The sequence below is a fragment of the Euprymna scolopes genome, chromosome 20 (genome assembly GCF_053919585.1).
Source record: "Euprymna scolopes isolate OS-2025 chromosome 20, ASM5391958v1, whole genome shotgun sequence".
Taxonomy (NCBI): domain Eukaryota; kingdom Metazoa; phylum Mollusca; class Cephalopoda; order Sepiida; family Sepiolidae; genus Euprymna; species Euprymna scolopes.
The window spans coordinates 65,930,290-66,074,468 of record NC_136501.1 but is presented as its reverse complement, the minus strand read 5'-3'; the positions used below and the strand labels follow the sequence as shown (position 1 = coordinate 66,074,468).

General features: G+C 32.2%; 1 protein-coding gene across 3 annotated transcripts; it reads right to left on the bottom strand.

Moving 5' to 3' along the window:
* Positions 1–38,523: 38,523 nt before the first annotated feature.
* LOC145241458 (SIN3-HDAC complex-associated factor-like) lies at positions 38,524–92,229 on the bottom strand. 3 transcript variants are annotated; one of them, XM_080104438.1, is made up of 5 exons: positions 83,091–83,266; positions 59,486–59,735; positions 44,449–44,551; positions 43,282–43,408; positions 38,524–39,718 (listed from the first exon to the last, which is right to left on the bottom strand). In XM_080104438.1, the coding sequence occupies exons 2-5, from the start codon at positions 59,702–59,704 to the stop codon at positions 39,502–39,504; spliced, it is 666 nt and encodes a 221-aa protein (XP_079960564.1). In that variant the 5' UTR covers positions 59,705–59,735; positions 83,091–83,266; the 3' UTR covers positions 38,524–39,501. The 3 variants fall into 3 exon arrangements, with proteins under 3 accessions (XP_079960564.1, XP_079960563.1, XP_079960565.1); XM_080104437.1 differs by lacking the exon at positions 83,091–83,266 and adding an exon at positions 92,009–92,229 and having other exon boundaries at positions 38,551–39,718; XM_080104439.1 differs by lacking the exon at positions 83,091–83,266 and adding an exon at positions 89,242–89,362 and having other exon boundaries at positions 39,375–39,718.
* Positions 92,230–144,179: the final 51,950 nt, after the last annotated feature.

Below are 144,179 nucleotides of genomic sequence, written 5' to 3'. Positions count from 1 at the left end.
GAGGAACCATGTGAAGGTTACCAACATCCCAAAATAAAAACGTCTCTGTGGAACGAATTGGATCCAAACTTTGCACAACCAGGTTATCATTCATGTCGTTAATCACTTAATCACCATCACATCTCTGATGCACAAGCCCAGATGCAAGTAAGATCCAAACGCGCCAGTCTAAGCAAGTAGGATCCAAATGTATTCAATGTGAAGAGGTTGATATCGTTTGCTTTTGATCAAAGTCTTTCACGTACATTTGGTGAAATTCATGTTCCTAAAAGATTTCAGGTTGCCCCAACATTGAGGTCAACAAGGAGTAGCAGTAGTTTTAATGGTCAAGGAAAGCTACTATGTTAATGTATTGAGTGGCGGTTTCACATGTGCCAATGCAACTTTGTTTGAGATTTTTTTCACTCAGCACCAAAGTGAACAAAGAAATGGCCTCAGCTTTGTGAACTGTGGTAGGTTGCCAGTTCTGTGCAGTTCTAGGATGTCCACCTTTGCCTTCTCTCTTTGAGAAGTGGTTAGTTTATTGCTAATTGCCTAAGGCGCCTCAACCAAAGAATGCCAATAGGGCTGCCCAGGCATTTCTTGCTGGGCAGAGTACTCCTCCTTTGCCATTTTGAAAACGTTATTAATAGCAACATACAATGTTTTAAAGCAAATACAATTGGGAAATTAATCTAAAACAATGTATTTTCTTTTATTTGAACTACCGTTCCCATCTTAAGTGTCATTCTCAACATTTTGATAATGCTCTTCTGGTTAGTAATGACAGACGTTCTCTGAACTTCTTTCCACATATTTGGTTAATCGTTTATTTTACATGTTGGTATGTGCTGGATTGCTTTTAGAGATTGACTTCCAACGTAACTTATTTCTGGACAGGTTTTTATGTATCTTTATTTATTTTTCCTCTCCACAAATCAATTGCTTATCACTCCTTTCCCCTCTATGCTTTCTTTGGTCTTCCCCTATGAACTGAATCTGCTACTTCAACTGGTCTACATCCACTAACCCAAGAAATCTTAGTTCTTTCAACGTGATATACCATCAAGATCTGTTTTGCACGCATTTCTCAATATTGTCTAGATTTAATCGTCCTCTGAGGTCATCAGATCTAAACCTGTCTTTAAAACTCATATTACATATCCATCGCATCAATCTCATATCACTTCTCTCCATGCAGCACATGTCCTCAACCCTTACTGGCCAGGTTTTTTCACTTTCATACATTATCACGCTGTGTATACATACCTGATAAACGATAAACTCTTTCTTTGGTTGACAGTGGTAATGCTCTGCTAGTTAGTTATGGCATAAACTCTCTGAACTTCTTTCCACATATTTGGTTTAACGTTTATTTTACATTTTGGTATGTGCTGGATTGCTTTTAGAGATTGATTTCCAAACTAACCTATCTCTGGCCAGGGTTTTATGTATCCCTCTTTCCCTCAAATCCATCCTTATCATTTCCTTTCGTTTCCTTGGCCTTCTACTATCTCAGCTGTTCTACATTTATACAGTACTTACCTATTTTTTTCAATGTGACCAAACCAACGAAGCTTCCTGTTCTGCACGAATCTTGCTATACTCGTCAGATGTATTCTTCCTCTGAGGTCATCAGATCGAAGACTCGTTTAAAGACTAACATTACATCATATCAATTCTTTCCATGCAACACATGCTTAATCATTACTGACAGGTTTTTACTTCCATACATCATCACCCTGTATACACATAGCTGATAGACTTTTCTCTCAGTCGAGAGTGGTAACACTCTGCTGGTTAATAATGACAGAACTTCATCCACTTCTAACTTTTGTAATCAAACCAGCACTAGCGTTTCTCTGTACCCCAAGGATATTAGCAAACTAAACAAACTCTTGGACGACCTCAAATAACCTTGACATCTCAATAAACAGTTTTTAGAATCGTAATGTTTGGCACAAATACAGACTATCCTCCACTATAAAGAGCAATGTGTATTTATTTGTATATTAGTGAGGGGGGGGGGCAACCTTTTCTGGTTGTAAAATATGCTTAAATATATTTTAATTCATGCAGATTTCGTATTTATTATTACAGAGCCAATTCTCTATTGAATATTATATTATACCTAATATATAGTATGGATTTCAAAAGTTAAAAAAAAAAAAATGACTTGGGTGCCATCAGTTAGAATCGAAACCAAAACATTTAGCGCTCCAGCCAGGTTCCCTATCATCTGAGCTAGCGACAGATAATGACTTGAAGAAATGAATTGAATTTGGGAATGTGCAGAAAGAAATCAAAATATGTTCGCAAGTTGAACATTATGCATTTAAACTTGCCAACATATTTCTGTACGTGTTATTCATCATCCAAAGATCCTTGGTGCATAATTACTACTTCCTGTTAATTGCAATGTAATGTGACCAGTAGTTTAAGAGTTTATCGGTTCAATATTTTCCCATAGACACACACATCTATTTCATTTATATAGATAAATAAATATAAATTACTCCCATCACACAATATGTTAGTGAGTAAACAGATACATCGAGGGCATTGCCATGGCTGCTGCGAGGAAGGTGGGCTCTCTCTACCATGCTAGAAAGTTACTTACACCTGAAAGTATCCTGTACCTCTACAAGGCCACTATTCGCCCATATATGGAGCATTGCTGTCACATTTGGGCTGCAGCATCTGCTACTCATCTCACTCTTGGACAAACATTTTATACAAACATTATTTTACATTCTATAACCACCATCATGGAGTGCAGTTTCATAAAATGCTAAAATCAGCAAATTTTTAGCTCAGCTATATATATATATATATATATATATATATATATATATATATTATATGATTTGCTAACTATTTTTTTTTTCTTCTGAAGAGAAGAATCTTACATTCTTTGAAACTCCATGGAATAAGGATATTTGACTGCCTTTCTTTACTGGAGGTCAAAAAATGTGTGCATGTAAATTTCCGGTTTGCAGTTTTTATTTATGCTTATGGTACTAAGCTCTACTTCTTAATGTCATATCAAGCCTTTTTTTAATTTATTTTTTTGTGATAAATATATATATATTAATACTTATATTGGACTAAAGCTTACATTTGCTTAAACTTTTATTAATTACTTATATATTTTCAAAAAGAAAACAAAAGTATATTCAAGATCTTGAATATACTTTTTTCTTTTTGAAAAGGAGGGGGGTATTTTCTCCCAAAATTAATCAAAGTTGCATACCACCAATGGACTTTATATACACCGGACATACCAACAACTTGGTTGCAAATTAATTATACATCGAGGTGAGGAATGATAGATGAATAAACAGACATTTCTCTACTCGGACATACCCGTCTATTTGTTTTTCTTTTCTTTACTCTTGTGGTTCTGGCCCTTTCTGCATTGCTTTTGGCTTTTAGAACTTCCATATATTCCTTTACTAGCAATGTTTCAAGCAAACTATCATTTACTTATATATTTCTGTAGAAATATATTTTCTTATAATATATACCAATCCTTATTTAAGAAGCTCAATGTAATTACGGAGCCATATAGTGAATAAATAACAAAATCTATATTTCAAAGTTCATGATGTTGAGCATCTTATAATTTATTCCTTGAATTCAATTGACATTTACAATTCTTGACAGTATCTGTTTCGTAGCACAAAATCAATCACTTAATTATTATATCAATCAGTGAATCTATTATGCCCTTAACTCTTCTGATGAGTTACATGAGTCTATCCATTACACCTCTGCATTATTGGATGTTCATCTGTCAGAACAACGAAGACCATCAGATCATCTAACACAGATAATGGATTATACACACCGAATTGTGAAGCAAAGATTAAACAATGCAGAGACGAGCAGTGAGCACATACAGCACCTGGTATTCTGAAATTGTTACACATTACAATAGTACCAACCAAGTTCAATGTTGCTTAACTTCAGGGATCTGATGGGATTCAGTATGTCAGTATGATTATGCTGTATTCCGCACAAACATTGTTTAATGTGTAATTTATATTCACACTAAACAATGCTTCTTGCAAACTACATTAAACTCTACTTTATTAAATCTTATATTTTTAAGGAGCTCCACTTCCATGACAAACAACTTTATATATTTTTTTTTATTTTTATTACTTTCACGATTATTCTAGGTATTTTTTTTCTCCATATAGTATTTGGTTGATATAAAATCGGAATGTTCTGAGTTTGCAATGCACAGACATGCGCTTTCATTCAGTGGCAGACAGAGAGAGTGGCAGGGAGGTGATGTCTGTACATCTAATCATATTCAAATTATTTCCATTTCTCAATAATAGAACCTATATTAGAATTTCTGGGGCATAAAATCAAGAAATTGGCCCGGGCATCACTGCATGCTTCTGCTTCCATTAAATTGTATGGAGTAATTAAAGGAAAGAAAAACAAACGAGAAAAAATAAATAAATAAATAAATAAAAAAATAACAACGTTGTTAATAGTCACTTTTTATTTACTATTACATATAAAGGATACAAAGTAATAAAAAGGTTAACAAAAACCAAAACAACAAACTTTTACAGTTAAGGAATTTGGGTTGAGCAGCAGAAATTTAAACTCCAAAATACCGTTAAAGGAAAATAAAAAAGAAAAGAAAAAAAATGCAAAGTTATTTTTGGCAAAAAGGACAAAATAATTCAAGAACCATTGATGCCAATTTTGAAGATCATTTTCTATTTTCACTTCATTTTATGAAAAGAAAATATTTTTATAAAACATCAGAATGGCTAGTACGATCAGATTTGTATGATAAGGTTAGAATGATTAAGAAACGAAATATGGATTTATGTTTTGTTTTTTTTTAAAGTTTTTGTTATGCTTTACCCACCTTCAATTTGAAAGGAAAAGAAATCTGTTTTTGTTATAGGTGTCTCCAATTTGAACAAAGATTAGATAATTTGAAATATTATAAGTGAAAATTTGGATACGTTTTATTGATAAGATTTGTTGATGTCTCTACCAGGACATTTGGTTACACACTGACCAATCAGCTTGTAGGACACATTGATTTCACTTGTCCCCTGAAGAATTACTGCAGTCCCTTATTACGAGAATTATGATTGGTTAACAGAAAGAACCTTGAAGGCAGCAAGGAAAAATGTTTCTTTCTTCTCTGCTGTTCGTGTCCACTGGACACTCAAGCATTAACCATCTTCATCTGAATATAACTACAGCTAAAACCTTGACAGCCTAAAGAACCTTCTAATCTTTATTTTCTTCACTTGAACACTGTTCAACTTTCTTCCACTTGCACCAAACGTTACAGGTAATTAAATCCTTTTGTTATGAAAAAAGGTATTATTTTTTTTTATTTCATATGACAGTTTTTGTTATATACTGCTAATACATAAAATTTGTCTCATTTTCTAGAGAACGATTTCTCCTTCATTTACTGAAGAGAAGAGATAAAGTAGAAAACTAAAACAAATACTATACTTTGCTCCCAGCTAAATGGCCTCCCAAAAGTTAATTATTTGAACAAATTTACAAAGTAATTAATATAATCAATTTATCTACCCTTCCCCTTTAATAAAGGTAGGGGGCGCAGAATATAATTTTTTAGTTATTTTCCAATGAGTTTTTTGTGAGTCATTATGAATCACTTGTAAAAGTTTCTTTTTTTTGCTATTATAAGAAATATAGACCCCCCTCTCAAAAAACAATCCTTTTAATATTTTATTTAATACTTAATATTTTATTTATTTATTTTATTTAATATTTATTAATATCAATATGGAGAAATGGAGTTTATTTAAAGCCATAACTGTGGCTTCACACAATCGTATGGAAAGCAATGGCAGTCACTTCTAAAAGCAGGATATCAGTACAGGGTTCAAAGTTGATTCTTTTGAATTGAGAACAAAATATTACTTAATAAATAAATAAAAATAAATTATTTCATTTTTCAGTGAAATCTGAAATTTTAAAATATTTACAAATACTGATGTTTTCCGAAACTAAATTATGAAAAATTTAATTTCAAGGAAAGAGAAAAACATGACAATCAATTCAAATGAAAATTTTGAAAGTGACATCAATCTTAATGTTTGAAAAAAAAAAAAAAAAAAAGAAAACATTGTTCTTTTTTTTTTTTTTTTTTTTTTTTTTTAAATCAGATTTATTCATTTTCATTTTATTCTATAAATAACAAAAAATTAAATTAAATTATTAATTAATGAAAGAGAAATCTGCTGTTCATCCCAGATTGCCTTAACTCTTGTGGTAGGGGAGAATGGTTATGGGAAAGCACTGCTTGCTCTTATGGGGGGAAAAAAATCCTTTAGGTAACAGTGCACAGAGCTGACAAAAGGAAAAGAAATGCTTAAATGAGGACAAAAAAATATTCCTATAAACATCCATAACTAGTTATTATTTAAGCTGAATTACATAAAAAAATATTAATAAATACGGTTTGGGAAGAAACAAATACCCGCACCTCAAAAATGATGCTAGATTATTTTCCACAATTATTATTTTTTTTTATTTTTTTACACAGTGGAAGTAAAAAAAAAAAAAAAAAAAAAAAAAAAGGGGGGGGTAATAAATTTTTTTACACAAAATAGATACAGAAAAAAAAAAAAGTGTGAATAATTTATGATTAAAAAAAAAGTGCAGAGCAGCCCTCACAACCGATATCTCTTTTTTTTTATTTTATTTTATTTTTAATTTTCAATGAAGAAAATTCATGGTGGGCAAACACAGTTTTTCACAATATAAAATGCATAACAGAAAAACGAGGTAGATTTCATAAACTGAAAACAAACATTAAATTAAGTTAAATAAATAACACTTATAGGTTTAAAAAGAAAAAAATGATATTTTACATAGAATTGGCTTGAAAATGAAAAAAAAAAAAAAAAGGTGGGGAGATAAGGTTCATCATATAAGATGTTAAAAAACAAATTAAAAAACATTACTAAACTCCTCTTCATCAATAAATCTTATACAAAGATTTAAAATTATTTTTACAAATGACTGGACGGTAAGTAATTTCCACAGGTTTTGTGAGTGCGCAAGCTTGAAAATGATTTAATGACTTTTTTTTTTAAGTGGGGGTTCAATAACGTGGTTCTCCCAATTATAATTTAAAACGTTTTCGATCAAGGGTTATCTCCCCTTTCCTTTTATACAATAAACAAGTGTTTCAAACAATATACAGTCAATATGTATAAATAAAATGAGAATCTGAAAATTCTTACGAGTTCATACAGTTATAGAAGGAATACAAGAGATGATTTCTTATATACATATATTAAATATGTATGTCTCAAGCATAATATACAGAATTCAATTTTTTTTTTCCATTTTGGATTGAAGAATTTTACGTTTTAAGACGTTTAAAATCCTTTTCCATTTGAGTTGGGGAAGAGGTATCAGAAATGTCCCTATAATAATAACATACTACTTGATTACATAATACTGTTTGGACATTTTTATCTTCTCTTTCCCCTCTATAAAAAAATGAATTTAAAAACACATTGAATTTCAAGAATAGTACTTGGGTAAAAAAAAAAAGCAATTAAAAGAAAAAGTGGGTTCGGAAGAGTTAAGGAACATATGTATAAAAAAAAAAAAAAAAAAAAAAAAAAAAAAAAAAGAAGCAATTTATAAAAATTATACTGATGGAATCCGTTTAATAAGAGGAGAAGCTATAGAATTAAAAACAAAAATTGATAATGTGGAAAATCTTGTTTCTTCTTTTTTATTAAAAAAGAAAAATAGCAGTTTAATTTTTTTAATCGACAAATTGAACATCTACAAATTTAATTTTTGTTTACAACAACAAAAACAACATACTTAATAATAATAATAATAATAATAATAATTATAATAATGATAGCAGTAGTAATAGTAGTAGTAATGATATTTGGAAAAATAAATTGTTGTTTGTGTCATATTTTGGCAAAGTAGGGTTAGATGGTTTGGGAGGAGGTGATTCCTTTAAGAATATAGGAGTCAAAGAAAAAAAATGTAAATTATTGGTCCCTTGTTTGGAATGCAAGAGTTTAAAAAAAAAAAAAAAAAATGAGAATGAAGATTTTACATGAAATTTCTTTGTCTTTTGGTTGGTTTGAATGTTTTATGAAGCTTTGATATCAGCAATAACACCATTTAGATTAAAAAAAAAATAAAAAAATAAAAAATTTAAAAAAGGGGTAAAAAAATTAAAAGAATTGCAGTTTTGTTTTGTGGGAGTGAATGTAATTAAACCAGTTTGGAATGAGGGTTTTTGTCTCTTCTTTGAAACATGTTGCAACGTTTATCTTCTTTGGAACTAGGATGACAAAAAATCTGAGATAATCTGCCCCCACCCCCTCAGAAAATGAAAAATTTTAATTTGATATTATAATTACACACACACACACACACACACACGATATCATGAATGAACCATGGGTTTTCATAGCTGTACCTCCAATAAATTCTCATGAATCTAATTCGAAAAAGACGTCAATCATCAACATATGACTAGAATTGAATTAACGGCCCTCTCTGATTAGATTAATAAGAATCTATTGGACTGACAACTATGAAACTGATGGTTCATTCATAAGGTTTCCCTATAGACTGCAACATGGTAATTTTTAAGTCCATTGTTGATAAATACCTGTCATGTCTCATGATAGTTCTCAATCGTTCCAGAGTACAGTTCCACCATCCAATTGGAAATCTCACCCATCCTTATCTTAGATGGATTTTTGACCTTAATAAATGTTGAACCATCCAGTCTGTATCTATTTAAAGAAATATGGACTTTTACTCTGGAAATCTAGTAACTAATATGTATCTAATGGGAGGCAACTCTCCAAAGTTCCAGGAGAGCTATATAATACTAATAAAGTTATCGCTAAAAATAATAAGCATTGTACATTACATAGATATATAATATATGAAATAACTATTCCTATACCAGTAACTGGTTTTAAATGTTTTTTTTTTTTTTTTTTTTTTTGTAATATTTAAACATTTATATTCTAACAGTATTTTCCCCTTTTACTGGCAAAAATGCAAATGATTTTAAAGAATAAATCTCATTAAAAGAAGTCCTGTCTTTAACAAATCTGGAATGGAATTTGAAAATGTCCACCTGGCATTGATGGAGACAATATGAATAATGATGGAGTCTTGCAATATTTTTTTAAAAATTACAGCTAGAAAAAGAAAAAAAAAACAAAAACAAAAAAAATGGAAATGCTTTTAAAGAAATGTAGGGCAATAAATACTTGTTTTCTTTTTAAATACCCGCAAATCAAATCAACATGTAAAAAAAAAAAAAAAAAGTTAAAAAAACAAAAAACATACACAAACACATACAAAAGATAACAAAAAATATGCAAATATTTTGGACAAATTCGCAAATAACACAAAACTTTTTTTCTTTCCTTATAAAAATCTTGATTTTTAGAAGATTTTGGACCATTTTTTTTTAAATAATAAAACAGTCAACAACAACAAACACAAAATACATAAAAAAAATGGTGTGAAAGTGTAGAAAAAATACACACACAAAAAAAAAAAAAAACAAACAAAAAACTCAGGTCTAATTTAAACTGGACAATTTGACCTCTCTGCCAATATACATATATTAAAAAAAAAAAAAACAATAACAAATTATTAGGCTCAAACATAAACAACTTTTAAACTTAAGCAACCACATGAAACGATTTTTAGAAGTATTTTTCTAAATTTAAAAAAAAAAAAGATTTGGCTAAAAAAAAAATCAAGTGATACAACCAACAAATAAAATGATTTTACAATATTTTTTTAAACTCTAGAAAATTTATTTTTTGTCAGCTAACTTTTATAACTAAATATTCAATTCAAGCTTTTTTTTTTTTTTTTTTTTTTAAATTTGATGGTTGAAAAAGATTATCATGAGGTTTTAAATTTAACTTGTATTCTGCCAAATGTTAAATCATGTATTTTTTTAATAAAATCATCTCTCTCTGCCTATCTCTATATATAAGCTTCAATTTGAAAAATGTAATAAAATCCGAAAAACTGGCAGCCAAGTGGTGTTTTGTGAACATTCATTTCAAAATAAAATAAATCATCCTGAGTATCTGAATATATTGTCTTAAACAATCTTCATCACAACGAGGGTTAGACAAAAATGTTTTCTCAAATTCATGAGAATAAACTAAATTTTAGCAAACAAACATTTTCAATCATTTCCTTCCATTTTTTTTATAAAAATGAAATTATAATAAAAGAAAGAACTTAATTATAATATTCAAATGTTTCAGCTGTGCATTTTAATATCTGAGGAAACTTGTGGATTAGATTTAAATTATATAGACAGAAGTAAATTTTCTCCCATTTTTTATAAAACCTGAATCTTAAACAAATCCAATTGAGTACGTTTTTTTTGTACACAATTCAATTTTTAAAAAATATCATTATTAGGTTAATATTAACGTTAAGAGAATACTAAACTATGCCATTTGATATTATTTAAAGACAACTTATTTCAAAAAACCATTATTGCAGTGTTATGACCTAAATAAAATCTTTAACTGTTTGATAGAAGTATTGAATGTAACGAGAACAACACAATTTGTTTGTTTTGTTCCTGTCGCAAGAGTTGCTTCCCTTAGTAAAGAGCTAGACAGTTTTTTTCTCATAAAAAGAATGCTTTCATGGCTTAACAAGTGAGAGAGGGGGGTGCCTTGCTTGAATATATTTTAATTCATACAGATTTCATATTTATTATGAGAACCAATTCTCTATTGAATATTATATTGTACCTAATATATAGTAGTGATTTCAAAAGTTAAAAACTGAGTGCCATTAGCTAGAATTACAACCAAAAGATTTAGCGCTCCAGCCGTGTCCTCTACTGTTTGAGCTAACTCACATATAAGATTTAAAATTAAATCATTTCAAGCTATAATTGAACTTGTACATGTGCAAACTAATAGAAATATGTCGGCAAGCTAAAATGAACATTTAACATTTAAATTTGAATTGAATTTGGGCATGCGCAGAAATAGAAATATGTCGGCAAGCTGAAATGAATGTTTTGCCTTTCAACTTTCTGTACACGTTATTCATCCAAACAAAAATTTTACTCATTATAAACAATCCTTGGTGTATGATTACTATTTCCTGTTAATTTCAGTGTCATGTGATCAGTAATTTTTGAGGTTATCGGTTAAATATTTACACACACACACGTTTTATTTATATATATATATATATATATATATATATATATTAAATTCATTTATAAAATGAACAAATAAGCCTCAGACCTGCGACAAATTTACACTGACTCTTTCTCCATGAGTCCCTCTTACGCTTCACTGCCGAGCAACTAAAGAAACCCCGTTAAATAACGTTTTTGTTTACATCATTTGATGTCAGCTTTGTCATAAATTTTTGCAACCGATTCCCAATCACAGTCTTTCTTGGACAATATTATGCTTTTGTTGATCGTTCTTTTTCACTAACTAACATCATGGACAAAGAATTTTTTTTTTGTCACGTTTATCTCCAAACAATTTATGATATTTTTGTTGTTTTTTTCAAATCTGTTTGCAGACAACCTGAGTTCCGTTTCATAACATTGTTATATTTAATATTGTTTGGACAACGAATACACATAATATAGCATAAAAAAAAAAAAAAAAAAAAAATGGTTCAATGGTTGTTACACAAATGGAAGCAATGTTTAAAATGGAGAGCTCTTATTTACCTTCTTACTACTGTACTATAGGTTTGTTTTTTGAACATTTGTTTCATTGCAGAGGCCAGAACAGATACCATACTTTGATCCTAGCCAAATTTGTTTTTGATGTAAAATTTATTTTTATGTGTTCAGTATGAAATAATGTTATTTTATCAAAATAAAAAAGAAAAATGCATTAGGCAAAAGTTAAATAAGATACTTGTTATATATTAGTGACTCTTCGTCAATGGTGAGTGGTATGGATTTTGGCAAGGGTCACATTTAGTGCATGTTATAATAACCCAAATCTACAAAATAGAATCATTCCCAGGGTTGAATCAAGGATGGCTGATGTGGAGGTTAAAACAAGAGGTCAGGTCAGTTAGATAAAATAGAGGTAGAAGTCAGGACGACGAATAATGTCACATTTTTTAAGCAGAGAGAAAACAAAACTTTTCAAATCAGTTTCTCTATGAAGCCGAATGGGAGACATTGAATTATGCAAGTCTGCCATGGGTTGTGCGAAGCAGTTGGCTAATAATGTAAAAAAAAAAAAAAAATTTGATAATCACCAAGTGAAAAACGCTACTCCTGATATCTCTGTCTACATGTCACCATTTCAGTTAAGTTAAAAAATTAATTAAAAATCAGTTAAGAGAATCTTAGTCTCTTTTGCTTCGGTGTAAGTCAATTCTCTTCAAAAATAAAACCGTAAAGAAACTCAGCGAACCTTTCTCGGTATTTCTATGTAAACAGCTTTATTTGTATAGCAATCACTAGGCGAAACTGTGGTGAGATCAGACAAAGATGATTAAAGACCCTCGTCTGTATAAAAGTACATTGATTCTATTAAGGAAAACATTACATGCCTCCATTTGGAAAACAATTTTCATTTGTATGCCTAATATACATTGTAATTTAAAAAAATATATTAGATGTATTTTTTGTTCAAAAACATTTAAAAAAAATATGATTTAATGAAATAAGTTGTTTTGAAACAATGTCAAGCAGTAGTTTTTTAGGATTTCCTAAAATTAATATTAATCTATTATTATCATCATCATCATTATAGATACCCATATTGACAATTTATTAAGCAAGAAGCAACACTAATATTTGCAAAGTTTTAGGAAGAAGTGATTACAATCTTTGGCACAGTGAGTGGAAGGGGGATGAGGATGGCAAAAATGGGCACACATGGGGAGTGAGGTGGGGAGCTATGAAAGTGGAGGGAGTGCATGCTCATGCAAATGAGGATAACATTTAAAAACAAAAAAGTGCAAAAGGAAAAAAAAATTTTTTTTTTCACTTCACAATACAGATAACAAGAACAAAACTCAACAACGGATTTTGTGTGGAGGACGAGTGGACATTTAACAAGGTGTTCTTTAAAATCCCCCTCCCAAACCTATCCCAATAAATAAAGACGTCAAATATACAAATAAGAAACAAATATTAAATTTGTTAAAGACAGACAAGAAATAATGAGAATTGTTAATACAGTTATTATAATATGCCAGGTAGGACTGATATTTTGATAATGGAAAACTCAAAGAAAATATAATGTTCAAAAGAAAAGTTCTAAGTCTATTAATTAATAAGTGTGATAGGAAATCCATTGCTTTCCATATGATTTTGTGAAGCCACCATTATGGCTTTAAATAAGCCATAATCGTGGCTTCATGCAATCATATGGAAAGCAATGGTAGTGCCTTTTAAAAGTAGGATACCAATGCAGAGTTGATTATTTTGAATTGAGAACAAAATATTATTTTTTTTTTTTTCTTTCAACATTTTGTAAAAAAATCATTTTTTTTTTCAGTAAAATCTGAAAATTATGCTTACAAATACTGATATTTTCCAAAACTGAATTATGAAAAATTTAATTTCAAGAAAAGAATAAAAAAAAAAAAAAATGACAAGAATTCAAATAAAAATTTAAGAGTGATAAAAGATGAAATTGGACATCAATATGTATGGGAAAATCATTTTTGTCAGATTTATTCATTTCCATTTTATTCTATATATGACAAGAAATTAACATTTTTATTTCATTTTTTTTTTTTTTTAAGAGAGTGAGATGAGAAAATAAAAATACGTAAAAAAGAAAGCAGACACATCAAGTAGAGAGAGAGGAAAAAGGGGGAGAAAAAGAAGAAGGGAAAGGGAGATGAAGAAAAGGTGAAATGAAAGCGTGAAGGGAAAATGAAGAGGGGGGGAAAGGGAGAGAAAAGAAGGAACGGAGAGAAAAGAATGAGGAAAAGAGAGTAAAAGAGATGTGAAAAAGGAGAGAAAAGGAGAAGGGAGAGAAAAGGAGAAGGAAAAAGGGAGAGAAAAGGAGATAGATAGTGAGGAGAAACAGAGGAAGAAGGAAAACATAATATTTTGGATTACACAGCTGATTTGAAACAAGCATACTTTTAAATTACTTTTTTTCGTCTTTTCATTCATAATTTTTGGTCTGTATGTGTATGGTATGGAGAGGAAGTTTTTGTTTTCAAAAACACCTATTTTTCAATCAAGTTTGTTTCAGGGGGGTGGGGGTGGATATGACCCCTCTCCCGCTTCCCATTTTCTTTTATCATTTTTTAAATTGTAGTTTCACAAAATAAATGGAAATCATTTTTTCTTTTCTCATCAAAATATTTTCCATCCCAACACAAAATTGCTAAAAAAAAAAACAAAAAAAAAAAAAAAAGTTTTATTATTATTATCAACCCCTACCCCCACCCATCAAACCCTCCATAGGAAGACATTTTGAGACTTGAAATATTACAATAAGTATGGACACAAACAGGGCAAGGTTGGACAATCAGAAATTTGACTCAACATTTTAGAGATTCTAATATATTTTTTTTCACTTTAAATTTATTAAAAAAAAAAAAAAGTGTCCCCTCAGCCAAGTAAATAACGAATCCATGGTTCATAAAAAAAAATGATGATATATATATATACATGTACATTGGTAAAAATTAGATTACCATTGTTGGAAAATTTTCAACTGGTTGTATTCAAAGGTTTTTAAAACTAAAAGTACACAGAAATACAAAGATCAAATAAGATCTACAAGAACCTTGACTAAGTGCTACACATAACTGACAAATAAACCGATTCCTTTATTTTTATTAGCCCACTCCCTAAAATATAAATAAATAAAGCAAGTAAAACACATTGTTTATTGTAAGATTGAGTTAACCAATTGCTACTTTATCTATTGAGATGATAAACTAAGAAATCACCTCTTTTTATAAATAGTGGAAAGTCTGATCACAGACTGTGACCTTACTGGTTTGATCATGCTTTGCTATGACCCAGGTTCCCTGACAATAGATCCAATAACTCTGAAGCCTCTGTTTCATGGAAGAGGTACAGTCAGCTAGACATGGCTCTTCACAATCAAAGTGATGGTTGAATTCATGCCAATGGAATCATGAGCAGATCACAACTGGGGCTGAAGAAACTAAAAGATTCTCAACTTTCATATGCAGTGATACAGTGATATGAGATCTTACTAATTTGATTGAATGAAGCCGGCTCAACCCACATCAGGGTGATTGCCTCAACAAGAAACAAGAAAAGGACTAAGATTACATTTGTGAATTGCTGATATGTGATTTATTCTTTTGAGATTTAGAAGTTTCAGGAACATTTTCAGGAACATTTTAAAATTGGGGTTTGGACAACAATCATTGCAAGGCTTCAACTTAGGTCAATCTTTATCCTCTTGTGGCTTTTGGTCTTAAGTAATAACTCATTAGTAAATATATAGTTGTAAGAAAATACATTCATGGCAAGTAAGCTACACAAAAAGATTCATATTCCATTTGAAAAGGAAACCACCCACCAAAGCAGTAAAGTGGTTGACCATAGTTGATAGCAACCCAAACGCTCCCTTATCTCAGCAAACAGAAGAGCAATATTAAAGAGTTCTCCAGATGTTTTAGCTACAGATATTAAACATGGACGTCTATGTATAGCTTAATTGCCATAAATATATTTTCATAACATATATATATATATATATATATATATGCACACATACACACAAAATATTATACATACATGAAATAAATTATATATATGTAATATATTTATTGATATGGTTTTTATTCACACTTTGGTTAAAATAATTAAATCACTTGGTTAACATAGAACTGCTTAGCATATTCTAACCCCAATTGATTGTATGCACATTTTCTTTTTAATTTGGAAAATATTTTTTGACTTCTGAGGTTGCCTCCATCTTTTAATTGAAAGGAAAATAAGTTCTTTGCCTTCCATCCTTTTTGGGAAGAATCACATTATTTTTGCTTGTTTGGAATATGGATTTGGCATCTCACAAAAGAAAATATCTTGATTGCACATAGGATAATTTTTAAACCAGATATACAAATCATTAAGAATTTAGTTTAAGGAAAAAATATCTACAGACTAGAATGGATAACTTGAAAAAGATAAATAAAAATTAATGACAAGATAAAAAGCAAACCATGCAAAAACATGGATCTGTCAGTTTACACATGTAGCAATATATATATATATATATATATATATACTTTGTATTTGTTTTACATAAGCATTAATATGTCACTATATATTCACAAGCATGTTTCAGTCAGCCAGTCACAAGTAACTAGAGACCTCTTCAGGTGATATTGCTTATACAAAAGTTTTATATCTATAGTTGAAAATATGTCAGCCAATAGAAGTATCTTGAAATAAATGAAAAATATAGAATAAACTAACTGTTCTAAAACATGCTTAACTGAAAAAAAAAAAAAATTTCTTGTTTTAGTTTTAAAACAGTTTGTTTATTCTATTTTTCATATATACATGTGTGTTCGTGTGTGTGTGTGTGTGTGTGTTTTGTGTGTGTGTTTTGTGTGTTCCTTTCTCAATTTTATTAATTTGTCCGCTTAAAAGTAGACTATAATTACTATTGAATTTGTTGTATAACTGCAAATGAACTATACTCTAGTCTTGGTGTTCTAGCTTTAAAGTAGGTGTCTATATTCAGTGCTGATGAAGAGATTTGATATCAATAAAAAAAAAAAAAAAAAAAAACATATCTCAGAAACGATTATACACAAAATTGTTGTTTATGCTGAATTCTTTGAACGTGTCTAAATGAATATGCCATAAAGCTATCTCTCTCTCTCTCTATATATATATATATATATATATATATATATATATACACACACACACACACACTTATTAGAGATGTGATTAACCAATGACAAAAAAACACTGAAATCTAGATAAATTTCTCAATCTGCGAGGCCACTGCCGTGTGCGTGCATGTGTGTGGAGAGAGAGAGAGAAAGAGAGAGATTGTTTATTTGATGCTTTTATCTTCATTTGTGGTTAAATCAAGTTTTAACAATTTCCTAAACAACTACAATCAGTTGCAACTAAGAAAGAAAGTAAAACTTACAAGACAGAGTGTGTATGTGAAGGGAAGGAGTCAGAAAAGTCACCTAACTACCCTATTCCTTCTATGAATCGTTTGACATCTTAGCCTTTATGATAAAATTAACATTTTCAGTTTTCAGAAAGAACTGTCATAAGAGGGGAAAGAAAGACTAAACAAAATGGAGGAAAGGAAGAAAGAAAAATAGAAGGTGAGAAAGAAAGGTAAAAAAAAAAATAGAAAAATAAAATTTGATCAAATAGCAATTGAATGAAATTAATCTTAAAAAAAAAAAAAAAAAAAAAAGAAAAAGGTGGACTTCAATCATAAAGCTCAGAATTCATATTTGTAGAAGGCTCTAGCAATTCAAATAGGAATCAGCTTTTATACATTAAAAAAATGTGAAATTCACTGAAAGAACAACTCTCATCGCTGATATATATGCATACTCTTAAGAAAAAAAACAGCAAACAAAAAAAAAACAATACATGTGTAATGTTTGAAATTAGAAAAAAATAATGTCTCTTGTAATACACTAAACATTTACATCTGTTAGTCTATAGAACAAATCTATTAGGGAATTATAGACAAAGATGCGTTGTATTTAGGTTTTTCCTACAAAGTTTATACAAAAGGTTTTTTTTTTTTTGGAAAAGGAATCACAAACTAGAAAACATTTTCCCATTTTGTCAATATTCATGCCTTTTTTTATCTATGCAAACAAAAGTTGGATATGAATAATTCAAAATAGTTTTAAAAAAACATGTTTACTTCAAAGAATGACCATATGGGATAATAAAATAATTATATAAAAAAAAGAACTTGAGCCTTATTTTTTTATAAACAAGTCACTTTGTTTAAACAGAACTGGGCACAAAAAACTGAAAGATACACAGAATAGACAGCAGATTTTGGTTGGGTTTGTTTTCAGACATATCAAGCTTTTTTGTGCAATTTAATGCAAAAGCTTGATACCAACTGGAAACTATTTATTGGAAATGATTGTTGACCAGATTGTTATTTTACTTTTACCCATAGCTGGGTTCAAAATTATATTTTACTACATTTGTTCTTTGTGACTGTGGGGGCCCACAATGAATGGATGTTAGAAAAAATGAAAAAGAAACAGGATTCTGTCGTCTACAATAATAAATTGGATGAGGTGGAAAAACAAAAACATCAGAAATAACCAATTTTTGATTCTATTTTTTTGTTCAAATTTTTGTTTTTGTAAAAAAAAAAAAAAAAAAAAAAAAAAGAAAAAAGACACGGCACATAATTCAAGACAGAATATTTTGAAGAGGATTACAACGTTAGAAAAAGATTCTGAAGTAAATTCCAAGTATTTTGGTACTTGTATCAAGTGAAGTGAAAACAAAAAATTGATTGTATCAAAAAAGAAACTTCGATGTATTAGAGATGAGCAGGTTAAACAATTTCTACAAGATGCAAGTAAATTTTTTTTTCCATAAAATAAGGGAGGTGAGATTATTTTACTCACCTCCTGCCTTGTCCATAGTAAACTTAGGGTGCTTTTATAAATTTTGAAGATAAAAAAATTAATCCTTTTTTTTTTTTTCTTTTTCTAATTTCCAAAGAATTATTTTGTATAAAAATTATTTATAATTTTGTTTGGTCAGAGTTATGCATCGTTTACCATAAAGATGCCTTTATATAGAAAATCAAAAAATTTGAAATTATTAAAAAAAAAAAAAAAATCGTTTTTAGCAATTTTTTTTATGGCTACAATTTTTGCCTATTTTTATTTGACATTTTTTTTTAAATCAAAATAATACATAAAAAAAAAATTTGTTTAGAACTCAAGATAAAAAAATAGGAAAATAAAAAGTAAAAAAAATATTTAAAAAAAAAAAAAAAAATTACAAATGCAAAATAAAAGGTCAGCAAAATTTTGTATTTTTTTTTTTTTTTTCTCAAATTTTGCTTAAAATATATTTTGAGTTAAAGTATTTGGTCAAAATCACTAAATTCTTATTTGTAGAATATTACTCAGCAAAAAGTTGTTTAAAAGGTAAACTTATATTCTAGTTCCTACAAAGGACCATCATACATTTATTGTAAGCAGTATTATTGTGTTCTTAATTTCATTATTATATCTGCAATCCCAAGAGTTCTTTATGACAAACCTGGTGCAGTAGTAAATATTGATCCCTTATGACACACTCGGCATCCCAAGGGATCTTCATAATAAATTTAGTGCAATTTTGCTCAATACTTTTGTTGATTATAAGTACTTATCAAGCATATATTAATACGCTTGTATCTTAAAAATTCTAAACAATTTAACAGGAGAATCTAAAACCACATCCAAATGAATCAAGTCAAAATATGAAAAATCTATGACTTTGTATAAATATGCCTCCAAGTGGTTGTACAGTTTTTTTCCCTTCTTTCTGAAGATGAGGTATACCTAAAAAATTCAGAGAACATAATACCATCCTAAAAAATATATATATCTAAATGAATAAATGTGAATGCTTCTTTTTTTATTACCATAAAAATGACTCATGGTTACTTAAACCAATTAAAAAAAAAAAAAAAAAAAATTTGAAGAGTTGACAGATGTAAATTCTCAATATATTTTTTCAAAACATAGATTGTACTTTTTTTTTTTTTTTTAATAAATGACGCTTTTTAAAAATAGGTTTGATTTTAAGTTTTGTTTATGTAATATTTTTCAAAGAATGACAAATTTGATTGATTATAAAAAATGACTGAAATGATATGTTCGGTGGCAATTATTAGATGACCACCACAGTTGACACCATCTACTTACACCTCAAATTTGTGTTTTTTTGGATAGTGTGGCACTCCTAAAGGTTGTAAATAAAATTTACTTAAAATATTTCCTGCCATATAAGATGTACTTTTTTTTTCTCTCTAAACATTCCCACTAAAATTTGCCACAAGGACCCATGGTGTAATGGATAAAGTACTGTGTAAAATTCAGTTGTAAGTTACACTCTTCTGGAGATTGAAGGTTCAATCCTTAGTGTAAGTAACACTAACTACAACTGAATTATTTAGGCCTTTTACCCAGTCATGTTTAATGGATGGTAGAACAGGCTACTCCACGGATTAAATAAAGGATTCTGCTTGAAATTCTGCGCAGATTCCAGAGTTTGGCAAAAATATTTTGGAGTTCAACATCAACTGAAGCATGAAAATGACACTCAACATGAGAACAGTAATCCGAAGAATCCAAATGATAACATCTGCATTTGCATCTGTTTGTGCAAATGTAGGTTTGCAGACCTGAGAGATTTGTGTGTATCATTTGATAAACATTTTCTTGTCAATCTCAACATCGTATATGGCAGGGGAAATGCAATACCTTTATTTTTTGCGTGTGAAAAATATGTAAATGAGGGAAATGCAGCAAGTGTTTAGGAACTGCTGTATGAGATTGTAGAATTTGATGGATGTCCATTTATTGCAAAAGAAATCACAATTTATTTACACCGTAACTTAAATTTTCAGTCTTTTTCGCACATGAAAGCCATTTTTTCTTTTCTCGTCAATCAGAGCACTTACACAAAAAAAAAAAAAAAAATTCTTTCAGATAATAAAAATGACTGAATAGCATTTTTAATTTTGTTTCCTCACAAATTAAATTTTTCCTATTTATTTGCCTCACCATAAGGGCAGAGTTAGGCACAAGGTCTTTTTTTTTTTTTTTTTTTTTTTTTTTTTTTAATAATGTGGAGGGGAAAAAATAAATCGATCTCTAAACAACTGGCACTCTGGATTGAAACAGAAATAAAAACTGCCTCAGTGCAGAAGAACTTCACTAACTGAGGACAGAATAGACTAAGTGAAGCATCAGAACAGATACTACACTTTGGTTCTAGCAAAAATAGGATTATTTAAGATTGAGTAAAAAGGCAGAAAGCATTTTGGTTTAGTCAAGGGTCTGCTCACTTTTTTTTTTTTTTTTTGCTTTGGTATAAAAAAAAAATACTGAACTGGAAATATTGTGTTCAAATCAATGATTAAATAATGAATTTAAAAATAAAAATAAAAGCAAATATTTGAGATGATGCTTTGAAAAAAAAAAAAAAAAAATTGAATATTCAAATTAGATATTGTAGTTATTTAACTTCAAATTGTTTCTCCACTGACTTTCAGAGCAGAAACCCTGTATGTATGTGAAGGAGTACCAAATTTAGTTATATGTGGTGAATTTAGCAAATTGTATGTGTTGAATCCCAAAATGCTCAATACTAAAAAAAAAAAAATTAGAACAGTTATAATATTGCATGTGGTTTACATTGACAAGGATTCTTCTGGCAAATTTTTACTTCAACAAAGACCATTTAGGTTCAAATCTTTGCTATGGCAACATAAGTCATGTAATTGTATATAAGTTGAGATAAATAAAATTAACACATATCAATTTCATGAATTCATGCACAACAAAATTTGGTGTACAATCGTTTCTAAAATGACATATGCAAAATTATGAACTATTGGAACTGATACAAATAATGTGCTAATTTTATTTATCTCAACTGACTTTCTAACAGCTCTGTCTGATCTCAATCAACCATTGAGCTGACATTAACTGCAGTATTCAGAGTATTTAAATGTCTGCATTTCAACTTTATTCTATTGTACATTTATACTCTACCTCAGTGAAATTATTTTGATGATAAATTTAATTTTATGTCATATGTATGTATAAAGTATTTTGGATACACATTTTCAGGCTCCATTTGGCAATCATTTATTTTTCACTTGGGGTATTTGCATTTGTCCAATGTTTGTTGGCTAATTGCAAATGTATCAAAAAAAAAAACAAAAAAAAACAAAGAAAAAAAAACGTACAATTCAAATAAAAGAAAATGTTCAAGTCAGTGTGTGTATGTGTGTAGAAAGGGATTACATGATTTTCATTAAATCAAACCAGTCCAACCAGTTTTTTCTGTTTCAGACAAAAAAAAAAATACAAAAAAAAATGTTTATCGAAAATTGAAGAACACTAAAATGATGACCCCCCCCCCCAAAAAAAAACCTTAAAATACTTTTTATTTTCTTCCATTTATTTTTGTTTTCAAATAGAAATCATTAAATAAAATCCCCTTAAAACCAATATAAAAGTAAATTCAATATTAAATTTTAAAAAAGTATATATTTCAGATCAATCTCATTTTCTCACAGAATCCATTTCAATTTAAGATTGGGGTTAAAACTAGTTTTCAAACTATAAAAAAGAAATTTGATCAAATAATGAAAACAAATACACACACACACACACACACGTAACAGTCATTACATGTCAACACTTGGGACCTACACATATGCAGACAGTTGCAAGGAAACAAAAACAGAGAAAGAATATGACTCACTTTTTTTTTTTCAAATGAAACAGACATTTATTTACAGGTATTTTCCAAAAATAACGCCTTGTCTCTTGTTCAAAAGTCTTATCACAGTTCAATGTGTTTAATAAGACTCTGGTATTCTTTGTTGGGCTATGTTTAGGAAACGTCTTTCCCTGTTGCTCTTGGGCCACGTGTAATTTTGTCTTTACAGGCCAAGTCTTTTTATAATCTCTTTCTTTCCTACTTCCTAGTTATGATATCACCTCACACATGCTTAGTTATTTGCATACATTGGCTCTCATACAGCCGTTGCAGCCATACACGCATTCATCTGTGTGTGCGTGTGTGTGTGTGTGTGTGTGTGTGTGTATACCTCAATATCTGCATGCTATATACTATACTGTACTGAAGCAGCACTCACTATGCAGGTTGAACTGGCTTGCTTCAAAGAAGCAAGTTTCCAGGGAGTATGAAATTCACAAGCGATCCTCGGTTGTATGTATGCATGAGATATATAAAAAGATTAGAAAATCTAGATAAAATCTAAGTGTATAGGTAAAATTATTTTATTAATTTTATCATTTAACTTAAATAATTGTTAATTTTATCATTTAACTTAAATAATTGTTAATTTTATCATTTAACTTAAATAATTGTTAATTTTATCATTTAACTTAAATAATTGTTAATTTTATCATTTAACTTAAATAATTGTTAATTTTATCATTTAACTTAAATAATTGTTAATTTTATCATTTAACTTAAATAATTGTTAATTTTATCATTTAACTTAAATAATTGTTAATTTTATCATTTAACTTAAATAATTGTTAATTTTATCATTTAACTTAAATAATTGTTAATTTTTATTATTTAACTTAAATAATAAAATTAACAATTATTTAACTTAAATAATTATTAATTTTATTAACTTAAATAATTATTAATTTTATTATTTAACTTAAATAATTGTTAATTTTTATTTTTCTAACAATTTTAGAACATTTGTGCTGTAGAAATTGTAGCAGTTATGTTGAGGGACCTATTTTGCTGAAATGTATCTCTCAGGCGTTACACTGAGCAATGTTTTGGCTTTGTACACTTGAGCCTGCACTGCCAACAATGTAGGTGTTATGATACATGTGCAACCTTGGCACCAAAAATATGATTCAACATCAGTTCCCGTTTTGATTGTCTCTTGATATGATGTTATCCTGTGTTCACCTTTTCACGACAAACAAGTTTGCTAGAATGTAAGCTTCAAGGTTCTCTATTTGTTTATTGACAAAAGCCAGCCTACTGAACAATTCTTGTTGCGTTCCAGTTTTCCCTTGAATAAAAGTGGTGACATTATTGAAAGGTGATCTTATTTATGGAAGCTGATGTCCCTTTTTCTTTGTTCATTTGGTCTGGTTGTCTTGTTTTATGGCATATCAACCCTTTTGGAGTTATTAAATCCAGTAATTAAAAAAAAAAAAGAAAAAAAAAAAGCGTTTATATCTTCAAATATTTATGCATGGTATTTAATTTGGTTGTTTTGTAGAGAAAAATTATTTTTTTGGCTTTACAGAACATGACTGAGTTTTTCAAAGTGAAAGGAAAAATGTCACATGACAATTCAGTAATTACCATTTGTTTCACTTGAAATTAAATATTTCAATTTCGCTAAAATATCAAAGAAGAACCCTACATTCTTACTTTCTTCTTAACTTAACAGCCATATAATCTCTCCATATAAAAAAAAAATATAAAAAAACCTAAAAAATGATTGTAAACACAAATAGGCCAATTCGGACGTAAAATGAGATTGATCTGAATTAAATGTTTCAATATATACATATATATATATATATATATATTTATATATATGCAGAGTCATAGAAAATTCCATATTGGTATCTGGAGGTGCATTAATTTACTGAGAGAGATGCATCCCTAGTCTTCATTAAGACCTGCATCTAAGAGAAGGTAACTGATATAAAAACCTGCGGTCTACTGTATATTCTGTCCTGTGGCAGTTATCTGCACTGACAGAGGTTAGCAGTAATACCAAAAAAATGTGGCTGGTTCTACACAAAATCTTCACCACTATAAATAAATCATCTGTGTGGATTTCCGAGCAGCTTAGTTGTAGTGGCGGAACCTTATACATTGAAATCGACGGGAGAGTTCATATATATATATATATGTGTGTGTGATTAATATAATACTGAATTCATTATTTTTATACAATAAAATAAAAACCTGTAATTATGTACTGGTGTGAAACGTTTTTTTTTTTCCCCCCCCAAAGACATTTTAAGAAAAATGACAGATCCAATAATAATTTGAAGAATTCAAAGTTTTTTTAAATTTTTTTTTTATTATATCGCTCACCGTTCTGAAAGATTTTAAAAATTGGGGGACGGCATTACATACTTTTTTTTTTTTTGGTTTTGTTTTTTCTTTTTTTTTTTTTTAGTATATGGTTTTTAATGACAAAATTCAAATTCTTAGTTTCAGGTATGATTAACAAACCAAAATAAAATTCAAATAGAATTTTATTTTGGTTTCGATAGTTAAATATGTAAACATTTCATTAACATTTACACTGGGAAGAGTAATACCCAGAAAAAAAAAAAAAAAAAAAGACCCATCCCTAACCATGCTGTTCTTATCTCACATTAAAACATTTTTTCATAACTTTATCCCAGAAAATTGAAGCATTTAACAAAACGTACCCACAAAAAAAAACAAATTAAAAAAACATTAAAGCAATTTTTGTTGCCTTGCGTTACAACGGAGGAGCGTACCAATAGCATTTGAAGACAAAATGTAACGTGGAAAAGTGAATGGCAGTTCATCACACAAAATAAAATGGCTAACGATAAAGAAGTAAAAAAAATCAATTTCAATGAATAGTGCATTATTCTTGAGAGATAAGATGGACAACTGAGTCTCTCGGTGGACAAATTATTAATAAAACTAAGTTCAACAACAAGACATAACCATCACAAATCATCGTGTGCCCAACAATATCAATAATAATAATAAAAATATTAACAACCACTGAAGGGAGAGAGAAAAAAAAAAGAAATAGAAAAATTTATGCATGACAGACATATAAAATGAATAAAATGTGTAGATATTAGATTTTTCACTGAATGCAAGCATTGGAAAAGAAACAAAACAAACCATTTTCTTTTGGTGAAATAGGGAATGGGGTGACCCGACAAATTGTGAAGAGAAAAACGACAAATGTAACCATTTTTAGATTTTTTTTTTTTTTGGAAGTGCAGTTCAAATTTGGTAAAGATAATGGTCAGTTGTAGGGGAAAAAAATCTTTAAAAAATAAAAAAAATAACCTACAATATTTATCAATTATATATATTCAGTAAGTTTTAACCTTTCTCATTGGAGAATTGTATAAGCTTGAAACAGTTGTTGTCCCCAATTGACTATCTCAGTATGTTATACTTTTCTTGGGATCTCTTGGTCTTACTGGATTCCAGGACAAGAATTCATCTATTCTGGTGGATTATTCAGTTTTGTGTTGTTACTCGAGTTAAAATCACTTTGAGAAGCTGCAACATTCCTCGTGGGTTATTCATACTCAGATCTTATTTGGGTTGCAAATACCATGTGATTTTGAATATTTAGTTAGGGTTTACTTATAGTAAAATACTGCAACTATAGTTAAATTGTCACATAGTAGGGACCCTACGTCAGTAGCGATCAATTAGTGTGAATTTTGACAAGGATCACACTGAGTTCATGATAACCCAGATCTGTAAAACAGAATCGTTTCCAGAGAATGAAAGATGGGTGACAATGTTGAGGCAGGGGCCATCAGGTCAAATATTGTAGACAAAACGAGAGATGATGACAAAGGCCATCACATTTTTTGAGTTGAGAAAAAAGTAACCAGTCGCTCGGTGGAAGCCATTCAAACAAGGTACAGCCAATAATGCAGAAATAATTTTATTGGAATGTCACTTCAAGTCTCTGCTTGTCTACATCACTCATTTCAGTAAGTTAGAAAATTTAAGAAAATAATCGTTAGTCTCTCTCTCTCAAGTCTATTCCAAATAAAACCTTGAAGAAACCCTTGGCAAGCTTTTTCCTTGTGTCTTTGTTCATAAAAAGAATTTTATTAAATTTATTTAAACAGATAAGACAGTCAACAGCTATTTATTAAACACGGTGAAGAGTAACAACAGTGTCAGACAAGGTGATAAAAGACCCTTATATATTCTCTCTTAGCGACCCCTCAGAACTGAGGATGATGGTCGTGTTCTGGGTTTTGGTGTGTACAGAAGTGGCCAATGATCCTGACTTTGAACTGTCTTTTAGAGTTAGGGCAGATAGTTTCATTTCCATTTGGAGGGTTGGTTCAAGGACATTCTTCTCTCTCCCTAATTCTTTCTCCTTGAGGTCTGCATATCAGTTGGCCTCGAAGGTGACTAGGTCTTCAGCAATGGTCTGCTTTCAGGTTTGCCTGTCCTTGGCCTAGGTTTCCCATGTGTATGTATTGATGCCACACAAGGTGATAAAAGACCCACATATAACTAACCCACACGTATGTATAAAGAATCTCTTATTTTGTTATCGAAAATGTTACGCCATAAGGCCCTTCTTCAAGTCTACAAAAATGAAAGGTGAGGCAATTCAAATCCGTAAGATACTGGTGAATACTGTAAGATTAAGATTTTAGGTCCTACAAAGTTCATATATTATGTCTGAAAAAAAAAAAAAAAAAAAAAAAAATTCTTCACCATCACATAGTAACAGAAGGGAACTCAATATTATTTTGCTACAAGTTTAGGTAGACAGCAGAATTGTTAAATACCTGAAAAACATTCATCTAAAATTCCCATTAAAACAATATTATCTTAATTTATATTTACTTTCATTTCTTTTTATATGACAATTGGATTTAGCTAAAAATAGTGATCTTTCTTTAAAAAAATATACAAAATCTGAATCAGCAATCAAAGCAATTACATAGATCAGTCGATCACAGATCATACATTAATTTTTAAACAAATAATGTAAATTTATTCCCCCCCCCAAAAAAAAAAGAAAAAATAGCAATCTAACAGAAGAAAATTAGAATACAACAGGGTATAGTAATCACCAAGAAAACACCATTAAATGGGTTTCATATTAATTTAATTTTTTTAAATAAATTTTTGATAAAGAGTGGAGGACTGCTTAAATGAAACCTATAATTTACATACATTTATGTTACCCATAAGATTAATTTTTTGGAAGAAATCCATCATTTTCGAGAAACACTTTATCTACTTCGATTGATACTAGTTGGAGACACTTCAGATGAGTGGTAATATGAAATAACAGTAAAGTGCTTAAGCTAAATATGTTTTTATTATTGATACAGTTTTATTCAATAATATGTTGTGTCCTTTGTCTAAGATTTACCGGTTGTTAAAATTGAGAGGTTTGTTTATGTTTTATATATATATACATATATATATATTTTTTTTATTAATCATTATCATCATTTATTATTTTATTATTATAAAATATATTTTATAGAAAGACAAAAAAAAAAAAAAAAAAAATCAGCTGACCATTCAGGACAAATTTGAAACTGACTTTTCTTAAAATCTTTTTTCTAATTTTTTTTTTTAAACGGACGCAAATTCTAAGGGTTGCATATTAATGCAGACTTAAAATTAATTTTTGTCTTCATAGCATTTAAAAAGGATGAAAACAAAAAACAAGATGCATTTTGAACTAAAAAAAAAAAAAAAAAAAAAAAAAGGGACAAAGATAAGGAAAAAAAACAAAAAAACTTAGGCCACATAATTACTTGAAAATCTGTCTTTGTTCAGAGATGGCAGTGTGTGGGTGGAGAAACCGACTTCAGAGAAGGATAATGAAGTTGAAATAGAAAGGAAACAGTCCTTAAATATATATTACAAGTAATGTTGCTTGACATCGCCTGGAGACAGATGTTCCATTAAAATTGAAGAGCTAGAGCTGCTTTTATGACACACACACAGTGTGTGTGTACATATATTATATATATGGAATGTTATATCTGTAAAGGATAGAACAATTTCTGTAGGAAATCTTAACTTGGAGAGCTCAATGCATAATAGAGCATAATTAGACAACTAAAAACTCAGCCTAATCTCATAAATTTATTTCAACCTAATAGGGCATTTGTCAATGAGAGAACGAATTGAGATTTACTATCCCCCACCCGCTAGTAAATACAAAACTATGTATTTTTATCATTCCTCAGTTGAACAGTAAATCTTAATTATCTCTCTCATTTGAAAAGGCCCTATTGGGTTAAAATAAATTTATGAGATTGGGCAGAGTTTTTGGTTGTTGTTTTTTCTTCTAATTTTATATTATAAAATTAGAAGAAAAAAACAACAATAACCAAAAACTCTGCCATATATCTTTAATGATTTGCATGTATTATTTAGGATTTTCCTCTTAGATAAAGTGCAAAAAGAAATTGTGCATTATACATTTATCTTATCTGCGATTCATGAAAATACATGTGTGGCACACATTTAAAAAATGTGTAGTTAAAAGAAACCTATTCATGCAGAAATAGTTGTTCATATTGTTCAGAACTTTGTATATTACAATGAAATTTTATTAAAGAGGGAAATATTTAAATAGACAGCCAGGTCATTATTATCAATGGCGAAATACTAGTTGTGGTTGAAATCAATGAAACCAAGTTGTAGTTTTTGACAAGATTAAAACCTGCATCTACGAAGAGATCCACTTTACAACTAGATAAACGTTGTTTTGAATTTTTGAGATGAGGATTGATAATTCATATTGTACGAGTTATTCAAATTAATGTTCTCATCTTGGGTTTTATTCCCACAACATTTTGGTCAATGTAACCTTAGACCTTTAGGTGTATCTTGCTGAACCTGAAAATATTTCTGTTGAACTCTGGGAATCTGCATGGAATTTTAAACGGAATTCCTTATTTAATCCATGGAGGTAGCATGCTTTTGTTTCATCAGCCATGACTGGGTAGAAATCCTAAGTAATTTGCAACTCATGGCGTAGTGGATAAAGTACTTAGTGAAATTCAGATGTAAATTACATTCTTCTGAAGGTTGAAGGTTCAATTCTCAGTACAGGCAACACTCAAAATACAATTGTGAATTACTCAGTCATGGCTGATGGAATGAGAGTATACTTCCGCAGTGGATTAAATAAAGACTTCTATTCAAAATTCTATGCAAAAATTTCAGAGTTCAACAAGATTCACCTTAAGAAAGTCAAAAGTTAGGCTGTCCCAAAGCATTGTGAAAATAACACTCAAGATGAGAACAGTAGTCCGAATGATCCAAATAACTCACAGTCACAAAGGGATCAGCCTTCATAGTCTCAGCGACGCAAAGTCTAAATAATGTTCTGGAATAACCATTTGAATTTGTTGAAAAAAATACTCGATTTATAGCGGCACATCATATGAGCATAAAATATAAACTAATTAACAGAATTTTTCTTCTGATGGGCATGTGTGCGTGCGGAAGAACGTCTAGCATCATGGACACTGTTTAATGATATGTAACACATTTATCTTGCCTCTACTCGACCCCACCCCTGACTAGAAATCATCCGAGTTCACTAACATCTGGTAGATTAACAGTCAACCATTGTATCAGATATTCTATATTAATCCATTAGCACCCAGAATCCTGTTTTTAGAACCAGAAGGATAATTAATCATATTTCAGCAACATCTGTATTTTTTCAGAGATATTTATAGTTAGGCATAACGATTGGAGAGTTTTTCAAATATTTATTTATTTATTTTTTTTTTTTTATAGAAATCTCTCCAAATAAGGCATGAAGCCATTTGATGTAAGAAGCTAAAAAGATACTTCAAGGTCAAAAACTAGCCAATGATAACTGTTAGATGGATAGATTCTGACTCCTATCATCTGATGTTTTATTGGCAGCATTGATGTCTCAGTTTTCAGTATATTATGAAAATATTTAATGGAAGGATGCAATCAATTTCATGTATTATTCAATCAAGAATCTGTTGGTAAGTAGTGCTTATAACCAACTCACAAATTTTACATCTAGTAAAAATGAATGTTCTCTTATAAATTCAAGTAAATCTTTGAAAATTATTTTACTCAAATATTGTATTTACAAAAGATTTTTGGTAGTAAATTAAAGAAACCCCCCAAAAAACTTGGGTACAAATAAGTTAAAAAAAAAACACCCACAAGTGTTTAAGTGAATACATCATTGATCTTTTTATTCCCAAATTGGATGCTCCAATCAGAACGATTCCTAGACTTTAACTTTTTTTTTTTAGTATAACAGTCATAACCATGTTCTGACCTTCATCACAGAACAGATGGATACAACATTGACCCAAGATGGAGATGAAAACTTACAGATGAAGGAAAATAACAAAAATCAAAATAGGTCACACTATTGGTCATCATTTGTGATGTTTTGTTTTAGTAATGATAATGATTTCTATCATACATCGGTACTTCTACAGAATTTGAACCAGACTTTTTTTTAGACTAACCCAAGTTTTAAATTTAATTTGGCAAAAGCTTTTGGTTTGGTTGCTTTGTTTTATGGCATATTAAACCTTTTCAGGTTATTTAATGGTGAATCCAGTCATTTTGGTAAAAAAAATTATGCTACAAGTTCTTTATAGCTTATTATTTATTCATGGTGTTTGGTTCAGTTGTTTTGTGAGAAAAAGGAAAATTGTTGTTTTTGCAGAACAGGATTGAGTTTTACAAAAAGAGAGGGGGGAAAAAACCCAATAACATTAATGTTTCATAAATTTTATGTTAGGAAGCTGGTATTTTCAGACAGTCTGATCTAGCAGCAGCAGTTTGATTTGGTTCAAATTATGTAAAATCACCAATATATTTTAACTGATATCAATAGAAAATCAGAAAAAAATGGAAAATTTAAAAGCATCAATGGGGAAAAAGTTGTCTTGTTTAATCATACACATTTGAATGTTCTATTAATGCCTCTGACCCCCTTATATCAATTGTAATATTTAATGGATGAAATTTGACTGGAAATAGTTGTTAGATTGGCACAATAGAATAATACGATACATATTAGTTGTTCTATAAAGGTTCGAGAATCTAATTTTACTATGTCACCTATATTCTGAAAATCATGTAAATTGATCAAGTAGTTTTATTTTTTAAATAAGAAAACGAAATTTTATAGCTAAACAAGGAGCAGCTGTCTCGTGATGCCATTTTGAAAACAATCTGAAGGAACAAGGGAGATAACTCCAAATAAAGCAAACTTGTTAGAGTTTAGAAAGCCATTCTTAACATGGGGAGGGGTAAGTATTGTAAAAGTTTTAATTCATTTAAAAATGATTTTCTTTTTAAAAATAAAACTACTTGGACAATTTATGTAATTATTGGTGTATATTTTCTTTCTGTCACGGTTATGTACATTATACAGATTTTTCTTTAATTTTGTTTTTTCATGTGGAATGGAGTTCTGGGCAAGCATCATCCAGAAGTCCAGAAAGCTTTATCAAATGTTTCTGCTGGCATGACAAGTCAATGATAAACTTAAAGTGTTCCCTTGAATAATGCCAATATAGGTGAGTGTAGAGCCAAGGAAACACACAATGGTCCCCAGTGTTTGCATGACATTAATAAAATTAGGTGACTGAGGAAGTCCAGTGTGGCAGAACCAATCACTATGGTGATTGGTTGGAAGATAAATCTGTTGAGAAAATTAAGTGTATTTTGAGATAATTATTACTTTTCTATTGCGAAATGCATCTATTTTATTTCACTTGACAAATTTTGTAAATTGAAAGTCATTCATGAATACATATCTTTTTTAATTAAAGGTATTTTCATTTAATATTTTGGTTCTTATTGGGAATCCAACCTAATTTAAAAATAAAAAATCTTTATGATGTATGTACCTGTCATATTCCAAAAATCAAATAAAAATAAAACTACTTGATCAATTTAACTAAGACAATCCAAAAGGGACGCAATCTTGCAAAACAAAGGCAAATACGTCCACAATAATTCAAACTTGCAATATCAGCCTTATAAGGCTAACGATTTTACATTAAAATCATTTAAAATGATTTTCTTTATATAAAATTAAAACTACTTGATCAATTTACATCATTTTTGGAATATGACTATTCTGTCCCGTGACAGGTATGTACATCATACAGATTTTTCTGTATTTTTGTTATTTTAATTAGGTTGAATTTTAAATAAGAACCAATATTTTTATCATGTGTCTACATATAAAGTCAATTTTAAAATATTGTAAATTAAAATTTTTACTTACATTTTAAAAGTATGCATTAAGACATTTCCCCTCTAAAATATTATTCCAGTCAAATTTTAAACATAACATGAAGTTGTTAGGATATATAAAAATAATGTTTTATAAGTCTTGCCCAAAATAGAAATATACAAATGTAATTGTAAACCGGAGTCGTTAATTTTTAATAGATTCGTTGCAACAATTAAAATTTACATTTTTATGAATTGTCTCCCTTGATGGATTTTCTTTTTTTCTTTTTCATTTGCAAAGGTATGAAATTTTTTTCAACAAAATGTGACCTATTCGATACAATGGTTATCGTAGAAAAGTGTTAGTAACTCTTGTTTGCTGAGGAGCAATTTAACTATTTGGCAGTTTTTATGTTGGATTTTTCTTTTTGACAATGAATAACAATGACGTATATAAAAAGGCAGTGACATTTAGAGGATCAGCAACGGAAAAAAGGCTGATCATAAAGTTTACAATTCTACAAGTGTTCATAAAAAATAATCCAAGGTGATCAAGACTTGTTTGTTATGATTTATACATATTTTAGCATCAGGGTAGAAATAAAGGCTACCCCTTTTCTAACGAGAAGGACAGTTTTTTTTATCAAAAACATTTTTCTTTTTTAATTTTATTTTTAATCCAGAAATTTTAAGTTAGCAAAAAAAAAAAAAAATAAATAAATAAAAAAAAAAATAAATAAATAAACTATTATTGCCAATTTTCGGCTTTGTTTCCTTATCTCAGTTACTACTATCATGTTTTAGTTGTTTTTCCTCACTGGCCTTCTTCAGATATATTACATCCAAGATACACATGAATAAGACTATGATGACATTCATTAAAATATAAAGGTTATCTTGAGGTTCTGAGTTCAATCCTGAACAATAGCAGCATGGTGATTAAAGAAGTTAATGAAAGAATGTCACAAAATCAGGACAATATAATGTCACCTGGGTACACTCGAGGCACCTATAAATCGTTGGGTTTCAAATTTCATAAATGGTCCCAGAACTCCTGAAGAAGGCCGAAGAGCAAAATAGTCGAAACGTAATAACAGCTAAGATGAGAAGACTAGTTTAAAAATTGTAAATGATAATGAAAATGCCTCATCCGTAAAATACAAATACATTATAGAATGTTTTTAGTTTGGCTTAATTTGATTTAACACTGGGGAAATGTGTGCAAAATATTTTGCATTTATTAATCAAGATTTTTGGCAAGATGATGTATTTTGGGAGTTTGTGTAATGTTTGAAAATGTTATTTTCAATTTATTTAGTCTTAATATCACTTTTGATTGGCAAAGAGAAAATGGAGATATAGAAAAGAGAGAGAAATATAGGAGAGAGTGAATTTATATATATATATGAACATTTCTCCTTTATCTGGTTAGAATTGTGTTATAAATATTCATACTAATATTTATATGGACTTTAATTTTACAGTATTATACAATCTGTAATCTGAAAGTATTTCAAATATTCCGAATTATACTGGGTTAATATAATTCAGTAATTGTTCATATACCAATAAATTTAAGCCAAAAAGGAGAGATGACTAAAAAAGTAAGCTACAAAATTATCATATTTCATAATTGAGCATTCATATACTGGTTTAACAAAAATCAAAACTTCAAGAAATGTCAAAGGATGCAACAGATGTAAAGTGTTCCCACATGTTTTCTTTTCCTCATAAAGGAAATGTTTCTTTTCCTTAATGTTTTATTGTTAAAATATTTTTTTATTTAATAAGTCTGAAGAAAGACTGTTCCTGTGAAAATTTTTAAAAGACATATTGTTTGATTTTTTCGGAATGGTCTTGAAACAATTGTAACTAACAATGAAATAAACATTTTGTTGCTATCAACCCATTTCTTGAAGTCTTGGTTTTTGTTAAAACAGTATATAAGAGAGAGAAGATGGAGAGGAATAGAAGAGAGAGAGATGGATGAAAAGAAAGGGATTGATAGTGATATTTATAATGATCATTTCAGTTGTAAATGTTATAAAATATTTCTATTTCAACAACGCATCTGGTATAATATTAATGAATGATTATCAAATTTCTTGTTGAGGTTCTTTGCAAAGATGGAAGATTAAAAGGAACAAAATGGTGTAAAAAATATCTTATCGATGGGAAGTTGATCACCAAGGACTCGCGAAATACAGCTAAGAAAGCAGTAAGAAATCGTTGTTTTTTTTTTGTCATGGTTATTAAAAAAAGCTTTATCAAATAATAAAAATGTCTTCCAGCTGTACAAAAAGTGGCGCAAAAAGCGAATGCTAGCAGCAGCAGGAAGAAAGATTTGTATCATTTTGAGAAACACGAGGAATTGTAAAAAAAAAAAAAAATGAATGATGGGGGAAGGGGTAGATTTTCATTGGTGTCGTCCACTAAATGGAGCCAACGAATAGGATCAGTTCGGATGAATTAAGAAATGGAAAAAAAAATGTTGATTTAAGAGTTTGGATAACTGGAATATTTTGAATAAATAAAAATATCTTTGGAAATTTTTTTTTAAGTCAACAAATTTTCATTGTATGCAATTGGAATTTAATTACAACAATAAAAATGATCAATTCAAGATTTTATATAAATTTCATCCGTTTTTCTTATGAAATTAATTGTCAAACGATTAAAAAAAATGTAGTTGAGATAATGGGTTGGAGTAGGTTCAAATGTGTGTAGATCCATGAAGCTTGTAGAAATTGAATCCATTTTCAGTGAAAAGGTTTTTAAAACAGAATTATATGAAATTATCAGAATGATTTTAAAAATAAAATTGGAAACAGGTTCAAATGTGTGTAGGTCCATGAAGCTTAGTTAAAAAAAAAAAAAAGATAAAAAAGTAATATATATATTTAGAGAGAGAGAGAGAGAGATGTTAGTGGAATGTAGTAATTGCACATAGCCATAAAAAGTCTGCGATTGTATAAAGATGAGAAAAAGAGTAGAAACATTCAAGATTTAAAATTTGTGGCCATTTATTAAAATTCTTTCAGAATAGATTTTTTTATCTTTTTTTAAGTTTATACTTTTCAGTTTTGTAACATTGCAAATAAGTAAAAAAAAAAGCACCAAATTTTGTTTCTTTTTCAGAATTGTTTCCATTGGTCCGTCTTCAAGATATTAAGGTTGGAAAAAAAAAAAAAGAAAATCATTTCCTTTTTAGGGGAAAATAAATAAATTAAAAATATATATAGTAAAGTAAAAAATATTATTTTGGAGAATTAAAAAAAAAAGTTTTACTTTTAATAAAAATGATACACTTATATATAAATAAATATATACATAAATATATCAGAATTGGTAGAGCAATATACAGAAAGTGTTTGAAAATATGGTTGGCCAAGATTATACTGCACACAGGAATCAGTTGCATTTGATGCAAACTGAGCTTGCAAAGCTTGTCTTAAAAAAAAAAAAAAAAAAAAAAAAAAAAAAAGCACACAACTGAATACGTTTTGTTTTAACTGCATGATTATTGAAGATGAAAGAAGGGATGAACTCAATATTCAGTTTTTTGTATTCAGTAAATAAATAGGTTTTCATCATCTCAAAATATTGTTCTTGAATAAACTTTTGGAATAAAAAGTCGTTGAGTCAGTTTGTACATTCATCTGTCAAGATTAGGCTCATGTATATATAATTTTTTTTTACAATGTTTTCATAAAAAAGATAGACACACAAATGTCTGTAGAAATGGAAAAATGTACAGCCTGAATAAAAGTGTCTTAACTGGAAAATCTGAGTTTTTCATTCAACAAGTAATGAATGATTAATCATTTTCCAGACCTAGCATTGTTTTGATAATGCCCTTGATATATAAAAAGAAATTAATTGAATAAAGTGTTCAAACATTTTACTGAAATCAATCAATGGTGGATTTTGCTTGTTTTGTATTTTCTTACATTTATTTTAAACATTTTTTTTTTAATTGATACCTGCCAGGAGACACATTTCTTTGTATTTCGCTTTTTTTTATAAACCAGCTTTTGGTGTGTGTGAAAATAGAGATACCAACTTTCGTGTGAGAAAAAAAAAAAAAAAAAAAAAAAAAAAAAAAAAGGCTTCATTTTACATTTGTTTTGTAGAGAAGGTTGCATTTCCAAAGTTTTATAGTTATAAAAACTTTCTTTACTGGCTTTTTTTTTTTTTTTTTAATTTGAAAAAAAAAAAAAAAAAAAAAAAAAAAAAAAAAAAAAATGTTGAATACATTTTGTTGTTTTTTAGAATTTGGGGAGAATAAAAATCCATTCTCTCAGAGAAATGTCAGCAGAAGTTCTTCAGTTCCTCATCAGCAGAGATTGACCAATAATGATATGAAAAAATGAAGTGGAAAAAAAAAAAAAAAAAAAAAAAAGCAACTCGAAGGCAGTAAGAAACTTAAGTCAGGCATTAAACAACTTCCATACATTTGCTGAAATAGTTAAATGAAAAAAGAAAAAAAAAAATGCTAAAATGGGCAATGAATTTTTTTAAATGACCATGAATCAGCTGTTTTTATCACGGCAAATACAAACATCTTAAAGCAGCTATTGAACAAAAGATCACAAGGAAAAAAGAAAAACAGACAAAATCTCACCACATACAAAATAAATTAAATACTTGTGTTATTTTTTTTTTATATTAGTTTTATTGTATTATTTTTCACCTGTTGATATTGTTTTTGATAAGAAAATGTAATACAATAAAACTGATACTTTTATCAAAAATCCTAATTCATACTGTACCTATGAGATAATCTTTAGACCAAAAAAACGTATTTATTTATGAGGTATAAAAAATGTTTATCTTTATACTAATAAAAATTTAGTGCTTTTGGAGTTTGTACATAAATAGAAACACGATTGGTTGAAAAAAAAAAAAAAAAGTAAAAGAAAAGAGAAATGCATATTACTAAGGAAGAAGAAAGAGAAATTTTATTAAATGTGAAACCATTTTTCATGGCTGTTGGCTAAGATGGATAATTTTAAGTTTCATTTTACATTTACACTTGCCATGACCAATGCAAATCTAAAGAACCTTTTTTAAATGGATGTGTGTGCCTTATGAATTTAGAAAAATTAACATAACATAGTAAAAAAAAAATGCAGAAACAATTTAACTAAATGAATTTCTTTTTTTCATCTTGATATTAATGTCTGGAAAAGAGACAAAAGGTACAAAAATATTCCGTTTGAGAAATTAATTGTCACGTTAAGAAAATTAAGATATATAAAAAAAATGCCAGTTAAAAAAAATGTTTTTTACTGTTAGGTTAGTTAAATTTATAAAACTTGTATCCATTATTTTTTTTTTTTTTTTTTTTTTTAATTCTTCAAACTTATGTGTGATTCAAACTTGGGTATGGTATTATTTTCACACTATAATTAAGTATTAATCATGAGAAAAATGTTTTCCATAATGAGTAAAATTAATTTCTCAAACCGAATATTTTTGTACCTTTTTTGTCTCTTTTACAGAGATTAAAATCAAGACGAAAAAAAAAGTTATTTAGTTAAATTGTTTCTGCATTTTTTTTTACTAAATATTCTGTCTGACGAACTCATTTTACCCTTCCTGGAAAAGGTATTCCACTAGTAATTAATAATTGTGTTGTGAAAGAAATGTTTTCTTTTTTTTTTAATTTTTTATTTATTTATTTTTTTTTTTTTTTACTTAATTGCACAGTTTCAGTGACAAATCACTAAATTAACAAATTTAAATTTTGTTATCAAGAATAAAAAATGAAAATATTTTTATATATTTTTTTATTGAATCTATTTTGCTTGTGGTGAGTTTTTCTTTTTAACATTTAGAGTGAGCTTTTGTATGCTTAGCTTTTAAAGTACCCCCATCCTAAAAATGGACGTAAACAATGTTTGCCGAGAAAAAAAAAATTACTTTTTTTTCACAGAAGAAGCTAAATTGAATAACAGATGGCTTTACTTGATTGAAAAAAAATTAAATATTCTTTCTTCATGGCATTTTTTTTTTTACTTTTTATCTGTTCAGTAAAAAACATAGCAACTATAAAAATTGTTAATTTAGAAAAAAATTTGTTTTTAAATTTTTACATTTTTTTTTTACTAAAAAGATATTTTTTCATAAAATAGATATTTATGTAGACATTAGAAATACAAGGAGAGAAATAATTGTTACTTCAAAGTTGAATTTTAAGAAAGGCCTTTGTCTTCATTAACGAAAAAAAATAAACAAAAAAACGCCAAAGAAATGCATATAATATTGATATGTATGCGATTTCAATAAATTCTAATTAAATAAAGCTTAAATCAAGGGAGATCACGGGGCATCTTCTCTGATAATAACAGAACTGCTCAAGAATTAATATGGCTTACTATTGCCCTCGTCTCAACAAAAGAGACAACAAAAATAAAAGTCAACCTTAGCAAATGTCGACAGCCTCTAAATAGCAGCTTCAAAGAAGTTGAGATCAAATATTACACGCTTTCAAAAACTTCGGAAAATAAAGATTCCTTTTAAAGAACCTTTCCTTTTAAATATTGCATCACATAACATCACTTTCAAAAAACCAAAGATGGCCACTGTCGAAAATGATGAAAAATGTTACAAATTAGGAAAAAAAAAGGATTGAAGAACAGTTCCCACCCTCCAAAAAACAGCGTAGATTGTAAGGGGAGGTTTTAATGAAAGCATACTTGATGTTATTTGTTTTCTTTTTCAAAGATCTTCAGAGAATTAGTAAAGGCTTACTATTCAAAATCCAAAGAATTACTGCCAGGACTTGTTGCACAGTCACTTCCTGTATCACCATAAGACTCTCGTGTACCCGTGCTACCATCATGGTCATTCGGGTGATCACCTATATGGCAACGAGGTTTGCGGCACCATTTCATTTGGGAAGCATCAAGCATTATTTCATTGTCACGTCCAATCAAAACAGGGCCGCATCCACACGGAATTATACACCTGCAAAATAGAAACCAGAAGATATACTTACAAGTGTACCTACTTACTATGCCTCCCCACGGGACAGAGTTAGACACCAGGGTCGTTTTTTAACGTGGAGAAAAGGTACAAAAATAAAAATTGTCTCAGTCGTGAAGGATCTCTCCTCCACCGAAAGAGAACAAGAAATAGAAGTGCAGCATCTGAAGAACAGATACTACACTTTGATCTTGTCCCTTACAAGTGTATCCCTTCATTACAAATCAAAGTAACAAAAAAATGCTTCACCAGTGTTCACACATTACTTATCTAGATTTATTACTAAAATATAAATAGAAAATCATAAAATTACATCAGCAATTTTATGATTTTCATATATAAATAAAAATAAAACAGTAGATATATGTATGCGTGAAAATATTTAACTGATAAACTCTTGAACTACTAGTCACTTAACACTGAAATTAACAGGACATAGTAATCATACACCAAGGATGCTTTATAACAAATAAAATCTTTGTTTGGATGGATGAATAACGCGTACAGAAATATATCGGCAAGTTGAAATGCAAAAATGTTCATTTCAACTTGCCAACGTATTTCTATTTCTTTCTGCACATGCCCAAAATTCAATTCATTTCTTCAAATCGTTTAATATCAAATCTTTCTTATCTGTCAGCTCAAATAATAAAGAACACGGCTGGAGCACTAAATATTTGGGTTTTGATTCTAACCAATGTCACCCAAGTCATTTTTTATTTTTAAATCTTTTGAAATCAGTATTTCACAGTAGGTACAATATAATATTCAATAGACAATTCGCTCTAATAATAAAAATTAAATCTGCATGAATTAAAATATATTTAAGTGTATTTTATGAACGGATGCCCTGGTAGTATTTTATAAATCACACCTGATGATCTAAAGAAAAAAAAAAAACAGCCAACGTTGACTTTTTATAACAGAATGGAGGATTTCTTTCTGAATTCATTTCAGGTGACAGAAAATCTGAAGTGGTTGTCTGACTTTCTATTTGTTTCCTTGCATCCCCTCACCACTTGAAAAGCTCCAAATATAGGAAAATTTCTGTATATAAATGACCAATCAATACCACTTAATGAACTCTTCAAATACATGTCATGCAAATGATCGCGTTTTATGTTATGGCCGTTTTCTTTTAGATGTTTTTGGTAATTGTATTAGAATCAGGAACTTAGAATCGGTACTTGAATTGGAATCGGGGAAAATATTGGAACTGTTTCTTGACTACTTTCGATAAAAAACAAAAATATTTCCTCATTATTAAAAGAAAACAGAGAAAGTTTTGTCTTCTTTTTCTTATGAGTTTTGTTACAATAATTTCAAGTAATTAAATTTACAAAATGATAGCGAGCCATCAAATTAATACGCATTGGTGTTTATTATAGAGTGGAGGGTATCAGCTTTTAACAGGGACTACAATTGTTGAAAAGTGCACATTAAAATTTTATCCATTACAACATTTTTCTACTGAAATACAATACTGCTTAAATAACACAGGTTGATATAGCATGGGCAACAGGCATAATTACAATCTATTTACTTTTACGCTAGCATGATCTTACTCTCAGAGTGATTGATATATTGTCTGGTTAGAACATTTTTGCATGAGAAGCACTTTCGACAAACCATTTCCCCACACTTTTTGAACAGTCAGTGTTTAAACGTAAAGTTGACAAGATGTGATATACCTGCCTCTCTATTAGGTGGTATTTTATAGTACTTGCATATCAGCTCAATATATTTTTGTATCATCAACCATTTCTGTTGATGAAATTGTATAAATAAAACAGATTGGAACTGTCCAATAATGTGTAGACACAGCGACCTAAAAAAAGAAAAAAAAAAAAAAAATTGACCACTGAGTTTGAGTTTTATTTAAAAACTGAAAGAAATAATTACTCCATGTATAAACTATAAACATAATTGTTTGTAAGGAAAGTTTGCTTTGAAAACAGAGTTTTTTCATATTGAATGACAAAGTCCATCTTTTGAACATTTCCATCTCCACCCATCAACTGACTGTGAATAACGGTTCAATACACATGGCCAATTACAAATTTTATGCCTCCAAGAATTGGTCATCAACCAATGCTTGGCAATCCATTGAATCATTTCAAAATTGACAGAAAACTTCTTGACAAGTTGAAATATTGTAATTTCTTCAATCTGCATGAAATCATTGTCATAAACATCATTTACAAAACTTGTTGGATATATTCTAAGAACTCAGCGGCCATTTTCTTTCTAGGTCGCTTACAACCAAACTATGGTAAGCTGTATTTCTTCATATCCAGCAAGGCCAGAGGATGGTTATCTATGCAGCACCTCTTTCCTCATGCAATTAATGACTTTTCATTTCCCTACAAACAGGACCTGGTTATTCTTTTTAATTAATTAATGAGTCGCCATTTATCAAATCCAAAAGCCACTCGAGGGAAAGGTTTAACAAGATAGATGGGTTGTAAGTAGAATGATGATGAATACTATAAGAGGATTTAAAATTTTCATATAACATTTTGTCAAAAGAACAGCTGATTCAGAAATACAATTCTTTTGCATTGCTGAGACAGCACACAAGTTTTCAATGTTTTGATCAGTATGTGCAACCATTATTATTGGAAGCAGTGTTCAAATCATCTTCACTAATGTCCGTCATGCATGCAATGATTGACTATTCTTTTTTTGTCTGCATGCACAAAGATTATTCTTTTTATTTTTTAATTTTATTATTTAAAAAAAAATCATTTCAGTTTATCTTAGACAAAGCATATTACTGAGATGTGAAGGTACTGTGAATTTGGGGCTCGATTTAAATTCTAAGTGGGAAGTTGTGCAGCAAGATGTTTGTTCATAATACATTTAAATTTCTTCATGTTGATATAGTCAGAGAAACCAAACAGAGAGGGAACTTCAAAACTAAGTGATTTGAGGAGAGAAGCTATTAAAGTAGAAAGTTTTCCTGCATCTCAGGCCTATACAGTGAAGAGGTGGGACTTTGCTAATTGTTGGGGGCATTTACTAGTGATAAGAGGAGTCCAATATTTTTTCCCAATTCCAATACAATTACTGATTCCGATTCTTTTAAAATCTCTAAATATTTAGTTACAGAGCTGTTTCTTTTCTTTTGTTGTTGTTTTTTTTTTGTTTTGCTTTTTTCTTTTAAATTTTCAGATTACTGTAAAAACCCATAAAATATATTTTTGCAAACAAAAATGCAGTTGTGGAGGCTTGATCTAGAGATTTTAATGTTACTAGTACTTTAAAAGAAAAATAAAGTTTTAAACAACAAAAAAAAAATAATAAATAAAAACAAATAAAAAAAAAAAATTCTTTTTGGAATTGGAAAATAGACACAAACTGTTTTGATTCTGATATTAATTCCAATACCCCCAAAAGTTCCGATTAATCATCTCAACAGTAGCATTTATGCTGAGGGGGCACAAGTATAGTAGGTTCATCAGAGAATGTTCTTGTAAAACAAGTGCAGGGATACAACATTGTTGAGTCGGAAAAAGAGAAATGTGCATGAACTCAAAACTCACTTTCTCCAATAGAAGCCATCACTATCCATAAGCGCTTCTTCTCGTTCTCGTCGTTTTCTCTCTCGTCTTTTTGCTACAATATTGCCAACCGAACGGATTCCTTCACACATTTCACAAGAGCATAAACCTGAAACAAAAGATGAAGTTGAAAAGACAAAACTGAAACAAAACATATTTTCATATCCTTTATAACCATACACAATGTTCGAATTACAACCATCCCAAAGGGATCCAATTGATGTCCACCCCAAACCTCAAAGGTGCACCATTGACAGCCAGTGATTTACTAATATCCAACTGTTTGTAGGTTAAAAATAGCTAGCTGACAAATGCACTGAAGGAGGTCCCAAATACCTCTTTTTGAAGTTATGTTATTTGTTTTTGCGATATGTTATTTACGAAAGTGCATTTTTTACCTAAATACGAGTTGGGAATAATTTTCCCTTTAACCAATTTGGTACTCCTATATGGGGAGTGGTATATATATTGTTTTTTAAAATATAATTATCCTCTGACACGTGTTTTGTCCTCTATGACTCATCATTATATTTTAAAAACTATATATATATATATATATATATATATATATATATATATATATATATATATATATATATATATATATATATATATAATTATCTCTTAAACCAATTAAATGATCATTATGAATTTTAGAACATGGTAGGTGTATGCAACCCAAATGTGGGCTATATTTTGTCTTAAAAGATTTTAGGGAGCATGGTGTAAGTACGACAACCCATTTGGAAATTTTTGGAAATTAAAATATATCAGAGTTGTAGTTATTAGGCACGAATTGAACGAGATTCCAGAGTTTCAATTTCTTCTTAAGACATTGAATTTTTTAGATTTTCTTAAATCAAAATCATGTAGTGGATTTTGATTAAAATTAGAATAAGGATTCTAGACAGGAGGTTCAGTATCATTAAATCTTGATTGATTCTAGTGTATTTGAACAGTGCCAACTTATGGTCTCAAATTATTTAGGTCACTTGATATTTTTTTTGATGATGTAAGCTAAAAAATGTACCCTCTTGTGAAATAACCAAAAATTCAGAAGCAATATTTTATAAGAGCAACGATTAATTTCAATAATAAAAAATAAATAACTAATAGACTTCATTAGTTACCAATTGGTGTAAGACTTACCGCCATGTTTTCGTGATTCTGAAGTTTGATTTTCTATTTTTGTTTGGCGCTTCTTTCGTTTTAATATTGATCTAGATCCAGGATTTAATCGTAAATCTACAACCTGAAAAACAATAGTGACAATATTATAGAGATGGTACAAATTATGAACTAAAAGATAGGATCTCCAAACATAAGACTTTGTTAGTAAATAATATGAGATCTTATGAAATACATCTCAAATTATTGAAATACAAATGAAAACTTTATCGATTTAATGATGAAACTGTTGGTGCTTATGCAGCATAAGGACCGTGCTATCGTCAGAATTTTCCGAACAGTTTACATAAAATGCAGAAAGGTGCAGGAACGAAAGTTTTGATCCCCCCCCCCCCGCAAACACTGGTAATGGAGATAATTCAATGAAGAATTAAAACAATATTCTTTTTATTGTTATAAAAAAAAAAAAAAAAAAAAAATAATTGTAAGTTTTATGAATGAATATTTTTTGAATAACAACTGAAAGCAAACAAAAAATTGTTTCTATAATTTTCTTTTTATATTTTTTGTTCAAATCAAAATATTTAATTTTTTAATGATAAACAATGATAGTAAATAATTGTTTTCATCTTAAATGATGTTGACTGCTGCAATTTCATTGACTCAGCATTTCGGTACCTTTCAGAATTTTACATAAACTGTCCAGAAAATTTCTACGATGGCACGCTCTTTATCTTCTTCTATAATATAAATCTCACCTATCTGTTTATATCTATGTATGTATGCCTAAAACTTTTGACAAAGGCGACGGATTTTCATGAGATCAGTATCATTTTGAAGCTCGACCCTTTGAACGACAAATATCGAAAAATTGGCTAAAAACATTAATTCCTTCACCCTCAACTGGGCACTTTTCTACAGAGAGGGGCCGATATTTTCGAAAGTCATCCCCTCTTTTCGATTGACTAGCCTAAATTTAAATATTCGTCACTTCCAGTTTGGAGATAGCTGCAACAGCAAAGATGTCACATTTTTTTTCATGCTCTTTTCCTCCTTCGTGGTACAGGTTCGAACCTGCTTGCCTACTAGCACTTTTTTATTTATTTTTTTTTTTTTTGCTCAACAAACACCTCCAAACATCCGGGCAACGCTACGCACCCAGGCTAGTTCTGCATAAATACCAAGTTGCTTTACGTAATGTGTAGAAGATGGAATGATTCTGTATTTTTCAGAAAACAAATTGGAATACCATGACCTAATGCTAATGACATCATTGTGTATAGTGTTTGGGTGCATTATGAACATGCATGTCTGCATCTACTGCATAGACTGTGACCGTTTCCCTTGTTGTTCAGTTCAAAATTGTTGTTGGATTCAATCAGTGCTGTGTTATAGTATGGATCTTTCCCACCCACTCATGGAATCAGGAGCCTGAAGAGCAACAGGAAGTGATTCATAAAAAAAAAAAAAAAAAAGCTACAGTAATGGTTGGAAATGATTCATAAAGACATATAAAGGCAAGAAGCTGCATACCCGGAAGTTGATTGAATAGTCAGCTGGGATTGGTTGATAGATCGAATGTAAAAATAGTCACAATCAGGTGTGGCGGTATGACAAAAAATCGGACATAATATTTCTGATCCTCAAGTCAATATATTTACAAGTTTGGAGTTCATGACAGTTTTTAGTTTGCGACGGTTGATGACAGTTTGTAAATCAAAGCAAATCAGGGAGAGCTTCAGCAGATGAGGAGACAAACTGATCCACAAAGATGCCCCAACAGACTACGTTTGAGGGTTCTTTTATCAGAATCACTCAGGGGATAACTGATTTATAAATAACTAGCAGGGGTACCCGGCGTTGCCCAGGTGTTTGTATGTGCGTGTGTGTTGGAGAGGGGGGTAGATCAAAACAAAACCCTGTTTAAATATACAAAAAAAAACAGCGAAAAAAGTCTGATCACATAGCATGATGCTACAAAGGCAGGGACTTTAGAAGAGTCAAAAATAAGCGTTTAAAAACCAAGGTGGTTTTCTAGGTCAAATATCACGCCATAGCAGGAAAAACGAACTCACAGCGTGAATTTTGTAAGATAAAAGTCGCTGAAATAAAAAATATTTAAGCCGTCGTATCGTAAATCTTAGATACTATCATCTTGGTAGCATATAAAAAGTTATAAGCATGAGTGAGCAAGTCGAGAACCAGCCCGAAAAAAGCCTTTGCCGGACATACAGAAAAAATGCACACACACACACATTTTGCCTTTTATATATATAGACTAGTGGTGGTACCCAGTGTTGCCCGGGTGTTTGTGGGGGTAGATAAAAAAAGAAGGCTCAAAAACAAATATTAAAAAAAAAAAAACAAACAAAAAAACAGCGAAAAAGTTTTGGGAGGGAGGTAGGCTCAAACCCAATGGGGTGGGGGGGACATTGCCCAAGTGTTTGTAGGTGTGTTTGTTGGGGTGGTAGATCAAAAAAAAAAAAAGAAAAAAGAAAGAGTTTTAAAAAACGAACAAAAACAACAACAACAAACTGACCCGATGGGGGGGGGGGTGTACCTGAAGGTGTGTGTGTAGATCGAAAAAGAAAGCTTGAATTAAAAAAACAAAAAAAATTTTGGGAGGGAGGTAGGCTTGAACCCGAAGCCTCAAGGTTAATAGTCTGACGACATACTGCAAGGCCAGAAAGCCAGGGACTTTTGATCAGTTAAAAATGAGCGTTTAAAAATGAACGTCGTTTTTCTAGGTCATAGCAGTAATAACAGCAGCAGCAAACGAATTCAGAGCGCGAATTTTGTTGTCGTTGAATAAAAGCTGATGAAATAAAATATTTTTATGACCACGTTTCGTAAGTGCAAGATATTATAATCTGTGTAGCATACAAAAAGTTATAAGAATGAGCGAGCAAGCCGAGAAGCAGCAGGAAAAAAGCCTTTGGGTGGACATACAGAAAAAATACACACTCAAACACACATTTTCGCTTTTATATACATAAATGTCGTTATTTCTTTATACTTTTATACGTTTTTTTATACTTGTAAACTAGTGCTTACGTCCTCAGCGATCACCAATGTGAGAGTCAACAGCAGAAGAATAATAACAGATAAAGGAGAAGAAAACTACTGTAAACAGCATTTGGTTCACAGTTGTTGGGAGGAACAGCAAAGAAATTCCCCTCCAAATAAAACTACCTGTTCAGTTTAAAAAACAATTAACAGAAGTTTATTTCTGAGCAGGTTACAAATGGTACTTGTTTTCTGAACAACTTGCAAAGATTTTTACCTGATCAAATCAAAACAAAGCTGATGAACACAATTCTTTCAAAGCATCAAGGGTTATTTTGTTCGGAGAAGCAGACAGATTCAACTGATCAAACACCCGAAAGAACCAAAATACCTGTGTTATGCTAAGAGGGTTAACTCTAACCAGCCTTTCATTCTCGTCTTCTGACCAGGCAATTTTTCTTTTATCTTTACATCATGTTCTTTACGAGAAAAAAATAATTTTCTTATTAATATTGTTGAAATATGAACAAAAGCTGCTGCTTAAGTCTTTATTATTTTTAACAAAAAATAACACATTGCTCTTTTCTTCAGCTTTCAGAAACAACCACAGTTTAGAAAAGAAAAAATTAAACTATTATTTGCATATCATAATAATGGGTAAAATAATTTCATTTCAAACACATTAATTACAATGCCTTCATGGAATAATACAAACAGCTTTTGGTATTAATCATTGACTTGCTAATTCTGAATATTCCATTCTTCTCATAGTAAGTCTTTTATTGACACTCACATAAATGCAACTATCTGTATGTGTGAGTTCGTTCCTTACAGACTTCGAAATGGCTGAACAGATTTTCTTTAAAATTTACAGAACTTTAGTGTACAAGTTCTGGAATGATCTTAGTTAAGTTTTGTCTCAGAATACCCCCCGATAATTACTGATAATCCATAACCGAAAACGTTATTTTAATTTTTCTATCATCAGTAAAGCCATTTTTTCCATGTTGTTGCTTAGCAACAATGATAGAACAACGGACTGTGAAAATTCTACTGTAGGTAAGTTGATAGCATGTGTTGCAATATTTTTGGCTTATAATGGGAATATGGTCCTTCAGAGTTAGGAAATTCTATTTATAAACGATGCTGTTAGAAACTGACAAATCAAATTAATTCACGTTCTGCTACCAACCAATCAGAAACCAGAATTGCTCCATAAAAATTAAACCTTTTTTTTTAGCAACCTGGCATATGTTTTCTTCATGTGAACATGGGAAGAATCTTTTGCTCTTTGGCTACAAAATTATAAAGTCTGGAACCTGTACACAACTGCCATCTACTGAGAACTCATCTTCTCCAGGACTTGTATAGAACAACTAACCATCGGAAAGTGTTCTGAAACTAAGCATGTCCTCCAACTCAAGAGCATGCTTTTTTTTTTTTTGCATGATGTGATCTGTAGGTTCAAACTCCGTATGTAAATTTCTTAATTTGTTTTTCATTAACTGCAAAGAATTTTATAAGACTTGAAATTTTTTTTTTTTTTTTGCATGATGTGGTCTGTAAGTTCAAACCCTGCACCAATTTCTTAATATTTTTTGTTAACTGGAAAGAATTTCATTTATAAGATTGTGTGTGTGTATTTTTAAAATATCTATAATATAAAATATAAAACCGGAATATTACGATACTTTAATTAAATTTTATAATTGACAAGCAAATGATCCTGAAGAAATTACAAAACAGTCTACACACATATTTAACGGAAATGTGATTCAGATGTTACTTATATGTCAGTTAAAAAAAAAAAAAAAAAACATAGGCCCCCAACAACCAAGCACAAATATTATGCCCGGTAACATAAGATAAGGAATTTTTCAACACAGTTGACTAATTGTAGAACTATACAGCGACAACCACATAAATTCTTACAACGAATAGAAAGTCGATGTTGATCCTGTGGTTTCTTTCGCATACGGTTCAAGAAATCATGGCCCTCAAAACCTTGCCAAAGTAATTTGTTTTGAGTTTGAAGAATAGCTGCTAAGAGGACAAATCAGAGAAATTGAATTGTTGCTCGCACATTGCATCAACTATGTGGGGGCTACGTTGATAAGTAAGGTGTCAATATAACCAAAATTTACTAAAATAATTTTAGGATTACAAAAATAAAAATAAAATATTGGAATTATCAATAATACAGATCAAAATAAGCATAAAAAAGGCATCAAAACACCCGAGAGCAACGCCGGGTTATACTGCTAGTTTGAAATATAATAAAGTTTTCTGCAAAATTCTTAGTGTCTAAATGATGTTTTTTAATGCCATATGCACTAATAAAAATGTAATTGCCATTCTGTTGCACTTTCTAAGATTTTAAATATTTATAAAGTTTCTCATTATAAAAAATGATTATTGATTATAAATTTTTGACAGAAGAAATAAAATGAATTGCATATAAAACATTAGAAGAAAAATTTTAAATCATAAGAAAAATCTAAAATCAGTAAATTATCATTAAATTTTCTCATAATAAAAATCCAAAATCAGCGAATTTATTCAATTTTGTCATAAAAAAAAAGACAATTGTTTTATTTTATAATAATATTGCTAAGAAAACATGTTTTACTTCATAATCAATTATACATAAATTATGTCTGTAGCATGTAAATTAAATTTGTTATGACAAAATTTATTAATTATTTACTGATTTTGAATTTTTCATTGTTTTTTGTTTTGTAAATTAAAAAGAATCCAATAATCCTTTTTTATATAAAAATATATTGACAATTTACTGATTTTAAATATTTTAATCGTTTTTTTTTCTTTTAAAATTAAAAAAAATTAAAATCAATTTACTAAATAATCTTTTTTTTTTTTTTTACAAAATTTATTTAGAAATTTTGACAATATTTATTGATATAATTGGATAATTTTAAATTTTTCTTCTGATGTTTTTTTGATGCAGTTCATTTTATTTCTTCTGTCAAAAAAAATTATAAATCAATATAATCGTTTTTTATTATGAGAAAATTTATAAATATTTAAAATCTTAAGTGCCACAACATGCCAATTACATTTTTATAAGGCACATCTGATTAAGTGTAAATAAATTTTTTTTGTTTAAATTCTAGTATCTTCCTTTTTATAGTTTAATATTAATAAATAGTTTTTGGTAAAATAATTTTCCGGTTAAACATTTGGTTGAAAATTTTTCTGTTGAGGCCCAAATCTTTTTCTTTCAAGAAAATAAAAGTTTCTTCAATATTCTTAGTGTCTAAATGATGTTTTTTAATAGATTAATTTTGATGATTCAAAAGCTGCATTTAAAAATATAATGAAAAAAAAAAAAAAAAAAAAAAAAAAACGTAGTTCAAATTTATAAAAGAAAATTCTGTTTACATTATTTTGTAAAATATTAAACAGTTCTTCTGCTCAAAACAGTTAATTAAACTGCATAAGCACCTGTTAAAAAACTATACAAGTTCTGTAATTGAATATCCCCCTCCAAAAAAAGAACGAAAAAACCCAGCAGTCCCCGCCTCCTCAAAAAAAGTGACCATAAAGTGAGTGCATTTATTCTTATCTTAGAAACTACTTGTTTCTTGGAAATTTTAAAAGTTAGTGGTAATTTTAAATGATTTTCTGAGAGTGGAAAGAAAGCCCCCCCTCCCCCATCGAAAAAAAAAAAAAACAGTGGCCACAAAGTAGGTGCTCATTTTACGTTAAATTATTATAGAAAAGTGAACTCCCACTTTTTTAAAACATACATTTCTTCATATCTTGGAAACTACTAATTTGCCGTAATTTTAAACATTTTGGTTTTCAGTGACCCCCGAAAACCTATAAGCGTGGTAATTTTAAAGGAATTTTCGAGGGTGGAGTAATTCTTCATATTTACCAAAAGTAATAATAAAATTACTGGAGTTCAAAAGTCTTTAGAATAAGGAAGGAGCGTGAGAGACGGTTTCTTCTGATTGTCTGTTGGTTACGATAGCAACTTTTTAGTCGCTGCCACCTTCATAAATCACAGCAGGGAAAGTCGCTCGCATGCCATCTTATTTAGGTTATATAGAGAGTTAACAAAAGTGATGCTCTTTGTTGTGCTAGGGCTGATTATCTTTCGCTTACAATGTCGCCCATTAATTTTGTTTTTCTCTTTTTTTGTCCTTTCTTTCTGTTTATTTAATTATGTCTTATTTGATTTTTTTATTTAGTCAATTTAAGAAATTGGTTATAATTTTTTATGGATTGCCGACAATGAGTATGACATGGAACACAAAAAAGAAAATATTATTTCAAAGTAAAGCCTGGCAAAATCATGGATTACATAGAAAAAATGCGAGCATGAAAAGTAATATGGTTACGATTAAACTTAGAAAAGTAAACGACTAGTAGTTAAAACTGGAAAAGAAAAAGACAAGATATTCTAGTAAAAATAAAATAAATTTATAACTTAAAATATTGCAGCGTTAAGAATATTTTCAAAATTCAATTTAACATTATATATAAATTCTTTTTCTTTTCCAGTTTTAACTACTAGTCTTTTTACTTTTCTAAGTTTAATGTTTAACCATAATACTTTTCATGCTCATATTAATAAACTAATTAACAAACATTGACTCAGAGTTGTCTAATATATCTACTTTTATACTAAATATGAATTTATCAACTAGTAAAGTTTTTTTCCCTACATACTTTAATAAAATACATTATATATATATATATATATATTTTAATACCAAATATACCTCTTAATATATATCATTAAATAAAATAGACGTTTTTTTTTGTCTAATTCTATTTTCCATTCTTTCCAACTTCCAAATAACAAATTACATCAGTTTCCGCCAGAAGTGAAGACTGTTAATTGGAAGTTGGAAAGAATCGAAAATAGAATTAATAGAGAAAAAAAACGTCTATTTTATTTAATGACATATGCCATAGAGAAAAAATGCTGCCTAAATATACATACATATATATATATATATATATATATATATATATATATATATACATACATACATACATACATACATACATACACAATACATATAAACTGATTATTTTAATTATCTATTCTTATGTTTTCTTTAAAACAAAATCTTCCACTGCTGGTTGTAATGATAAAATAAATATTTATTGATTTTAATCAGTAAAACTAAAATCTATAGATCACTCCTGAAAATGTGTTTATTTTTACATTTGAGAAAAATATCTGCCCATTTAGCATGTATTTTATGGTAATCATGAAACTCTATAGTTAAATATTTAGAGATTTATAAAGAATTGTAATCAGTACTTGTACTGGAATCAGAAATTTAGTACAGAATCGGTAATTGTATCAGAATTGGAAAAATCTTGGAATCATGTCATCACTAATGTATATATTATATATATGAGAGGGCCATGTTTGAGGGCTACGGCAATGCAATGTATAGAAACGGTCCATGAAGTAAAATAACGATGATGATATTGAAGAAATTAATAATTTTCATTAACACATATTTATTTCCAAACATAGTTTGTCACCTAAGATGGTAAGTGTGTGAAGTTCGCAAATTTTTTAGAATATATCTCTTCTTCAGGGGAGGATAGGAAGTGCAACTATTGCAGAAAAGAAGAAATATGATAACAGCACTTATGCATGCTAAAACATTCCTTGCTTCTGAGATTGAGTTATGTTTAAAAATAATTGTTATAATTGTGATTCAAGCATTCTCTAATATTTCTTAATATCTGAAAACATAAAAAACAGTGACTCTTTTCCCAGTTAATTTACATAGTGCATTTGCACACAACGTAAATACATATGTAAAGTAAATAGCAAAATAATAGGTCATTTTACTTTTATAATGAATAGAACTAATGACAGTTTATTTTTAGTGAGTGAAAAGAATCTCTTATGAATTTTTGAATCAAGAAATAATGGTAGTGTTTATGATCTAACAGGTCACGAGTACTTTAGTGTGTGTGCATATGTATATATAGTAAGTTTTGAAAATATATATGGCAATTAAGCTACATAGAATTTTCCATGTTTCATCCTCGTAAGAATTTGTCAGGTTCTTATAAGAAATTGATGTTACTTCATGTTTTTATATATCCCCGTGGGACTGGGTTTGCTAGTCAGACAATCAGATTCTTAGTTATTCACACACCCATTTATTGTAGCCAGTATACATGTGCACTTGTTTCTTCCTTGTTTTGGTGAGGATTTTTTATGTATTATGTTCATATCATTATTATAATTATGGTGATATCTTTCATTATTGTTATTAGCAACAGTAGTTGTTCATTATCCTAAGGTAAATTTTATTTTGTGTATACTTATGTTTGCCATTTCATTCTTGCAATTTAATAAATTTTGGGGTTCTTTAAAGTTTAAGATAGCTAATTTCTCATTCAAACATAGTCTACACTAGTTGTCTAGGTTTCTATATGTGCTGGTTTGTCATACTATTTTCCACTCTAGTATCAGTGATGGTCCACTTTCTTTGAGCTACAAGTAGTGGTTCGCTAATGTTTTCATTCTGTGTTTTTTATATTTGTACTCGTGATCATAATATCTACTTTTAAAAATAAACTATATATATCTTTGGATTATAAGAAAATATATACTATTGGAGGTATATAGTCTGTAAATAATATTTTTAATTGTAACATATAGTAAGCTCAATGAAAGTGAATTTTCACCTTCAGAACATTTATACCATTAGTTATCATTCCGAATGCCAAAAGATGCAGTTTTGAATTCAATTATTTTTGGGTTTGGTAGGTACCTATAAACACTACAATAAGTGTTTTTTTTTTATTTGTTTTTGCAGACTTTAGAAATCTTTATTTTCTTTTTTCTTCAAATTCTTTTACTTTATTTAAACTTTCTAGCAGTTATTTTATTATTTTTTTAGGAGCATCTATTTGTCTGGAGTTGTTTGGTGGTCTTCTGCTTCAAAACACATGTAAGACATACTATAAGGAAAATTTAAGCATTTGTATTTATAAAAAAAAAAAAAAAACTAATAAAAGCGTTGGAGCGTGAATTTACATCTTTTAGTTTTTGGAATAACTAATGTTATATATATATATATATATATATATATATTAGTGTTGGGACGATTCCTAAATTTTTTCCGATTCCAGGAAAATGTTGATTAACGATTCTGATACCAAGTACGATTCCGATTCCTGTGGAATTGTTGTTTTGAAATATACCGTTACATAATCGAAAGTTTTTGTATATCGAAAAAATTTGGTACAGCAAAAAAGTGGAAATACAATTAAGGAAATTTTGAAAATGATTTGATTTTTTCATAAAATTTCTTTCATTGAAGAGAAAAGTCAAAACAAATATTTTAACCATGAATTAAACATGCACCATGAAATTAATAACAATCAATTTCAGGAGTTATTTTATATATTAAAAAATATAAAGAAAAAGGGCGGACGTACACGAATGCTACCCCTGTAGCGAAATACGCATCGGCTCCGATGTACATGGTTCGACTGAGGGAGAAGTTATTTTTACAAGGAAAGAATTTTTGCGTGTCTGATCTAGTTTTTTTTTTCTCTTTATTTTGGCTTGAAATTTTGTTATGATTTTATCTTTTTTTTTTTTTTTTTTTGATGGATGTTTTTTTTGTTTTTTCGAACAAATAAATAATTTTAATTAAACATTTTTTGGAATTAAAGCAATTTTGAAGGTCAACAAATTAATTTCATGCTTTGGTCATAATTTAAAATACTGATTTCTTCCTTGGATTTCAACAACATATGCACGAAATAAAATGGTGTCTCCAGTTTCAGTGATAGTGTAGAAGTACTTTTTTTTTTGAAGAGGTGTGTTTAAATAATGTTTAAATAATTATTGAAGCAATTTAAACGGATTTGACTGAATAATTACCAAAGCAATTTAAAGGGATGTGGTTAAATAATTACCCAAGCAGTTTAAAGTTTTCTTAAAAATATTAAACAATCATTTGGTCACTGCAGATTGTTAAGTCATCCCCTTTGTTTTTTTGCTTGACATAAATACCCCATTCCAACCAGACAAGCAGCAAAATTCTACCCATTCCTTTAGAGGTCCCCAGAAAAAGCTTTATTCTCTAAGTTTCTTCCTTAGAACTTCTAACCTGTGGAATTTCCTCCCTGTTCCTTGCTTCCCTTACTGTACTGACATGAAGAAATTTAAATGCAATGTGAACAAACATCTTGCTGTTCAACTCTCTACTTAGGATTTTACTGTAGGTATGGTCCCTTATTCACCATAGTCTCTTATATCTTAGTGAAAATGTATCTTGCTTAAGGTGAATTAAAACAATATTATTGACAGGAAATTTAAATCCTAATAAAAAAAAAAAAAGTTCAGAGAATGAAACCCAAAATATCCAAAACTTAAAAATTTTTTGTCAATAACCTGATATGTAAACAAAAACAGAAACATAGCTGCTGGAATATGAGTACTAAAAAACGAAATACAAGGGGATGTTCCAAAAGTAATGCTTACTATTTTTTTATTTTGCCTAAATGGATCAGATGGGATTGCAAATTGCATTGTTATGATGACTGAACTTATGCATTTATGACCTGAAAGTTTCATCTCATCTGCTGATATTGATGCGAGCTTAAGAAAGCAACTCCTGTCATTGATGTGCATCAAAAGCAGAGAGCGTTATTGAATTGCTAGCAAAAGTATATTAAGAAAGGTGGTGACCATGTAGAAAAATAAACTCTGGAGCACAAAATGTCACTAGTTTTAATGGTACAACTGTCTTCATAGCTCTTCAATATTTTGAGTAAAAAAAGAAAAAATAAGAGGCTTTACTTTTAGAATGACTCTTGTAAGTGAGAGTTACGAGGCTTCCAAAAATAAACCTAAAGTACACTTTAGACACCCCATTTTGTGAGTGGGGGTGGGGTTATCCAAAAAAATTGTCCAAAATGCAATCTTGATAATCACTGTCAGGATTCCCACACACAAATACTCTGAACCAACACAAAAATTAGGTGGTTGTAGTGTTGGCCGGCCCATGCCTACTAATCTGGCGGCCAGTGATTAAGTGCACAATACAAGGCATTATATCTCGGAAACTATTTGTATCCGCCAAATAAAAACAAGATTTTCGAAATCACCATAGTGGATAACCTATAAAAAGTCTTCATTTTAAAGAAAAGTGTGTAGTTGGAGCTAAGGTAAAAATTTATATATATATAAAAAAAAAAAAAAAAAAAAAAGAAAAAAAGACAACTGATATAAATGCAAACATAACAAATGAGTGTTCTCTTATGCAAAGTAAATAAGTTTTTAACCTACATGCATAAAATATTGGGTTCAGGGTATGTTTTGGTGGAGGGGAATAACTGCGCGGAGAGGGCATTATTTGTCGTAAAGTACTTGTATCTGTCAAATATAATTAAAATTTTCTGAATCAGCGTAGAGGGAAACCTAAAAAAATTTGTCACTTTTAAGGAAAGTTTGAAGTTAGAGTTAAGGTACAAAATTATCTTTTCCTCAAAGAAAAAAGGTACAACTCGTGTAAAAGCAAACATACAAAGGAAGGGTATCGTTTGTAGAATAAGGAAGTATATAGCGTACATGCAGCAAATATGGGGTTCAGGTTATGGTATTATTGTTTCTTTTTGGTGGTGGTGGGGGGGGTAATGGCCCATCATAAAGCAAAGTAGAAGGGAAACACCACCGCTTGGAAATAATAAAAGGTAAACACACGAAGTGTTTGCATGTCTAGAATAAGTAAGTATATAGCATGTGTGCAGGAAATATAGGGGTCAGGGTAAGGTCATTTTTTTTTTTTTTTTTTTCAGGAGAGATGTCTAGAACTGTTTGGTGTAATAAAAAAATAAAACTAAAAATATTTAAAAATGTAAATGGAACGGTCTGTAATAAATGACAGTAAAAGGAAACCATTGCAGCTCAGAAAACGTAAAAGGTAAACACAGTTAAACGTAAATGTAATGTTTTTAGTTTTCAGGGTATTTTTTGTAGATGTGTGGATGTTTTGAATAGTTAATGTGTGCATATGTAAGCACTAAAATTTCTGATAATGGGAGTTTAATATGGTTGTATTTGGATTAATCTATTTTTTAATGGTTGTGTTGTGTAGAGAGAGCAGCCATATTAGTAATCGTCAGGTGTGTAAAAGGTAAACACACAGGGAAAGGGTCGCGTTTGTAGATTTAGTAAGTATATAGCGTACACGCAGAAAATGTAGGGTTCAGGCTATGGTAATTGTTTTTTTTTAGGGGGGGGGTAGAACTGTTTGGTGTTATAAAGGAAAAAACTAAAAATATTTTAAAAGAAAAGTGGAAGGGTTTGTAATAAAGCACAGTAGAAGAAAAACATCACAGCTCAGAAAGCATAAAAAGGTAAACACAGTTTAACGTAAATGTAATGTAATTTGTTTTCAGGGTATTTTTTGTGAGGTTGTGATTGTTTTAAATAGTTAATGTATGCATATGTAAGTACTAAAATTTCTGATAATTGGAGTTTAATATGGTTGTGTTTGGATTAATTTATTTTTTATGGTTGTCGTGTAGAGAGAGCAGCCATATTAGTAGTTGTCAATCGTATTCGTTTGTGTAATAAGATTGTATTCTGGAAGGATTGGTTTGGTCTGGTCTCAGCCAATGGAGACCGAGGGAATTTTTGAAGGGAGAAATTGTTATTTTTGTAATGAGAAATGGAAAGATAAAGGTATGTTTTAGATCCAATTATGAAGGGTGAAAGGTCAGTATAGTAATAATGTGTGTACTTATTCCCAGTGATGACTGGGTGCAGTGAGAGCACTTTAGAATTAGGAGAAAATATGAACTACTTCCTCTAAAGATGTTGGCAATCGTGATGTTTCTCCTAGGATGTAATGTAGGATTTTATTATAACGAATAAATGTATCTAAAATGGCATTCTAAAGTTACATAAGATGATGGATAATAGTTTAGACATAATAAATTCGTTATTGCAAACCTACGGTAATTTGGCACAGAGGGGAATTTCTACGATCAAAATATTATATAGTGGATAATCTTCAGTAACAAACTTTCCAAACAAAAACATTGTAAAACTACATGTAATTGCATAAACAAAAAAGGCAAAAAAGAATCCAATCTTTTCTTGCCATAAAATAATCTTTAAAAGCTATTTACAATTGAATGCCATTTTCTTTTTCCTAAAGATTTTAATGGATTTTTAGTTTCTTCCTAAAGTCATGTTCAAGACTTCTTTTAAATGTAAGTAAAATGTAAGTTTTTTCTAAGAACTTTGATAACTACACATTGAAATGTCATTATTTATAAAACGTCATTAAAAATTATTAATTAAAAGATTAATCAAATTAAATGCTACCTTAAACTCAATGCTCAATGTCTTCAATCAATTTAGGTGAAATTTTCCAGCAGTTCTATATACTATATCTAAACCATGATCCTTTTTCCTTCAGCTGCATTTTTTCTGAATATGAGGAAGATTGTTCTTATTCTATCAATCGTGATCAGCTATTCTTTATTATCACCTGTAGTAAGGACGTAACCCTCAACCCTCTAGAAAACCGATACTTAGAACTAATCGTTAAACACTTTTGCCGTCGCATGTCTACAAAAAATATACACCTGAAAAATCTCAGGTTACATTAGTCTTGTGAAAAAAACACATTGAAACTAGAAGTCCAAATTATCTCATTTTTTCCATTTTTGCGACCTATGAGGATCTCGGGTAACCCTCTAAGTATGATCATGTTTTTTGAGGAAGGGAGTCTTTTTAGTCAAAATACAAATCACCTGTGGAACCCAGATAATATCATCCAATTCATTAGCAAATAAAACTGAATTGTCAAGAAAACCTGTCTTGATATGTACATTAACAAAATAGTGCCATCTAGTGTGACTAATTATCTTCCCCAAACATGCATTTATTCAGGGGGAGATAATTTAAACAAGGAAAGAGCATGTATTAGTCAACAGGTCTAACTCAATTCAGATCTCAAAGAAAAACAAAAATGAAATCAAAAGGAAGGTAAAAAAAAGATAGGATATTACTTACATAATCCCAATGTCTTTCTTGGTCGACTCTGTTGCGCCATCGTTTTACTAAAAGTACACATGCATTACATATATCACCTGCTCGGTTGGAAACATGAAAGCATTCCTGAAAGTCTCGTTCATAACGAATGCTGCTTGTGAAGCGAGAACTGGAGGATTTTACACGGCAAATGCAACATCCGGTTTGACTACGATACATTCTGTGTCTATTTGTGGACATAATTGCGTTGTCAGACAGAAGAGAAAAAAAGCTGAAAGTAAAAAGAAATTAATTAAAATATTGTAAAACTGATTAAAATATTGTAAAACTGATTAAAATATTGTAAAACTGATTAAAATATTGTAAAACTGATTAAAATATTGTAAAACTGATTAAAATATTGTAAAACTGATTAAAATATTGTAAAACTGATTAAAATATTGTAAAACTGATTAAAATATTAATACAAAGTCAAAAAAAAAAGAAAAAAAGTTCATATTGACGAAAAAAAAAAATTCTTTTGCGAGATGTTCACTCAATTTATTTCTTAGCATTGTGCTTAAGTATTTCTTCTAGTCATTTCATGTCACTCTTCCCTTGTCCTGAGATCAGACATTTTTTGGTATTATGCAAGTTCACTCTCCACTTTTCAGTTCAACTATCTCCAAATTCATACTGAAATTGTCCACAAGAACTTGTGGCATAATGGATAAAGTACTAAGTAAAATTCACTTGTGAATTACACTGTTCTGGAGGTTGAAGGTTTAATTCTTATTGCAGGTGATATTAAAAATACAATTGTAAATTACTTAAAGACTTCTACTCAGACATAACTGATGGAACAAGAGCATGCTATTCCTAAGGATTAAATAAAGGATGACATTTGAAATTCTGTGCAGATTCCAAAGTTAGACAAAAAGATTCCAGAGTTCAATAAGATACACCCGAAGTAGATTGAAGAGAAAATAGGCTGAAATATTGTGAAAATAACACTCTAGATGAGAATAGTAGTCCAAGTAGTCTAATACAAATTCCTCATCTTAAAAATTCAGTAACATAATCTCCATCTTTATTAACACACCCCAAAAATTGTGTGGATTTTTACATCTTTGAATATTAAGCATATCAATGCGACATGAAACATTTATCTGGATCAACTTTGATAGTGTTTTTTTTTTTATTTTATGTTATCCTCTTACTCTCCTCCTCTCATGCTACTGCTTAGATGTCATCGTTCTTCTATATATATATATATATATATATATATATATATATATATATATATTTTGTGTACAGAAAGTTGTTAGTTGAGACAGGTCATTGGTACCGTCGGTTTCAAGCCCGATAATAAGGCCCGTTTAAGGTATCCTTATCAAGCTCTCTTCAGCCAATATTGGCTGAAGAGAGCTTGATAAGGATACCTTAAACGGGCCTTATTATCGGGCTTGAAACCGACGGTACCAATGACCTGTCTCAACTAACAACTTTCTGTACACAAAATATAAGTACGCTCTTAAAATTTGGATTTTCCTTTTAATTGAGCACTCTGCTGGAATTCTTTTTCCAAAAAAACTAATCATATATATATATATATATATATATATATATATACGTTATCCTTTATTTCTTCTATGCTGCTCCTGCTATTTTAGCCTTTTTTTGCTTTATTCATGCCATTCTTTCACTCTCCATCTCTTACACTGATGCTTTTCTCAAGATTAGATCAAATTTTGACAGTTTACGATCGCATGATGAGATTGAAAAAAAAAAAAAACAAATCCTTAATCTTTAGTGTATGCTTTATTTTTGCCATATTTAAAAAAAAAAGTATTTATTCCTTTGAAATATTTTGGGGTTCAACTAGTACCAGTTATTGAAGAGACAAAGACTCAACATTAAGGGCCTTTCTTGAGATAGGTATTTACAAAAACTTAATAAACTGCACACAGATTTCTAAAAACTCGGGGAAAATGTTTGATAAGGCATAATCAATAACATGTTTCTATATCAATAAAATACTGATCAATTCTCATATGTCTGCATTTCTCACCTCCACATAACTGTCTCATTTACTAGCTATCCCAGCATTGCCCAAAATTTACACTTTCAGTATTATTTTGCAGCTAAAATAACACTAATTATGAAATATCTACAATACAGGCAAATATTAATAATCGAAAACTAAAGTATGTTAAAAAAGTTCATGACATTGTCCCCTTCTTATTTAAATATTCAACGGAAAAACAAAACCAATCAAATCAAACTGAAAAAATTATTTGCATTTTTGTTTTCAATCAGGCAAAAGAGCTAAAATTATTTGAATAACAAAAAAGAAAACGGATAAGAAAGATGTTACTACTAACAGTATTTTAAATAACTAAAAATCAGCAAAGAAAGTTATTCATTGCTGTATTTTGCATTGCCTTTAAAACAACAACAACAAAAAAAAGACAACATATTAACTGCAGAGTAGATTTAAGCATAAGGAACCCCTACATAAAATGTTTTACAATCTTATTTATTCTGCAAAAAATATTTCTCTGACAACTAGTTAAAACACATAATTGGATCCTTTTTCCAGTTTATTTACAATTCTGCACTTGGACAAGAACATTTAAAAAGCAAAAAGAAAACAAAAAATGTCTGAAAAATTAATTTGCACAATCTGCCTATGTCCAAATGAACAAAAACATAGTAATCTGCCTATTTATGAGCGTCTCTTGAAGGAACCCTTGACAAGCTTGTAAGGAATCCTAGAGTTCTGAGAAACCTTAGTCAATGGTACTACTTGAAGAGCATGTGGCAGTGTAATTTGCAGAAAGTTCATAATTTTTTTTGCACATCTGTTTCTAACAAGTCCTGGTAACAAAATTAGTTTCAAAGAAGAAATATGGCATCCACTTGAATGTAAATTTGTTGTAAATAAAAAAGATGCCAGCAATCAGAAAAATTATCCTACTTGGGTAAAATATTTTCTGAAGGCAATCAATACAAAATAAATTGTATATGTGAGATCTATTTAGAGAAAAAAAAAGAGTTGGAAACACTAGTAATTAGAATCAGACTCTTTATTCGGGAGATAAAAATGGAAGCATATGCATTACTTGAGATGAAGAATGGGGAAACTTGAAACAACAGAAAGCGTAATGGAGGTGATGATGATGCTTGGTAATCATGATAGTTACAAATATCTTGGGATTCTCAAACTGAACGCCATCAAATCAACCGAAATAAAAGGATTTGTCAAATACTCTCGAAAAACAAAAAAATCTTTTTGTAACTAAATTAGATAATAGAAAGCTACTGAAGGAAAGAAATACCTTCATAAGTGTACAAGAGAAAAACTTAGGCGACTAGAATAAAAAAACTAGGAAACTAATAACTAGTGTTGGGACGATTCCAATATTTTTCCCGATTCTGATTTTTTATGAATCTCTAAAGATTTTACTATGAAATTGTTATTCTGTCCCGATTACCGTAAAAACACATCTTAAATGTACATGTATTTTCTCGAACGTAAAAACACACTTGTGAGGGTGTGACAGAGATTTTAGTCTTAGTGGAAGTTTAAAATCAATAAATATTTATTATTATTACAAGCAATGGAAGACGTTTTATAAAAACAAAATAAAATAAAAAAGATAATTAAAGGAATCGGTTTTGGCATCGGAAAATAGGCTCAAATTTTCCAGATTCCGATACTCCAAAAAGCTCCGATATTTCTGATTTCCAATTCTGATTAATCGTCCCAACACTACTAATGACCCTACACAATGCACTGCACCTGAAGGCTGATACTGATTGAATGTGTAAAAAGAAAAGAAGAGGAAAACGGACAGGTACGTGTTGAAAACCGTGTGGACAATGAGATAAAGGAATTAGAAAAATGGATCAGAAAATACAGACAGGCTGATTATTGCCGCCAAAAGCAGCAGCAGCATAAACAATATGGAGAGCAATAAGTAACAGACGGAACAAACGAGTGAAAAAAGCCAAATGGGACAATCAAGCAGGCAGAAATACTAAGTAAATATATAAAGTTTTCCAAAAAGCTGAAGAGAATATGCAACGTAAAAAAAGTAACTATAATACCAAGAATAGTAGGAGCACCACGAACAGTTTCGAAAAACCTGGTTTGGTTGTTTAGTTCTATGGCATATCAACCTTTTTCGGATTATTCAATGCTGAATTCAATAATTTTAGTAAAAGGTTTTACACTTTAAATTCTTTATATTTTCGAATATTTTTTCAGGATGTTTGGTTTGGTTGTTTTTTTTGTAAAGGAAAATTGTTCTTGTTTTGCAGAACATGATTGAGTTTTGCAACAGGAAAGAAAAAACAATAACATTGATATTTGGTGCATTCAAACCAGGAAGCCGATATCTTCAGACAGCCTGATCTGATGGTACAAAAGGAAAAACCTGGAATCAAAGAGAACACTGACACAATACAAAACCGCTTTAATAAAAACAGCTGAAATATTATGAAAAATCCTTAGGTGTGGAAACCAACCCACATAAACAGCTGACACTGACCAACCATGAGTAAACTGAGAATAGAATGTTATACAAAACCAAAAGAACCGAAACTGTTAGGGTAGATATGCAAGAAAAATTAAAAGCATAACCAATAGCCCCTCTTAACTACACTAAAAAGCACAATGACATTATCAGTTGGTGTCACAATAAATGGTTGTAATGGCTCCATGAGAATGGAAAGAGCACCATCCAGACTTCCACTGAAGGGACATTCCTGGAAATGCATCAACTGTATTAGAGAAAAACTCAAATCAGCAGTTTCGTTCAACTAATCATAGCATTTTTTCTTCCCCCTTCCACATTTTTCTTCCAGACCAAACATGTGCAAAGTTCAGTGAGGCCCATAAAGTCTTCAGCAAGTAGCATAGCCACAAGAAAAGACATTCACTAACTATTGTACATCACCAATACATACACCACACGTGCCACTCACCAAACTTATGTATAGACAAGCTCTCTCTCTCTCTCACACACACACATCTACAATGTCTATCAATTTATACACATTGTAACAATCAAACTAACACAGTGTCAACCAAAATGAACATGTCTACTCAAATTCTCCTTACAGACAAAACACCTTCCTTTGCCGAAAATGTTCTTGGAAACTGAACTCTCAATATCTTTACCAGTCTTTCTAATGTGATTGTTTTATGTTGTCAATAAAAATTATCCTATTGTTAACAGTGCCAATTTGCCAATATGTCATTTCACAGATTTTCTATTTTAACTGTAAACGACAATTTTGATAATGTCCTGTCGTCAACAGTATTTATTTTAAATTTAAAACAGAAAAACCAAATAATCAAATAAAAAAATAAAAAATTTATTGTTGCATTTTTGTTTTTAATCAGACAAAAGAGCAAAAGTAATTTGAATTAACAAGTGAAGCATGCATGCATGGTCTCCCGTGAGTGTACAGTAAATGAGGCATAAAATAAATGACTAAGTTCAACATTTGCCCCTCCCCCATTTAGCCCCAAAAGTCCCCAAGGGACGCCAAATCCTGGTGAAAATGAACAAACGGTCTTAGGCCTTAACATATGTAAATTTGAGTTCAGCATCATGCAAAAAAGAAGAAATGACTAAGTCCATCATTTGCCCCTCCCCCATTTAGCCCCAAAAATCCCCAAGGCTTTAACATATTTAAATTTGAGTTCAGCACCATGCAAAACTGCTAAATAGACATACACAAACTTTTGGACAAATATGGTAAAATAGTCCCAAAAATGGAGTGTTTTTATTAGCCCTAAAAGAGCTCCTGGGGCACACTCAAGTTATCGCAAAGTTATAGACAAACAAAATTATATAGAAATCAGTTACAACTTTTCAGAAAGTTTTATAAAAATCCAAGGCATGAATTTTCTTTTAATAAGCACAAAAAGTGTCAATTTTATCCATTTTAACTCGAAAGGCACCTCTAGGGGAACAACCGGAGTTTTCCCGAAAAATCGTTCTGTTACTTTTTTTTACTCATATAATGTTTAATGTTTGTGCAAAATTTCCAAAAATTTCAAGGCGTAGTTATTGATAAAAATGTGGACAGACGAATGGACAAGGGTGAATTTACAGGTCCCCCCCCCCACACTTTTGTCGGGGGGACCAAAAAAAAGAAAAAAGGAAAATCAACAAGGGAGTAGATGTCGCAATATTATATGAAATAACTAAAAATGGGAAAGAAAGTTATTCATTGCTGTATTTTGTATTGCTTTTAAACAGAGCAAAAAAAGTAGTTTTATTTTAGAGAAAGACAATGTTAGCCGCAAAGTAATAGCCAAGTGTGGAGGTATCTCATTATTTTGAAAGATGAAATTCAGCCAATTATTAATGCTTCGGACCATATTGAAGATTTGATTTTTATGCAAGATGGAGCTATTGTTGGTTGTGTATGGCTGAATGCCCAATTTCCCGGAAGGCAGATGGGTCATCGCAGTTCGCATGAATGGTCAGTCAGAAGTCCTGACTTAATGCCTTATGACTTTTTTTCTGGGGTTGGCTGAAAGAGCAATTACTCAACCAAACCAAAAGAACATGAAGGGCGAATACGTGAAGTTATGATTACCGTTCCGCAAGAGTTTTTTGTGAAATCAGCTGATGCGATTCCTGGTCGACTTGAAAAGCTAATGGTGAATTATGGCGCCTATATTGAATTATACTTTCTTATATTCATGTATAAATTATTTTTTTAAAATAAATGGCATTTTAAAATAGGGAGTTACTTTTGGATCACCCTGTACACTATTATAATCTTTCAATGTTCAATTCATGGAGGTAGTGTAGTATCTGTTCTATTCCAGACATTACACTCTCCTTTGGAGTCAGTGTAGTATACATTCGTTCTCCACGTTAAAAAACGACCCTGGTGTCTAACTCTGTCCCGTGGGGAGGCATAGTAAATAGGTACACTAATAAAAATATGCGAATGAATGTAGCATCTTATAGCTAATTATAATAAGAATATTTTCCATAATTGCTAAGAACTGAAAAGAATATGTGGAAAGTCAATATAATAACAATAATCATTAACAACAGTCCTGAAAAAAAAAAAAAAAAAAAAAAAAAAAAAAACTGGAAAAAAAGACTCCGAAAAATTGGAATGAAAAGAAAGACTGAAACCATATAGTGGATGGCAATGATGAAAACAGTTGAAATCTTAAGGAAAACCCTTGAATGTGGAAACCAACTCAGATAAACTACAAATGTTAACCAGTTTTATGGAAGTGGCAACAGAAATAAAACAAAAGCATGGAAGGAATACCACATGAATCTGAAGGAATCGAAAATGCAAGGAATTTTACACCCCCCCCCCCACTAAAAAAAAAAAAAAAAAAAAAAAAAAAAAAAAGATACAATGTATTTTATTCAGCTGATACCATAAAAGAAATAGTTATGAAGAGTCAAGGAGGACGGAAAGACCAATGAGCAAGTGCACTAGCCAGATCCTAACTGGAGAGGTGCTGTGACCTTGGGAAGTGTTATTGGCACCCAGACTCTTGTGAAAACAAATAGTTGTTTCCAATGAGAGATCACTGGTAAACAGCTGTTGTGACAATGCAAAATATTTGCAATGGTTATCAAAAGAGGAGGAAAATTTGAAATCTTAAGGAAAATCCTTGAATGTGGAAACCAACTCAAACTACAAATGTTAATCAGCCATAATAAAGTTGCAACAGAAATAACACAAAAATATAGAAAGAATACCACATGATGAAACCGCAAAAAATTTCATAAACAACCCCCCCCTCCTCCTCCATTGTCATAGTTATGATTGCTGCATTTACTTTGGGTTGGTTGGCTCTTTTCAACCGTTCACCATATCCTGAATACTGTCTGACAAGGCACAATGATCGAAAGCTGCTTTCATTATGAGTGTAAACCATTTGCGGTTCCAGTAATGAACCCCGTAAAGGTGAGAGCTGACAATCAATTCAGCATCCTGCTTCACCATCCCGAGTTAGGTTTTGAGTTGACCACAGTGACGTTTCTTCCAACCTAGTGATGGTGTTGGGTTGATGACTTCACAAATGAAGTCACTTAGTGTTGTTGAAGGGCATAGTCGAACCAACTAACGCATTTGGCAAGGAGAGATTTTTAGGAGTGGATCTTGCAGCAAGCGTAAACTGTAGTGTTGATGAAAAACTTGTCAGTGGACGCAGTGTAGGCAGTTATGGTCGAATACCTCCAGTTTGCGTAAGCCACATAAGCCAAGTCTTGCAGACATAAAGGAGAATAATGTGGACAAGGGCCTGGTCAATTCTGACTTTGGTATTCAGCCATATTTCTTTTCAAGATCAGAGCTGTGAATCGATAGAAGGTGGTGCAAGCATTGCTGATGTGGTTAAGAATATCTTTTACAACTTGACCTGTTGCAGTGATGATGGAGCCAAGGATTTGAAGTGATTGACCTCTTCAAGAGTTTCCATGGTGATAACATTGATGATACATTGGTAATCAGCTGTTTTTTATTTGAAAGGAAACCTGCATCAGTAGCTTTGTCTTATTGGTGTTTATCTTCATACCGATCTTTGATACATAAGATTGCATCTTACCAATGGTCAATTGAATCTCAGTGAAGCCTTCATCCAATATGGTGGTATTGTCAGCATAGTTGAGATCCAATATTTGGAGACCACAATCTACTGTTACGCCAGGGCATTCAATGTAATCCAATCGATGGTATAATTGAAGAGTATAGGCAAGAGAATGCATTCTTGTCAGACGTCAGAGTGAATATCAAAGAAACATGATTCCTGACTATGAATGATTTTCCAAAGTTTTGGAGGCATGCATGATTTTCCAAAGGGCTCCATGTTCAGAGTGAAATGTATCAAAGTTAATGAAGCAAACGATAGTCTTTTGTTGGTCGCTCCAGCAATTGAAAATCTGATCAGTACATACTCAACCTGTGCAAAATCAACATTGTTTTTGAAATCGTTTCGACAAGATTTTTATGATGATATCGATATGGCTAATCTATATATTAATACAATAGCAGGAGAGTTATTTTCTGCGTCACGCTTACACCTGGGTAGTTTAATTATGTACTTCCATTTATTATCAAAATAATTTTATCAAGAATTCTTCATAAGTTTTGGTGACGGGTTTTGATTATAGCTGATGGCACTTAAGCCATCTATTTTTTTTAAAAATAATTTTATCAAGAATTCTTCATAAATTTTAGTTTCAGTTTGGAGTATAACTGATGGCCCTCCAGTAATCTATCTTTTTTTAAATAATTTTATCAACAATGCTTCCTAAGTTTTGGTTATGGCTGAAGGAACTCAAGTTTGTTATATATATATATATATCACTATCTCTCTCTCACTCTCTCTCTCACTCACTCTCTCTCTCACACTCACACACACACACGTGGCAAAAAGAAAGTCTGCACTTGTAATTTTTTCAAAAACTGCAAATGTAAGCTAAATTTAATGTAACTGTTTAAACAAACTATACCTCATTTGATTCGCTTTTTATTCTTCTATAATTTTACCTGTTCATATTTGCCTTTTAATTGAAATATTCTAGTGATCACGTCAATTTAAAACAAGAACTTCAAATTGAGGAGGCAAAAAGAAAGTCTGCACAATGGAAAATTGTTATTTAAATGTAACTTTGGGACATTAATGCAACACAAATACACTAGGAACACAATGAACTAGTTAATATTTAGTAGCATAGCCCTTCTACAATTTGACAGCCTGCAATCTTTTGGGAATTCTTTGAATTAGACTGCAGCAATACTCCGGGTAAAAGGACATCCCACTTTTCATTAATTTTTGTCCAAAGTTCTTCCAAATTTGAAATTTTATCATTGCATAGCTGTTGCTTGATGTAATGCCATACATTTTTGATAGGATTGAGGTCTAGAGATTGTGCAGGCCAATCCAAACACGGAATATCATGCTCTTCCAGGAACCTCTTGACATTACCTGTTGTGTGAATAGGAGCATTATCCTGCATGAAGATGGGATTATCATCTAAATTCCGACAAAAGTAGGGTAGAAAATACTCAGTCAACATATTAATGTACTTGGTTGAAGTATTTTGATCTTGCAAGCGAACTATAGGCCCTGGACCATTGGTACTAATAATGCCTCACACCAAAACTGAACCTCCACCACCTTACAGCGTTGAAACTGAGCACCTAGGATTACATTCTTTGTCTTTCCTCCAACGGACGTACTGCCTACCTTCACTGCCTAGCCTATTGAACTTGCTTTCGTCGTTAAAAAGCACTTTTGACCAATATGAAGAGTCATGATCTTCACTGCATCTGACAAAGTCCAGACGGCGCTTTCTGTTCTTTACTTTACAGAAATCATTGGCAACATATCCTCGCAAATTAAATTCCTTTAATCTATTCTTGACAGTAGAAAGAGAGCACTTTTTAACAAGATTGCACTGTTGTTGGATTTGGGGAGCCGTGCTAAATCTGTTTCTTAAGCTGCGGATCTTGATAGCATTGTCTTCCCTGTCAGAAGTAATTCTAGTACTACCAGATTTAGGAGCATCACGAACACTGCTGGTGTTTTGGTGCTTTTGCACAGTCTTTCGTACCGTTTTCTCATCACATTTCAATCTGCGGTCGATTTCCTGATTGGATAAACCAAAAAGAAAAGTAGAGATTAATGAGGTCATGAAGATCACTCAGAGAAAGTCATGGCATATGGACGTTGTATAACCTGGAACAACAACAATTACGATTAGAGATGCTTTGTTGCCTGTTGGTGGATATTTTAAAACTGATATAGGGGCGATAATTTAAGCTAGTTTTAAGCGAATTTGTTGCTGCAAACTTTCTTTTTGCCTCCTCAATTTGAAGTTAATTTTTTAAATTGACGTGGACACTAGAATATTTCAATTAAATGTCAAATAGGAATAGGTAAAATTATAGAGGAATAAAAGGCGGATCAAATGAGGTATAGTTTGTTTAAACAGTTACATTAAATTTAGCTTACATTTGCAGTTTTTGAAAAAATTACAAGTGCAGACTTTGTTTTTGCCGGCATTGTATATACATGTATTTTTTTCATAAGGTTTTATTTTGGTTTAGATTCAAGCTAATGCATTCAAGTCATATGGATATATTTTTGAAATCGCAACTTTATAATATATAAAAATCAATAGAACATTAACTCTATATTAATATATATAAGATATGCAAGAATTAAAATATCATGCTTTACCGGGCGTTCGTGCTAGCTTAGATAAGTACTTTTGCAGTTTTAACAAAAAAGCTATAATAATATCAGAGTGTCTCCATTTACACTGAACATCTACAGAATGCCAACATCAATATATTACATCTACATGAGTCCCCTGTGGAATTGCCACAGATTCTGCTAGTACTGCAATAATTACTGCAATATCGTTTAAATTTTTTTACATGTAAAAGGGAAGCAGGACAACTTTACTCTAGTCTTGAGCGAGTTTTATGGTTTCCCAAACATAGGTGAAAATTGGGTGGAAGGTGGGGACCAGGAGTCTGAAGAATGTTTGAAGATTACAGAAGAAAGACCATCTTCTTTGACCGTTATATAGCTTTTCAGCTTTTTGAGGTGACACTCCAACATTGGAGACACTCATCAAGATTTGTAATAGGCTCGTCTTGTTGATTGAAGATATTTTGTTGCTCCCTCCAAATGGTTTCATGGCCGATCGAAAGATACCGTACAGATTTCTTGTACCACCTACTGATGATGCTTGCTCCATGTTTTGACATTTTTCTGCCAGTAAATGTTGCAGTCAGCTCTTGAAAAATGGGCAGTTTTGTGATGCAGTTGGCAGAAACATCAAGATTGTTTTGTTTCGTTTGTGAGCTCGGCTGTACGGCTTGATATCCCATCCTTGACACATCTTTTGGTGCTGCCAAGACTTATGTGATACTTTGTTGACATCACTTTTTAAGGATTGCCACAGGTCCTCAACCATTTGTGTCAGTTGATTGAAGTGCTTCAAGACCATTGAAATGGTTGGATGTGTAGACAGAAAAGGAGTAGCTTCACATTTGAGCCATCATACATCATATTTCAGCAGCCGATGTGTCTTCTTATTTTCCTTTAGCCATAAACTCAACCCTGCCTCTGAAAATACAATGCAATGTCATCAACCTCAGCTTATACCACACAAATTAATTGTAAAGAATCAAAGAGGATGGAAGAACTGAGAATGGAAGATAACCAGACCTAGATAAGGGTGTGGAGAGTACTGGGACCTTGGGGAGGTTTATGGCTACACAATCTCAAAGACTAATGGTCATTGCCAGCGAGAAATCAATGGTAAGTGGCTATTATGACAATGCACAGCATAACAAGGAATTGTGAATGGCTGGATCATGCCATCGACTCTGCCGACAACCAACGTGGGTGAATGGCTTTGACAGAAGATGTGGTTAACACCATCGGAGCCGGCTCAACCACTCCTGGGTGAATGCCACTACAAGTACAAGTACGATAAACAAGGTGATCACATCGTCAAAAATAAGACTTCATGAATGGTTGTAGCAGTTGCAGAAATTAGCATCTCTTTCTTTTGCATGGTTGTCAACCAATCAGGCGGTTTTTATTTTAAGTCTCAATCCATTGCCCCTTTCTGGGAAGCTGGATTCCTTCCCCCCTATTAAAAACTGACCTTGTGTTTCGATTTTCTCTTGTACGGGGTGCTAAGGTAATTTCTTGTCTATTGAAACTGTCTGAAAAAAAAAAAAAAAAAAAAAAAAATCCGGGTTCTCATGAACTTGTTTTCTCCCTGTTTCTACATTCATTTTTTCTTGCTCACATGCCCCTATTTTGAATTCGTAGCAGTGCGCCGGCATCAGCGAACATTTTATTTTAAGTTTAACCTATTTCAAACTGATTAATGCACAGTAAAAATAATTAAAACAAAAATCATTTTTCTTATTTTGAATTATTTAATCAAAAATTTCATTTTTTGATTGATTACTAAATTTAAAAAGCTATTTTTTCAAAGAATTTGGAAATTAAATTCAATTTTTGCAATATTTTCGTTTATTAAATTGTTACATAATTGAATCACTTGCAGAGTGATTAAAATGCAGTTTATTAGAATACATTAGCATTTTCTAGCTTGCATAGTCATACATTTGGCCGTAAAACCACTCTTCACTTAGGAAGCTATTTTCACTTCTGCTCAAGCCTGTTTGGATGCAAAATATAAATAGTTTTGTTTGAGACAACATTATGACGGCATCTCTTTTCATACCTCTAGCAATGACTCCGCTAGATGAGATGAAACTCCATTTCCATAGTATATACACATGCCGACTGAATCAACCTGTCTTATATTCCAGTTTCTATAATTCTTTCCAGACCATAGTTTGTGCTGATGTGAAATTGTTAAATAAAATTGGTTTAAATTGTAGAGAAGTTTGTTCTTTTATTGAAAACTTGAACCTTTACTTCATTCCAAACAAGGCAAGTAAGATAGATACAAGTGACCCTACAATATGCCAATCTCCAACACGGATATCATCTCAATATTATCCCATGGCAGGATGATGTGACAAGCATCAGAAAATAGGATTTTAAGAGCCAGCACCCTCGAGGAAGAGCACTCTGGGCAGCCCTGTCAGTATTCTCAGTAGAGGCGCTTCAGATGATTGGCAATGAACAAAAACACAAAAAAAATCTTTATAAAACTTTATGATGTCATATTCCAAAATCACAATAATTGATCAAGTATTTATTTATTTATTTTTTTTTTTTTTTAACTTATCTCTCATCTCCATCGTCTTTTAGGACGCTTCACTACCGAATCGACATGACTTCTCCAGTTCTCTCAATCTCGCGCGACAGTTTGTAAGTCCCAAACACTTTCCAATCCTGTGTCCTGTAGCAGGTTGTCAACGTAGGTCATTCTTCTTCTACCATGGTTTAGGTGTCCATCCGTTGGTATCCAGAAAACTAGCTGGCTGGTTTCCTCTTTGCTGTGTCTCATGCAGTGACCGGCTACTATCATCCTTCTCTGCTGTACTTCCAGTGATACTGGTGGTAGGTTGCCATAAAGCTGTTGCCACCCACTCTTTTTCAGCGCATTTATAAGAGTCCATGCCTCAGCACCATAGAGAAGGACTGTTTCTACTGTGGCAACAAAGAGCCTTACTTTCAACTTTTCTGAGAGAGTGGATGACCATATCTTCCTCAAGTTGTGACAGGCACTCCATGCCAGTGCTTTTCTCACTTCAAAATCTTAAGAAAATCAAATTTTATGACCAAAGAAAGTATTATGTTTTGATCCTTCATGTTTTATAAATAAGGGGGCGGCAACTCAATTCGAACTATCGAGATGAAAAGCAGCTTCTTATAATGGTTACAATTTCCTATTCAAAAGGCTAAAAGTCGTCAAAACAAAAACAAACAAAAAAAACAAAAAAAAAAAACACGATTTTCTATATAAAAAAAAATAAACTACTTGATCAATTTACGTGATTTTTGGAATGCGACATCTTCGTTCCATGACGGGTACATACAAAGATTTTTCTGCAATTTAAGTTTAAAAATAATTCTAAGCAAGCACCAATTTTTTAAATATATTTTTTTACCATGGCTAGGTCGAGATTACGCTGGATCAGAACTACAGGAAGAAAAAAAAAGTCTCTTAAAAGTGTGGTGCGTGGTGGTGGTGGTGGTGGTGGTGGTGGTGAGGGAGGTTAACAGCGTCCTAAAAGTGCACTTTTATCACGCTGCTGCACTGTTTTTTTTTTGTTTTTTTTTCTGTTGAATCAGCAGCTGAAATGACAAAGAATTTATTTTTATTTCTTTCGAGCAAAGTAATTATGACACACGAGATGGAAGGTGTACATTCGACGGGTCAGAAGATAAAACGTACGGTCCCTAAGGCCAACACCGGAAGGCGTCAGTGATTCATGAACCTTAAACTCTTTAGTACAAAATGTGGAAAGAGGGGGGGGGGGTAAGATGATCGAGGCTCGTTTTATCGGGGCACACACCACATTATATATATGTGCGTGTGTGTCGTGGTCACATTAGAAGATGACACTTATCCGTGCTTTAAAAACATAACGGATTTTTGTTCTCATGTACTGTGCTTCTTGTTGTCTATTTCTATTTTCGTTTTTACTCGCTCGCTCACATGCTCCTATTCCGAATTTAGTGAGGCAATGAGGCACTAGGCAGTGAGGGAGGTACAGGCGGCGCTGCCGCCTGATATCAATGAACTTTTTTTTTTTACCAAAACCTGTCATTAACAATATATATTTTTTTCAAGTTTAACCTATTTTAAACTGACATAAAGCATTGCACAGTAAACATTAAATTAAGACAAAAAAAAAATCATTTTTCTTACTTCGAATTATTTAATCAAAAAATTCCATTTTGTACTTGATTACTAAATTTCAAAGGTTATTTTAGCCTAACAATTTAATAAACAAAAATAGTGCAAAATTTGAATTTAATTTGAAAATACTATGAAAAAATAGATTTTTAAATTTAGTAATCAAGCAAAAAATGTAATTTTTATTTGATTAAATTCGAAATAAGAAAAATGATTTTTGTCTTAATTATTTTTACTTTACATTACTTTATATCAGTTTGAAATAGGTTAAACTTAAAAAAAAAAAATAAAAAAAATCACCGATTTCGGCCACGGCCACCAGTAGCCACGTTCCGGCCCACTGCTACGAATTCAGAATTAGGGCATCAGCGAGGAAAAAAAAAAAAAAAAAAAAAAAAAAGAAAAAAAAAAAAAAAGAAAGGAGAAACACGGAGAAAAAAGTTCATGAACTCGGATTTTTTCCCCTCCAGACGTAGTTTCAACAGACCAAAAATTACCTTAGCGCCCCCGTACAAGAGAGAAGTGGAAACACAAGGCCAGTTTTTAATAGGGGGAGAAGAAATCCAGCTCCCCAGAAAGGGATAATAAATTGTGACTAAAAATAAAAATCGCCTGATTGGTTGACTGATTGTGACATTTAAAAAGTCGGTGCTTTTGCATTTCCAAAATTACTCCTATATTAAAAAACAAAAATGAAAAAAAAAAAAAAAAAAAACTATGGATGTACGCATCAGCGACGAAAAGAAAATATCGTATTCCAAAAATCATGTAAATCGATTAAGTAGTTTTATTTTTATAAAGAAAATCATTTTTACGCGAATTTGAGTTTTTCCAATAAGCCATATGTTAAGAATGGCCTTCTAAAATCTCGTAAGTTTGAATTATTTGGAGTTCTCTCCCTTACTTTCAAGATGGCGTCGCCATATCGTCACTGTCCGTTTAGGTACACAATTTGATTCTTTTATTAGAAAATAAAACTAAGTGATTTTTAGGTGTACGATATTTTCGTCACTAGGACATAACACCATACATATTTTTCTTTATTTTTTAATATGGGGGAATTCTGGACAAGCACCATGATAATATTTTGCAGGTTATTGGAAAAAATCTGGAAAAATTAGTTAATTTTCTTTTTATGAGTTTGAGTTCACCAAGACACGTAATTTAGCGTAAATTCTCCCTCACCCAAGGTTGTATAGCAACAGACTCTCTTAACCGATGATTCCTGACATTCTAACTTACCAAAATATAGACAACCTCTCATTAACTCTTATCCTCGAATGGCTTCTTGGTAAGTGGTGGCTCTGGCTCATTAGTGAAAAAAAAAAAAAAAAAAACCTTTTGGGGGTTGTTGCTCAATTATTACATAAAATAAAAATGCTCTTAATATTACAGCTAGCTACAATACTGACAAACTTTAAAAAGCCGCGGCGGCGCGGCGCGCTGTCTTTAAAACTAACATTAGACCATTTGCATAGTAACACCGGTATTTGCTCAAAGATGTGCCGGCGATCTCCTATTGCATTGTGTTCTACAATCCTGAATGTATTGCCTCAAAATTGTGTGAATGAACATGTATCAATGTCACATTTTCGGAGCTCTATATTATCTAACTATCGCGATGTTCCTAAGTTATATGCATTCCCTAATTAGGTAGGTAGCCTCTGTTTGACAGTTTTTATGATCATGACTTAAAAAACAAACAAACAAACAAACAACAACGAAACGACTGATATATTGGGCTTTTTGGCAAGGAACAAAGTCTAGTATGTACTTTATCTTTTCTGCCAGTGAGAAATCACTATAGACTGAGGAAATGTTTATTTTTGTCCAACCCCAAAGTGCTTCTTTTGGTTTGGTTGTTTTGTTTTACGGCACATCAATCTTTTTTTTTTTTTTTTTTTTTTGTCATTTAATGTCAAACTCGGCTATTTTGGTAAAAGTGTGATAATCGTGAAGAAAGAGCCTGTTTCCTCCGTTTGACTATAGGTGGCGTTACTGTCTGTCCACCCAGTTACGGAAGCACAAAATGTATATAATGGCATCCTTGAAATAAAAATAAATGTTTTTATATTTTAATTTTCAACATGTTTTTTGGTTATCTTTCAGATGCAAGGTTCCTTGTTTACTTGCGATTGTAACGATGTAAGATTCCGTTGTACGGAAGACCAAATCGGCCATAATTTAAATATTTAAATTTATTTACTGAATTTAAATATTTAAATTGATATACTGTTTAAATGATAATATACGTCTACGATGTTTTTATTGGCGCTTTTCTTCGTATTTTTTAATAACATTTTTTTGCACCATTTACAAGTTTTTTTTTTTACAAATATTTTTTTTAATACTGTAATAGTAAAATTATTTTAGTAAAATTCTATATTGGATACGTTGTTTTATGAAGTTTAAGTAAAAAAAGTTCACTTTTTTATTATTAAAAATACATTTCATGAAAACACTCATAAAATGTTCACGTTCAAGTTCTTAATTATAATCTAATAGTTTTATAATTTTGTAATTTTGTTACAAATTTCTAATAAAGATTATTTTAATTTTAACGGTAATTTGGTTTTCATTATAAACTCCGTCATGTTAAAGGTTTGAAAATCACTTTAAATCAATTTTAATATTAAAAAAAAAAAAAAAAAAGAGAAATCAACAGGAAAAAAATTTCGTGTGAAAACATTACGAGATACTTATTCCGTATAATTAATAAATGTATCTTTATTTTACTATTACAGTATTAAAAAAATTATTTGTAAAAAGAACTTGTAAATGGTGCAAAAAAATGTTATTAAAAATACGAAGAAAAGCGCCAATAAAAACATCATAGACATTTTGGCCGATTTGGTCTTCCGTACAACGGAATCTTACATCGTTAAAACCGCAAGTAAACAATGAACCTTGCATCTGAAAGATAACCTGTTTTTTTGTTGTTGTTTTTTTTTTTTTTGCAAACATATTTAAGTTTTATTTTTCCAAACATTTACGTTTTTTTTTTTTTTGCAAGCATAAACTAAATGTTTTGCTATATTTTTCTTTTAAACATATTTATGGGTACAACCGTTTTTCCGCGAGTATTTCTTACGCTCTTATAAAAAAAAAAAAAAAAAAAAAAAAAAAAAAAAAAAAAAAAAAAAAAAAAAATCAACGTTTTTTTTCTTTTATCTTTTTTTTATGGCCCCCCCCCCTTTTTTCTTAATTTTTCTGCACTTATTTTACCTTTTCTGCGAGTATATATATATATATATATATATATTTGAAAAAGGATATTGAAAAACCTGAATCTTACTTGAAACTACTATTAAAAAATAGCGCGGTACAATAAGTGCATAAGAAAACTTTTCAAAAATATTTAGTTTATGCTTGCAAAAAACGTAAATGTTTGAAAATAAACAAGCAACATGTTTGGAAAAATGAAACTTAAATATGTTTGCAAAAACAAAAAAAAACAAAAAACAAAAAAAAACGTAAATACGTTTGAAAAAAAAAATGTTTAAAATTAAAATATAAAAACATTTATTTTTATTTCAAGGGTGCCATTATATACATTTTGTGCTTCCGTAACTGGGTGGACAGACAGTAACGCCACCTATAGTCAAACAGAGGAAACAGGCTCTCTCTTTCTTCACGATTACCGGAAAATTATTGTTTTTGGTTTTCCAGAACATAATCGAGTTTTGCAAAGGGAAGGGGGGGGGCAATAAATTAATGTTTGGTGCATTTTAGATCAGGGAGCCACTGCCAGTATCTTCAGACAGCCAGATCTGATAACGTGTGTGTGTGTGTGTGTGAGGCGGGAAGCTTGACCTCATATCCCCATTAAAAATCGATCTCGTGTCTAACTCTGAGTGCTGCGTGCTGCTGCTGCTCTGCCCTAGTAGTGGTGGTGATAAAAAGGAACTCCGATATTTTCGTCCGAATGTGCAATTAAAAAAAAAAACAAACAAAAAACAAAAAAACAAAAACAAACGGATGGGTAAAAATTCATAGAGCGATTACGAACCATTAGACGTTATAATTTTGGTTCAGTCGTTTTTTTTTTCTAGATCTCTAATGGAGAGAAACGGAGTTTTTTTTGTTTTTTTTCGCCCCTCCCCCATCACAGACAACATATATAGTTACATGCGATCGTCGCTACGCGCAGACAAGTATCATAGACGTATCAAGAGAAATGCACACCAAAGTTCAAAAGTAACAACTAGGAAAAAATATAAAACAAATCAATGCATCATGCGCCCATTTAACTGGCGCGGTTTTTAATGTTAATGTCATTTACTTGATGACAACAGCGAAATGATATTTTAGTATATACGTGACATACTAAAGAAAATGCTACTTGAAACCGGCACATGAGCATTTTATAAACGGTGCTGAAAAAACGATATTATTGAAAAAGCCATTCTTAACATGGAAAGAGGGAGAGGCTTTTCAGTTATTCTATACTTACACCTTACCGTAAAAATTGACTAACTTGTAAAATCTATCTAACAAATAATACAATTCGTAAACTTGAGCTTTACACAACGTGTAAAGGATGGAGCACTGCTGCCACATCTGGGATGGAGCTTCTAAAAACACTAGGCATCGCCAAAATTGGCCGAAAAATCAAGTTGTTTTTTAAAACGAAATTACATTTATTAAAATCCATTATTTCTGAGTAACTTTTTTTTTCCAGAAAGATAAAACTCCGAATTTTATCATATAGAAAGCAGAATAATGTAAAACTTTTTCTATTTTTAATTAAATTTTAAATGTTAAATTTTCCCCAAAAGTTAACAATTGGCTATTTTTGTTTTGCACAAAAAACGTATATAAATAGTTAAAAAAAAAAAAAAAAAAAAAAAAAAGAAGGTTTTTGAAAGAATCCATTTGTTTATTTCTTGTTTAACTAAGATTTTCTATGAGAATACGCAAAAATATTACAATATAAGTACCTGGATTTCAAATAATTCCACTTATTCATATAGGCAACCAGTTACTTCGAGTCGATTTGATTACTGTTTACATTTGTGCTTGAATAAAAAGCAAACTATGGAAGACCAAAAAGCCAAAAAAACAAAAAACAAAAAAAACATTTTTCAGTGACGAAAATTTCTATGTATTATTAACGCTGAGGCTAGCCAATACCAGATGGATGACCATTTGTATGAGTTTGGTTTTTAATGTGTATGTGTGTGGGGGCCAGGCTTTCCAAAATGGGGAGGGGGGGGGGGCAATTTAAAGCAGAATAAAAAAAAATTATTTCAGCGCGTTTGGTCCACCGTAGTCGAAAGGCGGCAAACGTTTCCAAACTTGATCGAAAAAATAATGATATTTTTAACACAAAGGGCACAATATTTATCGAATTTTTTTTTTTTTTTTGTATCGATTCTTCAAAGCATGCCCTGTTTAATAATGGTCATGCATTATTCGGCTCGCTAAAAAGAAATTGTTAATTTATTTATCAAAGATTTTAAAATGGCTTTTTTTGTATAAATATTAAAAAAAAAAATTTTGTTTTGCTTAACTTAAATTAATTATTTTACTTAACATATTCACCGAATTTCATACTTCAAAACTCAAAAGCGGGATAATTAAACACAATCGAAGTTTTGATATTCAGACATCAAAATAAGGTATGCAAACAATTTTTTTTTTTTTTTTTTTTTTAAATCTATAATCCCGTCCCTTACAACATAATGTTTTGTTCAGTTTCAGATGATTATTTGAAGCATATTTGGAACACCCTCAAAACAAGGAGGGGGGGGGGTTGTAAGCAAAAAAAAAAAAAATAAATAAAAAAATAATATATATATATATATATATATTGTTTATGAAAAATAAGTGCGCTGTTATAAAGTTCATTCTTCTCTTAATAATCGCTGAAAATGTCGTATTGATTGGATAATCACCCAATTTTTGGTAGAATTTTGAAAAGACGGTCCGTCAAAAAGTACTTACCTGCCCCCTCCCCAGTTTTGGCGGTGCCTAAAACAGCCTATCCTGCCTTGACAAAATACAAAATAGACTTCGTGGCTTAGTGAGGGATGTCTCTTTCTCGTCCCTACAACCTCTCTCCCACAGAAGGGACGTTGCGAGCCTGTCTTTGTTTTATCGTTATTTCTATGGCAAGTGCTCGTCCGAGCTCCAATCTCTGGTCCCCCTCGCCAATCTTTCACGATAAACACTTGTCTAGCTAAAACCACTGTCAGTAATTTCCCTCACTCTTTATCTGTGCCTAAATCAAAACAGATTCCATGAACAAAGCTTCTTTCTGAGAAGTGCACGCCTGTGGAATTCTCTTCCGTTTGCCGGTTTCCCACCTGACTACAACTTGGATGTCTTCAAGTCCAACATAAACAAATTCCTGATTAATCGCCCCCTTTAAGTAAGACACTTTATCAAATCTCCAATACCAACTATTACTACGATATTATCCCATTGATTATTGTACACACAAACAACCCTTATTTCCGAGTGGCTTCCGGGCCTTGGTAAGTGGTGAGCCTCCATGTAAAAAAAAAAAAAAAGAAAAAACGAAAAATCATTTAAAATCAAACGGAAAGCTTCGCCTAATAACGAAAAGGACATTTCACGCCTAAGCTTGACCAAACAACGAAAAGGACATTTCACGCCTAAGCTTGACCAAACAACGAAAAGGACATTTCACGCCTAAGCTTGACCAAACAACGAAAAGGACATTTCACGCCTAAGCTTGACCAAACAACGAAAAGGACATTTCACGCCTAAGCTTGACCAAACAACGAAAAGGACATTTCACGCCTAAGCTTGACCAAACAACGAAAAGGACATTTCACGCCTAAGCTTGACCAAACAACGAAAAGGACATTTCACGCCTAAGCTTGACCAAACAACGAAAAGGACATTTCACGCCTAAGCTTGACCAAACAACGAAAAGGACATTTCACGCCTAAGCTTGACCAAACAACGAAAAGGACATTTCACGCCTAAGCTTGACCAAACAACGAAAAGGACATTTCACGCCTAAGCTTGACCAAACAACGAAAAGGACATTTCACGCCTAAGCTTGACCAAACAACGAAAAGGACATTTCACGCCTAAGCTTGACCAAACAACGAAAAGGACATTTCACGCCTAAGCTTGACCAAACAACGAAAATGACATTTCAAGCCTAAGCTTGACCAAACAACGAAAATGACATTTCACGCCTAAGCTTGACCAAACAACGAAAATGACATTTCAAGCCTAAGCTTGACCAAACAACGAAAATGACATTTCAAGCCTAAGCTTGACCAAACAACGAAAATGACATTTCAAGCCTAAGCTTGACCAAACAACGAAAATGACATTTCAAGCCTAAGCTTGACCAAACAACGAAAATGACATTTCAAGCCTAAGCTTGACCAAACAACGAAAATGACATTTCAAGCCTAAGCTTGACCAAACAACGAAAATGACATTTCAAGCCTAAGCTTGACCAAACAACGAAAATGACATTTCAAGCCTAAGCTTGACCAAACAACGAAAATGACATTTTAAGCCTAAGCTTGACCAAACAATGAAATTGCTATTTTAAGCATTAGCGCGACAACTAAATGCAATTTATATTCAGAATTGCACTTATGGCAGCAATTAAAAGAAAACAATGTATGTACCAACCACTACCAGTCACAGATGATGAAAAAAAATTTTTTTTTTTAAATCAAGTATCTTGTTTTATTCCGAATAAGCATCGAAAATGCGATTTAAGACCTAAACCTGGCACGCATGACAACAACGAAACGTGACAACAGCAAACATGTTATTTCATACTTAAGTGTGACGCAATAGAGAAATTGCCACTTCAAACCTAAGTGTGACGGCTGTGACGCTGCAACATTAAAAATGCCATTTCAAACCTAAACCTGACGCAACAACGAAAATGCGACAGTGTTCTTACGAAACACTTCATCTGTTCTGTCAGCGAAAGATTGAAGAAAATTTAATTGTTCCAATTCATGGTGTCTCATTTTTGGAGGGGGTTGTGGCTGCATTTTCCCTCGCATAAAATCCGACCTTATGTCGGCGTGGAGGGGGGGGTCAAATAAACAGAGACAACGAAAATTCAAATCTAAGTGTGATGCAACAATGAAAAACATGGTAGACGTAATGGTGGACAGCGCCTCTCAAAGACGCTCAGGCGCATTTAAAAATTAGATACGCCCATTTTTGAACGTTTCGAGGCGTGACACACCAACCTACAGACAATTTTTAAAAACGCGTTTCTAATGGAAGATCAAAAAATAAAAAGCAATGCGTTTGCTTACCTGTTAACAACTTAAAACCAAGAATTAAAGAAAGACGAACTAAAATGCAACTCCTCTCTTCGCATATTTGAATTATTGGAGAAGTTCTGTGGAATGGAATGCTAATCGAGATGAAGGGATGAGAGACAGTAGCACCGAGCACATGGCTTCCACGCGATTCAGGTGGTTGCGGAGTCTTTCGATCCCGCACGTTTGCGACGTGGTCGTCGCATCTTTTAAACGCACCTTCGGCTTTTCAACCAATCAGAGAATGGAAAACGACTGATTTTTAGGGATCAGCGATCAGCGTTTTTCTCATATTCATAACGTCGGAATCAGTAAAAGATTCTTAATAATAATAAAAATCTTAAACTCAAACATATTTAAAATGGCAATGTCTCAAGAAAAAAAAACAATTCGTTTTTTTTTTAATTAAAAATAAACGAACTTTTTTCTAGGAAAATTTTATATAATGGTGATTCGATTTTTTTTTTTTTTTTAAATAAGATCGACGTTAAATTTACAATTTAAGGCAATTTCCATATTGTCACGCCACGCGAAAAGAATAAATCTTAGATATATTCTAAATATAAGATTAATGTCTCTACACAAGGGCAAAATCGATTTTTATTTTGTAGAAAAATACAGCTCACCAGAAAGGGACACTGGATCGAGACAAAGATGAAAATTGTCTCAGTCTAGAAAGATTTCTCTTACTGGTTGAGGTCAGAAAAGATCAAATGTAGTATCTGTTCATAACAAAAGGTGAAGGAGTTGTCTTACAAATACGATTTCAGATTAATGCGCGATAGAACTGACAGTCATTTAAAATTGATATTAAAATCGAATTGGGGAAATAATGGCACGCTGTCGGCCCACCCACACACACGAGGAGGACAAAGTTAGACATAAGGTTTATTTTTAATATGAGAAAAATATAGCTCCGCTAAAACGGGGGTCATTTTGTATTGGGACAAACTGTATTTTTGAAGCAATGAAAATAGGGCGCTTCTTCTACACTATCAGAAAGAAATTTCGGAAATAGTAATACTGAATTTCACATGAAAACAATAGTATCTACGGATTCCTCGTCATTTTAAGATGATTACATCAAAAAATTAGGAAAATCGATAAGGTAGAAAATTATTTATTAAAAAAAATAGAAAATAGAATTTGAAGAAAGCGATCGTATTTGCTTATGTAAGACACAGGAGAGTTCAAACGAGAAGTAATTTTCCGTTTCAATTTAAACATGATGGCCGCAATTTTTCACCTGATAACACGATTAAAGTTTTGTTTTTTTGTTTTTAAAATAATTCAGTAATATTCAGGTAATTTCGATTGCATAATTTGGAAGCTAACATTGTAATTTATTAGAATTAACAAAACAAAAAATAATAAATAAATAAATATCAGTAGAAACCATTTTTTTTTATCTGAAAACTTCATTTATAGACTACAAAAATTTGAAATGAACCGCAATATTTGACTGGACTTATGAAAGGAATTCTTTCAAAACGCAAGAATTCGAATCGACAGTCTAGGTTTCCAAATCCCTTTCGAATTACCTAGATCGCGAAATAAACAGGTGCCGGACTGCCGAACCCTTTTATTAAAAAGGTCAGCACGGTAATTACTCCGTGAAAGTGCATAACCTGAAAATATTTTTGAAGCCTTTAAACTGTCAATTAGAAAGTAATTTCAGACTGCAAATTCAAGTTTAATCATTCAACAGTGAACAGCGCACCTGTCGTATCAGACCCCCTCCCTATCAATACTGCATCTTTACGGAATTCTTTGAGATGCCAATTTCAAACACTACAAAAAAAAAAAAAAAAGTTAAAATTCGTTTTGAAGTGAAATTTTAAAAAAATTCGATTTAACATAATCTCCTTTAGTTTTATTAACGATATATTTACCAAATTCCCTTTTAAGCCCTAAACAAAAATAAGCCATTAAAATTCAATTTCAATGGAATAAAAGGAAGATGAATGTGATTGTAACACACAAGTCAAATTAAGGCATGTGCCTTAAAAACTGAAAGACCTTTAAAATGTTTCTTTTCAATCAGCAATGAATAAAAGAGATGCGATATGACAGATAATGTTAAAATTAATTCTACCTTTTCGGAGTTTTAAAGAATTTGAGCGTCACTGATATTCCGAAGTTTGAGAGAAATTAAATTTACTGAATATGCGCGTGGAATAAGAATAATCTTCATCTTTTATTTGGCAAAGAAAAAAGGGATGATGACATTTGGTTCGACTTTTTTACGATGCAAGCAGTACATATTCGATGTTACCCGGGATACTTTTTTGCTTGTTTTAACTGAAGCTCTACGCTGTTTATTTTATTTATTTATTTGATACTTTTGCAGAATACGAGGCATTCTGAATTAATAACATTATTATTTAGAAAACCATTCTTAACATGAAAAGGTGACGGTGTCTTATTACTACTCTGTACTTTCACCTAACAATCTCCATAGAATTATTCAATTTAAGTTGCTTCCAAAAGTACAACATATCTACAGCGTTTATTGTAATATGTCCACGCTCCACGGCTATAATACTAAGACACAGCATAGAATACCACGACGACACAGCATGTCCAGGGCACAGCGAGGCAACATGCCTATGGTTATATTACTGAGACACAAAATGTCTAAGACTTATCACGCTACAACGTATCAAGACTTACGATCACAACATATTTAGGACTATTATCACGACAAAATAAGGCTATTTATCTCAACGCAACATTTAAGACTATTATCACAGTACAACAATCGACATACCAATTTAATTATGCTTGTCCGTGTAGATTTCAAAACAAATACAGTGTGATAGACAAAGATGCCTCAGATTTGAAAACTCAACGAAAAAGATGAAAAACAAGTGAAGGAAACCAAAAGAAAGGCGAGCCGGCAGCAGCGACCTAAATTCCGGCAGGTGCCTCTTCTTACTTGCGCCATTCTTCCTCTCTATCATATGCCCCTTCTTTTTACTTGTCTGCTAACACCCTAACCCTAACCCGTTTTCCAACTAGGAAACATGCAACTGATTTCCATATTATAAAACATAGTGCATGACTGCATGACAGAATTGTAAAAACATCTTCAACTCTAAAATGAATAAATGTTTTTATTTGCAGAGAAAAATGATGGAGTGAGGAAAGATCGAAATAATTCTTGACAAACTAACTGCTCGTATTTAAGGATTATTTTTCTTTTCAAAGTCTGAAGTCTGCCCTTAACAAGTGGTGTGTGTGTGTGCGCGTGCGCGCAGACATTAAGGCACAACGAGTGAAGCGTAAGCGATTGGAAAAAGAGAAAAACATTTGACAATAAAAAAAAAACCTTAGCAGTTTTTGGTTGGCTATAGCAGTAGTCGTTAATTACAAGAATTAATGAGGAGTTGAGAACTCTAAGAAGATACCATAACCCCCCCTTTTTTATATAAACAAATTATTCCTACTATGTAATTTCTACATATCTCGCTTCAAAAACCTCTCGTACTAATTTATTGCTAGGAAAGACTAAGATAAAGGTGCTAGTGCACTTTTTGATCCGCGCTATTTTTTTTTATTATTGAAATAACATTTAGAAACCCATTCTTAACATGGAGAGAGGGGGGGCTATTTCATTTTACTATTCTGTACTTTCATCTAACAAATAAAAAATATTGTAAAAATTGAATTTAACATAAAAATCCTATCAAAATAGCACGGTCTGTTTTCTGCATACGTACTGACTGAAGTGAATTTAAAAAAATAAACAAGCACAATTCGAGATGTTAAGTGTTGAACTATCTGAACATCGTCATGACATTAAAAACACGTAATTCTTTTAAATACAATTTACAATTATATATGGGTCCGTGTGAGGGACGGTCTCTACCCAACTATTCTGTCAATGTTGGGTCTACAGACTTGAAACTTGATATGTATATATATATATATATAGGAGATTCCGGACCCGTGGAACAAATCTGATTTGGTTTCATGTAAAAAAAAAATTGGAACTTGCCAGGTGTACGTCGGCTAAATGTGTCATTTTTATGCATGCGCAAATGTACAGTTATATCTTTAACAAGGCTGGAGAACTATGTTTTGTTTTCGATTGTAGCTGAGAGGGCACCCAATTCATATATTTTATAAACTTTTGAAAGTACTACTATATAGTGGGTACAATATAATAATCAATAGAATATTGGCTCTAAATACAAAATCTGCGTATATAAAAATATCATATTTAAGCGTATTTTACGACCAGGCAACGCTGCTGGACGGCCTGATATGTGTGTGTATGTGTTAATAACATTTGTCTTAATGAAAACATATTTTAACACACACGCACGTACATGTTGACATTAGATTTTCGATTGGATCAAGAGATGCTCAAAAAGGATAAACAAAATCCAGTACATTGCAATAATATTTTTCGTTTGTACATTTTAATTTTTGAAAACTAATTGGACTTTTTAAAAATCTCAATTTGAAACAAAACAATCATTTTCCTTGTTTCTATTTAAAAATCAAAATGTCTCAATTTGCAAAGATATTCTTTTAATTAAACTCTCCCCTCCAATCCCCGGGCTGTTTACGTCAGATTAAAATTTTAAGTCATCGGTTAAAAAAAAAAAAGAAAAAAAGTATGAATGAATGACTGGAATGAATGAGTGACGCAACGCGCACATGCAAACTGCAATTCTTTCTTTCTTTTTCTCCCCACAAAATGAATTGTTTATTTATTTGAAGATAAAAAAAAAGATAGCAAATGTTGGTTTACAAACAAACCACGAAACTTATTTTCGCAAATCTTTAATTATTTAAAGCAAAGATCAGTTTGTTTGTTTTTTTTTTTACTTTTGGTCGGCATCAGACTACCTACTAATATTGATAAACTAAACAAAAATAGAAAACAAGATTTAAAATAAGGTCTGTTTATGTTGACGCAAAATAGACAATAGACATTCAATCATTTTAAATTAAAGAACTCGATTCCCGTCTAGAAAAACGTCCCTACCCACTCCGAGAAATACCGTTTATTTATTATTTTTTTTTTTAAATTATTTTGAGGCACGGCTAAACCATTAATACTCTACTTTGGCCTAAATTACATTAACCGATTCAAGGCTAAAAACTATTTTCAAATGTCGAAATTTTGTAAACATCTTGTCGGAAATATCTCATTATCGTGAATAAAAAAAAAATGATTTTTTATAGAATCATTCCAGTTTCTACATTTACCTTCCTTTATAATTTTAGAGCACCTGAAAAACAGCCCTAAATAAAACGAAATTGGGGTGTAAATTTACGTATTCGTAAATTACACCCCCAAACATGGATTCCTATTTACTTGTCCCCCCCCCCCAGGACAGAGTTAGACTTAAGGTCGATATTTAATGTGAGGAAAATCCAGCTCCCAAAAAGCGACACTCAGGATAGGAATAAAATTGTTTCAGCCATGAAGGATTTCTTCTCCACTGACCAAGAACAGAAAAGGTGAAGTGTAGTATAAGGACAGATACTACCCTTTATTCCTAGTCAAAAGACCAAAGATTTCTTTATGACCGTCGAAAATTAGGCAGTGGTTTTGAAGCCTTTAAGTTGTCGGATAAAAAGTCATTTTTATAAGAATTCAAATGTGTCGGTCAAAAGTCAAGTATTAGAGTTCATTTGTGCTTGAAAATCGAAGATAAAAACAGTATTTGTCGGAGGATGTCACTGATATCTACTTATGAAGAATACGGACGGTGCTGAAATAAATTTATTATTTAGAAACCCATTCTTAATTTGGGAGGGGAGGTTGTTTATAACTATTCTGTACTTTCACCTAACAATTAAATAAACAAAAGATAAATATTAAAATAAAAATAAAAAAAAAATAAAACTGAGAAAGAAATTTTATTGAGAAAAAAATAATACGACGAAAGAAAACCTTTCCTCGTATTTTAATTTTTGCTGTTAAAATTGTATATTTAAATTGTATATAGCCATTTTGTGGATGAAAATCGAATTTGAAAGAAATTGCAAACCAAACTATGATTTTCCATTACGAGAGAAAGAAAAACATTAAACTGATCCCTTTAATTTTCAACATGTTGGTTTTAAGGCTGTTTTTTTTTTGTCTTTCTTTTAAACGAAGAAATAAAAACACGTATTTACTTACTGTTTTTATTTATAAAAGGTGGCCGAAATTGGACGTTGTGACAAACAAAAGAAACATGGTCCACGACAAAAACGAAAAAGAAAACCCCGAAAATAAGGATTGATATAAACAAGGAAGGAAGTGCGTCGTCGGTTGCTGCTTGTCTTGTAAGGAGAACAAGTGCGCAAAGGGTCTGCGTTGCTTATTATGATGATTTATGCAAAGAGAGGTCACTGGGTCAACTAGAACACCCCTTTCTGTCCCATCTCGGCTCTCTCAGGGCTGGTCATGTTCATATGTATTTTAGTGTGTACACTTTATGCTATTTAAGTAATAACATTTTTCCGGATCACTAAGACAGAAGAGACAAAGGCCTTTTTTTAAGTAAAAAAAAAAAAAAAAAGAAAAAAAAAAAAAGAAAGAGAAAATGAAGTTAAAGTCGTTTTTAGCGAACCCTAAAGCGGAGAAAAAGGCGGCGGGGGGGGGGGGTTAGACTGAACGCGCGTGCGCGTGTGAGGAAGAAGGCCTCACAGGGAACAAAGAAAGTGTCTTTGTTTGGTTACCGATGGGAGAGTCGAGCAGCGAGAAGTCAGTATATATCTTTTTTTTTTTCAGGGGGAAAAAAAAAACCAACATAAAACAACGTCTTTCCTTTGTCCTAACACGTGGATTTCATAACGGTTAGCTTATTAAAAAGAGCCGGTCATTAAACTATGTTGTCGTTAAAACGAATATAAAGTAATGTTATTATCAGTATACTTAGCAGCGTATTAAAAACAACAGCTTTGTCTCATTTGTTTGTTTACTTGTTTGGTAAATAATAGTAGAATATATCATTACTAATCGATGATCGGCCTAGATCAAAGTTCAAATAAATTTTTAAATATTTTAACTAGGATGACCATTAGAGTACATGTAGTATTGTGGTGAGAGGATTCTATTTAAGAGACATCTCTAGACCAAGGATGACCGATGGCCTAAATTTTCCTCATTTTTGATGGCCTTGTGCCTAATTTGTTATATCCTATATTTTTTCATTTCATAGCAAATAAATAATTCAAAGTGTAGTATCTGTTCTGATAATTGACTTTCTTTTCTGTCCACGGCCAGTGGCACAATCAATATTGCTCCTATTTGGGGAGTTAGATTTTCCCCCACATCAAAAGGGTACTTATGATGAATACGGACCATGCTGAAATAATAACATTATTCAGAAACCCATTCTGGACATGTGGAGGAGAAGGCGTTTTATAACTATTCTGTACTTTCACCTAACAATTTAACAAAAGACACTGTAAAAATTGAATTTAACTCGAAAATCCTATCTAAAAAGTAATACGGTCCGGTCCGTATTCTTAACCAGTACAAAAAAAAAAAAAAAATGACATTTCGTCTAACACTGCCCTTATGGGGAGACAAGTAAATAGGGATGACATTTCGAGCATCGTTGATCTTTTGGTTAGGATCAAAGTGTAGTACCTGGCCTTGTGCCTAATTTTGTTTTTTTTTTTAAACTGTTTTTGTGAAATAAAATATATAAATCAAAGTGTCGTATCTGTTCTGATTCTGCACATTATCTGCCCTGTTCTCGACCAGTGAAGGAGAAATGCTTCTAGAATTTTTATTTTTGTCCCAATCTAGATAACCCATTTTTCGGTGAGCTGGATACCTCTCCCTAAATTAAGAACTGACTTTGTATTTAACCATGCCCTCGTAGGGACACAAGTAAATTGAGACAAATACATGACAATTATACAAAGTATTTTCTTTCGGTTTTCTTGTAAAAAAGGTACATATCTTAAAATGTTATTAGCACAAAAAAAAAAAAAAACCCTAATCACCAGAAAATAAGGGCGAGAAGGAGGCAACTGTCATTTCTTTATGTCTTCGTTGTGGAGAAGAACACCTTACGTGTTTGTAAAAATTCTTTATAAGAAAAATGTCATGCTAGAAAATAAGCCGGCACGTTTGCAAAACTTGATTTTAAAATAAAGGTACTCATGCACTTATTGATCCGTGATGAAATAATAACGTTATCATTTAAAAAGCCATTCTTAACATGGGGAGGGTGTCTTCTTGTACCTATTCTGTACTTTAACCTTACATTTGAATAAAAAGCATAAAACTGTAATTAAACTTGGAAATACGATTTTAAAAAATAGCGCGGATCAGTAAGTGCATTTAGCACCAAAATAAAATAAACGTTCCGGATGCTCAGTTTTTTAAAATGAAAATCGCTTGTCATTTTTTTTTTTTTTTGAAGTCCATATACGCTGTCAGCGATTTTTCTCCATTTCTTTAAGCATCTATAGTGATGAAAAAAAGTTTTCAAAATTATTTATTCATCTAAAATTTTAGATATTACACTTGACTTATTTTTTCGACTAAAACATATGTAAAGTGTAGTATCTGTTCTGATACTACACTTTAACTGTTTGAACTCGATTATTCTAGCCTGAGGTAATTGTACTCAAATCTAGAGTGCTCCCTTTTTGGAGAGCTAGGTTTGTCCCCACTCCACATACACTAAAAACCGAACTTGTATATAACTTTGCCCTCATGGGGAGGCAAGTAAATAAGGACATAACTGGATCGATTCCTTTATATAATAAGTAAGCATTTAAGCAACTATCTCCAAATCGGAAGAGAACCGAATAAAGACAGCACATGTGGGACGAATGATTAGCTATCTGCCAGAGCTATATCAACATACAAACACACACACACACACGTGTATGTGTGTGTGGCAACAATAACGTAAAAAGGATGAAAAAGTAGAAAAGCTTACCTTTTTTTCTTGGACAACGGCAAAATTGAACACAGAAAAAAAAAACGGTATTATTATTTAATACCACATGTTTGGGACTTTTTGGATTAACTTCCAGAGTTCGTTAAAGACAAAATGGAAGGTGTTATTGTTTTTAAATTGTAGCTAATCAACAAATCCTTGTGGACAAAGAGGAAGGGGAGAAAGCCGATCGAAAACCTGTAATCAACATTTATACACGCAACGCACACGACTTACACACGCTGAAAAAAACATGTAAACTAAAAAGTGAAGCTGGAGAAATCAAGCGGAACATCATTTTATCTCGAAACCTGATTGGCTGATAATTAAAATTTGAGCTCTCCCATTGGTCAATTCCCCCAACACCTTGTTTGCACGGATTTTCAATTAATTGATATTTTCAATCTATTACCTAAAAAAAAAAAAACGTATTAAAAAGTAAAAAAAAAAATCAGTTTTAAATACAAAAAGAAATAACGGTAGGAAACGCTAGACAAAAAATTATAAAGATAAAGTTTATATCTTTCTCCATTTGCACCCGTTTCCGGGATCACTGACAAATTTTCTTTGTTCGTTTTCTAATTTTTATTTGGTCCAGATAAAACACCTAAAAGAAATGCAAGTTTAAAAAATGTTTTTTAAGTCATGCCCTACAATTATTAGTGCAGTATATTTTAAATAATAATAATTCAATACAAATAGATACTGTATGCTGTCATAGATATAAATATAAAACAAAGCATCTCCTTTCAATCTATAAGTTTGGTTTTAAAAAAATGTACGAGGCATTCATCAGGTGGAAGAGAGAGAGAGAGAGAGAGAGAGAGAGGGGTATTTTACTTTGTTCAGAAAGAAAAAAGTCAATGAATTAATCGTTAAAAAAAAAGAAAAGAAAAATAAGGATTTATATTTTTAGTTTTGTGGAAGTTTAATTTCATTAAAGTTTTTAAAACACGCTTTATAACTGAAAAATTCAAAAATAAAATAAAATTAGTTTCGAAATAGAAAATTTTTTTTTTCTTTTTCTTTCTTTTTTTTTGTTTTTAATACTCTCCTACCTATCCGGATAAGTTGTTTTGTGTTTTAAATTATTTTAAAGCATTTTTTACTTCAATAAAAAAAAGTAATTTCAGGTCTATTAAATTTAAATGACCACCATCGAGTGGCAGATGCAGTTTTGTTAATCGCTCAAAACTCGAAAATTAAAAAAAAAAATACTAATAGGTTGAACATTACCATTCCGTAAGATTGGTGATATTTATAAATTGTGTTTCTTTCTACTTAATTTTCAATTTTTAAGCGATTATTGAGGCTGAGGCTTCACGTGCCGCTGCCGCTCCCATTACTTACATCCAAAACATAAATGTTATAAGAACGGTAGGCATATCCAAACCGGGGTTTGTATTACTGTACACATAGATTCGAAAAAGTTGTCAAAAAACAAATATAGAACAAATAAATGTTATCAAAGGTAAGATAAGTTACTTTTCTACCTAACTGGATATATTTTTTGTGTTTTTATTCAGTGTAACATGTTTATTCAGCTCGAAAAACATGCAGTGTTTACCGATGTATTGGAAAATTCAAAATGGCAGCCGACTCTCTCTCGGAGAGGGTACGTTTGGGAAAAGGTATTATAAATAATAAACTAGACAAAATACTGTTAGAAATTCGCTCAATATATGTTACCGTGACATAAGTTGACATATATTCGGTTGTTTTCTAACAGTATTTTGTCTAGTTTATTATTTATAATACCTTTTCCCAAACGTACTCTCTCCGAGAGAGAGTCAGTCGGCTGCCATTTTGAATTTTCCAATACATCGGTAAACACTGCATGTTTTTCGAGCTGAATAAACATGTTACACTGAATAAAAACACAAAAAATATATCCAGTTAGGTAGAAAAGTAACTTATCTTACCTTTGATAACATTTATTTGTTCTATATTTGTTTTTTGACAACTTTTTCGAATCTATGTGTACAGTAATACAAACCCCCCAAACCGTTGTGTAGAACATCATCATTATACACATTAGTGACGTTATCATTTGGTGTGTTTACTATAGTTTTGGTCGAAAATCGTAATACTGCATTTCATATGAAAGCAAGGGTATTTCTCATATTTTTAAGATGATTGTATCCCAAAATTACGAAAATCGATCACGATTAAAGTTGTTTTGTTTCATAATTTAATAATATTCAGGTAATTTCGACTGCATAATTTGGAAGCTACCATTGTAACTTATTAGAATTGACAAAAAACAAAACAAAAAAAAACATCAGTTGAAACCATTGTTTTTTGTTTTTGTTTTTGTTTTTTGTTTTTTAAATCTGGAAACTCCATTTATCGACAACAAAATCTCGTCCCACTTCTGTGTAAGCGCCAATTACCACATTTATTTATAGTTGGTAATATGTAGAAAACATGAAATATATTTGTTTCTTCTCACGAGTAATGGCGATTTCTCCATCTATCAAAAATATAGTTGTTTGCATACAAGGTTATTGTACCTCATAGTTCTGTATTAAACATACGATGGTCGTTCCAAAAGTAAAGCCTCCTTTTTTTCTTTTAACTCAAAACTTTTAACTTTGGTTTCAGAAAAATCAGTTATTTTTCTTTGCATAACTGACCTAATCACAGCAAGAGGGTAGCCATTCTTGGATAAGGTATCAATAATTATTTTAAATTCATCATCCAATTTTAATTTGGAAGAAAATCATCATCACACAATGTGTTAGAGTCCAAATTAAGCTAATCTTATACTTTTTGCGGCCAAAATGAATCTCAGCATGTTTACAGTCCTGTAAATGTGCATTTGCGGTATATTGATATAAGGGAACTAGATGGTACCATTAAAATGAATGTCCTTTTCTGCTTCAGCATTTATTTCTCTAAATAGCCATCAACATTCTCAATGCACTTTAGCCAGGACATGATACATCTCTGCTTCTGACACATGTCTATGACAGGAGTAGTTTTCTTAGAGTCTCACACCGTCGATATCTGCAACAGATAGATGAAATGTGTAGGCCATGAGTGCATAAGTTTAGTCATCATTAGGACTTTGACAACAGCATATTCTCTTCATTGTTTTGACTCTCAAGTATATATCCAACACAGTCAGACACAGTTAATCAATCGAGAAGCACATCACTATATAAAAGCATATAAGTTATCAACGGATACACACTCGAGAGTCAAAACAATGAAAAGAATATGCTGTTGTCCTAGCCCTAGTCATCATGACTATGCAATTTGATTCATTCAGATGGAATAAAAAATAGGGCCCATTACTTTTGGAACTTCCCCTTTGTACATCCCAAACATAATGATCACCAGAATGAAAAATAGATGAAAGACTAGAACTAAGCACAATTTACACATCTATTTACAGTTGACAATAACATTATACAAAAGATGAAGTGTATAAGTTTCTACTCATGAGTAGTGATAATTGTGTGGGGATTTATGAATTAAAAAATAAACTCCCAACTGCATGTTAAATCGTTGACTACAGTCAGATACAAAGTGTGCAAAAACGTCTCTGCACATCGTCTCCACGCATCCTTCTGGTCAGAAAAAAAAAAAAAAAATAGTCAAAAATTAATCTAACCGATAGGAAGCTTACATTGCCAAAATAAGATATTGACAGGAAACGTGTTTTCAAGTCTGTGGATGAATATAAAAAGCCAAGCGTTTTGTGAACCAAAATAGGGTGAAAAAAAAAAAAAAAAAAAAAGCACCAAAAGGAACCATGAAAAAGGTAGTCTTCAAGCCAGAAGTAAAACCCACCCTAGAAGCTAAGAAGCGGCAACCACTTTTCTAATGGCTGCTATCGTACTGAAAACTGGAGAATAAATACACTTATAAAATTTGTCTTTCAATTAGTTCCTTTTTTTCCTTCCAAACATATTACTTCTGATGCATAAACCTAAACCATTGACACAAACCACTCGCATTGATATCTTATGTATAAAGTTTATGTCAAACGTTAAATGTTCTTTGTCTGTCTTGTTTTCTATGTAGTAAATTAATATTGCATGCCATAACCTACAATAATGGCCTTAATAAAACTCAACAGGAAAAGATAACAAAATATCCTAACCTAAGGAATGATTGAAAAATGATATGGTCCCTTAAAGAAATCAATATTATACCAGTCGTGATAGGAGCAACTGGCCTATTGAAAAACAATCTTAAGTAATATCTGAAAACAATCCCTGGAAGAACAAGCTGGCACGAAATACAGATAGCAGCCATAAAGGAAACAGCATCTATTATTAAAAGAACCCTCGGATATAAATTATAATCATAATGAAATCAAGTGTTAGCCCCAGGAGGGATTAACCCCTTCATCTCTTAAAACTAACCAAAACAAAATAATCAAATAACAAAATAAAGGCCATAATTCTCTACCTATAAAGGTAGGTTAAAGATATATGGACAAACCAGATAACCTTCATTCTGTAGAAAGTTTATGCAATCCATGCAATGTTATGCCTTCTCTTAGACACTTGATCCTTTTTTGAGTAAAATCAAAGTGAAGAACTCAGCAGTGACACAGCATTGGTGCACCTCAAGAATCGGTTCCCTACATTGTTGTTACCCAATGTCAATCTTTTTTTTTTTTTTTTTTTTTACTGCTCCTATGTGAATGACTGTCTGCTTTTATGACAGTTGGCTCCTGCAGTTAATGTAGCAAATTGCTCTGTTCATGCTTCTTGCAATGCTCAAAGCCTCCAGGCGATCTTATGCTGCCTATAATGAGGAGGGGTAGGATCAGCTTATTACATTCCACCTTCATCTCGTCATCACATATGTAACAGATGTAGAATGGCCCCTTTTATCTGTAGCTTCTTTAAAGACATGGCATATCAGGTTGAGACCCTTCTTGAAGTGTTCTTGTGGAGACTAGTTGATCCTCACTGCTGTTAATGTCACGTGAACGATCAACGCCATTATCAGCGAAGCAAAGTCGATTTTGTACTCTGTTAAGATAAGAAAGAGTATTCTGAGTAGCACTTTATCAGATGTGCCAACTCCCTACCTCGCTTGAGATATCCAACACCTGGAGTGAGCTCAGAAGATGATAGTCCATGAACTCTATACACTGCATGCCAGAATTATATGCAAATCGATTTTTTGTTCTAACTCCAATAGATTTTAATAAAAATTAGAGAAACTTGGCACGTTATAAGGTAACATTAACATAGTGCAGATCTTAAATTCTAAGCTAACCTGTGCAATAGTAAACAAATGGCAACCATTTTTGTGACTTGCAGCCTGTTTAAGTGTACCAACTTCATACGCAAAATAGGACAGAAATGTGCTTCGAGTCAAGCTGAGAAGTCTAAAATTGTTCAAAGGATTCATAATAAAATATCTACCTTGGAAATAACCAAAGAATTGGATTGTGATTCTCGTACAATTAAAAATTTGTTACTAACCCTGAACTTTGTAACAGAGATTCTGACAAAGGGAAAATTAATAAAAAAAGCACCTGTGTCACATCAAACCATGAGCAGGATCAAGAGAAAAGTCCATCGTAACCCTCTTGAAAATAGGAAAAAATGTTTTTTGAAAATGCTGGTGCTTCTGATGTGTCCAAATCAACTCGATGCTGTATCCTAGGATGGTTGCAAAATGTGGAAAACCAGAGGTTCGTCTTCATTAAAGGATATCCACAAGAAAAAGAGGATGGAATAGACACAAAATCACATGAAAGTAAATTTTCAAACTGTTTTCTTCACTGATGAGTGTCGAGCAACCCTTGATGGACTTGATAGGTGGTGGAGAGGATAGTATTGTAATGAGGGTCCACGTTCCAACCAAATCAGGTGTCAATAAGGAGATGGTAATGTGATGTTTTGAGTTGCAATCATTGGTAATGAACTGTTAGGACCATTGAGAGTCGTAGATGGAGTGAAAATGACTGCTAAACTTTACATTGAATTCATTAAGGAACACATCAAACCCTGGCACAAGAAGAAGAATTTATCATTCCAGATAAAGATGGTATTCATACATGAGAGTGCACCGTCTTATGCTACAAAGATAACCGCTGAATGTTTGAAGAGTGTTTTTACCAGACATGGGAAAATAATGCAATGGCCAGCCTGTTCTCCAGATTTAAATCCCATTGAAAATCTGTTGAACCTCTAGAAAAGGAAGATTTACTCCGGAGGAAGGTAGTACACCTCCAAGGATAACCTCTGGAATGCTGTTCTGACTGCTGCCAAAAAGATTTTATCAAATGAAATTGAAAGTTTGATATTTCCAATGGACCATTTTTCTCTTGTTAATAAAAATAGCAATTATATAAAATATTAATTGTACTATAAAACCATATTAAAGATGCTTGCTCTGTATTCTTGTTGTTCTCAAATTATATATTTCTAAAATAATCAATGTTTTAATTTTCAGTCATCACTTCAGTATATTTGACACTTTAGCAATGACTTGCATATAAATTTGGCACGCTGCCTAACGTAAAGGACAAACAGTATAAATGTTGAGGGAGGAAAGCTGGTGAATATATGTATAGGACAAAATTGTGATTACTCTTTACCTAAGACACCCCACTACTTTGTTCCTAATGTTGTTATCGTTAGACGTCACATTTCTAATATGTTACCTAGCACCTTATCTTATTTTCAGATGAGAAGTATTAGGCTTCAAAATACCTACGTATAAAGAGCATATATATCCCGTACCCCAATTGATATAATCTCCCTATTGAATGAACGATTAAATTTATATGCATTAGTATATATCTTTATATTGTCATTTTTTCTTTTTTTTTTTTTACTTTTTTATAAGTATTTCGAAACCTAATACTTCTCATGAGAAGAGGAGAGAAGATGCTAAGTAACATTAGAAAAGTGACATCTAGCGATAATTACATAAGATACGAAATAATGCGGTGTGAGAGGAAGAGGATAAATAGTGTAAATCTGGATGAAGGAAAATAGGAGAACTACAGTATTAGGCTTCAAAATATGATATGATGATTGCAACGTCTTGTCAGACGAGTGTCACTCCCTCAGACACTGAAAGTCCATGAGCCCGAAAATGACTTCTTTAGTCCTGCCGGCAAATTCACACGCTCAAGCAGACATGACACTGAAGACGGTCATTGGTATACATACATATATATACATGCACGCATACATACATATATACACATGCATACAAATATATATCACACACATATATACATACATACATACACAATACATAATACACATATATACACATACATATACATACATACACGCGTGCAGACATACACAAGACAGTCATTGGCATACATACAAATAAACATATACATGCATACATACATATATACACATACACACGTACATATCTATAAACATACACACATATATACATAGATACATACACAATGCATAATACACATACATACATATACATACATACATGCATATATACACATATACATCAATATACATATACATACACACAAATATATAAATATATACACCCATATATATACATATACACATACATATATGCACACATATATACATACACTTACCTACATAAACATACACATACATATATATGCATTCATACACATACACACATACATACATATATGCATGCATACACATACATACACACATGCATACATAGACATACACACATGTATGCATATATACACATAAACACATATATACATATATACATATACATACATACAAACATATATATATGTATATACATACACACACAAACATATATACACACATACATATATACATACATATACATACACATGTACATATATAAACATACATACACATATACATACATATATACATAGATATATATAATGATGGCAGATCAATTATTACATGCTTCCAGCATTTTAGGCCTACACACGTCACAACTTTTTCATCGCCATAGAACTATTTTTTATAGACAAATGCCTGAGGGAGTATATATACAAAGATGATATTACAGAGTTTTAGCTTTGTACGACAGCTAAATCTCTCTCTCGGTTCAAAATGTTGACATCCAGCAACAAGCAAGAGCAAGATAGCCAGCAACAAGTCAAACTGCAGACTGGTCTCTCGCTTTATGTTTTTTTTTAATCAGAGATTTGCCTCTGCTAGAGGGGTTGTCTTCACCACGGCTTACGGGAGCCCTCTCCACCCCACATACACATGGAAATAAACACATGCATACATACAGATGTACGCCAACATACATATGCATGTGCACACACATGCAAACATACACATGTAGAGGCACACATATACGCATATACATACATGTGCATATACATACGTACACATACATATACATGTAAAATACACATGAAGGAACATTCCAAAAGTCATAAATACTCGATGATCAGGACGACGATGATGGTGATGGGTACAATTAAATGAGTTTGATGTGAAAAAAACAACAAAAAAAAAAAAGCAATCCAATACAAATAATTTGCAGAAGAGACAGTCACTCGTTGAAGGGCTTGTGCATCTTTACAAACGAATGGACGTCGCAATTAGACAAAAAAAAATCCAAACGATCAGCGATTAAAGCGATTGGACTGTTTTTGTGCTTTTTTTTTCTTGCTCCTTTTTTTTTAAATAAAAAAGTTTGTCTATAAGCCTCACACTTCTGCTGTAGATAATGATGATGATGACAAATTCAAACATTATTTTACAAATAAATCGACGTACGAATCAAACGAAAACGACAATCCAACTGACATGTATTGAAGATGCTTGGACTTTTTTTTTTAACCTTTTTTTTAGGCTTCAAAATACCTACGTATAAAGAGCATATATATCCCGCACTCCTAAGTGATGTAATTTTCCTTATTGAATAAAAGATTAAATTCATAGGAATTAGTATATATTTCTATATTGTAATTATTGTTCTTTTTGCCTTCCGTATATATGCTCCACCTCAATTGTTGAGCTTTGCATTATCCCGATAAGTCTCCTTTTAATGAATTTCTCTAATTCTTCTTGGTTCTCCACCAAATATATATATATATATATATATATATATATATATATATATATATATATATATATATATATATATATATATATATATATATATATATATATATTAGTGTTGGAACAATTAATTGGAATCGGAAAAATCAGAACTTTTGGGGGTATCAGAATCAGTATCGGAATCGGAAAAATTGTATTTATTTTCCGATGCCAAAACGATTCCTAAAATTATCTCTTGTTTTTATTTGATTTTATTTAAAACAAAATCTTTTGCAGCCAGTAGCAATTACATAATACTAAATATTTATTTATTTTAAACTAACAGTCAAACAAAAATCTACAGATTACACGCACAAGTGAATTTTCACGCTTGAGAAAATATCTACACATTTAACATGCGTTTTTACGGTAATCAGAAAAAATAACAACTAATATTTAGGGATTTATAAAGAATTGGAACCGGTAATTGTATCGGAATCTGGAATTTAGTAAGGAATCAGTACATGTATTGGAATCAGGAAAACATTAGAATCGTCCCATCACTAATATATATATATATATATATATATATATATATATATATATATATATATATATATATATATATATATATATATATATATATATAAATTCAGATTATATAGCCATCTAGAAGAAGAGGCATCAAAAGAAAAAATATATTTTATAAAACATGGAGCAGACTAACTCCTTCTTGTCTGAGGAGTCAGACATCAATAATTAATAGAATAAAGAATAGAGCTTGATCGTTTCAGTGGTTTGGTTGTTTTATTTTACGGCATGTCAACCGTTTTCGGGTTATTTAATACCGAATGTAGTCATTTTGGTAAAAGTTTTTATGTTTCAAGTTTATTTTTATCTTCCAATATTTATTCATGGTGTTTAGTTTGATTGCTTTGTAAAGGAAAATAGTTTGCTTTGTTTTTGGCTTTGCAGAACATGATTGAGTTTTGCAAAGGGAAGTGAAAAAAACCCAAAAAAACAATACCCATGCATACAACTGATGCTCCACACTGTTATTGGACATTTAAACCTCATTCAGTCTCAGTTTCCAACCTCTGAGGGCATGCCAGACATTACCTCCAACATGACATAAAAGAGGAAAAAGAAACTGTCTGTATTTCCTGACAAAGAATATGTTACTATTTGAAATCATCATACATCAAATCCATTGCCAAGGCCGCTGGAAAAATGGTGGGATCCTTCTACTGCTTCGGTAGATATCTCACTCCTGATGCAATTCTCAGGTACGGCCAACGATGGAGTACTGTTGCCACATCGAAGCAGGAGCTACTAGAAGCAGCTTATCCTGCCTTGACAAAGTTCAAAATAGACTTCGTAGTTTAGTGGGGGATGCCCTTTTCTCTTCCCTGCAACCTCTTTCCCATAGAAGAAATGTTGTGAGCCTGTCTCTGCTTTATTATTATTTTCATGGCAAGTGCTCGTCTGAGCTTCAATCTATGATCCCCCTTCGCCAAACTCTCATGAAAAACACTTGTCTAACCAAAACCACTATCAATAATTTCCCACACTCTTTATCTGTGCCTAAACCTAAACGTAGATTCCATGAACAAAGCTTCTTTCTTAGAACTGCACACCTGTGGAACTCTCTTCTGTTTGCCTGCTTTCCAGCTAACTACAATTTGATTGTCTTCAAGTCTAATGTAAACAAGTTCTTGATGAACCCTCCCCCTAACTAATCCAATTTACAAAATCTTCACTATTTATGATTGCTACACTATAATCCCATAACTAATGTATACCCATTAACCCTATCCTTGTGTGGCTTCCGGGCCTTGATAAGTGGTGACTCCTTTGTAAAAAAAAAAAAAAAATGTGAAAAAAAAATGTTGAATTTAATTTTAATAAATAGATATGTTTATTGCTTATTAAAATTAATTTTTGCACTTGTCTGTTTTTTTTCAGCGGTTAAATTTTAAAATCTAAATATCAAATGCTTCTTAGACAGTGTATTTCCTATTAATTATTGCAATTATTTTCAGAACATGATTGAGTTTTGCAAAAGGAATGGAAAAAACAAACAAACAATAAAATCAATGTTTTTTACATTTTTGGTCAGAAAGCAAGTAATATCTGATGTTTCATGAATCATGCTATGGTAAAAACAATGCAACAAGTATAGGGATGACTTAATTATGCTTAGGATATGTGTGTAATACGGCCATGGTTAAGGGTCGAAATGCTAACTGGTAATCGTTATCCATTTTGTCAGCCCAAAGTGACACTCTTTGTTCCAGTCAAGATCATTGCACCCGTTGTTTACTCTCTCGGTAGTCTCCCTTTAAAAGTCAGTGTCTCCTGAATATATCTCTTCTTGGTCTGACATCCTAGGTGTCCATTAATCCCTTAACCTACGAACAGAAATGTCCACATTTTTTTCTTCGTCGTTATTTGGTCACTCGATAAGTTTACCGATAACTATTATGCCATCATTTGTCTGTGGAACTTTTTTTTTTTTTTTTTTTTTTTTTTTACATAGGCTTCACCACTTATCAAGGCCGATCGGCCACTCAAGGATAAGGGTTAAAGCGTGTAGAGTAGTCAAAAGGACAATATAGTAATCAATAGTAATGGAACTCAAATCTTTTTATTGTTAATATTTCCTAGCTAATGTTTTCTAGTGTTTTCAGTTATGGGCAGTGGCGTATCACACCCATATGCTAGGTCATCCCAACAAAATCACTAAACCTAGCATAGATATGAATTCAAAATTGACAGAAGGACATAATAACACTAAATTAGTTTATCGTTATTTTCATGCCAAGTGCTCATCTGAGTTCCAATCTATGATCTCTCTCGGCGAACATTCATGAGAAACACTTGTCTAATAATTCGTCCAAACACTATCAATAATTTCCCCCACTATTTATCTGTGCCTAAACCTAAACGTAGATTCCATGAACAAAGCTTCTTTCTTAGAACCGCACGCCTGTGGAACTCTGTTCCATTTTCCTGCTTTCCAACTGATTACAATATGGTCATCTTCAAGTCCAACGTAAACAAATTATTAATGAGCCGTTCCCCTTATGTAATCCAATTGACAAAATTTACACTTCTAACGATTACTATATTATCCCTTTGACTACGGTACACTCTTTAATCCGTATCCTCGAGTGGCCTCTGGGCCTTGATAAGTGGTGATTTCTTCGTAAAAAAAAAAAATTATTTTTAAGTTTAAATATAACTTGGGGGCCCCTTTCGAATATGCACGAGTCTAGTCTGTTACCACCAACAAAAGTCAAAGGATACAATGTGTGTGTGTGTGGGGAGGGGGGTAACCTGTAGGTGAACGAAAGAGCCTTTAAGGCATTAGGTTGGTTGGTTGGTTGTTTTTGTTTTACGGCATATCAACCCATTTCAGGTTATTTAATGCCGGATCCGGTGATTTTGAAGAAAATTTTATTTTAATAGAATATATTTGTTTTTTGCAAGTCAGTTTCTATTCAACCCATAGTTGGGACCCTAACAGGTACTACCACTCTGGGTCAGAGTGGACCTGGGAGCAATGGCAATTAAAGGGTGGCTCCACACTCCCTAAAGCCCACAAGCTGGAGCCTCACCACTGGATATAGTTTAAGGTCATATCCAGGACCCCCATTGAGGGACTTTTACCCTCTGCAGGGGAGCAGTCGGCATATTCTAATGCCCCACCGACAGGGCCTAAGGCATTAGGTGTTATGCTGGTGGAATGATGAAGTTGCGAAGTGTGTAAAAATGCGTACGTGATGGAGTGAGTTGAGAAAATGTTCAGTCAATAAAGATATGTACCTGATGGCAAAGAAGACAAAGAAAACAAGCAATCTACAAAATCAAGAGGGAAGCTGAGAAAGCCAGGTTTCCATATATACTATGAAGGGATGATGAACAGAATGAAATATTCAATATACTTTAACAGATGACAAAAACAAATCTATATATTAATACGATAGCGTGTGTTAGTGATGGGACGATTCCAATATTTTTCCCGATTCCGATACAATTACTGATTCTGCACTAAATTCCCGATTCCGATACAATTACCGATTCCAATTCTTTATAAATCTCTAAATATTTAACCATAAAAGAGTTATGTTGTTCCGATTACCGAAAAAAACGCATCTTAAATGTGCCTATATTTTCTCAAACATAAAAACACACTTGTGTGGGGGTGATCTAGAGATTTTAGTCTTACTGGAAGTTAAAATCATTAAATATTTATTCTTTTATTATTACTACAAGCAGTGGAAGATGTTTCTTAAACCGTCTGCCTGCTTCCCACCTGACTACAAACTGGATGTCTTCAAGTCCAACGTAAACAAATTCCTGATGAACTGCCCCCTTAAGTAAACACTTCATTAAATCTCCACACTAACGTACTGTACTTGTAATAACCCTTAATAACCTTTATCCCTGAGTGGCTTCCGGGCCTTGATAAGTGGTGACCATCGTGTAAAAAAAAAAAAAATCAAATAAAAGAGATAATTTAAGGAATCGATTTTGGTATCGGAAAAGAGGCTCAAATTTTTTTTGACTTCCGATACCAATTCTGATACCCAAAAAGCTCCAATTTTTCCGATTCCTGATTCCAATTAATCATCCCAACACTAGCGTATATGTTATTTTGTGTGTCATGTTTACATCTTTTTTCTTTCAAGTGGTTGGTTGGTTGTTTTTGTTTTACGGTATATCAACCCCTTTCGGGTTATTTAATGCCGAATCCAAAGATTTTGAAGAAAAATATTTTTAATAGAATATATTTGTTGTTTTCACGTCGGTTTCTATTTAACTCATAGTTGGGACCCTAACAGGTACTACCACTCCGGGTCAGAGTGGACCTGGGAGCAATGGTAATTAAAGGGTGGCTCCACACTCCCCAAAGCCCACAAGCTGGAGCCTCACCACTGGATATAGTTTAAGGTCATATCCAGGACCCCCATTGAGGGACTTTTACCCTCTGCAGGGGGGGGGGGCAGTCGGCGTATTCTAATGCCTCACCGACAGGGCCTTCTTTCGAGTGATTGTCATTTAATTGTTATGACCTTCTATTTCTTGTAATAAATAATTTTACCAAGAATTCTTCATAAGTTTGTGTTTCAGTTTCGATTCTAGCTGAACGAATTCAAGTTATGTATATACACTTATATTTTTTTCTTTATAAGTTTTGGTTTCAGTTTCGATTACAGCTGATGCACCCAATCATATGGATATATTTTTTACTTTTGAAATCACGACTTTATAATATATAAGAATCGATAGAAAATTTACTCCATAATAATATGTATGAAATCGGCATAAATTAAAATATCTTATTTAAGCATATTTTATGACCGGGCCACGTTGGGCATCCCTGCTACCTTATATAAATACTTTTTCAGTTTTAACAAAATAGCTACAATAATATCAGAGCATCTTCATTTATATTGAACATCCACAGAATGCCAACATCAATATATTACATATGAAAGAGTCTGCTGTGGAATTTCTACAGGTCTCGCTAGTATTGATTGTTGTTAGAAAGAAGTGCTTTCAAAATGATAACGAAATTTTAACAATAAATGAAAGGGCAAAAATAATGCTTAGAAATGAGAGACTGTTGAATACTGAGTTTTTATGAAACCGTGAAAATCTAGAAGTTGCAGAAGCAGTATCTGGCCCAGCTATTTGAAGTGAAAAAAAAAATATGATACGGGGGGAAAGCTATGAGTTAAATGAAGTGTAAAGCTGCAGGATCGTCAAATATTGCAGAAATGTTGAAGGCTGCTGGTGAAACTGGTACTGAGATGATCACAGACTTGGTGAAGCAAACCATGAAAAAGTTTATCTTGAAAGCCTGGGGATTTACTAGAATTGTGACTAAAGGTAAAGAGGGAGCTCAAAATAGGGGTTGAAGTTGATGGACCAGGTGCTGAAAGTGGGCGAGAAAAGAATTGAGCATCAAACAAGGAGTCAAATAAACATAGATGAAATGCAGTTTGGTTTTATGCTTGGGCAAACTACAACTGGTGCTGTATTTATTCTGAGACACATGCAAGGGGACTAGCGTGTTAGAAAAAAAAAAATGAAGAACCTGTGTTTTGCTTTTGTGCATCTGACGTGTCAAAAGATGTCGTTTAGTAAACTAAGAGCAAACGAGTAGTCTGTGAGTTTATCGGGCTCAAGCAATGCACAGAAATGTCCGAAGTCACGTTAGAACTAACAGTATATTATAGTGACAGCTTTAATGTGAAAATAGAAATAAATAAGTGATGCATTTTTTTTTTCTGAATCATGACAATGTTGAATTCGATCTTTTAGTAAAAGGATTTTTATGCTTCAAGTTTGTGATCACCATCAGCACCATCGTGTCATCACCACCACCACCACCACCACCACCACCACCACCATCATCATCATCATCATCATCATCATTCATTTTACATTCTGGCATATGTTGGACAGCTTAGGTTGTCATAGCAATTTACAGACACGCTCAAAGTCATGTTATAACTAGCAGCACATTTAGTGACAGCTTTGATGTTAAAGTAGGAGTGTATCAGAACTGTATGGAGCGCATTGGTTTTCATTTGTGTCTTTGAAGCATTGTCTAGTGGGTTTCATGCAGGTTGTCCAGAAGAGATGCTACTGTATGTTGATTTGGTACTTGCTCGTTAAACAATGGTAAGCTATTTTTTTTTTTTTTTAAATACTTAAAAGGATACTATGGAAAGTAGAGCTGCAAGAGTGACTGCTAAGAATACCAAAATGATGATCAAGGATTGTGGTGTTAGAAAGCTACCAGAACAAGGAATGGGGAATGGGAGTCGGGAGCAACTTCATTTTTGTGGTACTTGTAAGCATTGGGTATACGAGAAGTGCAGTGGGGTTACAGGTAGGTTGAGAGATGATAACCAGTTTATATACAAGAAATGTAAAAAAATAGAGATGGATGAGAACTCAGATGTGGAGGAAATATATTTGAATAGTGAAGCTATTGAAGTTGTTAAAAAGTTTTATTACTGTGCTAATGTCATTGGAGCACAAAGTGGAGCAGTTGCTAATGTGATTACAGGTGTGAGGGGTGGATAGAGTAAGTTCAGGCAACTTCTGTTATTGTTAACCAGCAGAGTATTACCATTATCGATCAGAGGAAGAGTCTATCAGGCACATATATGCAGTGGAAGAGAAACCTGGCCAGTAAGCATTGAAGACATGTGTTGCATGGAGAGAAATGATATGAGAATGAAGACTTAAAGACTTAAAGACTCGGTTAGATTCGATGATCTCAAAGGAAGATTAAATCTGGACATTATAGGGAGATGTGTACAGAACCCGAGACTTTGTTGGTATGGGCACATTAAAAGGCCATATAAGAGTGCTTGGATTAGTAGATGTAGAACAGTTGAGGTAGCAGGGTCAGTTGAAAAGGAAAACATGGGAGGAAGTGATAAGGATCGACTTAAGAGAAAGAGGAATGAACAAAGATCTGAACAAGATAGGTAAGTTTTGAAATCACTTTCTAAAAGCTGTCCAACACATGCCAATGTATAAAAAGTGAATATGACGACAATGTTGTATCTATCTATCTATCTATTTTTTTACAAGGCAGTTACCACTTATCAAGGCCCGATGGCCATTCGAGGATAAGGGGTTAATGAATGTAAGGTGGTAGTGTAGTAATCATTAATGGTGTAGATTGGGTACAATTCAGATTATTTAAAGGGATGGCTTAACAAGAACTTGTTTACATTGCACTTGAAGGTTACCATATTGCAATCGACCGGGAAGCAGGCTAGTAGAACAGTTTATGAGAACGTTGTTGTCATTCGTGTAATTGTTTATGACAGGTCATAGATTTGTATTTATTTGTTTACGATACAAAGTTCAGTTAAACATATTTAAATACGTAAAAACATATTTAAAAATGTTAAAAAGAAAAAAACACCAGTGAACATCAAGAAAAAAAATAAACTAATAAGTCACCATTTATCAAGGCCAAATGGATGATATAGATGGATTGTCAGTTGATTGATGAAGAATATTATGAGAAGAATGAAACTGATGAATTAAATAAACAAAATCAGATTATTTTAATAATTATTTGTAGACTATTATCTCCATCTTCTCGTTGGATAGGAATCTCGAATCTCCCAACTGCATCCACAGCAATTACTGTCTTCCATAGTTGTCGTTGTCTCACCACAGTTTGGCTAACTGATCCTCTTACTAGCTTTGAGTGGGATTGAAACCGCTACCTTCACACAATTCTCACCTGGAATTGTAGATATTCTGCATCTCTATTCACTGCACCACAGGCCCCCGAAGAGTTAACCACCTGACGGAGGCCAGAGGAATAATTGGCCAAAGCATCACGAAACAACAACTCGAAGATAATGATAATAAAATAGTCCACAAATAATTAAATGAAATAAATTATACAAATGACTCATCTCAAAAAGAGTTCCAAATTAATTCAGTTATATAACAATCACATTATTTATGAAGACGATTCATAACAAGTATTTGTTAATAGAAACACCCACGTAGAGAAAGCTAAAGAACGCATCGGTCGAAATCGAATGTAAATATAAAAGTCAACATTAATGAAGAGAATAGTGTGAAAATAAACTCCATACAATTTATCATTTCTTTCCAGTTTGAATCATCTGTTTATCTACATCCAAATCCCCTAATCGGGAAGTAGTGTGATGCTCACGGGAGTAGCAAAGAGGGGTTCGAAAGGAGTGTTTTTAAACAGTACTTTATCATGATTCCTTATTTTTACTTGTCCCCTTTAATCAAACTCGTTGCCAGAAAACCTTATGCACAGTTGCTTTTAATACGATAAACATATCAACAACAACAACAACAGCAACAACAACAGCAGAATGTAACATGTTTTTTTTACAAAGGAGTCACCACTTATCAAGGCCTGAGGGCCACTGGAGGATAAGGGTTAATGAGTGCACAATGATCAAAGGGAAGTTTTCAGTTATCGATAGTAGTGGAAATTTGATAAATTGGATTACTTAATGGGATGGCTCATCAAGAATTTGTTCACATTGGACTTGAAGACAACCATATTGTAGTCAGTTGGAAAGCAGGTAAACGGAAGAGAGTTCAACAAGTGTACAGTTCTAAGAAAGAACCTTTGTTCATGGAATCTATGTTTAGGTTTAGGCACAGATAAAGAGTGTGGGAAATTATTGATAGTAGTTTCAGCTAGACGAGTGTTTTTCGTGAAATTCAGGCCAAGAGAGACCATAGATTGGAGCTCAGACGAGCACTTGCCATGAAAATAACGATAAAGTAGGGACAGGCTCGCAACGTCTCTTCTGTGAGAAAGAGGTTGCAGGGAAGAGAAAAGGGTATCCCCACTAATTTCGTCAAAACATTTAAAAACCAACATGATGTTAAATTCTAAAACTTGTATTCCTTGTCTTATATTTTCTTATGGTGTGATGGTAATCTATTCTACTTTGAAAGTTTGAGAGTACAGGCTGGAATGATAAAATCGTTGCCCTAGAAAAGACATGATTCCATCTCCGTTTGATAGAAAACCGGTTCTATTTTTTTGTTGCAGACCATCTACTAGTTGGCCAGTTGTGTATAAATCCCAAGAGCCTTCTATCATGTCTGAAAGTGACACAATGTTCAACGAGTGAGATCGGAGATGCACCACTGTATAACTCATGCTCTCTACCGATCCAAGTTATGACAACAGGACCATTGGCAGCACCCTCAAAATGCAAATCAAGATGGTTCAACACTTGAGAGTAAAGCTGAATTCATTGAACGACCCACGATTATGGTCTTAGGTGTGGTTTCAAGCCACATCATGCCACCTCACATCTTCAAAGTTGTCTTGAAAGTCAACACCAATCTGTACCTGGATGTGCTAAAGAGTGTGGTGATCCTTTGATACAATCAAATGGCCGCTGGCAGACCCTGGCTATGACAGCAGGACTCGGCGCTAGCCCAAAAGTTACAAGAAACTCAAGCTTGGCTTCAGAAGGAGTCTACGACTTTGTACACTTCTTTCACTAGCCCCGTCCTCCCCCAAAACTTGCTAGACTACTTCGTTTGGTCATATGTCGAGAACATTACCAACCTCCTACAGCACCAAAGTCAGCCTGATCGTTGCCATCCGCCAAGTTTCTGCTGAACTCCTGCCGAGCTCTCACCGAACTCTCCCCAAGCTCCTGTCAGCACTTGTGGAAAAAGCATGCTCCCAGTTCTGGACCCATATCAAGATGGTGATTGAGGCTGAAGGTGGCTACATTGAATAGAAGTCAGCTATACTATATAATCAGTTTACCTGAATTGACTTTTTCGATAAAAGTTTTAAAATAAACTGAAGTGTTGTTTTCTTTAGGGCGACAATTTTATGGTTCTATCCTGTAAATGGACTCTTCCATAGATTATGAATAGAGCTACAATGAAATGTCTTAGCAATGGGACAGAAGAGTTTCTATTGCTTGGTGATTCATGTGACATGTCACATACATACTTGTCAAGGATCCGTTGTGGTGGCCTTTTATATGTCAGGTTAAGGTAATAGTACTAAGTAGTGTTGGGGGTTCACCCTCCCAGACCTTGTCTCTTCTCTTTAGAGTAGAGTTAATTTATTGCTAACTGCCTGAAACTAATGGGGTTGCCCAGGCTATTTTTAGGAGGCCAGAATGCCTTTCCTTAGGGGCGTTGGCTTGATTTTTCCCACCTTTCGGGCTTGTGCCACATGTTCCTGCAGTGAGAAGTAAGTAAATACTCTCAGTGTGGCAGTCATTTGCCGTTCTGTGTTGGTACACATATTAATTGAGGATCTAATCTCAACAATGTCGCTAACAAGCATCTAATACAAAAGATTTTTCAACTTTAATTTTTAGATTATAAATAATACAAAAAGAATTTACAATCTTCTTTCTTGTGGCATTCTTAGAATATACATACCAAAATGTCCCCCACAATTCTTTGTTTAAAACTCATACTCAATAAACATTACATAAACATTACATAAACGTTACATAAACGTTATATAAACGTTCCATAAACATTACATAAACATTACATAAACATTACATAAACGTTACATAAACGTTATATAAACGTTCCATAAACATTACATAAACATTACATAAACATTACATAAACGTTACATAAACGTTATATAAACGTTCCATAAACGTTACATAAACAGTACATAAACGTTACATAAACATTACATAAACATTACATAAACATTACATAAACATTACACAAACATTACATAAACATTTCATAAACATTACATAAACGTTACATAAACATTACATAAACATTACATAAACATTACATAAACAGTACATAAACATTACATAAACGTCACATAAACATTACATAAACATTACATAAACATTACATAAACATTACATAAACGTTACATAAACATTACATAAACATTACATAAACATTACATAAACAGTACATAAACGTTACATAAACATTACATAAACATTACATAAACGTTACATAAACATTACATAAACATTACATAAACATTACATAAACATTACATACTATTTTTCACTTTGGTTTATATGCATGAGCATTTCGTTTCTTCGTCTATTCACTGAAAAAAAAAAATGAAATGAAAGATATATATTTCCATTCTCTACTTCCTTTGATTCTGATTGGATCACTAAGTGTAATGAGTCAAACAGATCGAACAAATGAAGCAGGGAATAGATCAGACAATTCTGAAGAACGCACGCCATAATAGTATTCGGTTGGTGCAAAAAATAATTGTTTATTTTACAGACTATTGTGTTGTAAATTGGCTTATAAATGTATATCATACGTATTTTATCTTGAATATAAATTTTCTTATACATCTCTATTCCGACTACGTCAACAGAAAAAAAATCCAGAATGATCAGAGGCTCGTTCCTCAAAACCTTAGAATTTACAGCCCCCTTTACCTCTGCAGTGAATAAATCTATATCAAAAACACTTACAAGGCTTTAAAATATCCTCAATTTTCCACACAAACGCTAAACGCAAAGCCTTTCATATCTGCAACAACAATAAACAGCTTAACACTATAAAATGTACCCTCATGACAACTCAACATAAACAACACAGATACCATTGATAAAAAATAACTCTTCCCTAAGGCTTTCTAATCATCCGATATCTATTAGGTTGGTGCAAAAATAACGTCGTTTATATATATATACTTGGACCTGAAAAAACGACATTATTTTTGCACCAACCTAATATTTACTTTTTTTTCTTTTTAATTTTCTGATACCTGGTATGTATAATTATGGATGAAATCATAAAAACAAAAACAAATTGCACCATTATTTGGGGGGGGGGGGGATTAGATTATTTTTTTTCAGCAATTTACAGCAATGTTCTTCAAGATGAACTACAATTTCCCAACCCATCCTTGTAAGGTTGTAAGATTGATGTACGTCTAGTTACGTTCACCCCAAAAAACTAAATAAATCTTACTACTCTGCCACATACTTCCTCTGATAACGTCATATCTATAATATCAATCTCACCTATCTGTTTAAATGTATGTATGTATGTATGTATGTATGTATGTATGTATGTATGTCTGCCTAAAAATTTTGACAGAGGCGACGAATTTTCACAAGCTTGGTATCGTTTTGAAGCTCAACCCTTCGAAAGACAAATATTGAAAAATTGGCCAAAAACATTAATTCCTTCACCCTCGACTGGGCACTTTTCTACAAGGAAGAGTCGCTTTTTCGCCGGTATTTTCGAAAGTCATCCCCTCTTTTCGATTGACTAGCCTTAATTCAAACTTTTGCCATTCCAGTTTGGCAATGGACGCAACAGCAAAGACGTCACACTTTTTAAAGTTTTTTTCGTCTTTCACGGTACGGGTTTGAGCCTGCCTGTCTACTGCCACATTTTTTTTTTCACAACACACCTCCAAACGCCTGGGCAACACCGGGCACACAGACTACTTCTATATAAAAAGCAAGAAAAGAAAAAGAAAACTGAAAAGTTCACACAAAACATGAACAAATAAATTCAAATAAAACGTCCCAGTGCATAGTCCATTCAACCCTTTCATTTTATCATTTTTTCCTTTGCTCTGTTAGAATATCCTTTTATTTTTTATTTTTTTCATTTGTAAAAAAAAGGAATTCTAACAAAATTAAAGACAACGTTTTAGTACGTTGAAAGAGGAAAACTCAGTTTATCATTTCAATAGAGATAATGTAGCTTTTTTTAATTGCCTATTCAATAACGAAATATTTCAGCTTTATTGTCCACAATTAAAGTTTTTAATGTTAACAATATGTTACAAAGCCATGCAAATCGAGACAAGACTGAATCCATGTGCCATTGGATAGTCTTTGATGTTTGTTGGTATTACGTCTTTAAATTCACCAAAGTAAAACAGGATATTTTTATTTTAATAATACAGTCAATTTATTGCTATAGACGGTCTTAATAACAGATATGTTATACTGTTCATTATATACCCAGATTCGTTTGTTACTGTTTTTGTTGCACAAGTTTTTTCTCATTTTCTAAAACAACCTTCAAATTTCCTCTACCTATAAGATCAGTTATATTAATATTTCTCTCCTTGTGCTCGATAGATTTCCATGCTGACTACCCAAATAGTTTTTTAAACTTCCTCTCGGAAATTTTTGACTAAAATAGTTAGAATAACCGCTTGCCTGGTCCCACGACTTATGTCTCTATTAATGTCTCAACTCTATATAGCAAGATTATTCGAGATAACACTAGTTAATCTAAACTTTTATTTTAGTCTATGGACCCTTTTTGTCTCTTAACTGTCCAACCACTTTTGACAAGGTTACTCGAGGTAACTTTGACCGATTTTTGTCTTAACTGCTCAGCCCTGTTTTGGCGAGATTATATGAGACAATTATGGTTAACGCCTGACCCAAAAGGCCAGAGACATTATCTGTGCCCCCAATTTAATCGGATTTCAACATATGCCATAATTATTGCAGTTTCCTCTTTTTGTCACAATACAGTTTGACCTTATTTTTTTCTTTGGCAACCCTTCTATCTAACACAAGCACTGTTTAAACACTTATTCACTTATTACTTCTAATTTCTGCTATTTTCTAAGCTACTTTTGTTTGAAACTCGAACTACCAAAAGTCCAGTCACTAACTTCTGTTGGCTAAGTTATGTTCCATACCCAAGAAATTTAATTCATTGGCCGAATTCTTTTGGCGGCTTTCGAATTGTCTCCACAGACAAATTCTTCATAATCTACATCCTCCATTTCTAAATCAGGGGATTGTAAATACCTTAAATACCTAGTGGATACTTATTTTTGCACCACAGTGGCAGTGCAACCGCTGCATCTTTTTTTCTCATAAAAAGCTCTAGCCGCAGCATCAATGGATGAAATTTCATTTGCTTTTAGATCAAAAATTAAAGAGGACTTTAAAAATTACTACTTTTGTGTTTAGTATTAGATTTATAAGTAACAAAATATGGAAAAATAAAAGCACCAGACGTGTTTCGAAACCTTACAAATAAAAAACAATTATTTATAAGTAACTCAGCATAGCTCTTGCTAAGAATTTGATGCATCCTTTAAAAAAACCCAAAAAACTTTAATCACCATAAAATAAAAACTAAATATATCTAGTTTTCTCAACCGAGACTCGATCCTTGAACAGTTTACAAGAATATAAAATGCATTAATTCCTAAATGTTTAATTCTAACTTCTTACTTAAAACCTAATCAGCTAATTGCTTTGTAAGCTGAGTATGGGACTTTGTCCCCAATAAATAAATTCATGGGACTTTATTCCCTATAAATAAATTCATGTAACTTTATCCCCTATAAATAAATTGAATAATCAAGTCATAATGCTGGAATTTTTGTCTGACATTAAAGATCCCCGGTTACTTAAAGTCCCCACAAAACACGCTTTAGCAGCTAAAAATTTGACCGACAAACAGGAGAAGAAATTTGACAATGAAATACAAAGAGAAAAAAAAAACTAAAAAAAAATATTACTTACAACCGGTGTAAATCTTTTCTTTTTTAATGTTTTTTCATTCTCGCTTGGTTTATTCTTAAGTTATTGCTTTGCGACTATACTTTTTTGTGTTAACCTTTCTTTTCTTCTTTTGGTCTTCATTTTTACCCTTTTTTGTAAAAAAAAGGTCTGGTCTTTACGGCACCAAATTATCTTCTGTAATGTTACATGCTTACACATGCGTTAACATGTTGACACCTGGCACCCAACATGTTGTAGTAGAATACGTCACAAGGAATTCGACAGTGAAGGTAAAAGACAAAAAACAAAAATAATCTAAAAGAATATTACTTACAACCCAGTGCAATTTTCTTTCTTTTTTTTTTTTTTCAAGTTTTTACATTCTCCGTTTGGTTAGTTCTTTTTTTACATGGAAGATCATCACTTATCAAGGCCTGGATGTCACTCTAGGATAAGGGTTTTATTCATGTTAGCACTTATGGCGGCAATTAAAAGTAAAGAAAATACAAAAAGTCTATGATGTATATACTCGTGACAAAATGAAGATGTCATATTCCAAAAATTAGGTAAATCGATCATGTAGTTTTATTGAAAACTAAGAAAATCCAAATTTACAATTTTTAGCGATTTTACTACTAAATTGCATTGAACGTAAGTCTTATTTTTGGATCCCCCAACTTCTATTTGAGTTGTGCCTCTTATTTATTTAATTGAATTTAATCATGACCGATGAAAGCACTGTGACTTGCTTAGTAATAAAATTTGATTTACTTGAGTAAAAAAAAAAAGTACTAGATCAAATTACGTGATTTTTGGAATATTTCATCTTCGTTCTGTGACTGGTTCGTACATCATACAAAGTTTTCTATGTTTTCTTTACTTTTAATTGCCGCCATAAATGCCAATCTGAATAAGCATCTGAGGGTTAATTGTTGGAGTGATGGTGAGACAAAAAGAGCAGCCATGCAGAATTTTGGTAAGGCTGGATTATTTAGGTTCAGGATCAGATAGAGAGTTCAGAAGTTGGTGGATGTTTCAGCTAGGCGTGCATTTGTTGCAAATATTTTATAAGGAGGGATCATAAATTGAAGCTCTGTCGAGCACCTACTATAAAAGTAACTATAGAGCAGGGACAGACTCGCAACGTCTCTTCTGTGAGAAAGAGGAAGCAGCGAGGCGAAAAGGTCACCGTCCACTAAATTTCGCAGTCAAGGTAGGAAAGGATTCTCTTTGTAGCTGAACCCCAGATCTGGCAACACTACTCCATCTTAAGACATATTTGACTCTTGTACAGGTAGAGGATTACATCGGGAGTGAGATATTTTCTGGATCCCATCATTTTCCCAGTGACTTTGGCAATGGATCTTCCATACAAAAAAGAAGTACGTTCTTACATGACATTAGAACCATAGAAGAGGTGCAGGGGAAAGCTACAAAATTGGTCCCAGATCTGCATGATCTGTCCTACAAGGAACCATTGAAGCAACTGGATCTTCCAACTCTGGTGTTCTGTTGAATGAAAGGAGATGTCATCCTTTACTAAAATGTAGATTCCATGAACAAAGCTTCTTTCTTAGAACTGCACGCCTGTGGAACTCTTTTCTGTTTCCCTGTTTTCCATTTGACTACAATTTGGATGTCTTCAAGTCCAACGTAAATGATGAACCGTCCCCTTAAGTAATCCAATTTACCAAATTTCCACTACTAACGATTACTATATTATTCCATTGACTACTGTACACTAAGTAACTCTTATCCTCGAGTGGCCTCCGGGCCTTGATAGGTGGTGACCTCTATGTAAAAAAAAAAGAGTCTTCAAATATCTGCATAGGGAATACAATGTGGACAGTCCCAAGATGTTTCCTTTGAAACAAGATTGTAGAACTTGTGTTTTGGATAAGCAGCAATATCAGAAGGGGGCAGTTGGGTCTGTTTGAGCACACTTCTTCTCCCAACCATGTGGAGAACGTGTGGAACCATCTGTTGGAAGAAGTGATATCTGCAGAGTCATCAGTCAATACCTTCAAAGTCAGACTAGACATAGATTGGGGGAATCACCCACTTCGCTTTGACTACAAATCTAGAGATGGTGTGTATTGAGAGACTGTAATCTCGAGTGTATAGGCCTGTGTTCCTTCTCACCGTATATTGTATTGTAGTTTCTTAGTATTAAATGTTTCTTCCGAAACTTTTGCATGACAGTCACATATTAGCAACAGAGACGAGTTATCGACCCCTGTTCTTAGAAAATAAAAAATTTATCAAAATATAATTTTAATGTATTAATATAATTTCTTTTCAATGAGTGATTCATAACTGAAAATAAAATAATAGATATGATAAAACCATGAAACATTTACAGATTGTTATTAGAATTTTTTTTTTTTTTTTTTTTGCGGTAAAGTTGTCTAAAAATGTATCAAATATAATTGTAGTTTGCACGCACTTTTAGAAAAAGAAGAGTTATCGACTCTTGTTCTTTGGCTGACAAGCGACATCTGTCGGCGATTCTTGAAACTAAAATACTCACATTCGCCTCATGTCACACTGGTACGAAGAAGTGTCTTTCTTTCAATAAACCGGCCAAGTTTTTGCATTGCCATCAGAAACGGACAAGTCATACAGAAATATAATCTTCCTGGTTCAATTCCGAACAACGCTGAGACTTTCTACTTGTATATGAATAAACGTGGAGAAGAACCCCCCCCTTTTTTTTTTTACTTTAGCCATTTTATAACCAGAATTCCTCTGCCACAACTCTCTTTCCATATTTTAGGCGGCATCGATTTTTCCTTAGTAAAAACGAAGAAAAAAAAACGTAAACAAAACATAATCGTTGTGCTACGACAACCTTTGTTTTTTATTTACGTTTCTATTTTTAGAATTGTGCCATTTCTCGTTTTACTGCTTTCTTGTTTGGGTTTCAGACATTTTGTTGTTTTGTTGTGTGCGCGTCAGAATATTTGTTAGTTTATTGGAAGGCTAAAGATTAGTGAAAAGCGCCCGTTAATCTCGGTAAAGTAGACACGATGCACGAACCAAAACATCTCTATATAAACAGAATTCGAAGACAAGTTCATGTGTTTGTGTGTTTTCTCGCGACTACGTGATTTGCATACTGAATTAATATTGTTTATTATTTATTTACTATCAATCCAATACTCTCATTGTGCACAGAGAGAGAGAGAGAGAGAGAGAGAGAGAGAGAGAGAGAGAGAGAGAGAGAGAGAGAGAGAGAGAGAGAGAGAGGCCTGTGTATTATTTGTTTTGTGTCACGCTTACATCCGAGTTTAATTGTTATGGACCTTCAGTTCTTGTAATAAATAATTTTACCAAGAATTCTTCATAAGGAAAAGTATGGTGATAGATTCCCCTGTCAAGAACTGAAAATGAATACAATTGCCTAATCTATTTCTGCAATCAACTTGGTAGGTAAAATAAACATTTATGGACGAGAAAGGTTATTATTGAATAAAACAATCAGAAAATAAAAATATAAATTAAATACTGAAATAAAATGTAGGTATTAACATTTGAATCTAAAAAGATAAAAAGTAAAATTAATATAGCAGCGACTTATCTCGAAAAGAGTTCCGTCTCCAACATTTTTTTTGCTTTTACAAATTTTGTTTTAGTTTTCATTTACTTACTTTGACTTCCAGCCAATAAAAAAAAAATCAGGTGGTCGGTATTCAAATTGTTTAAACCAGAACTAGCGCCCATACTTACAAAACTGTTTAAATATTGTCTTAAGGAGAATTGCTTCCCATCACCTTGGAAAATCTCATCAGTATGCCTTGTATTTGAGAATTCAGGTGATCACTCATCCCCCTCTCAGTACAGGCTAATAAGTCTCCTGTGCGTCATGAGTAAGTTGCTGGAATCTGTGTTAAATAGAGAAGTAATCAACCATCTCAGCAAAAATAACCTTCTTAGTGACACACAATATGGTTTCCGTTCAGCTAGATCTACAGCAGATGTGCTTACAGTTATATCTCATAGAATTAGCGAATCTCTCGACGGAGGCAACCTTTCTAGGGCAATTGCTCTTGACATATCAAAGGCCTTTGATAGGGTATGGCATAAAGGTTTACTTCACAAGATCTCCAGCTATGGTATAGCTGAAAATGTTTTCTCAATTATTAAATCATTTCTCTCTGATAGGTTCATAAGAGTAGTAGTTGATGGGCAAAAATCAGAGGCCGATAGTATTAATGCTGGAGTCCCTCAGGGTTCCTTCCTGGGCCCAAATTTTTTCCTGATCTACATTAATGATCTTCCAAATCACATCCTTACATCATTTGTAGACATTTATGCTTATGACACTACCATCTATGGTAGCACATCTAAGACCGTAAATGACGAAGTTCTCTCCGATTCTCTCTTCTCTGATCGTGGTACAATGGAGAAAGGAGTAGCTGGTTACTTTTAATGCATCTAAAACTAAGCTCCTATCTTTACATCATAAACGTTCTGAGCCCTATCTGGCATCAATTGAAATGAATGGCTCTCGTCTTGGGGAGGCCTCATATTTTGAAAAGATCTTGGGCTTGACTCCTGATCTGAGATGGAACACGTACATCAAATATGTTGCCAAGGCCGCTGGAAAATGGTAGGATCGTTCTATCGATCTAGTAGATATCTCACTACTGATGTAATTCTCTATCTATATAAGAGCCAGGTACGTCCAAGGATGGAATACTGTTGCCACATCTGGGCAGAACCTGCTAAAAAGGACTTGTCCTGCCTTGATAGAGTTCAAAATAGACTTCGTAACCTCGTAGGAGATGTCTTTTTCTCTTCCCTGCAACCTCTATCTCATAGAAGAGATGTTGCGAGTTTGTCTCTGCTTTATCGTTATTTTCATGGCAAGTGCTCAACTGAGCTTCAATCTATGGTCCCCCCTCGCCAAACTTTCACAAGAAACACTTGTCTAGCTGAAAACACTATTAATAATTCCCCTCACTCTTTATCTGTGCCTAAACCTAAACGTAGATTCCATGAACACAGCTTCTTTCTTAGAACTGCACGCCTGTGGGATTGTCTTCCGTTTACCTGCTTTCCAGCTGACTACAATATGGTTGTCTTCAAGTCCAACGGAAACAAGTTCTTGATGAACCGTTCCACTTATGTTAACAAATTTGCCGAATTTGGATTACTAACAATGACTATATTGTCCAAATGACTACTGTACACTCTTAACCCTTATCCTCGAGTGGTCTCTGGGCCTTGATAAGTGGTTAAGCCTATGAAAAAAAAAATACTTCATAAGTTTTGGTTTCGGTTTCAATTATAGTTGATGGTATTTAAGTCATGGATTTTTTTTATAAATAATTTTATAAAGAATTCTTCATAAGTTTTGGTTTCTGCTTCGATTATATATATATATATATATATATATATATATATATATATATATATATTTTTTTTTTTTTTCATAAGTTTTGATTTTGGTTTTGATTCAAGCTGAATATATTTTTTATTTGTGAAACCACAACTTTATAATATATAAAAATCGATAGAACATTAACTCTATAATAATATATACGAAATCTGCTAAAAATATTATATTGAAGCATACTTTACAACCAGGCTATGCCGGGCGTCCTTGCTAGCTTAAATAAATGCTTCTGTAGTAGTTTTAACAAAAAGCTACAATAATTTCAGAGCGTCTCCATTTACGCTGAACATCTACAGAATGCCAACATCAGTAAATTGCATATGAATTATTACCCGTGGAATTTCCACAGGTCCCGCTAGTATATAATTATTACTAAAATTATTACTTTTTAAATAACTACAAACACTAGTGTTTCATTCGTTTTTAGAATCATCAGTGCAGGGAGTTACAATTACAGCTGGTTGAGAGATTCGAACCTGGCCATGAAGTCATCTCTGAGTCCATTAGCAAAGAACGAACCACATGGCTAACGTTAACCGTGAGAAATACAGTTGAAATTAACATCAATGTCTAGACAGCTAGAGTGATCTATGTTTATAACATCATGATCTGCACATGCGAGCTTAACTGACCGAATTTCAACTTAGAGTGCTCAACTATAAGAACCGATTTCTTGAACGGGTTGACCTAATTATTAGTATATTTATTTATTTATTTCTAATAAATCTTTTAAGTATTAAAAATTTTTTAAATTAAAATTTTAATTTTTTTTTAAATTCAAAATTAAACATTAAATTAAAATAACATATGCATATATATATATATATTTATAATTTAATAATAGTAACATATATTATAATTTATAATTATATAATATATATACAGGGTGACCCCCCAAAAAACAGGCCCAATGTACACTTTATGTGATATCTCCATTATTTATTCACCGATTGCCCTTATTTTACAGGACATGGCAGAATTAACGACTGTGAGTACACCAAGACCCCAGTGAGAGCTGGGACAAAGAATACACTGTGTTAAATTTTACTACAAGACAGGCTCGTTTAAGAAAACCCAAGACAGTTTCATGCGTCAGTTCGAATGTGAAAAGACTCCATCCAAAAGCAGAATTCAGAACTACGTGGACCACTTTGAGAAGTATGGGACCATGGAGAACCTCGACGCTGCCAGAGAGAACCGTCCAAGCCACTCGGGACGTTCCAAGAAGTGAACAGCCGAGCTGGTCGAAAGAGTGAGAGAGTCTCTCCAGCAGAGTCTGAAACGCTCTGTGCGTACGTGAAGTCAGTCCCTCGGTATGTCCCGTGAGACTTGCAGGAGAGTGCTGGTGAACGATATCAGGGCTTACCCATATAGAATACAGACGCTGCAGACCCTTACAGCCTCAGACAGAAGCAGAGGAGGGCTATGGCAGTCAAGATGCTCGAGAAGATCGAGGAGACACCAAGTTTCCTTAATCTCCTTTGGACCTCAGATGAAGCCCACTTCCATCTTGATGGAAAGGCAAACTCCAAGACAAATGTCTTCTGGGGGTCCTCTAGACCCAATGAAGTAACCACCAAGCCCCCTGCACTCTCCTAAGTGCATGGTGTGAGCTGCAATCTCGGCCAGAGGCACCATCGGACCAATCTTCATCGAACAATCTGGCGCAGCCGTGACAGTCGCCAAGGAGCGGTATGTGGAGGTCCTCAAAACCTTCAAGAGTGAGCTCCAGACCATCTACCCGTCGTTCATGAGCAAGTTTTGGTTCCAGCAGTATGGAGCAAGTTCTCACACCTCAAACCTGTCCCGAGATTGGCTGAAAGAGAACTTCGGAGGCCGAGTGATCAGTTTCAAGACTGATTTTGAGTGGGCACTCACTCTTTTCTTTGGGGCTATCTTAAGGACAGAGTCTAGTCTACGCAGAGAAACCCAGAACCATGACGGAACTCAAGGAAGCCATCAGGAAGGAGATGAGAGCCATTACCAATTCGGTCTGTAAGAACGATATGGACAACTTTGTGTTGCACCTCAAGAAATGCACCGAGCTAAATGGAGGCCATCTAGAACATATGCTGTAGAACGGAGAAAAAAGGTCAAAGACACTAGTGTTTTGATGTGATTTTTTGAATATAATAAACTTTTTAATATAATAAACTAGTTACGACCAAAGTTTCATTTTATTCAGACAAAACACTAAGAAACGGGGCCTAATTAGAGTTGGGGCCCGTTGTTTTGGGTCACCCTGTATATATATATATATATAATATATATCTATATAATATATATATATATATATATATATATATATATATATATATATATATATATATATATATATATAAATTATATATATAATAGATATATTATATAATATATATATATAATTTAATAATAATAACATATATATATGTATATATATATATATATATATATAATTTTACAATATTTACATAATTAACTAATTTACTAATAATTAGTTTAGTTATTTATTTATTTTTAATAAATCTTTTAAATTTAAAAAAGAATTTAAAATGAAATTTTTTTTAGATTAAAAAATTGTTTAATTAAAATAATATATATATATATATATACATGCTTTTACAATATTTACATTCATATATATATATATATATATATATATATATATATATATATATATATATATATATATATATATGTATGATTTTACACTATATGAAGAAGAATTAGTTTTAAATTTATTTTTCGATTAGAAGTACCAAGAAGAAAAAAATCCCTTATTACAGTGTGTTTCAATAAATGTCGCATATTTTCAAAGGAAACATATTTAGCAAAATGAAATTCATACCTAGTCTATAAATTTTGCTAATTAGAACATAAATTGAATACTACAATGATTGGATGAATCACATATGCATGAAAGTTTTACAAAATATCAAAAAGAAAGATTGAATATATATATATATATATATATATATATATATATATATATATATATATATATATATATATATGTACAACAATAGAATATAAATAAATAAAATAAACATACATAAATTATCACACATATATACACGCTCATAGGATTAGTGAATCTCTCGACAAAGGCTTCCTGTCTAGGGCAATTGCTCTTGACATATCAAAGGCCTTCGAAAAGGTATGGCATAAGGGTCTACTTCACAAAATTCCCAGCTACGGTATAACTGGAAATATGTTCTCAATCATTAAATCATTTCTTTCTGCTAGGCTCATAAGAGTAGTGGTTAATGGGAAGAAGTCAGAGGCCCACAGTATTAATGCTGGAGTCCCTCAGTGGTCCATCTTGGGCCCAACTCTCTTCCTGATCTACAACAATGATCTCCCAAAATACATACTTAAATCATTCATTGAAATCTATGCTGATGACACGACCATCTACGGCAACACATCTAAAGCCGTAAATGACAAATTCTCTCTGATTCTCTCTCCTCTGATCTTGAGCACGTGGTAGAGTGAGGGAAGAGGAGGCTGGTTACTTTTAATGCATCTAAAACCAAACTCCTATCTTTACATCATCAATGCTCTGATCCCCATCTGGCATCAACTGAAATGGATGGATCTCGTCTAGGGGAAGCTCCATGTTTTGATAAGCTTCTGGGCTTGATCTTTACTCCTGATCTGAAATGGAACACGTACATCAAGTCAGCTGCCAAGGTCACTGAAAAAATGTTAGGATCCTTCTACCGCTCCAGAAGAACACTCTTCCGTTTGCCTGTTTCGCACCTGACTACAACTTGCATGTCTTCAAGTCCAACATAAACAAATTCCTGATGAACCGCCCCTTAAGTAAGGTACTTTACCAAATCTCCAATACTAATGATTACTACGATACTATCCCATTGCCTACTGTACACGTAATAACCCTTATCCCTAAGTGGCTTCCGGGCCTTGATAAGTGATGACTACCCTTTAAAAAATATATATATAAATATAAACTAACATAAATAAAACACATTTAATCTAGTTTAAAATAACTCAGAACGCTAGATTTCTACACTCTCCATTAAAATAGCCCACACAAGGGAAGGAGTGAGCCGGAGGTCAACTAGGCTTTTGTCCTGTAAGTGCCTGCTCATTGGCTGATTAGGAAGGGTGCGGTGGAAACTAGAAAGCTGATTGCCTAACTAAAAACACAATAGAATGTGCGTAAATAAAAATGCGAAATTACCACAACTCCTCGCACAAGCCTGATGAATCCTAGCGTGGATGAAATGCGGAATATTCTATGTAGCTTAATTGCCATATATATTTTATAACTTACTACCTAGCTCTACCTACGTATCAATCACTGTTGAAGTAAATACTTAAAGTTTATGCATAAATTTATACTTTCGTATACTAATTTATGTGATTAAATGAAGTAGTCGTATATATATATATATATATATATATGTGTGTATATATATATATATATATATATATATATATATATATATATATATATATATATATATATTTATGCATATACAGGGTGACCCATATGCTGTAGAACAGAGAAAAAAAAGGCCAAAGACCCTAGTGTTTTGATGCGATGTTTTGAATATAATAAACTAGTTATGACCAAAGTTTTATTTCATTTGGTCAAAACACTAGGAAACGGGGCCTAATTAGAGTTGAGGCCCGTTTTCTTTGGGTCACCCTGTATATATAAATAGTGTAAAACCATACATATTTATATATTTATGTATGTAAATAGTGTAGAATTATACATACATAAATATATATATATATATATATATATATATATATATATATATATATATATATATATATATGTATGTATATATATTGATTTATATGTAAATTGTGTAAAACCTCATTTATATATATACTAGCGAGGGGTACTCGGCGTTGCCCGGGTGTTTTTCGGTGTGTGTGGTCGGGCGGGGGTATAGGTATGAATGAAAACCTAAGAATAAGCAGAGTAAAAAACCCAGAACGTCAAAAAACTCTGCTCAGCGGGGGGGGGGGGGGGTACCCGGCGTTGCCCGAGTGTTTGGAAGGGTTGGGGGTGTTAATGAAAAGCTAAGAATAAGCGAAGTAAAAAATGAAAACATAAAAACGAAGTGGGGTGGGGTGGGGAGGTAATCAAAACATCGAAAAAAAAAACACAAAAAAAACTAATGTAAGGCAAACGAACGATGGTAAATGTAAAAATCGAAAAAACAAAAAAGAAAACAGAAAAACGAATGTTAAAACAAAAAAAAAACATGTGAAAAATGACTTAAATAAGCCTGTTTCGACATTAAAATTTAAAAAATCGGTTGGTACCCGGGTGTTTTTGGGTGTGTGTGGTCGGTCGGGGGTGTTAATGAAAACCTAAGAATAAGCGAAGTAAAAAAACAAAACAGAAAAATGAACGTTACGTGAAAAATGGCTTAAAAAACCCTGCTTCAATATTTAAATTTAAAAAACCGAAAAAAAAAAAAAATCTCACACCACGATTCCAACCCAAAACGTTTAGCTAATGAACCAACGTGCTAACCAACTGAGCTAACATGATGTGCATGAAATTTGTTCAGTTCTTCAACTATTTAAACTAAATCAAGTCATGACCTAATCTGACGCATGCGTAGAACCGGTCGTCGTCATGAGAGGACGGTTTTTGTTGCCCCCCCCCCTGTAGAAAATTGTCGATTTCGGGGTGAAAAAATTAACTTTTTTGGCCAATTTTTCGATATTTTTTGGGCGAAGGATGGAGCTTCAATATGATACCGAGTTTGTGAATTTTTGTTCTGGCTGTCGAAAGTTTTTAGCGAACACACAAACACACATACATACATACAAACATACATCCAGACATACATACACACATTTTCGCTTTTATATATAGATATATGTATATATATCTATTTTATAAAAAATTCTAGTTTTATCTGCTTTTACAAAGATTTTATTAGAGTTGTTTATGTTTCTAACGATTGGACACCATGATAAAAATAAAACTAACACAAAGGACACATATGTAACTAGTAGAAATAATAATAATGATAATAATAATAATAATAATAATAATAATAATAATAATAATAATAATAATAATAAATCAAATCCGGACAATGACAACCATACAAGAAATAAAAATAAAAATACTAATAATGAACAAGATATATGCAACTGCAGCTCCCTCACACTTTAGCGACTTCAAAATAAATGTCTAACCAAAAGCATAGTTTACCAGGCCACAATATTTGCAAAAGAAAACCTGAATAACAAGAAATATTACGTAGGTATGACTTCCTTAGATTTCAAAACCTGAGATTATGACAACAAATGTACATTAAAAAACACCGAATGAAAACAACTCTAACAAACAAATACTGGGAATTCAAAGAAATCAGACGTTCGCCGGTAGTTGAATGGAAAATAGTGAGACAAGCAAACATATGTAGAGACCTAGACGATCCATGTAGATTATGCCTTCATGAAAAATTTGCTATCCTATAGTTTAAAGGACCCCAAGATCTATTAAACTGTAGGAGATGAAATAGAGAACAACTGTGTTCACAGAATAAACTTTACTCTAGGATAGCAATACTAAAATAGCACACACAAAGGAAGGGGTGAATCGGAGGTCAACTGGGTTTTTGTCCTGTATGTGCCTGCTCATTGGCTGATTAGGAACGGTGCGGTGGAAACTAGAAAGCTGATTGGCTTACTAAAAACATAGTAGAAGGTGCGTATATAAAAACACGAGAATACCACAACTCCCCGCATAAGCCTGATGAATCCTAGCGTGGATGAAACGCGGAATATTCTATGTAGCTTAATTGCCATATATATTTTATAACTTACTATATATATATATATATACACACACACACACACACATATATATATATAATATATATATATATATATATATATATATATACACACACACACACACACACACATATATATATATATATATATATATATATATATATATATATATATATATATATATATATATACTTCAGAAAAACGTATACATATATTTATTATTGGCAGAATTTATTTCACTACACTGATGATTGTGTAAGCATGAAACACAAGTGTATGGAGGTCTAAGTTAATAATTATTACATAAATAAGTATGTACATGTATATAAACGTAATATATATATATATATATATATATATATATATATATATATATATTACCGATAGGAATTGCTACCATTACACTGCTGATTGCGTTTGTATGAAACACTAGTGTATACAAGTGTAAATTAATAATTATTATACAAATATGTGTGTATATATAATTAAATTAAAAAACGTATATACATATATTTACTACTTGCAGGAATTGTTACCCTACACTGATGATTTCGTAAGCATGAAACACTGATGTATGTAGGTCTAATTTATTATGCTTGATCAACAAAGTTACAACGTCACAATAGTGGAACGGCTTTCTAGTCATGTAGGCCACGCTAGACTAAGTTAATTTGCGACGTTAGCACAAATCCGAGGGAACTTTCCCTTTTTTTTTTTAATATTTTGTTACGTCATCATCTCCACCGTTCCCAATCGATTTGAGATAATGTAACAGATTTGATTGCTATGGTAACGAACAGCCAATTAGAAAAAAAAACGTATCTCGGTTCCTTACAGATTCTGAGAACTTTAGAACACTAGTAATTATATCATTACTTTTGTTTTTCTGAACGAAAATTAAATTTTTTTTCTCCAAAATATAGTTGAAAAGATGACTTATAAACTGTAAAAATTGTTTGAAATATGCTCGCAAAATGATTGAGCGGTGAATCTTTAAAGAAGTTCTTACTAAGTAAAGCCAACACTTAACCATATATTTAAACACGTGTTTATATACATTACAAATTTGCCGTTTGTCTGAAGCCTATACTATTTTCTGTTACACTCTGTTAATGGTCAATGTAGTTCACTATTTTTTTAATTCAAATTTCATCCCAAACAAGGCACAGTGCCACTTTTAAGTAGGAGCTACTATCGGATACATAAGTTGCAGGGGCATTATGAAGGGGGATGAGTAGCAAGATATCTGTTCACATTACACTTGAACTTCTGCATGTCAGTACAGTTGGGAAAGTAGAATCTCTGAATGGAGTTCCAAAGTCTAGCAGTGTTGTGGAAGAAACTATTGGAGTAGAAGGTTTTCTTATACCTAGGGATCTCTAATGTAAAGGGGTGAGATTTAGCTGCTTGTCAGGTTTGTCGAGAGTATTTATGTTGAGGGGGTACAAGTGCTTGTAGTTCACCAAACCATTCACCATTAAAGTACTTGTAGACCTGGCAAAGGGATGCAGCATTTCGTCGATGGGACCTATCAGGTTGGCGACTCTCTTTTGAACCCTCTCCAGGAGTGAGAGACAAGTAGCAGATGCACCAGCCCAAATGTGACATCGGTACTCCATACATGGGCGAATGGTGGCCTTATAGAGGTACAGGATACTTTCAGGCGTAAGTAGTTTTCTAGCATGATAGAGAGAGCCCACCTTCTTCACAGCAGCCTTAGCAATGTTCTCAATGTATCTATTCCAGTTCATGTTCTCTGTAAACGTTAGACCGAGGAGTTTAAAGGAAGTACTTTTGGGTAATATGTTATTGACCATTGCTATTGGTGGTAGAGAAGGTTTCTTGTATTTATTGAAGGAAACAAGCTTAGTCTTGGCAGCATTGAATGTGATCATCCATTTTTGTCCCCATTTCACTACAGATTGGAGGTCTTCCTCTAGTGTTTCTGTCATTTCCTTAGATATGTGTTCATTTGTTTTCCCCTCGTGTCTGTTATAGAGAGTGGTGTCATCAAGAAATGTACCCATCTCAGAAACAATTTTATCAGGGAGGTCATTTATGAATATTAAGAATAATAAAGGTCCAAGGATAGACCCCTGAGGTATTCCCGCATTTATATCATATTGTTTAGATGTACGATCATCGAGGACAACTTGGATTTTTCTCTTACTTAAGAAGGATTTAATTACATTATGTTTTCTTCCAGTGATACCATATGATCTAATTTTCTGTAGAAGACCATCGTACCATACCTGTCAAAAGCCTTAGATATATCAAGGGTTACCGCTCTACTCTTCCCTATTTTGTCCAGTGAACGGTATTATATCATTTCAGACTAAAATACTATCTTTCAATAGTTGATTAAGAAAGGGGGGGGGGTAGTGCAGTAGATATTATGTTTTCATAATACCATCCTTTCAGGCTGGTCATGGATATGACTTTAAACTATATCCGATGGTAAGGCCGCAACTTGCGGGTTTGGAGGAGTGTGGAGCCACCCTTTAATTGCCATTGCTTCTAGGTCCACTCTGACCCGGAGTGGTAGTACCTGTTAGGATCCTAACTATGGATCAAATAGTAGCCGACTTGAAAAAAAAAAAAAAAAATATATATAAACAAATATATTCTATTAAAAAATGTTTCTTCAAAATCACTGGATTCGACATTAAATAACCTGAAAAGGGTTGATATGCCATAAAACAAAAACAACCAACCAACCCTTTCAGGCATTACTCTCTTTTTTTCATGGAAGGAATATTATGTTATCATGAGACAATTCTCCTAGGCATTATCTCTTCCAGTAATGGAGTAGTGTAAGTCTGTTTTGTTGCCCTGAGACTATCTCCCAGGTAATACTTCTTACTTTTGTGGGTAGTGGAGTATATATATTCATTCGTCATGATATCATCCTCCTGAGTATTACCTTCTCCTGTGGAAAGTCAGTGTGGTATATTTTCGTTCGTCTTATGTATTAGCAAAAAATAAGTGACTAGAGGAAGATTTGGGATCTGCCTGAAGCGAAAACTATACTATTACGTTTATTAATTATACTATTGTACTTTTATTACTAATGTAGACTTGACATCTGCATGGAGTCGAAATTATACAATCACTTTTAATTGTATTGTTCTTTCACTGCTCGTGGAGGCAATATCTTTTCTGTTATCATGATACCGCCCTCCCAAGCATCACCGCCTCATTTTTTAGGAGAAGGAGACTTGTAGTATATCTTCGTTCATCATTATACCATTCTTCAAAGCATTATATTTTATGTGTCTGTGTGTTGGGGGGCGGGTAGTGTAGTATCTGTTTTGTGGTAACGATATCATACTCATAGATATTACTACTGTGTATCTTTTTTTTTTTAATGAAGGAGAGAGTAGAGATATACTGCTTTAGTATAATAACAGATTTTCAACCTATTTTATACTCGGATTCTACTGTTGGCATTGGTTTTCCCGATATTTTTCTAGTTAAAATTCTTTCTTACAGGAAGGTTACCAACATCATAAATGAACGAAGTAGATTCGAACTTGCCTCACGCAGGTTGTCATTTTGTATCTTTAACTACTAAGCCACCTCGCACAATGCGTTTTATGCGAATTATAAAGAATAGGGAAATTAATGAATCGTTTAATTCCTTGTGTTTATCGATAATTTATCTAAACAGAAAAAGTCCCAAAGCATCATACATTTTTACAGTGTATGTATATTAATTTTATTTGTAGAGATAGATTCATTTATTCATTTCATATGAATCAGATGATTCTATTGTTGGCGTTCGTCTCCCTGATATCTTTCTAGTTAGCATTGGGAGGAACCAAGTGAAGATTGCCAACATTCTAAGTGAAAAATTGTTTCTGTGGAGCGAACTGGACTCGAACTTGGCACACCCAGGTTGTCAATCTGTGTCGTTAACCACTTAGCCACCGTCACCTCCTTGATGATGTTGGTAATGTTGTTGTTTAGGATCATTCATTTATTCATTCATTCCCCGATATCTTTCTAGTTAGAATTATTTCTTGAAAGACATTGGGTACTTTCAGGAGGGACCACGCGAAGGTTGCCAACATTCTAAGCGAAAAAGTGTTTCAGTGCAACGAACTGGATTCGAACTTGGTAAACTCAGGTTGTCAGCCTGTGTCGTTAACATATTAGCTACCTCCATAGTCAGATAAATCCGAGTAAACTTGTGAGGCTGGATCCAGAGGCGATGCCGAGTGGGTGGATGCTGTTCCGCTTTTTTTCTTTTTTCTTTTTTTTTTTTTGTGTGTGTGAGTGTTTTTTTTTTTTTTTTTAATTTTCCCGCGGAAACTTTGATAAATAGTTTTTAAATCAGTCATAGAAGGAATTACATAATTGCTCGAACTTTTATTTTTATTAACAATCACAAAAAAGAAAGAGCTCAAAATAAAAATAAAAAAGTAAAGTTTTTTTTTTTCGCCGCTCGCCCTTTCCACTTTTCTCCAAACGTTACGTGAACGCCCCTTGAGGATGGCAAGTGGAGGCGCAGTTAGTGCGGCGTCGAGAATCAGCATTGGAACGTTTTCTGACTCAAATCACCGACCATTGACATGAGTGTGGTGTGCGTTAATAATTGGAGCGTGGGGGGTTTGGGTGGTTCAATTATGTTCGGCACGAACCGCACAAATATTTCTTGCTCCATATTTATTTCAAATGGCCAGAGGGGTGTGGGATAATTACCAACCTTTACCCACCTACGTTTTGTTTAAATTTAATTTCTGGAATCACAATCATCATTCATTCTTTGTTTTTTTTTCTTTTAATTTTAGTTTTTATGGATGCCCTTTTAATAAGGGAGGAAGCGTATTGGTCGACCGTAGATTCTTTCATAGTCTTATTTTTTAAGCAAAGATTGGGCTTATCAACCATATCCGTACTCACCGATGATGACCCCCCCCCCACCTTACCCTACAGGATGATCAGATGGTCCTCGTCGTTTCGACGGACGAACATGAACACACACACACTTTTAAATTCAGACTTTGCACGATGTAGCGTCAGAGCTGAAAGAGAAGACCAGATAATAAGGTAAAAGGAAGTGTGTGTGTGTGTGTGTGTGTGTGTGTGTGTGTGTGTATTTAGGCAGCTTCTTTCATTTTTAACTTGATTCGGGTTTTGAACAGAATTCCCTCTCAAAAAAAAAAATAAATAAATAAATAAAAATAAAAAATAAAGAAAAATCTTTATGATGTATGTACCAGTGGCAAAACGAAAATATATTCTAAAAATCACGTAAATTAATAAATAGTTTATTTTTGTAAAGAAAATCATTCTTAATCGATTAATGGGGGTTCGCAGGCATTACAACGTAAATCTCGCAAGTTTTAATTATTGAGTTATTTTCATTTGTTTTCTTTATTTTAGATTGTTTTCAAAGTAACAAACAAGACGGCCGCCCGCCAGTTATTTAATAAAATTTGGTTTTCTTATTTAAAATTAAAACTACTTGATCAATTTACGTGATTTTTGGAATATATTTTCGTTTCGTCACGGTTACGTAATACAGATTTTCCTTTATTCAGAATAGAAAGCAGGCTAATGTAAAAGAAACATCACTGCTTTGTTAATAGATAGATGGAATGCTGGAATAAGCAGAGAAAAACCAGTGTTATTTCGGATTTTTTTTTTTTTTTTTGCTTCTAGACCAGTTGAACAACGAAGGGTTGATAGTCTAGCCTACGCCACTCTATGACACTACCATCTATGGTAGCACAGCTAAGACCGTAATCGACCAAGTTCTCTCCGATTCTCTCTCCTCTGAGTTTGAGCACGTGGTACAATGGGGAAAGGAGTGGCTGGTTACTTTTAATGCATCTAAAACCAAGCTTTTATCTTTACATCATCAATGCTCAACGTATTTTACGACTGAGCAATGCCGGACGGCCTGCTGGTATATATATATATTTTCCGGTTCCGACACTAGGGAAAACCTAGCTCAAAGCGAATGTTCCTGGCGTACTGCAAGCCACAAAGGGACAATGATCACTGAATTTGCATGCATTTAGGAACGCGAGAGAAATCGTGGTATTAGAAAAACCATAGCAGTCATCTTCTCTCCTACATAATCATCCCACAGGTGCTCTAAAACCGCGAGATACTTCAAAGCTCAGATCGGACTGACGAGTCTATCTCCGGACACTCTTTCTCCCTTGGCCTCTCTCTCTCTCTCTCTCTCTCTCTCTCTCTCTCTCTCTCTCTCTCTCTCTCCATATATATATATATATATATATATATATATTAGAGAGAGAGAGAGAGAGAGAGAGAGAGAGAGAGAGAGAGAGTGTTGTGCGTGTATGAGTGAGAGAGAGATTATATTAAAGATGAGTCAATCAACGTTTGTTTTCATAAGAATTTTTCTGTATAATATAATTATATCTATATAATTCGAAAATAATAAGTCTCCAGAATAATAAGGATGATAAACAAGACTTATTTTTAGTTATGCAAGTAGAATATCTTACAGTATATTGTCGCAGTTCATGAATATTTGAATGTAATCAAAGTAGAATAATGGTTGTGACCCGATGTTATATATATATATATATATATATATATATATATATATATATATATATATATATATATATATATATATTATATATATATATATGTGTGTGTAATATACTGAGTTCGTGTAATTCAGTAAAGTTTCATATACCAATAGTGTTTAAGCCAAAAATGGTTGACTTAAGGATTAAGCTACAAAATTATCACATTTTATAATTGAGCATTAATATACTGTGAGTGCAAAATCAAAACTTCAAGACAAGGTGTTGATGGCAGCGAAAAGTGTATTTCATTTTATGTTACAATTGTTTCAATGTCCAGTTCGACAATTTCAAGCATTATATCGTTTGAAAATGTTCAGAAACAATCATTTCTTCAGACTTAATAAACACACTTTTGGCAATGAAGCATTTTTTGAATGGAAAGAAAAAAGGGCGGAGGATCCCTAACGGGGAAAGCATGTGAGAAACATTTACCTTGGTTGTGGTTGCGGAAAAGCCCATGGGCTTTTACGCAACCACAACCACGATAATTTTTTTGATCGGTTAAAATAGTTTTTTAATGTGTTAAAAATAGTTTTTTAATGTGTTAAAAATAGTTTTTTAATGTGTTAAAAATGGGTCAAAATTAAAAACATCGTTATGCAGTTTGGACATTCATCTTAGTTTATTTTTAATTTTTGTTTTTTAATCAGTTCATATGTGTGTCACTAGGTGTGTCAGAATTTTTTGGGAATTTTTGACACCAACGACGAATAAAATATAAAAAAACTTCTCCTTTTAAAGTGAGTTGTTTATTTTCTTTATGGAATATACTTCCAAAATAAACTATTAAAGTTGTTTAAAAAATAATAGAAATATTATTTTTTATTAAAAAAACAGTGTTTACAAAGTGCCTGCGCGCGTTCATGCAGCCATGTTTTTTACGTAATGAAATCAATTGAATTTTACGAGTTAAATTTTTTTCAATTTTTAAACTTTAAAAATCTATCAAAATTTTTCTAATGCTTCAATTTTTACGATATTTTTAGATTCAATGTGAAATTTTATGCTCGTTTCAATAAACTGAATATAATACTCTAGACAAGCGTTTTTATTTTAAATTCACACCCCCATTTTGAAATGTCTATTCAAATGAAAATAATTAATTTTCTCACCTCAAATTTATATATTACAAATTGAAGATAAAAGATCAATAAATAAAATAAGCTAATTTAAAACAAAAAAAAGAACAGTTATTTGCAAATTTACCTGCAAAGTCCAAAGTTTAACATTCTTTTTTTTTTTTTAATACGTTGAACTTTTTTTTAAAGTGAAACCTTATAATCTTATGATATTGTTCAGAAAATTTCGTAGAATTAGGATAATTTTTCTATTTCATACAATATTTTTTTTTTATATTTAAAAAAAATTCACCCCATAAAGAAGTAATAAAATATATTAAGTCAAAAACTCATGTATTTTTTAGAGAAAAGAAAAAAAAAGAAAAAATTCGTTGAATGTTTTTTTTTTACAGGCAAAAACTGATAAGTAAGATGTGACTATTTTTCATCTACGGTGGCCCATTTTCATTAACTTTTGTTTACAGCCAGCAATAGAAAAGGAGATTAATTCTGGCGCTTAAGGCCACCGAAGTTCTCAACTGGAAAAAAAGGCGGCGTTTGTCTCCCTTTATTCCAATTGTGAAACATCTCATGTCGCTGTATTTTTTGTATACTCGCTTACACGCTATGTTATATACAAATATCTGTACGTGATGTTTCCAAGCTAATCAAAAACATTGATTCCATAAAGCAACCGGCCCTGACGGTATTCCAATTATAGTACTGAAAAAAATCTTCAACTAGAACTAGCGCCCATACTTACAAAACTGTTTAAACGTTGTCTTAAGGAGAATTGCTTCCCATCACCCTGGAAAATCTCACCATTATGTCCTGTATTTAAGAATTTAGGTGATCGCTCACCCCCCCTCTCAGTACAGGCCAATAAGTCTCCTGTGCGTCAAGAGTAAGTTGCTGGAATCTGTGTTAAATACAGAAGTAATCAATCGTCTCAGCAAAAATAACCTTCTTAGTGACACACAATATGGTTTCCGTTCCGCTAGATCTACAGCAGATGTGCTTACAGTTATATCTCATAGGATTAGCAAATCTCTCGACGGAGGCAACCTTTCTAGAGCAATTGCTCTTGACATGTCAAAGGCCTTTGATAGGGTATGGCATAAATGGTATAGCTGAAAATGTTTTCTCAATTATTAAATCATTTCTCTCTGATAGATTCATAAGAGTAGTAGTTGATGGGCAAAAATCAGAAGCTCACAGTATTAATGCTGGAGTCCCTCTGGGTTTCATCCTGGGCCCAACTCTTTTCCTGATCTACATTAATGATCTTCCAAATCACATCCTTACATTATTTGTAGACATTTATGCTGATGACACTACCATCTATGGTAGCACATCTAAGACCATAAACGACCAAGTTCTCTCCGATTCTCTCTCCTCTGGTCTTGAGCACGTGGTACAACGAGGAAAGAAGTGGCTGGTTACTTTTAATGCATCTAAAATCAAGCTTCTATCTTTACATCATCAACGTTCTGATCCCCATCTGGCATCAATTGAAATGAATGGCTCTCGTCTTGGGGAGGCCTCATGTTTTGATAAGCTTCTGGGTTTGACTTTTACTCCTGATCTGAAATAAAACACGTACATTAAATCTGTTGCTAAGGCCGCTGGTAAAATAGTAGGATCCTTCTACCGATCCCGTAGATATCTCACTCCTGATGCAATTCTCTATATAAAAGCCAGGTACGTCCAAGGATGGAATACTCTGGGCAGGAGCTGCTAGAAAGAACTTGTCCTAGCTTGACAGACTAAATAATAAATAGACTTCATAGGCTCGTAGGAGATGTCATTTTTTTCTTCCCTGCAACCTCTATCTCACAAAAGAGATGTTGCGAGTTTGTCTCTGCTTTATCCTTATTTTCATGGCAAGTGCTCGACTGAGCTTCCATCTATGGTACCTTCTCGTCAAACTTTTATAAGAAACACTCGTCTAGCTGAAAACACTATCAATAATTTTCCCCACTCTTTATCTGTGCCTAAACCTAAACGTAGATTCCATGAACACAGCTTCTTTCTTAGAACTGCACGCCTGCACAATTTGCTATTAAACCTGTTATTTTTTTTAAATTTAGTCTTTGTTTCTTTAATCGAAAAAAATTAGGGTTTGAGTTACATTTTTCAAGTAGTTATAAGCTTCGAAAGATAGGAGGTCGAATTATTTAAGTTTTTATCACGCATTTTTAAAGGCGATTTCTGACACTACTAGTGTGTCACGTTGTTATTGTGGTAACGTCACCAGATTTGAATGCTACAGTTTTGCTTTCGGTTTCGATTCTAGCTGATGGCACCCAAATACATTTTTGCTTTTACTTTTGAAATCACGACTCTATACTAATATATACGAACTCTGGACAAATTAAAATATCACATTTAAGCGCATTTTCCGCCCGGGCAATGCTGGGCTCCCCATTTCGCTAGTATATATATATATATATATATATATATATATACCTTAATTAATATATATATATATATATATATATATATATATATATATATACCTTAATTAATAATGTAATTTAACCAACATGAATGTGAATTATGTGTATATTTCTGTGATTTTGAAATGTTTTTAATAAAGTTACATATGCTCTGAACGTGTAAATCCATTTGTATTGAGCTTAATAAACCGTTGTAATTTTAAGATAACCTTATTGAATATATACATTGTAAACTTATATTTGTTTTAAGGAATGCGCATATGTGTGTGTGTGTGTGTGTGTGTGTGTGTGTGTGTGTGTGTGTGTTAGTAATGGGGAGGATTCCAATATTTTTCCTGATTCCGATACAATTAGCGATTCCGATTCCTATTCTTTAAAAATCTCTAAACATTTAATTACAGAGTTATTTTTCCTGATTACCGTAAAAAAAAAATACACATCAAATGTGCAGATATTTTCTTAAACATAAAAAGGAAACACTTGTGGGGATGATCTATAGACTTTAGTTTAACTGGTTGTTTAAAATCAATGAATGTTTACCATTTTATCATTACTACCAGCAATGGAAGATTTTGCTTTAAACAAATATCTTTTTTGGCATCGGAAAATAGGCACAATGTTTTTTCGATTCTGATGCCGATTCCGATACCATCACAAGTTCCGATTTTTCCGATTCCCGATTGCGATTAATCGTCCCAACACTAATATGTGTGTGTTTGTGCGTGTGTGTGTGTGTGTGTGTGTGTGTGTGTGTGTGCGCGCCCGCACGCGGGTGCGTGCGTGCTTGTGTGTGTTTGTGTGTGTGTGTGTGTGTGTGTGTGTGTGTGTGTGTGTGTGTGTGTGTGTGTGTGTATAAGTGTATGTGGTTTATCTTTCCAGTTTTACATCATTGTATCTAATTTTTCACTTCATTGAATACAAATGAAACCTGTCATGTACCACATCCAAAATCTCATTAAAAAACCCCTTTTTCTTTTTGAGAGACCAGACATAGGCAATGAAAAGTTCTTAAATTTTGTTTGTTCAAGACCTCCTTAATGTTTTACTAAAGTCCTTTGTCAGTTCTACTATTTAATCAAGTCAGATGTGGAATAATTATTTTAGCCACTTTCAAAAGCACACAATTTTATAAGTCCGTACAATTTTATAGGGCTACATTAAATATTAACACTTATATAGCACCACACGATTTTATAAGGGCACGTACAAAAAGTCACAATTTTATAAGACCACACGTTTTTATAAGGGCACGTACAAAAAGTCACAATTTTATAAGACCACACGATTTTATAAGGGTACGTACAAAAAGTCACAATTTTATAAGACCACACGATTTTATAAGGGCACGTACAAAAAGTCACAATTTTATAAGACCACACGATTTTATAAGGGCACGTACAAAAAGTCACAATTTTATAAGACCACACGATTTTGTAAGGGCACGTACAAAAAGTCACAATTTTATAAGACCACACGATTTTATAAGGGCACGTACAAAAAGTCACAATTTTATAAGACCACACGATTTTGTAAGGGCACGTACAAAAAGTCACAATTTTATAAGACCACACGATTTTGTAAGGGCACGTACAAAAAGTCACAATTTTATAAGACCACACGATTTTATAAGGGCACGTACAAAAAGTCACAATTTTATAAGACCACACGATTTTGTAGGGCAACATAAAAAAAAAAATAATTACACTTGTATAGGGCCACATTCAAAATTCACAATTCTACAAGAACACACGGTTTTATAGAACTATATACAAAACATCGCACGATTTTATAGGCCCACATACAGAACTTCACTATTTTGAAGACCTACATGATTTTATAGGGCCACATACAAAACTTCACAATTTTATAGTCCCACACGATTTTATAGGATAACATTAAAAATTCTCAATTTTACAGGACCGTACGAATATATGAGGCATCATTTACAAAAAAAAAAAAAAAAAAAAAAAAAAAAAATTAAATATTTTAGGGCTACATTAAAACAGCCTTATTTATATAGGACTGTTGAGTTAATAATTCGGTAAAAATAATTAATATTTAAAATAGACGAAATAAATGATTTAAAATAAAAGATGTAATTTACTTTTTATTATATAATGCTTCAAAGAACTGTGGAATGTTTGCATGAAACGCATTTATTTCAAAGACAAAGGTACAAAAATATTTGGCAGATCACATGAATTTCTTTTGCGGGCCGTATGCAGTCCACGAGCCGTAGTTTACCCACACCTGTTTTAAGACTTAACATACCAGTCGAAGGACTAACAGTGGTTATCAGGAAGAAATTCCATTTTTTCAAAATTGCAGGTTAATTCTGATCTTGCTGTATGCCGATGCTGCTGCTGTTGCTGTTTGGGTTGCTGCTATGGCTTCTCTCCTATCGGCGTTTCTTTGTCTCTTCCCGACGCGTCCTACTTTTATTACAGACCACTTCGTCTATAAGTCTGTCTGTAATTCTGCCATGTTTTTCCTTTCTCTTCCCCCTCCCTTGCCTTTTTTGTATTGGCTTTGATGCAACACAAAGATACAGGGTCGTATTCGACGAGCCTGTTACTTCGCCATTTTCCGTCTTTTCCTCGTTCGTTTTTCTTAAGATTCCCTGGACAAAGCCGAGTAGGGTGGGACAGGCTGGGTGAGAAAGAAGAAAAAAGTGTGTTTGTGGGGATGGAAGAGTTCCATGTTATCTGTTATCCAGATTACGTGCAATCGAAATGCTTACGCAGCCGATAAGAACCAGACCAAAGCCTGACGTGGCTCAACCGGCAATAACGTCGAATGCTTCGTTCTTTTGTATCAGTCTAACGTTGCGGTGGGAGATAACAGTAGTCTAGTGGTTAACGACACGGACTGATGACCTGGATGTTCCAAGTTCGAATCCGGTTCGTTCCACAAAAATTACTTTCACTTACCATGTTGGCAACCTTTACGCGGTCCCTTCCACAATCCCTGATGTCTTTCTAGAAAGAATATCGGGGAAACCAATGTCAACAATCGAATCTTCGGATTCATATGATATGATGATGACGATGAACGTTGCAGTAGCATGGGTAAGCGTAAGTGTTCACAAGAAGCAAGTCGATCCACGGAGTTGATGAAAAGCTTATGTTTGAATAGAGCGCATACAGGGATCGGGTCACCAATATTGAGGAGGCCGACAACAAAACATACAACAAATCACTTTTTTTTCCAAACGCAAGAAAATTTAATTCTCTATCAATTTACATTGCTTTCAAATTCTAAAACATTTTGTAAGTGTTTTTTTTTTTTTTTCTTTCACTATTTGTATCAGAGTCTCGAAAAATGGCCGACCACGTTAGGCCGAAAGCTTTGCATTATTATTATTCTTTTTTCAAATGGGATGGCGTCCGGTTTACAAGTAAGGTAACTTCTTCTTAATTTGAATGTGATTACCTAAATCTGACATTCAGAAGACCGTCTATTTTCTTAAACTTTTAACGCCTAGGAAAATACAATATACTAGCAGGGAGACCCGACGTTGCCCAGAATTGAATGATGATCTACGAATGTTTCACACTACCATATTTTTTATTGTCATCGAAATCGGTGAAATCGCCTATTGTTCAATTAAATCGATTGATTGTCTGGTCTTGATGAGGGCTCATCGCGATTCACCGACAGGAAACTTCACATGCCTCCTCATAGTGGCTTAGTCCACAATACATTGCACTACATTGTAGAGAACCTACTGCCGATTTTATAAAATTATTTTTTATATCTAATGGCTTGAATTAATGTTTAAAATCAAAAGTCAAATATCATGATGCAGTTGTGCTCTAAACACAAACATTTATTTCAAACGCACCCCTGTCATATCAAAGAACCTGCTATTGATTTAATGTGTCGGGCCTTTCGGTTTATATGGTAATAGAACTTCTATAATACATTTGTGACATTAGGTTGAGTAAGATGTTAACTTTGGTAAAAATCGCTTGTTCTTTCTTTCGTTGAGTTATTTCGATTATTGAGCATCGATACTTATCGAGGATATCCGAATGCAAAACATATGTGTCATGAAGTACCAACATGTGAAATTTCATAAAATCGGCCCAAAACGAACTTATTTCCCCAATGTAAACAAGAAAAAAAATCAAATTCGAAATTACTTAGCTTAATTCTTAAACCTTAGGCTATAAATTTTGCTTAATATAAGATATTTTTTTATTCCACTTTATTAACTTTTTTGTGTGACTAAAGGAGCTGTTATATACAGACCCTGGCGGTATATCTACATGTATGTATGTTTCTGTTTGTATACGTACATGTATGAGTATATGTATGTGTATATATTTGTGTGTGTATATATGCATATATAAGTGTATATGTGCGCATATATGTGTGTATATGCATATATGCATGTATGTCAGTTTATAATTCTTTGTGTTTTTTTGTATAAGTGATTTGACACTTTAGTCTCATTTCTTATCCTATATTATTTATTTTGTATACATTTGTATATGGATATATGTGTATACGGACAATTAAACCATTACTTATGATCTACAAACCTTTCTACTCATTTAAACGTCCCTCCCAATTCTTAATAAATAAATTTTAATTCTCATTTCCCCACAATTGTCTTTCTGTCTGGGTCAGAATAACCTCACTTGACTTATATTTATCTGGTCTAAAATAGACTAATAACGTTAGTTTTTCATATGCCTTTCCCCCTTTTCTCTCCTTTTTTATCTTTACTATGTCTATCTTTCTTTCTCCCCTCTTTTTTTCGGCTTCTTATTATTCTTTTTTCCTCTTCTCCCTTCTTTTTCTTTTTCAGTTTTCCTCTTTTCTTACTCTCCCTTTCTCATTTTCAATTTTGAAAAACGTTAAAAAAAACAATTTGAATTTTACTTCTTCACGATCTGATGGATTTTCCGGAAGCACTAATTTACCCTGGATTTCTGTAATTCTGATTTCTCATTCTTATGGATGATCGATGTATTATCAATATACTTATTTGGATTTATCCAGTTTCTTCCATGATTTTACTTTCTTATTCAATCGATTTTTTACCATATCTTTTTTTTTTCCATTTTTCCTTGTTTCTGCTTTCATAGTCATTATGAATCCTTATAAACTTTCACTAACTGTTTAATAACTTTTTAATCAAATATGATTCAATTCATATTTGTAGTTTCTTTTAATGCATTTATGTGCAAAATTTATTTGATATTTTGCAAACCTCTTTCCTCTGATGAGAAGAATTGCATTTTTCGAAACTCTGTGGAATAAGGTCTTTCAAGTTTATTCGTACTCCTTGTCGGATAATTAAAAACTGTGTATACCTTCTTTACAGGTTTATAATGTACTTTGAGAATTTGATTTAACTTTCAATGATAAATTTTTCTAGTATATATATATATATATATATATATATATATATGTGTGTGTGTGTGTGTGTGTGTGTGTGTGTGTGTGTGTGTGTGTGTGTGTGTGTGTCTGCATGTGCGTGTGGTGCGTCCAGCGTTTGAAAACATTTATTACATTTTTTTAAGGATAATAAAAATACAAACAAGACATCTGTAATTAAATACAAACGACATTGGCACATAAACTTTTATTTAATAATTTTATTATCTTTCCGCTTCAATGGAAGCTTCTATTCGAGACCTAAACCTTTGGCAGGCGCGTATAGAATAGTCCTCTCGATGTTATCGATTACTCTAACTATGGATGCTGTCAGAGAGTCTTTGGTGTTGTGAGAATGTCTATGTAGCAGACGAACTTGCAACAAGCACAGTAGCAGGAGTTAATTCTCGCGGCTCGAGATTTGAAATCCATTTTCTCCCTGGCTTGTCCAATCACAATCCAGCTCACAGTCACGTGACCGAGTATATAAAACC

Excerpts from the sequence above, each read along its gene's own strand:
- LOC145241458 (XM_080104437.1), bottom strand. The coding sequence starts at position 59,704 with ATGTCCACAAATAGACACAGAATGTATCGTAGTCAAACCGGATGTTGC. Across the intron at positions 43,409-44,448 it reads AGAATCACGAAAACATGGCG|GTTTATGCTCTTGTGAAATG; the intron begins GTAAGTCTTACA and ends CTTTTGTTTCAG. Across the intron at positions 39,719-43,281 it reads GATGGCTTCTATTGGAGAAA|GTGTATAATTCCGTGTGGAT; the intron begins GTGAGTTTTGAG and ends TCTATTTTGCAG.